This window comes from Bidens hawaiensis, unplaced genomic scaffold (genome assembly GCF_021521415.1).
Source record: "Bidens hawaiensis isolate Kalapana, Puna unplaced genomic scaffold, B.hawaiensis_p1.1 tig00025011_1, whole genome shotgun sequence".
NCBI lineage: Eukaryota > Viridiplantae > Streptophyta > Magnoliopsida > Asterales > Asteraceae > Bidens > Bidens hawaiensis.
This window is the reverse complement of record NW_027493975.1, coordinates 176,775-301,568: the sequence shown is the minus strand read 5'-3', so window position 1 is coordinate 301,568 and position 124,794 is coordinate 176,775. Positions and strand designations below refer to the sequence as shown.

The 124,794-nt window shown below is 36.5% G+C and overlaps 8 protein-coding genes and 5 pseudogenes across 11 annotated transcripts; 4 read left to right on the top strand and 9 right to left on the bottom strand.

The window, feature by feature from the left end:
• Window positions 1-3,333: 3,333 nt before the first annotated feature.
• On the top strand, window positions 3,334-6,090 carry LOC143570604 (RHOMBOID-like protein 1). Its single transcript, XM_077056218.1, has 6 exons — window positions 3,334-3,712; window positions 4,440-4,603; window positions 4,752-4,915; window positions 4,997-5,253; window positions 5,649-5,775; window positions 5,872-6,090. The coding sequence occupies exons 1-6, from the start codon at window positions 3,381-3,383 to the stop codon at window positions 5,992-5,994; spliced, it is 1,167 nt and encodes a 388-aa protein (XP_076912333.1). The 5' UTR covers window positions 3,334-3,380; the 3' UTR covers window positions 5,995-6,090.
• A 547-nt stretch (window positions 6,091-6,637) lies between these two features.
• Window positions 6,638-8,753, bottom strand: LOC143570597 (pentatricopeptide repeat-containing protein At2g01510, mitochondrial-like). Its single transcript, XM_077056212.1, has 2 exons — window positions 8,212-8,753; window positions 6,638-7,498 (listed from the first exon to the last, which is right to left on the bottom strand). Exons 1-2 carry the CDS (start codon window positions 8,751-8,753, stop codon window positions 6,682-6,684), a joined length of 1,359 nt encoding a protein of 452 aa, XP_076912327.1. The 3' UTR covers window positions 6,638-6,681.
• Window positions 8,754-10,091: 1,338 nt separating this feature from the next.
• On the bottom strand, window positions 10,092-11,804 carry LOC143570612 (uncharacterized). Its single transcript, XM_077056222.1, has 3 exons — window positions 11,762-11,804; window positions 10,511-11,425; window positions 10,092-10,426 (listed from the first exon to the last, which is right to left on the bottom strand). Exons 1-3 carry the CDS (start codon window positions 11,802-11,804, stop codon window positions 10,413-10,415), a joined length of 972 nt encoding a protein of 323 aa, XP_076912337.1. The 3' UTR covers window positions 10,092-10,412.
• A 5,135-nt stretch (window positions 11,805-16,939) lies between these two features.
• Window positions 16,940-19,287, top strand: LOC143570603 (surfeit locus protein 1-like). The gene is made up of 6 exons (XM_077056217.1): window positions 16,940-17,208; window positions 17,943-18,037; window positions 18,201-18,439; window positions 18,531-18,711; window positions 18,810-19,093; window positions 19,172-19,287. Exons 1-6 carry the CDS (start codon window positions 17,016-17,018, stop codon window positions 19,239-19,241), a joined length of 1,062 nt encoding a protein of 353 aa, XP_076912332.1. The 5' UTR covers window positions 16,940-17,015; the 3' UTR covers window positions 19,242-19,287.
• A 1,803-nt stretch (window positions 19,288-21,090) lies between these two features.
• Window positions 21,091-22,319, bottom strand: LOC143570611 (presenilin-like protein At1g08700 pseudogene; annotated as a pseudogene).
• Window positions 22,320-24,094: 1,775 nt separating this feature from the next.
• Window positions 24,095-29,074, bottom strand: LOC143570610 (putative ADP-ribosylation factor GTPase-activating protein AGD14; annotated as a pseudogene).
• Window positions 28,902-31,668, bottom strand: LOC143570609 (vacuolar histidine transporter YPQ3-like). Its single transcript, XM_077056220.1, has 12 exons — window positions 31,429-31,668; window positions 31,294-31,336; window positions 31,183-31,209; window positions 30,993-31,082; window positions 30,785-30,915; window positions 30,533-30,698; window positions 30,325-30,450; window positions 30,025-30,144; window positions 29,775-29,795; window positions 29,604-29,662; window positions 29,380-29,470; window positions 28,902-29,285 (listed from the first exon to the last, which is right to left on the bottom strand). Exons 1-12 carry the CDS (start codon window positions 31,662-31,664, stop codon window positions 29,208-29,210), a joined length of 1,188 nt encoding a protein of 395 aa, XP_076912335.1. The 5' UTR covers window positions 31,665-31,668; the 3' UTR covers window positions 28,902-29,207.
• Window positions 31,669-44,857: 13,189 nt separating this feature from the next.
• LOC143570596 (NADH--cytochrome b5 reductase 1-like) lies at window positions 44,858-49,896 on the bottom strand. Its single transcript, XM_077056211.1, has 11 exons — window positions 49,782-49,896; window positions 48,444-48,548; window positions 48,184-48,328; window positions 46,138-46,162; window positions 46,024-46,089; window positions 45,866-45,943; window positions 45,698-45,778; window positions 45,530-45,619; window positions 45,361-45,426; window positions 45,073-45,159; window positions 44,858-44,961 (listed from the first exon to the last, which is right to left on the bottom strand). Exons 2-11 carry the CDS (start codon window positions 48,544-48,546, stop codon window positions 44,869-44,871), a joined length of 834 nt encoding a protein of 277 aa, XP_076912326.1. The 5' UTR covers window positions 48,547-48,548; window positions 49,782-49,896; the 3' UTR covers window positions 44,858-44,868.
• A 1,055-nt stretch (window positions 49,897-50,951) lies between these two features.
• On the top strand, window positions 50,952-53,290 carry LOC143570595 (chaperone protein dnaJ 72-like; annotated as a pseudogene). The gene is made up of 3 exons (XR_013141962.1): window positions 50,952-51,324; window positions 52,570-52,639; window positions 52,760-53,290. The product of XR_013141962.1 is annotated as a chaperone protein dnaJ 72-like (transcript).
• A 203-nt stretch (window positions 53,291-53,493) lies between these two features.
• Window positions 53,494-55,391, bottom strand: LOC143570594 (putative aquaporin SIP2-1; annotated as a pseudogene). Its single transcript, XR_013141961.1, has 3 exons — window positions 55,111-55,391; window positions 53,833-54,096; window positions 53,494-53,749 (listed from the first exon to the last, which is right to left on the bottom strand). The product of XR_013141961.1 is annotated as a putative aquaporin SIP2-1 (transcript).
• A 1,846-nt stretch (window positions 55,392-57,237) lies between these two features.
• LOC143570607 (putative protein S-acyltransferase 1) lies at window positions 57,238-59,771 on the bottom strand (annotated as a pseudogene). The gene is made up of 6 exons (XR_013141966.1): window positions 59,691-59,771; window positions 59,401-59,583; window positions 59,020-59,328; window positions 58,723-58,798; window positions 57,825-57,970; window positions 57,238-57,736 (listed from the first exon to the last, which is right to left on the bottom strand). The product of XR_013141966.1 is annotated as a putative protein S-acyltransferase 1 (transcript).
• Window positions 59,772-71,785: 12,014 nt separating this feature from the next.
• LOC143570593 (nascent polypeptide-associated complex subunit alpha-like protein 1) lies at window positions 71,786-73,381 on the top strand. The gene is made up of 4 exons (XM_077056210.1): window positions 71,786-71,885; window positions 72,317-72,392; window positions 72,728-72,855; window positions 72,939-73,381. The coding sequence occupies exons 1-4, from the start codon at window positions 71,823-71,825 to the stop codon at window positions 73,269-73,271; spliced, it is 600 nt and encodes a 199-aa protein (XP_076912325.1). The 5' UTR covers window positions 71,786-71,822; the 3' UTR covers window positions 73,272-73,381.
• A 4,749-nt stretch (window positions 73,382-78,130) lies between these two features.
• On the bottom strand, window positions 78,131-85,757 carry LOC143570602 (transcription elongation factor SPT6 homolog). Its single transcript, XM_077056216.1, has 17 exons — window positions 85,661-85,757; window positions 85,458-85,550; window positions 83,872-84,004; window positions 83,718-83,799; window positions 83,478-83,625; window positions 83,253-83,385; window positions 82,916-83,174; window positions 82,651-82,836; window positions 82,458-82,565; window positions 81,963-82,370; window positions 81,771-81,881; window positions 80,907-81,692; window positions 80,683-80,824; window positions 79,436-80,604; window positions 79,138-79,347; window positions 78,609-79,053; window positions 78,131-78,523 (listed from the first exon to the last, which is right to left on the bottom strand). The coding sequence occupies exons 1-17, from the start codon at window positions 85,692-85,694 to the stop codon at window positions 78,300-78,302; spliced, it is 4,671 nt and encodes a 1,556-aa protein (XP_076912331.1). The 5' UTR covers window positions 85,695-85,757; the 3' UTR covers window positions 78,131-78,299.
• Between the last annotated feature and the right edge of the window lie 39,037 nt (window positions 85,758-124,794).

Genomic DNA, 124,794 nt, shown 5'->3' with positions numbered 1-124,794 from the left:
TTTTAAGAAAACTTTAGAATATGATTTGTGTTGTGAATGCTCTTATTGTTCCTCAAAACTAAGTTGTATTTTGAGACTTATTTTACTTTGTAGGATATTTATCTTATTGTGGCTTGAGGAATTAGACAACATATCTCACGATACTTCAGATTTTTTCTTCTTTTTTTTTGGCCCGAGACTAGCTATTAAGATTAAAGGAATATTAAATATTATTGAAACATTAAGCAAGCCTTTTATTCGTATTTAATTAATTCAAAATATGTGACACATGTGTTATAATACTTTAATTTCTTAAAGACGCATTCGTTTAGAGAATCATTCATACGGAATACACCTTTTAACAATTGTCATATATACATACACTCTAAAATATTTGAAAAAAAGTATCATTACATAACTGTTATTGACCTGTTAAACACTTTGGCCCGTCATATATCTTACATTATCTAAGTTAAAACATCCAACTAAGAAATAAACTATATTATAAAACTCTTATGTTTGGTCAACATCAATAGAGATGAATATATTGTTAAATTGAACTAAGGCGTGTGAGGTTGAAATATAAAAAAATTGGAGTTCAAGACACATGCCTTCTTTGGTCGATGTTATAATAAGGGGTTCTGATTTAATTACATGTATCTTGAGAAAAAAATGTTACTTAGTAAACCATCATTTCTTTTTATGAAAACTATAAAAGTCAATAAAAAGATGCATGATTAGTAGAAATTATGTGTAACCCCCCCCCCCCCCTACCTATAAAACCAGAGTTGTATTAGAATTAGGGTTGGCATATTGTGTATACCCGTACACGGTAAGACACGAACGCAGTGTATACCTGTACACGACACGAAAACTTATCGTGTACCTGTATCCCAAACACGAACACGAACCTGTTACTACCTGATATACACGATAATACACGATAGGAACTGGTTAGAAACACATATTTGGCAACCTGTTTAGTGAAACAAAAGTCGGAGAGAGAATGTTCGTAAGTGGTGACGGTTGAGAAACAGAGAGTGAGAATGTTTTTAAGAATTTATGGTTTATGATAACTTATAATTATATATATTTTTAATTATAAAAATCTAACCAAGTACTTAACATGTACTTAACAGGTAAACATGCATTTTACCTATTTAGACATGAAAATTAACATGTAAATTCGTGCCTACTTGTTTAGTACAGAAACATGTTAAGGCCTTACCTGTACTCTGTTAAAGTCGTGTAAGTATGTGTCATGTATTCATGTCTCATGTATAAATTGTTAGCCCTAATTAGAATCAGTTGTACCAGGAACGTACCGGTCATCTCATCAATTCATTTTCTAAACGATCGACTGTGTTGATATGATCATTCAGAACCACCTTTCAAAGACCAATTATAGCGGGGCGGTGCCCTGCCACTTCACCCACCATTTCAGAGCCAAGCCATTACAACCCAAATGTGAGGGGGCGTTAAGGGAGCATGAGCTCCTTGGGGTGGTATGTTGTTAACGACGCAAAGTCACAAAGAAAGGGTCACTCACTTTCTAATTAACCAAAAAAATTCACCCTTTCAATGCTTTATATTAAAAAAAATACATAATAATTTTATTCCTTGTTAACTATTACGCGTTTTTGAATGAAAAGTTAGTGAGAGCCATCATGCCTACATGACAGTGACGTGACATGCCGTTTTTCATTTTTATTTAAACCAATAAACATAGTCTAAACTTATTTCATATTAAGATGATTAACTTTTGAAATTATTTTTATTTTTATGGCGCTTAACGTTTGAGTTTAACAGTCATAACTAATAAAACATGATAAATGAATCAATGCCCCCCACCAAGCTTAGGCGAGGAAGCCCAAATGCTTATGATTTTATGAACGTAACATGATTAGAATAATTAAGATCGTGTAAGATATTGTGGATGAATATCTTCTATAATTAATTGCTAATCATATTATTTTATCATGGCATATGTCATATAAAGTGTTGAATGAGAGGTTATTCAGATACCAAAAGTCCAAAACAATAATTTGATTTTATAAAAAAGTAAGGAGTGGTTGGTTGTCGGTATACACCTCCCTCCACCTGCCCCGTGATTGACAAAAAAAAAAAAAAAAAAAAAAAAGGCTATGTGAGTTTGGTGGCCCGGTTTATTTGACTCAACTCTATGTACACGTTTCATTTTCATATATATCCTATCCGTCAATGTTTGTTACTATAGATCAATCTCCTGGCTCCACATGTTAGGACAATTATTGAGACTAATCATTACTTATAACCCGTTAAGTTCGTAGGAATACCTTTAATCATCCTATGTGGTTATAAGTACCTACTTGAATTCTTATTACTCGAAATCTAATCTTAAACTCACATAAAAACCAGATTAAGATATATTAAATACACAACTATAATTACGATAACTCTAAATTTTTAATAAGACACAATTTTCTTTATTAAGATTATATAATATATTCAGTCTCAATGTGAATAAAAACGCATAATGTCATACTCATCCCGAACTCAATAAAAGTATTATAATTGATCTCATATTCAAATAATCGTCCCAAATGTTTATAGTTTTCTAATAAGGTCTAGCTTTATAATTATCCTTTATAAGCATTCAAAAATCTCAACATATCTTAGCAACACTTCTTTATTTAAGTAAACTTGGAAGCCATGTGCACCATCTTACTTGTAATTAACGAAAGAGACTAAATTACAAGTTGTGTCCTCTACATTTTATGAAAATCATAAAACATGTCCTTTGAAAAGTATATTACATTGATTGTCTTTTTTACACTTAGTTTAAAATATTGGGTTTTACGATTCAAAAACGGGTAGTAGCGCAGCTTGTTGCCTGTTTGCTTTTTGTTTCGATTTAATCACTACTTTTCAGTTTTATTAAATTTATAAAAATAAGAAGAACCATTGTCATTAGTTTATAACATTCTTGCCCTTTTATCAAACAGTCATCCAACCCATCCGTCAAGTCATATCACATGCATCTCACATGAGCGTTAAACAGTCATTTTACTACTTATCTACCTCTTTATCTCACAAAAAATAAACAAAGAGTTAGTAAAAAAGGACTGGTGTGCCCTCACGTGACATGCATGTGATCTAACTTAACGGATGGCTTGAACGACCGTGATATTATAATTTATAAAGAAACATAAACGACAAAGCTTGTACTTTATTAAAAGAATAATAAATCATATAGGCTGATAAAGACATAACCCAAACATGAGGGTGTTTAATACAAATTCACCTCTGTTTACACATTTAAAAATAACAGCTCTTTCTTTCTTTGTTTCTTTATATTAAACAAACTTGATCACAATATTCTTCTTCAATTATTATTATTATTATTATTATCTCCGGCAAAAATGGATGATTCCCGGCAGCCGGATTTCCGTATAAAAGTCAACTCTAGACGCGGGTTCGGAGGCGGAAACATCATCCATCCGGTTGAAGTCGAATCATCGCCTGCGGTGAATCAAACTCAAACACCATCTCCTTTGCGAGAGGTTAAGCATTTTAAGAAGTGGTTCCCATGGTTGATCCCAAGTTTTGTGATAGCAGATACTGTGCTGTTTATTATTACTATGTATGTCAATGATTGTCCTAAAAACTCGGTCTCTTGCATCGCTACCTTCTTGAAGAGATTGTCGTTTCAGCCGTTTAAGGAGAATCCGCTTCTGGGACCGACTTCTTTGACGTAAATCTCTTGATCTATGTTTGTAATATCACAATTGGATAATTGGTAGATTGTATAGGCAACAGATTAGGAGTGTAAATGAGCCCGAGTTTGACTAGGCTCCTGTTGACTTGTGGGATCTCGAGCTTGGCTCGTTTCAAGCTCTTTTCCAATAGCTCCGGGCTGGCTCGTTTATTATTTATTTAATTATTTTTATACATTTTGAGAAAAAAACATTAATAAGTTTAGCCTTTAAGCTCGGCTTGAGCTCGTGAAGTTAATACTTGGAAGTGCAAAAGAGTTAAAATCTAATAAATACACAAGCTTCGTTAAGGCTCAATGAGCCTAAATGATCTTCCCATACAAGGTTTGCGTTCGGGCTCAGTAACTAAACGCACTTTATTTGAGGCTAGGGCTCGGCTTGAACTCGACAAGGCTCAGATCATTTTGAGCTTTTTATCGATTCGATCTCGGGTAGCTCGTATTGATATTGATTTGGTGAATCTGTTCATAACTTCATATGGTTCTGTTTTCTTACCATCAATTTGCCGCGAGTTTGTACTTTTATGGCTGCGTTTACTACAGTTGTGTCATGAATTCTTATAGCAATTTTTCATTAACAATCATCAAAACACGGCATTTTGTCTAAATAGGTTTATATGGTATATTTCTTTGTATAGCAGGTGCTTTTAAAAGGTTATTTGTATACTGGTAATCTGAAAATTGATATTTATATCTTTTTTTTTAGGCTAGAAAAAATGGGGGCTTTGGATGTGAGCAAAGTGGTTGATGATCACCAGGTTTGGCGTCTGATTACTTGCATTTGGTTGCACGGTGGACTTTTTCATTTACTGGCAAACATGTTGAGTCTTTTAGTTATTGGCATTCGACTTGAGCAAGAGTTCGGGTTCAGTAAGTGCATTAGCTATGATGTTAAAGTTTATTCATCATCAATATATGTCTCATTACCTAATAATTAATACGGAAATCATTGTTAAAGTAACCTTCTTATTAAAGATAAACGTTAACCGAATTTATTAATTTTCTTGTACATTTGCAGTACGCATTGGGTTGCTTTACGTGATCTCAGGGTTTGGTGGCAGTTTAATGTCTGCACTTTTCCTTCAGTCCAATATATCAGTCGGTGCTTCGGGTGCGGTTTTTGGTTTGTTGGGTGCAATGCTTTCTGAACTTATAACTAATTGGACTATATATGCGAATAAGGTATTTGATCAAATGCTCACATTTCTCATCAACTGCATTTTAAAGATAATTTGTCTAAAAGTTTGTTACTTTTATGTTCAGGTGTCAGCATTATTGACTCTTGTGATCATCATTGCTATTAATCTGGCTGTTGGGATTCTGCCACATGTTGATAATTTTGCTCATCTTGGTGGGTTCGCTTCTGGTTTTCTTCTCGGGTTCGTGTTTTTGATGCGTCCCCAATTCGGATGGGTTAGCCAAAGATACGCGCCTGCTTATGCTACAGTTGGAGCTAAACCTAAATACAAGACGTATCAACGAGTCCTTTGGCTCGTTTCACTTATCCTTTTGGTGGTCGGGTAAGAAAGTGACTAATTTTATTAGGAATTAGTTACACGGATAGTCTCTGTCGTTTGGCCATATTGCAACTTCAATACACAAGCTATTAAAAATTACAACTATAGCCTAACCGTTTGCACGAATGTAACATTGTTTGTCCCTCGAATGGATGGGCGTTAATTTGTTCTGTTCAGTGAGTGTGAAATGACCAACTTATTAAGGGTATTTTGGTCATTGACTCATTTTACACCCATTTAAAGCCCATCCATTCTAGGGACCAACAGTACGTTCGTGCAAACAGTTGGTCTAAAGTCCAAATTTTTAAAAACTTGTGGACTGAAGTAGCAACATGGTCAAACCACACGGATTGTCTGTTATTAATTCTTATTTTGCATATTGGACCCGTTTTATACAGGATGATTGTTGGGCTTGTTTCGCTTCTGCGTGGAGTCAACTTGAATGATCATTGTTCTTGGTGTCATTACATGAGTTGTGTACCTACTTCACGGTGGAGTTGCAACACGGATTCTGTGTCCTGCATGGTGAGTTATTAAAGTTGAAACACATTTGTTTTACATTTAACTTTTATTAAAATTAATTTGGATTTGAAACTGATGGATAATGATGTGACATGACAGTCTGAGCAAACGGGTAATCAGTATACGTTAACTTGCTCCGGTAGTGGTAGAAACGGGACCTATACGCTGGACAACCCAAACCAGTCTAAGATTCGAGGTCTTTGCAGTCAGCTTTGTCGGTGATTGCTAGTGGTGGTACATATGTTTGTTTACAAACACTGTATTTGTATGATATGATTCATTTTATTATTTTGTGTTATAATACTGAACACTTTTTGAGGGATATGGTATACCAACTTAAACTTATCTGTATTTAATGGTTTTGATTCACATTCTACAGTTCACTTCCTATAGTATGTATTTATGTTAGGTCTCAATCCTCGTGTACATGCTACAATTAGAGAAGTGTAACACATTGCATAAAGTTGAAAGATTTTTGTGATCAAACATAGGCATGATAACAAACATGATTCACGAACGCCAATAAAAGTAGACAACAATATTCATAGTATACCATCATGATCACATGATTTAGCGATATCCATCATTTTGAAAGTAAGCAATAACATCCCAGTTATAGTTATATACCATTAAGAGGATTAAAAGGTTAGGTCAAATACAAGCTTCAAAAACGAACGAATATGCAAATGAAGGTCAATTAGTATTACTAGTGACTAAGAAATAAATTCAAGAAATATGTTAGTGAGCAAAAATGAACTATCTGCACCGTGTTCAGGTTTGTTCATTAAGTTAAATAAAAAATGAACTATCTGCACACATGTTCAGGTTTGTTCATTAAGTTAAATAAACGAACTTCCCAAAAGATGGTTCACTAAACATTCGGTTCATTTACATGTCAAAACTACTTCATCAACTACGGTTATCTTGTAGCCAACTGCACCCCGAAACTTTCTTCAATCCTTTACCTTTCATGGCACCTCTTATGTCATCAACCTCACTCCAAAAACCAGAATCAGAAGACACATTAGCAGATATCACATAGTTTGACCCAAGATCCGGCTCAATCTTTAACAAAAGCTTCACCAAACTGTCATCGAAGCTAACCCTACTTCCATGATTCTTATATGCACTAATAAAGCTCCTTAAAATAACAGAATTAGGTTCCATTGGCATGGTTTTTAAAACATGATATGCTTCTTCAATCATCCCAGCTCGCCCAAGCATATCCACCATGCATCCATAATGTTCCATTGTCGGTTGAATGTTGTAAAGATTCACCATTTGGTCAAAATACCTTTGACCCGTTTCAACAAGACCCAAATGACTACAAGCAGAAAGAATCCCAGAAAATGAAATGGTGTCGGGTGTGAATCCAAGATCTTCCATTTGGTTAAACAATGAGATTGCTTCTTCACCGTGCCCGTTTTCTGCAAGCCCAGTAATCATTATAGTCCAAGACTGCAGATTTCTGTCATTCATGGAGTTAAAGATTAATAATGCTTTCTCAATGTAGCCACATGCTGAATACATCTCAATGAGTGCTGTGGCTAGTGACACATCCAAGTCGATATCGTTTGTGACAATGTATGAATGGATTGACTCGCCCATTTTGATGTTAACCAGATGAGAACAAACAGACAGCAGGCTAACCAAAGTTACAGAATTCGGCTTTACATTTGCTAGCTTCATGTCTTGATACACCGATAATGCATCCAATGGATACTTGCTGCATAATTTGGTTTGTTAATAAGTCAAACTGTAAACGAACCAAACGTTCGACGAACTGTTCGGCAGAAATTTCGTTTATGTTCGTTTGTTTAATTAATGAACGAACATGAACAAGGAATTTTGTTCGATTAAGTAAATGAACGAACACGAACAGAGGCCATGTTTGTTCAATTGTGTTCGTGAAAGTTCAATAAAGTGCTCGTTTACGTGCGTTTGTGTTGGTTAATGCTCGTTCATTAAGGTTTTTTAATATTTTTTTATCGACTTTTCTAATCTTATCATATAGATTTAAGCAAATTTATTAATTATAAAACGAAAATATATGAGTATTGTGTGATTAATTTATATGAGTATTGTGTGATTAATTTATATGTGTATTAACATATGAATATTAGTGCTAGAAAAAACACCAATACATACTTGGTAGCCAGACCGAACCGTCGACAAACACTGACCATTCTCGGTCAGCCAAATCAAATAAAACATTGTTTGTGTTCCTTCGTATGTGCTCGTGAACCATTCACGAACAAGTTCATTTCCTTAATGAACATACACTAACAAGATATTCCGTTCGGTTATGTGTTCGATAAAAGCTTAATGGAAATCAGCCCTATAATAATTACTAATTAACGATAGAATGTTGATCATACTAGTGCTACGAATGATAAAAAATACTTAATTTAATCAATGTGGGATCTAGGAACAACATACCAAGTAAGATACGCAGCAATCATACAACTCCAAGAAACCACATCTCTCTCAGTCATTTCATCAAACACCTTGCCTGCACACCCGATATCTCCAAACGCAGCATACATCCTCACAAGGGTATTAGTTATATACCGATCCGAATCAAAACCCGTCTTTAAAACCGCCGAATGCACCGACCCACCAGCGGGAAACAACGAGCAACGTCCACACGACTTGATCACAAACGGGTACGTGTATTTATCAGGTTTAAGATCAGTAGTTCTTTGAAGCTGGGTATGAAGTTTGAGTGACTCAGATGGTGTTGGGCTCTTGGAGTAGTGGTTAATAAGGGTGTTCCAGGCGAATAGAGGTGGGGTTACTGGCAAGTAATCGAAGAACTTTCTGGCTAGCTCGATGGATATTGCAGAGGAGATGAGTATGAAGTTTGATATGATGAATTCGTGGTGATTGAGTGCAGTTTTGAGGATTAAAGAGTGGATTTGGTGGAGATGAGTTGTGGTTTTTGATTGTTGGAAGAGGAGTTGAAGATGGTGGAAACTCATGTCTGTAAAAGTATAAAACAAGCTACTTTTTAAGATTTATATATTTCAAAACACGCGGGTTAACACCAAACCGCAAATGTAACCCGAATAATCTGATCCGAATACTTATTTGGATATTCGGATCATATCGATCCGAATAACTAATTCGGATTCGGATTGTTCGGATATCCGAATAAATAACACGTGTTATAATTATTTGAAGTTTGATTTTATTCGTGTACTGTTTTAATTTTAGAACTACGATTCATCATAGATTTAATTAGTCTTTTGTTTGTGTGCGTACCCGGTTTTGTATTTTTATTTAATTATACGTTTGTGTGAATGTTTGTTATAAGGTTTATTTCGGGTTATTCGGATTATTTCGTATTATCCGAATACATCCGAAATCAATTCGGATCAGGTAGGAACCACCCTAATTCGGATCGGATCGGATTGGATTTCGGATAGAGTCCTAAAAATTTCAAATCCGAACAATCTAAACCGAATAAACCAAATAATGCGTTATTTGATCCCATGAACACCCCAATTTATACTTACACAAGATTACATTAACATTATGTATTTCGTTTTAGTAGTGATCTTATATACAATAATATAGAAAGAAAGAGTATCTAACAAAAAAACATAAAAACATACGATCTTGTTTAACGGAAGGGTTTGACGGAATACATGATATAAGGATTAGTGATATCTTCTCCAATGTGAAAGTTTTTCAAGGCTTCAATTCAAGCAAGCAATGGAAGAAAAGGTACACAATTCAGGTTCTGAGCCCAAATCAGTTCAGTTTGGATCAACAAAAGTCAAAATTAAGTCGGGTTGGAACTGGTTTTTCTTGGAAAGAATTGGGTATGTGTGGCTTGAAACTGAGTTTTAACCGGGTCAGTTCGGGTTTGACTGGTTTCAGTGTATAGTTAAGAAGCTTATTTTTGTATTATTAAAAATGAACCAACGTTTGTCATTATAATTTGAATGGTCAGAAGGGTATAATAAACTAAAAAATCATGCATAGTAGAAGTAGATGTCTTCTTATCATATTAATCCAGTTACATGCGCCTCTGATAAAACACCACAAGTGCTTCACTGCTTCATTGATGATTTCAAAAAACAAGTCAAACATAAACACTTCAACCCAACACTTATGTAACTTAATACTGCAGATCTACAAGTTAGACTAGTAAAACTGAGGTATTTACCTCAGTTCTATTCTCATGAGAAATCTCTTATGGCTTAAATTCTTATAACAAATACAAAAAACAAAATCAAATACTAGTTGCATAAAGATAGAACCGTCAAAATCAAAAGCACAAACAAAAACGAAAGCAAACACACAGTTTGTAAATTAAAAGGCAACACTTTCATGGCATCTCAAAGCTATTCCTCAATAAACAATAATCAAATCATATGAATCTTGAAACAATAATAAAGATTTCACTTTCAAGAATCCATGATACAAATCTAAAACTTGAACAAGAAAATGCAATAGTGAGTGTTGTATTCTACACTTTACATTCTCAGACTCTCAGATCTAGCAAGTATCTCAAAAATTCACTAATACAAACAAAAATCTATAGCGCCAAAAACACCATTTGTTGTCATCTGCAAAACAGCCTCATTAAATGTTTACACCCTCTCATGTATCGCCGCACGCGCATCAGAAACCTAAGGATTTAACCCTGCAACAAATTGTCAACTTAATTAGCATGCCATTCAAAGCAATTAATTTCGAATCACACACTTTTAACTTCACATTTACAAACCTGCACATAAGTTTGCCAAATTGTAACCAAGTCTTGCTTCCGCCACCAACAAATTCACAACCAACTCGATCGATTCCACCTCTTCACGAAACTCAGGATGCATCACCAACGAAGTAAAATGTTCATCAATCACCAACCCAAAACACTTGGTAACATGTTCAAGCGAAGGAACCGATTCCAAAACCTTCAACCCAGGTGCACTAGAACCTTTAGAAACCGAACCAACTTGAGGAAACTTCTGATACTTAACCAACCACTTCTTCAAATACCTCACGAACCGCATAATCTCCACACCGTTTAACTTCCCAACACAAGCCGAAAACATAACATCATCCATATTCGCCGACGCAACCAAATAATGCAAACACAATTCGTTGGTCGTAAACCCATCATGCGCCATCATGAGCAAAACCGCAAGACTTTTATCCGCTGCCGTTTCGATAGCCGAAAGCGTCTGCGTCTCCCACTCTTTCCTTACAACACTCATACCGCTATAAGCATCTTTACTCGGAGAAAGAAAAAACTTCAACACCAAAAGCATATCCGAAGCTTGAAGATTCGAAACATGCTTCACACACAAACACACCAAATCAGCCCTGTTTCTCTCAACCAAATTCCGAACCAAATTAACCGAAACCGAACCCGGCCCGTTAACCAGCCCACAAACAATCAGAGTTTCAATTATCTCCCAAATCTCAAACTTAAAACAAGCTTCTAAAATTAACCCTAAAACATTATCCCCAATTAAAAACCCTAATGTTTCTAACAGTGACTTAGTATAGCCTTCGTGGGTAAATCCAGATACGTCTAAACTACCGAGTATATCGTTGTTCTTCTCGAGATATGAATTCAATAACGTGATGAATTCGGACTTACTGAACGAATTAGGGTTTTTGAGCTTGATTATGAGTTTGGCTTAATTCGATAATATCTGAATCTGTTTGGGATATTTTCCAGCGTTGGACGATTGATGGGTCGGTTGGATGTTGGGTTTGGGGTTTTAAGTTGAGTAGAATTGGGTCTGGGTTGAGGACAATGGGGTATTGTGAATTGGTGGTTGAGTGGTCTGAAGAAGATGAAGCTTTGGTTATTAATTCGAGCATAGACATGGCTGGAAGTGAAATGCAGGTGGATGGAAGAAGAACGTTGAATAGGGTTTATGGAGCGGCAGTGCAGAAGAAATGTAGAGGGTTTTGGATGGGCTTTACTTGGGCCTAATTAAATGTATTCATCACATCTTCCACCACCAACATCCTCGTCGGCTTTCCTCCGTCACCGGAATTATGGTGGTCATACAGAAACCTCCGGCACCGTCACTGCCCAACCGCCACTTCCCCACCACCGATCGCAAACAAAGTTTGTTTTTTATCTGTTCGTGTTTTTAAAAATGCTTTATATTTGGTTCAATTAGGCCAAACAGGTATTTTTGTTCATTAGGCCATTTCTTGGCTTTTATATTTATCCAATGATAAACACAATAATATACGAAATGGGAAAATACAATGAAAAAACAATAAGAAAAAACACATTAATGAAATAACACAATTGCGTTTTTAACCTAAAAACACTATAGTAAAGTACAATTGTGTTTTTCACAGTTTTTGGTAAAACACAACGATCAAAACTATGAAATATGTATAAAAAACCCGTTAATTTTTTTTGTATATAACAATATGGTACTCATATAAAAGATAAAAAAACACTCGTTATTATTGTGAAATTGTTTTTTAAAAAAAAATGTCGTATGAAAAAGTTATAGACGTTTTAAAATGATTGGGGTATTTGACATGTGTCTTGCAAGTGGAGAGAGAAAGTCAACAAATGTGTTATCCCTATTATGCCCTTACCCTTGTGTTTACGCTTGATGATCTTTCTAATCTAATCTCAACCATTCAATTTTAAAATGAATGGACAAGATTATGTCATATCCTTCCTAGGAAAACTAATTTTCTTATTATAACTCAACCCCTCGGTTTAATGCAAACTTGCAAAGTAGTGACGAAAATATGACGGTTTCTAAATTGTCGGTTCAAAACCGGTTTTTTATCAAACAGTTGAAGCTGGTTAGAGCATCTTCATTGGTGGTTTTTGTTTGGTTCAAACCAACCTAAAAACCAAGAAACCATTGGAGAGTTTGGTTTGAACCAAAAACCAATGTTTCAAGTTTGGTTTTTCAAACCACCAAAATCATCAATTGTGAGCCCCCCAACATCACATCTTTCACCACACACACACACACACACATATATATATACATACACACCATATTTATAAAATATATTAAAATATTATACATATATACAAATATGTATTTTTTTTTGTATGTCTATTTTTTACGTAACGACAAGTTTAACGATTAAATATTTTCATGTGAATCGCTAATCTCTTCGGGTTCATATGTGAGCGGTCCGCAAAAAGTATGTTCATATCTTGAATATATATTTTATAGTATTGTGAAATTCTTATTTAAAAATAAATGTAAAAGTAAGTAATGATGTGGAAATGTAAAGATGGTTTGAGAATGTGTATTGTTGGAGTAAAAAAGGTGGTTTTTATGAAAGCTGATGTGGCAGTGATGTGGCTGATTTGAACCAAAAACTGTTGGAGATGGTCTTAGCGTCATTAACTGGTTTTGAAAGAAAAAGTTCTTAACTTATGCAACCGGTTCGGTTCGGTTCGATTATCTATCTATTTTAATAAAAACCTACCATTATTGCCACTTGTCAATACCATATCCCTACTCACCTTTTTTTCAACCAATTTTCATATATAGTTCTTACTTATAAATTATTTCAAATATATGACATTAAAATTATAGGTTTATTCCAACTAAATCCATTACTACATATAATAAGTATTCTCCATATGGATTGACAAGAGACGAATAGTGAATTTTGAAGTGTTGATTAAAGTGTTTATTATGGTTTATATTCAAAATAATAAACAATAAACATTCGATTCATAATATGTGGAATGAGAATAATCGACTTGGACAAAATTCTGATAACGTCAGCGCCTAAGGCTTAGCCTTTAATACATAAAATTACATATGATTTTAAAACTAAAAGTTTTCGGGTTGACCCGAAACCTAGAATTTGGACCCAAGAACCAACCCGAATTACTTCGGTTCAGGTTAGTATTTTCTTGGGTTCGAGTTTCTCGGGTCAGGTTAGTTTGTGTTCAGGTACGAGTTTTCTTGGGTTGGGTTTCATGTTACGGGTAAAACCGACAGCCCTACTTTCAACGATTATAAATAAGAATTACTACATTCATTTTATGCAACTTTAAATCTTCTAATATTTTTTTAACTCAGAATAATCACTATTATTTTAACATGGTTTTAATGGTAGTATGTATTTTTCATTTTCCTGACAATTAAATTCATATGAAATAAACAAATTAAATTCAATTAAATTTAGTTTTTATGTTACTTGATTATACAATTTTTAATTGTAAAATATAAAGTCAATTAAAAATTTGTCATACACATAATATTAATAACAACAAGTTTATCATGATCAATAAATTTCAAATTATAAAGATTCGAAAGATAATTATATCATCAAAGTTTAGGTATATGGTTTTTGGGACAATCATGTTTTTTTTTTTGGATAAACATGAGGAGATGTTCTCAAATGACATCATATTAATTGATTAAAAGCTATGATATTTTATATGTATGAATATTTTTTTATTAGTATCATTGGTATATATTATCATTTATCTAGAGTTGGTATGTACTTGGAGAATCTTTTTTGTCACACGGACAACTATATATAGCTATATCAAGAGTTATAAGCAGACATACATGTTACTTTATTAAGAGTTACAAGCAGGCATGGACTAAAAATTTTGATTTTTGATAAACAATGTATATCTGCTAATTAGAGGTGGCAAATGGGTTGGGTCGGGTCGAACGAGTCATGGGTTGAAATGAGTCATGGGTTGAAATGAGTCATGGGTCAAAACGAGTTTGGGTCAGAATGAGTTTGAGTCAGAACGGGTCAATTAAAAAAAGAGTTGTTTTGGTTTGGGTCAGAATAGGTTAGGGTCGAACCGGGTTTCGAGTTTTTTTTATTTTTTTTATGAACGAGAATAATGGCGGAAACATTTTAGTTTTTTTAAAATTTTTGTTTTTTTATTTATATTTTAAATTATGATTTTTTTTTTTAATTTTTTTTGAGGGGTTTTCTATAAAGATCAAAAACCCTCAAAAAATATTCAAAAATAATAATAAAAAAATTATAACTCAAAATATAAAGCATAAACAAAAAAACACTAAAATGTTTCTTACGTTGACCTCGTTCCATAAAAAAACCCCGAGAATCGAACCGAAACCGAAAAACGAGTTCCGAATCGACCAAAAAGAAACCAAAACTCAACCCGTCACGAGTGAAAACTCGTGTTGGCTTGAAACATGAACCGAACACGTTCCAATCTGAAACCCGTTTCGTGTCGAAACCTGTCTTGTATGAAAACCCGTTCCGATCCGAGACCTGTCACATTTCCTTAGGACGCTAACCCACATCGACCCAATTCTTTGAACTTGTAAACCCTTTTGACCCAAAAATAAAAGGATTGAATTTAAAATGACTCATATTGACCCATTTAGTTAAAACCTTTTACCTAAATCAACTCATTTAATTTTTAAAACAACTCAAATTGACCCATTTGAAAGGGTTTGGGTCAAGATTGCCACTTCTACTACTAATACAATCACAAATGTAGTGTAAAAGTAAGTTTTTACATATTTGTGTAATCTTAGTTATGTAATTTTAATTTAATTGTACTTGTATTAACAATATATGATCAATTTGTTGACTGTATTTCACATAATAGTCAAAGTTTATAATTTTCAACAATTACCCACGTAATACACGGGCCTCAAACTAGTTAACTAATAAATTAACAGTTACCTACTAAAACTTACTATATAAACACTAACCGTATTAGTCCATGTTTGGTTTAACCGGTCCATGGGTGAAAGTATATAACCGGACTCTAACCATCGACTTTATATCATTTTGCAACCGGTTTCTTATATACCGGTTAATTTGGGTCGGTTTCTGTTTTGGTTTTATTGGGTTAAGCAATTAGGATTTGCACATCTAAATGCAAGATCAAAGAATAGGTGAAACTAAAAGTAAAAGGTATAAATGGGGAGTCCACGAGAATAAGGGTAGGATTTCAAAGAAAATCGAGTGTACACAAAATGCATGAGGACTTTAACGTTTTGTACTTGAGTTTTTTAACCAAGGAAAGAAAAGGAAAGAAGAGGGAATGGAAGGAAATGATTTTTTTTTTAATTAGATGTGTTCTTGAGTTGGAAAGAAATTAGAGGAAAAGAAAGGAAAACTATGTTAAAAAATAGTTATCCTTAGTAATCATCCCATTTTAGGGAGTATAACTTATTAGGAAAATACATTAATTTAATCCCTCATAACTCCTCATACTCCTTTCTTTTATATCCTAAAAAAACTAAATAACACCCATTTTTAACTATCCTTAGTTTTATTTTCTTTTCCCTCCTTTAAAAAAACTCAAGAACAGGGCGTAAATAAACACATTAGAACCTCTATAAATTAATAATGTTAGGACTGTGATATTTTATTAATTTAACGAGATATTATTACATCAATTAATTAATGATAATTATTTAAAGAGCATAGATGAATGGGTTGCTTTTCGAAGAATATGTTCGTTGGCTAGATGATCAAATGCACGGTTGAAAAATTCTCTTAGCAGTGGATAATTGTCCAACCCATTCAAATAATATTCAAGGGTTTCAAAACATCAATTTGTTTTTTCTACCGTCAAACATGACTTCAAAAATTCAACAATGTGATGCTGGGATAATTAGACCCTTTAAAATGTACTACCGTAAAAGGCATATAGAAAGATTTTGGAAAGTTATTAGTTGGATATTTCTTCCCCTTAAAAGATTAATGTTTTAGATGCCATCAATTTGGCCTGAGATAACTAAGGAAGTGTGGATTTATATATGTTTACAAGGGATGACAATCGAATTCGAATTCAATGGGCAAATTCAAAACCCAAAACGTATGAGATCGGTAATGAGACATCACTCGGGTATGAGACCGGATATAAGAGCTGGGTTGAGCATTTTCGGTACCTGTACCGAATCGATACCGATACTGGTACCAAATATTTCGAATTTTTGAGATCGATACTGGTACTAAATATTTCGAATTTTCGGGTTCGTTACGGTACCTTCTCGAGCTCATTCTTTAATAAGAGTGCTTTAAAAATATTTACGGTTATTGGCTTCGGCTTCCAGCCGCTCCCGTTGTCGTTAATCTCCTCCGTAGAACAGTGGGCATAAACCCTAGCCTCCGGTGAGTCTTCTTACACAGGTATATTATATCTATCACCAGCTGTTTAATCGCTCTTACGTTTCTCAAATGTTGCCCTAATTCATGTTTCCGATCACAGGTTCGATCGAGCTTCAGTACATGTCAAATTTGTTATTATTAATATTATTCAGATGACTTCTTCCATTTCTAAAAGTTTAATATCAGCAAGAAGAATTGCTAAAGCTTCTTCTTCATTCAAGTGTGTACCAGATCAATCATCCTCTTCATTCTTATACTCAACCGCCGCCGCTGTCCCTGAACTCCAACCTGCAACACCGCCACCGCCTCCCCTGCCAAAGCCAACATCGACTTCTCGACATCAAGGTTCTTGTCTTGTTTGCGTTTTATTATCTTTAGATTATCATCCTGTTTGTGACTATTGCAGTGTTGTTCAACTCGATTAATCAAATTCAAATGTTTATATGTAACCGCTCCTCGACCCATTCAGGACTGAAATCGCCACAATTGGCCGGAATTAGGACCGATTAATGTTGCCTATTACTAAATATTTAATCACGATCGGTTGCCAACTAATTGCTGATTTTGTAAATTCTGGAAAAATGATTAGTTGTCAACTCCTCTCCACTATGTCGATTTAATTTGGTGTACTTAGTACATGGGCTACTGGTTATGATTTCCTGAGATCTAATGATTGTATGTATAAATGCTTGGTGATCCATTGATTTCAGTTCTGGTTATTTTTATCATAGCTCTTGCTTGATTTTGGTAGAGAAAGTGAATTAGTTCTTAGCTGGTGTTATTTTGTGCTTTAGTTGTTTAGGGACACGTTCGACACATAAGCCATGTTAAGTGAAGAATCACGAAAACAACGACAAACACTTGCACTTAGTGTTGATCACATTAGTGTGAGAAAGAGATAGGTGGTTATGAAGCTACGCTTGTAACTGTCTTTTGTATTAAAGCAATTGGTACACATGTTTCTGTTGTAGTTTTTGCAGTTCTTTACTTAAAATCAGTTATGTATTGAATGCCCCTCTAATTGTTTATTAGTTAAAAGCTTTAAAAGCATCTTGATCTAAGCATTCATCATCTTTCAGAGAAGCAAAAAGGATGGACAAGGTTCCTTCTTTTTGTTCCAGGAGCTATAACTTTTGGACTAGGCACTTGGCAGATCTTCAGAAGACAAGATAAGGTATGCCCTGCTAAATCTACTAACTTATTTCTACGCATAAATGTCAAATTGATTGCATTTTATTATCAAAAGCCACAGTTTTTGCATAAAACATCCACAAAATGATGCATAGAATTAAGTTAATATGTACTTTTGTAACATAGTGCATGTGCTGACCATGTAGATTAAAACGCTAGAGTACAGACAGAGTCGATTAGAAATGGAACCAATCAACTGCAGCCGCATCACTCCTTCGAGTGAAAATCTGGACTCACTGGAGTTCAGGAGGGTAGTCTGCAATGGGGTTTTTGACGAGTCAAGATCCATTTATGTGGGCCCACGTTCCAGAAGCATATCAGGAGTGACTGAGAACGGATATTACCTCATTACACCCCTTATGCCACTTCCAAACACTCCTGAAAGGTTAATTCAGTAATATTAGCCGTATTTTCCATCAATTATTCCATGACAATTACATGATGCAAGATGCTGAAAGCTTGAAACTTTTGTGCAGTTTGCAGATGCCAATCTTAGTCAACCGAGGGTGGGTCCCACGGAGTTGGAGAGACAAGTCTCTGAAAGCTCTAGAAGGCGATGGACCTGGTCAAAGCATAGAATCTAGTCGATATACTGGTGTCCAGGAAAGTGGCTCATGGTGGAACTTTTGGTCTAAGAAGTCTAATATTACTGAAAAGGTGTCATTTATATGCTTAAGCGTACTTGATATATAGAATACATAGTTCATGTAGAATACAACAAAAAATTATTTTTAAAAACTATTATTGATCTGCAGAAGGATATTCCACAAGTAATGCTAGATGAAGTTGTTGGAGTTATTCGTGGAAGTGAGAAACCTAGTATTTTTGTACCAGCGAACGACCCAAATTCATGTCAGTGGTTCTATGTTGATGTTGCTGAAATTGCTCACTGTTGTGGGCTTCCTGAGAACACGGTGTACATTGAAGCAGTAAACGAAAACGTCAACCCCAGTAAGCCATACCCGATCCCAAAAGATACTAATGCATTGATTCAAAGTTCAAGAATGCCACAAGATCATCTCAACTATACATTTACTTGGTATGTCATGATATTATTCTTACATTACTGCGAGCATGTATTCAAAGTCATTACTAATTTCAATTTCACTTGATGTAGGTATTCTTTATCAGCAGCAGTTACATTTATGGCTTTCAAGAGATTACAGCCGAAGAAGACAATGAGATGATATGACGGGGGTTAGTGATTTAGGTGCTAATAATAGTTTTGTTGCTGTTTTACTGGAGTTTAGCTGTTTGTTATGTTGATTTATATATCTGGCTCTAAATACCAGAATTAATTTTGGTGTCAGAATTTCTCTCTGACACATTTTTGTACAAACACAGAGATGTGCCTTTTTTCCTCTGTGCTCATTTTGTAATAATGAAGATTTATGGAAAAATAAATTAACATTGAGCAGAGATCAAAGATTGTCAACGTTTACTTGCAAGTACGGTTCATTTATTATTCTAAATGTTTGGTTTCAAACGGTCATCAAATTTACGTTTTAGAAAACGAAGACATAATGGTCCCGGTACTATGTCGACGCACCTACAAGGCATAACATAAACAGGTATCTAAAGATATACCGAACACGTGTATTGTTCTTTAAAATAATATTATATTCATACACATGTTATATGACCATAAATTGTCATTGATGTAATTATAGCCATGTCAGAACAATTTCACACGTATAGTAGAGACTTATGTAACCTTTGGCTTTGGCCTGTCTACCACCTTTCATTCGTGTATCATCAATTTATCATCACAAGTGCATTCATAAATACAGTTCTCAATGGTAGCTGACCGAAAAATATTAATTGTGTACATTATAAAATAGCTATTTCAAGGTTCATGGTTATTTTTTGTTTGTAGACTTCTATATTCTTCTTAAATACATGTCTTTGACCAACTGATTCTGCAATTCACCAACATGGGTATCGAAGCTGGTATTACATGGATGGGCAGCGCTACTTAAAACTAATTAAATATTGTCACGTGCCCCAACATAGGCGGAAAATGTTATTACAAGGTCTGATGACGCTATTACATGGTGGACGAGGACGGCACTATTTCAGTTCCAACAACTACAATATCAAGGGCTTAAATGTGAATCCTTTAATCTTTGAATATATTTTAATTTATTGTAATTGATAGTTCAGATGTTTCACAAACATTTTCTTCTTTTTAGATCCTACAACTACAAGATCAAGGGCTTAAATACGAATACTTAAATTAGTTGTTTGGATTCAAAGTTTCACTTGTATAGATATCTTTTATTGTAATCCACTCAAAAAGAGTTATCAAGGATTATAAACAAACCATTCCTGCAAATACCATTCACATTCCTTTAAAGATTTATTACAAGGACTTTCTCAAGTAGCATTTGTAAGTCTTGAAAAAATAAAAATAAATACCCAAGTCAATGGCAAGTTATCAAAGTTTACAAGCAACAATGAACTGATCCAGATTCTTGTAACTGTATAATTTCTGATTATACCCAAATTTCCGGTACAAAATTGGGTCCATATCAACTGCCCATAACCTCTTTGTATTGGTAGAAGGCTACAAATCTTTCAACTTTGAAATTATACTCAATTAGTCACACACAATCTCGGGTTGTTTAAACTGGCGATTTTCATATCATATCTGTGGAATATAGATATCTCTATGGGGGTCTCATCGGAAGCAGCAGCCTCTCTATCCCTATCGGGTTGTTTAATCTTTCATATCATATCGAGCCGGGGGTCTCATCGGAAGCAGCCTCTCTATCCCTATGGGGTAGGGGTAAGGCTGTCTACATCTTACCCTCCTCAGACCCTACCATAGCTTGGCTATTGGTGAGATATACTGAGTACGATGATGATGATGATGATCTGTGGAATATAGAGCAGATCCGTGTTTTATGGTTATACTTATACCAGTGCACACTCATCAAGCTCACATCAAAGAATGTAATCATACTACCCTTGTGCACACAGAACACTTACTCATAACTGACTAAACGGGCATACAAGAAACCCGATTCCCATGTCTATAGCATATTTATAATCACAAGTGAAATATATGTATAAAAAAAAGTCTCGGATGCCATAAATTTGTGAACTAATCTCATTTACTCTATGAATCTTGACAACCTTAAAAGGCTTACATGAAGACAGTTAGCAAGAACTTAACAACTCAAAGGGTGCAATATCCCCTAACTACAATAATTCAACTATATCATCTAAAAAAACCTCAATGATAATACCTCAATATGGACTTACAGAAACCGAGAACAAGTGTAGTCAAAACATCATTAGATTTGTTGACGTCCCGACCACAAACGGTTCCATCAACACACGCGTCAAGAAGTAGAAAATGATCCCCAAAGCTATAGAAATCGGTAGAGCCGGCAAAGCTTGCCTAAACACCGACAACAGTATCAAAGTGCATCCCAGTCCAGATATAATAGCAAGGTAACAAGCGTAAACCGTCATCAAATCATACATTGCAGCTCTACCCACAAGCACACTATAAAACACAAAGTCACCTAACCCAAGCTTTACCCCTCGAGTCATCTCCTCGCGAACCTCCACGCTCCTTACTTGCGGTCCCACCTCATCCCTCATACCCAACATCGCAGAAAGCGGCGTCCTTTCCCCTTCCCCTTCATCTTCCACGATCTCATTCTCTCGATTACTCAAAGAAACCGAAAACTGACTACTGGTACTCGCCACCAATGGCAAAGTCTCCTCATCCATAATTTCACCCGACTCACCATCTCTCCGCGCCATTTCAAGCTCCACCGCATCCGACGACACTCCCCCAACCAAAAGCCCCAACCCCGAGGGCCGCCTCCTGCAAACCGTCGGTCTCGCCTCGTAAACAAGCACCGGAAGATCATCATCCCTACTCAACGCCAGCTCAACCAGTAACTTAAGCGGTCCACCGGGCGCCAACACCGCAACCAAATCATAAACGGCCAACGCGACAAGCAAGGTCCACGTCGTCCACTCGGGCAAATTCGTGAACCAAGCCGCCACAATAATCCCCAACACCACCATATAAACCTGTCGGACCACAATCGGGATCGGAATCCCGTCGGCGAAAACCGACAACACGCCCACAACCGTAAAATTAAACAAAAGCACGAAACAGGTGATGGCGAAAACTGTCGAATAATCGATAAAAAGATGGAACCGCCCATGACGGCGAGGACGAAGAAGGCGGAGAATCGCATGTAGTTTTTAAGGAAGTTGGTGAAGTTGTAGTAGTAGTAGAAGTATTTACATGTTTACTCCAAGCTAGTCAGACTCGTGCAATTTGTTTTGTGTTTTTCCAACCCAATAAAAGTGTGTCACGTTTAAAAATTTGGTCGAACAAACCAAATTTGAGTGTGATATGGCCAAATGTGACTAAGTTTTTAGTAAGCTACTTGTGAAGACTGATGTAATTTGTGTGAGAACCAACGGGATTTGTGTTTATGTAATAATTATTTTATTAATTTTAAACATGTTAATATAAAAATAACATTAACTTTTATATAATTAATTATAGTGTTATACTAAAATTAATTGGAAAGTAAACGAAAGATTAAAACGTCAAAGGAAATGTTACAAAAATTTATAATACAAAAATCTAAAAATGCTTTTTTAGGTGTCAAACACATGGTAAAGATTGAAGCAAACACATGAACGTGTAAAGAAACCGACAATAACTCATTAACTTGTACATCAAAACTATAAACTTGTACAAGATAGTAACAAAATGTGAGACAAGGTTTTCACAATTATTAGTTTTTAATTGTTCTCATGTATTATTATTATTATTTTTAATTTTATTATTATTATTATTGCTATAACTTCCTTTTTATTAACTTTTGATGAACACTAGACATGACAAGTTGGACGTGTCCAGTTGGGCCCGCTAACAATTCTAAACAAGCTCAAGACAAAACAAAATTTAGGAAAAGAGTACGAGAGCATCTAGAATAGAGAATTCTTAAGATGTTTTTGAGGAAAAAAATGATGATATGGAGGAGAGAGAGTGTTAAAGAGATTTTTTGTAGAATAATGCATGGAGAATGTGTTTGTGAGAGAGAGGGATGAGATATGAGAGAAAAGAGAGGATAAAGATGGTGTTTTTGTGAGACTAAGTACCATGTAAGCACTCAAAAACACCCACAAAAACACCATCTATTGGTGATGGTGTGAGGATGTTTTCACCGATTATATTTGCTTTTATGATGCCTAGCAGTGGCAACTATGGTAGTGGCCTTCTGGCTGCGACAACGTTAATGCCAGTATCAGTGGCATTGGTGCTGTTAATGCTGCGCAGGGCGGCAACAGTAGCTTGGTGGTGCCCGTCAATTTGGCAATTTTAGTTATATTGATTTATTTATAAACCAAAACCGAGTTAATAAGCACTGCACACCTGATAACATCATCATATTTATAAACCAAATACGAGTTAACTCATTCGCGGATTGCAGCTTATCAAAAATGCCATCCTTTTTGCACCAACTAGTATTACATACAGATTAAGCCTAAGGTTTAAACAACCATCAGCATATTTGACCAGTTTCTAAAGCTCCAGAATTGGCACTAAATTACCTAAAAACTACAAACCACGTGACTTTTAAGATACCCGATACAATCAAACAAAAACAGAGCTTATTTTTACAAGGAATACAGAATAGCAAATTAGCATAATCATGTTAGATCGTATCCACAAAAGAATGATCGGTCATACCAAACAGATTGTCAGATTCTCACCAACTGAAGCTACAGGACCCTGTGCTTGAATACTCCTACAGAATGAACCAAAAGATTTTACCAGTGTGATCAACATATTACATAAATAGTGTAAAATAACTGAACATATCAATTGATAGTTTGATTTATAACTGAAATTATACACAAACAACTTACCATATTGCAAGATCAGCATCGCAAATCGAATGGATTGCAAACCTGAATACATAAAAAGAAATTAATAATAACAATGTAACTGTCATTTCGATATAGCTAACCTAATATGTAATACCTCTGATAATTCTCATGCCAAAAATGGATTAGCAACTAAGGGGTCTTGTTGACTCGGTTGTGCTTGCAAAGGCGTGTCAAAGGTCACCCACCGTTCATTTTTCTGAGTCAGTTGACTGCTGATCGGGCATAAAAGTAAATAAATCCGAAGGTTCAAAAGCTTTGAACTCCTGATTCACACTCAAAGTTGGAGCTACAGAAGCTGAAGATGCAGCCAGTATCTCGACTTTCCAGGCTCAGAAATAGTTGCTGATGTGGCAGGTTGAGGTGGATTTGGTGCACTAAACCATCAAACTTTCCAGGTTCATTAAAAGGAGTGGATGTGCCTCTGTCTGATCCTGGTTTTCTAGTAAGTGCAGGAGCTTGTTTTCCATAACGACGTTCTTCGTATTGATAGTGGACTCTGAGAGTATGAATGATATGAGCTGGCTCGTCTAGTTTCATCCTCATGGTTTCTATGATGTGAACTACTCGAGATTGGTTCGCTAAAAGTTCAAATAGAGCTAAGCTTAAACCAGCCGAAGCCTAAAACTAAGCTTCTTTAATAAACCAGCCCGAGCCCGTACTTATGCTGGCTCGCGAGCCTAAACAAGCTACTATTTACATGATTTTTATTTAATAAATTATATATATATATATATATATATATATATATATATATATATATATAAAATAACTGTTATTGGGTGTATAAATTTATGATAAAAATAACTACATAACAATTATACACATATATATTATGTTATACATAAAAGTAAAATTAAAGTATATATAAAATAATAAAAAAGAATAAAAAATGTATATAGCTTAATTAATAAATAATAAACGAGTTGAGCTTTAGAAATAGAGCTCGAAATGAGCTAAGCTCAAGCTCGAGCTCTTGTAAGTTAAACAAGCTGAGTTCATTCCCTAGTCGAGCTCAGACTCAACTCGGCTCGGCTTGTTGACACCCCTACCAACAACCATAAAAATGCCAGAAAGCCCTTTAATTTAAAGCTTATGTTAAATCTAGAGTTGTAGCAATGACAAAAACTGTAAGGCCCCGTACCCGGTAGCCCTACTTTAGCGTCGGATTTACTCATAAACACAGTTCTTACAATCAGAGTTAATTAAAACTTTCGCGGAAACGTCAACTTAAATAATTCATTACAAAACATTAAATCTTTTCTTTGATACCATAACACAAAACATTATATTTAAAACATCTTTTATTCCATCTTCAGATGCCAGCCGTTCAATCCATGTCATGTGCCATCCTCATGCTAGTTCTTTGGTTTGATCACCTGCGTGCATACTAAAAAGTCAGCTACGCTGAGTGAGTTCTAGTTAATCAAGCAACTTATCATACAACCACTACATGCATCATATACGTATCCGAAGACACGTAGTCCACTATCTAACCTGCTCACATTACCACTTAGCCTCTTATTTACACCTACCACTTTGCCACTTTAATAACGTATAACGTTATGCCACTTTGCCACTTTAATAACGTATAACGTTATGCCACTTTAATGACGTAGTCACGTATAGGCTTACCCTACCACGTACTATCGTCATGCCACTAACACTCTTACTAGACTCTTGCCACTTCTAACACACTCTACCTCTACTTGTCTACAACACGCTTCATATCATTTACATAATAAGCAAGTCACATCATAGCATTCATACACATTAATAACCACTTGGCAATCACTATCCTTGGCGATACGTGCAATATCCGAAGATCGTTCATGTACCGACAAGCATTATAAAATAGCTACCTCGTATAACATCTATAGCATACACTTACCACTTAAGGTAAGTGTATTCACACTTCACATCGAGTATGCACACAGCCCCGAAAACATAACAAGGAAATGGGGCTAGAAACTCACCTGAACTTGGTTACTTCTTCTGCTACTGGTTATTCCTTCTCGAGCTGTGCGTGTCTAACTGTTTAATAATTGAATATCAAATACTACTCTACCCATTCTCATTACTACTTAATTAGTCTTACGTGTCTAAGCCGATTTTACTTCATTGAATCATTACCCGGTTAGTTAATCGTTACTCGTTAATCCTTTAAGGGCATCTTTCATAAATTATCAAAGTCCAAGGGCTACTATGTAATTATCTCATTCCTTTCTAAGTACAAGGACCATTCTGTCATTATGCTAAACTTCTAGTTCGTTACTTTGCCCTTAACGAATTGGGTAAAGAATCATCCTCTGATTCGCTAAGCTCCCATAACGAACTAGCTAACGAATCACCCTCTGATTCGCTAAGCTCCCATAACGAACTAGCTAACGAATCACCCTCTAGTTCTCTAAGTTTCCTTAGCGAACTAGCTAAAGAATCACCATCTGATTCTCTAAGTTTCCTTAGCGAACTAGCTAAAGAATCACCCTCTGATTCTCTAAGTTTCCTTAGCGAACTAGCTAAAGAATCACCCTCTAGTTCTCTAAGTTTCCTTAGCGAACTAGCTAACGAATCACCCTCTAGTTCTCTAAGTTTCCTTAGCGAACTAGCTAAAGAATCACCCTCTAGTTCTCTAAGTTTCCTTAGCGAACTAGGGTTAGGTCAGGGAACATTCCCTGACACCTTTATCTTTTCCGGCACCGTCATCGCCGGAAAACCGCGTTTTCGCCGGAAAAACGAGATCTCACTCGTTCTTCCACCGTTTTCATCGTTTTTCGTCCCGTTTGATCCAAATTTGAGCTACGGTGATCCCTAAACTCATCTTAGGTCTGGTTTATACCCGATTCCACCCGAATCTTGTGATTTAAACGGTTTAACGGTGTCGGCTCGTCGTTACGCGACTATAACTAACGTTTTAGGCTCGTACAATATTAAACTATCATTACCTCGGGTCGGTGCTCGGTTTCCTTCTTGATTTAGGCTAGAGATAAGGAAGAACTAGAGAGAAATATTAAGTGTGTGTTTTGGTGGTGTATGGAATATGTGAGAATGAGGATTAAATGGTGATTAATGGTATTTATATTTAGGGATCATGGGCTCAAGCCCATGGACTCTCCTTCCTTCTTTCATAACCCAAGTCCATAACCCATATCCATTACCCAACACTAGCCCGACCCATACCAACTCCTACTCTATTTATTTATTTCCCGATAACCCGAGTAAACTTTCCCTCTATTATTAAGTAATATAATTAATATTATTTTAGAAATTTCGGGATGTTACAAAAACGCCCCTTAAATGGATCATCAAAACAATTTCAAGTAAATTCAATGGCACTTCTGTCATTTTACAGCTCAAGAAGTAGCAAAAGCTTTAAATTAAAGGGCATTTAGCATTCCATAATGTCCAGCAAAAGATTCCACTTAAATGAAACCAAAGTGATACTTAGGTGACCTCTAAAGTTGTTTTAGTATTTGAGTAACCTATGTATACATTTTCTCTTTAAAAAATGTAAAATATTATTAGACATGCATACTATTACTACCAGTGTATCTCTAGGACACGCCTTCGAAGCAAAAAACTTCTTATCCACGTAGACACTCTTTATAAAATCCCGAACTTTGTCCACATTGCTGTAATAAAATAATCATTTTTACATTCTTTCTTCTTAACAATAATAAAAGTGCGTCACCTGTTATCCGGAAGTCTTTGTTCTCGTGGGTCCCAACCATGTTTCCCTTGCACGCTGGAGAAGTTTGTATTTTGTGAGAAAAATAGAAAATAAACTAATTTCCATCTACAGAAATCAAAATCAGGAGATACTTGTACCTGATTACCGCCTTCTTGAAGGGCTTCAACTTCCTGTGAAGTAAACTTAGGCATTGACACGGATTTAACACGGTGAGTAAATTCACGGCTGTGAATCATATTTAGGAAAAGAAAAAACTTAATTGATCAAATGTTAGAATGTAACAACAGGGATGTTGCAAATGTATTTTACATTTACATCCATACGTTTTTTTTCCAGTACAAAATAACATTTAGTAATGCACTTCAATTGAGTAGAAAAACTCAATGTATCCCGCTACATGCCATGCAAACAAACGTCCAAAAATTAGTGCGGTCCCTGGAAATCGATTTGTTTTAAATATAAATATGATCAACGAATATAAAGTTTCATAACCAAAATATTCATTCCACAGATACATGCTTACTAGTCAAACTTAACATGGAAGTCGATTTAATAGATTGACAAATGACACCATGTCTTGTAACTTGGGCGGGGTTGGTTGGTTGGTGCTAGATGACCCCCATCGGGTGAAAATAGTCCGGTTTGTGTTGAGTGTATAGTATTTAAAAAGAATGAAAATTCTAATTTTACTTGGTCGGTGCCTCGACTTAAAGTAGGTTGGTATCCGACATACACAAATCATTTTGCAATATAATTTTAATTGATTTTTGTTATCATATAATTTAAATATCTTTTCTTATTTCATTCAAAATAATATAAAAAAACTACCAAAAATTCATTAAAATTTTTTTCTTTTTTACTTACAACAAAATGTTGAGTCACATTGTTCACATGATTTACGTCTCTAATGCTAGTTGTAAGATTGATAAGTGAGATACCCCAATGTCGGGTTACCCAAAAATGGCATTGAACAAATTAAGGAAGCCAAATATTTCACACTTGGGATTTTTCAATACATGTTTGGATACTTGCCAAAGTGTTGCATATGAAATTTCATGCAGAAACACTGTTATCTTGTTAGCTTGGTCCATACATAACATACATGGCTTGCTATAACCACCAAATTGTTTGGGACATGTGAATAGAATATGATTTTGATTATCAGTTTCCGTTAGTTTGATAAAACTTGATTTTGACTTTTTTATTGACTATCTTAAAGGTCAAAACCATCATATTTCAATAAAAAGAGCTTTGACTAATTGAGTCCATATCCAATTTAGATTCAGGTCATTCTTGTTTAGTAGATCAGGTTCAAAAAATACATGCTCAGATCATAAATGATAAAAGAAAAACATACAAGAAAACAGAAATGTTTGTCAAATCGCAACTAGAAACCATAGTTCGCATTGATCATACTTCATACCAAGAGTGTCTCCACACGATCAAATCCTGCCTTCCCGTGCATATTTCGATACCTAAGAATGGACACAAATGCATTCGGTGCACAAGTTTCTAATTCGTTTACTACCAATCATGGATCCAAGTCTCCTTGTTTGGTTTCGAGATGATTGAATTTTTTACCACGAAAATAGATAAACTGAATTAGAATCTAATATGATGTCAAGGATCAACAAGTTTATGTTATAAAATTTGATCATCACTATTAAAAAACATTGTTATAATTTTATAACTTTCAAGGATACGAAAGTATCAAGCATTACACACCCACTTGATTCCACCACCCATGGAAGATTCGGTTGTATTTTTGACCACTCCATGCTGCTCACAAGTATGCTATAATCATAGAGAGTAATAAGAGAGTTCAGCAGAATGTTATAATTAATAAGCAAACAGTTTTCTTAAACTAGAAGCCGACTACTTATGCAGTTTCAATGTTTCATAAGCAAATGAATGTACGAGCACTTACCTTGCTACATAAGTAGAGTTTCCGATAAGGGCGAAGACGAACATTAGTGGATTTAGACCCTGCATATTGATAACAATATGTGAACTTGCTATATGCATGCTAAAACAATTTTAACCACATGACCCTAAAACCAAATAATAAATAGGAAGAAGATGAAAGATTTATGCTTACCTGGACATTTCCCCTTCTGATCTGCAAATATAGAAATAAACATGTTAATCAAGCTTAAACACACACACATCATTTTAATAACACCGATCCAACTTCTATCAAAAAGACATGAGTTCACATCAGCATTATAAAAGTGATGCATCAGTGACCTTTATAAACGTTTTACAATAAGATCATTTTTCCTAATATTAGTGTGTATAATATATATACATACAAATGTATGTAACAGTCATGACAAGCGGATTCTTACATTTAAGAATATTTGCGGAAGACGCCCACCCATGTAAATAGCTGCCATTCCCCAACCAAGGTAGGTCCCAATCCCAAGACTCTCTGTACCGTTGTTACCTTCCAACAAACTGCCACTTACCTGCAATTGATGCATATAATCAAACATAACAAAATGTTGACGAAACAATTTTAAGATAAATTACATTATAGCAAAAGTTCATATTTATAAACAGAAGTGATAATACATCTTTCGTAAACAATTGCATATGCTAATTTGAAGGACGAAAAAAATGTCTAGGATACAAAATTGATTCCTTACCTGTAAAAGCCTTCTTCCCACTTGCATGACAACACCATTATGTGATTTTACTGAATCTAGATTGAGGTAACTGTTTCTTTCAAGTTTGAGATTGTATGTGCATAGAAACATTGTCACAGTAAAAACCTAATCACGGAAGAACAAAATCATCACTGCTTCAGTAACAGTTAAAGTTTTTAAAGTCAATACATTTTTCCAAATTACTCACCATACATAACATAGTCTTGGTTTCTGAAGCAGGTGGTGACTGTCCCGACACACGCTCACCAAGCAACGATTCTTGAACAGTGTCCTCATCATATTTATTTGCATTTGTTCGTGAGTGAAAGAAGCTCACAGTAGGAGTGTGACTTCTAGATAAAGATCTAGCAGAACTGCACCATAAAAGATAAGTAAAATAAGATGAATGTATGCATTCAACTTAATAGTTAATATCATTCTTGAATAAAAATGTTTATACCTGTAGTATACTTTTTCAGGGGTAGAATTGTTATCAGGAGATGGAATTTGCACACTTGGAGTGAATTTTGATAGCACAGGAACCGTTAATTCTTCTTGGCTGCCTTTTATGGTTTTGTCTACTGGCTCAATCTGGATAAATCATACAACTTATAAATTAAAGTTTAAAAGTCAAAATGCGAAACAACATATAAGAAGCTAAATCTTACTTTATGAAGTTGTCTCTTAGATGTCTTATGAGAAATGTAACCATAGTAAGTTGCTTGAGTGGCAAGAACTAAAGTAGTCGCCAAGTACAGCTACATTACAAAATCCAATAAAATCAAGTGAAACTTTTTGCTCTAATTTACTAAACTTACATAACAAGAATTAAGGATAATAGGTTATAAAAATGCTTACCACTGCTGTATAATACTGTGTTGGAAGCTGCAGAATAAGATAAGATGAATTAAATAATAGCATGACATACATGAAAAATGCATATGTAACAAAAACACAATGTTCACTCACCGTTGCTGGTTCTAGCAAACAACCTAACACATTCAGAAGATCTCTGCCAAATAGAATAAAAAATGTAAGCTTAAGAAAAGCTCATTATGACAGCATAATTTTATAAATCATTAACAGTACATCATATAATATTACCCGAGTATCCATGTGAAAAGGAAGCCTAAAGCAAGACCTTCAGAAGAATTTTCTTTATAATTTGTGATGATTTGAGGTACCTCTGCAACGCCCCAACTGATTACACTAACTATTCCTAGTATTAGTGAAATCCAATCCCTTTTGGTGCAAAGACAATAGTTCATGTAAGTTTTAGCACACTGTGAGCAATGTTGATCCGCAGGGCACATTGGTAGATTACTTGTGAAGAGCCCCATTGCATCCAAGAACTGTACATGTGCAAAATATGCAATTGCATTATGTGATTGTAGATAACATATTGACATGACACCTGTCACAAAATATTCCAGCTGCTTTTTGGAAAGAAATATATTATTGCATTTGGTGACAACGAACTAACTGCTTTACAAATCCAACATGATATTGAACTCTAAATGACTAAACCATAATAATTCATAACCACTTCAAACTTTGCCAGAGAGATAGTATTGCAATTTTGCATGTAAGAGGCTGAGACATCTACTTTAGGGCTTTAAATTTGCCTCAACGTCAATCAAAAGGTTATTTCTTTGATCAAGTAGTAGTATACAAAACTGCAAATATTGTATGTTTTCTTGACTGAATAAAAAAAACCTTTAAACAAAACATTTCTGCAATTAAAAATCCTTTAAGATTGTTATGTCATATCAATATTTATTTAACAATCACCCATTGTTCTTGATCCCATGCTAGCTCGAAAACTCTTCAAAATATCTATTCACCTAAAAATATGGGTGCAAAAGAGCCAAGCTGCTCACGAGCTACTCGAAATCGAATCAATAAAAAAATCGAAACGAGCCAAACCCAAGCCTCAAATAAAGCTCGTTTAGTTATCGAGTCCGAGCTCGAGCCTTGTATGGAAGGTCGTTTAGGCTCGTAAAACCTTAACAAGCCTTGTGTATCTTCAAGTTTTGCATCTTTTGGACTTCTATGTATAAATTTCACACTGTAGAATTGAGCTCGAGTAGCTGAGCTTAGGCTCATTTAAGAGTTTTCTTATAATAACTAAAAACGGATATTTAACAGATAATAAACGAGCCGAACCAAGCCTAAGCTTGAAAAAATGACTTACGAGTTGAGCTCAAGTTTTAGAAAAAAGAGTTTAGCTCAAGCCTAGTCAAGCTAGGGTTTGGCTTGGCACACAAGCATAATCAAACACTTTATTGTTTTTATAACAATACAACCAAAACAGCAAAGCAATACAAAGCCGCAAAACAATCAGTATTTGTATAAAGGTATAACACCTTCAAATGAGTATAGAAACATGATAATAAAATACAACAGTCCATAATAATAAATGTAACCTAAAAGTCCGATATTTTCGCGCTAAAATGAAAAATTCAAACGATAACGATAAAAATCAATCAAACAGCAGCCGCAGCCGCAGTAACAGTAAGACTAATTTATAAAATAAAAAGGATGCTAATAACAACAGAAGAAGAAGTAGAATCCGATTATCGTAAGCTATAAAAAGATTAGACGATTCATATTTATTTTTTTTCAAAATAATGATAACTAATTAAGCATTGCAAATGCACAGACTGTAAAAGCATACACTCGATTGAATTGAATTGAATTGAAGGAGATTAGCGTGCAATGGAAAGCTTATTCACAGAGAATGAATGGCGGCAGTGGGAGGCAGCTTTATATATAGTGTCATCGGCTACATGGTGTGTGTGCCATTAGGGCGACCGTACACCTTGCAAGCATGGGCTCTACCTTCTTAACCCTCACCACAAAAGGAAACTATTTTCATATTATTATTATTATTATTATTAGTTTATTACTACTACTTTTAAATCATGTTATATTTGTTATTTTTATTTCAATCACTGATAAACACGTGTATCTGTTACTTTTTTGATAACTAGCGAAAGTTAGAAACGTAACAAAAAACCGGTTACATGACAAGGGGATATTTTTTAATCACTTAGCAAAACTAACAATCTTTTTCTTTATCAGTCACTAATTCATCAAACAAGTAATTAATAAGAGATTCGAAATTAACGCCTCTTCTCGTTTTCTCATAACAATCTCTCTCTTTCTCGCTATATCTTCTCAGAAGTATGCATGACTACTTTTACGGCGTTTATATTATCTATTTAAGGTTATTCCTAAACATGACATACTCTTGATATGTACATATATGAAACTTGAACTAACAAATTTAATGATACTTTTAGTGTAATATTTTTTCTATAGTATATATATATTTTGAACTTTCATTTCATCCAAGTTGATGTTTTAAGATATATTGTTTTCCGAATAAAGCAGCTAAAATGAGAAATACTATAATTAAATTTATGTGTGGATCCTAAAATAAAATAAATAACTTTATTCTGATACTATGGTAAACACAGATAATATTTTTTTATTAATTGTTGGATTCAATTTGGGTAGCAGTGTTCTTGGTTGGTAATCAATCATTAATTACGTGCCAAAAGGGGATGAGTTACGTGGGATAATGAGACATAATAGTCACAAAACACTTACTAAACAATTCAACTTATATAAATATTAAAAAACAGAAAGAGTGAGTGAATCAATAGATTCCTTCTCGGGAGTAATTTTATATTACAAATATTTAATATAGTTATAGAACAATAACATTAGTATAGTTATATAACTACGAGTAACGATAAACAAAACCTTAATTGAAGAAACACTAAGTGACCCAGGGCAGATTACGGATAATCTGTGGGTTAAGTAACGTTTCTCACGAGGATGAGATCCAGCAGAGAAGGTTGTTCTTCAGGTGACCTGCAAAACAGATACCGTAAGCTCGTCACTGAGAAGGGGGGGGGGGGGTTCCTCCTTGTGACCACCCTCCGGCGTGAGAATCAGACTAGATTGCTCTGAATATAAGTGTATATTAAGAGATTGCTAGATAAGATGAGATATCAGATGATGTCCTTACCATTCCAAGGAGTTGGAGTATTTATAGCCGAATGTAGGTTTCCTAGAAGGTACAGCCGGCTGAATAGTATTCCTGTTCTACCAACAGTGGGCTACGCACAAGCCATGCTGGTTGGTGGATAGGCTGCGGCCGACAGTGACAAGGTCGGCTGTATACTGTTCCTTTACTGCCGGCTATGCACTGTTCCACCAACTGTAGGCTGCGCACGTCCCACAGTAAGGGTTGGTGAGTAGGCAGCGGCTAATAGTGAAACAGTACTAGAGGGTGCACCTCCTCGTACTGTTGTCGGTGAGCTGTCACCCTGTGATTGGTTCATGGGCGTCTGGCCAGATCGTCTGTTTTGCCCATACCTTGGTAGGTATAGTACAAAAGATCTTCCAGAAGCATACGGACTGGCTCATTTGGGCGGGAGTATTCCCGCCTTGCTCATTCCTTCAGGTGACTACTGAAGTAGCAAGAGTTAGTGCCTTGTGCGTGTAGCCTTGCTATCAGTGCGGGTAGCCTTCCCTGATGGCTTGTATCCGCAGCTGCGGGGACAGGCGGAGTACTTCACCATTGGGAGGCTTTTCCTGCGGGAACAGCTTGCGTACTGCGCGTAAGGACGTCACGTCTCTGAGCATGGTGGGTCTTGCGGATCAAGTTGGTTTCTGCGCAGACGTCTCTCTTCAAGGTGAGTCCTGCGGGTCCAACTGGGCTCTGCTGGGACCTACCTCTTCAAGTCCCCCCAGTCCAATGTTCTTCTCATGAATGTTTAATAAAGTGAGGTGAACTTTTGGACTTAAGCAAAGGGTTTTGAAAAGGGTTTAGTTTTAAGGTTTTCCATGGGGATTCTTCCCGCGGAAGTCCTAATGTCACTTGCAGAAATTCCCGACTTTCCTGCTTGATCTTTGGGTATGATGCGGGTAGGTCTGTAACCTCCTCGCAAGTCAGGAGCGTTGAGTCCCACTTGTGTGGATTCTCCATGAGGTTTTGGTAGTTTTGAACATAGTGATCAATTATGTTAAAACCACCAATTCCATCTTGGAGCTTCAAACAATATAGTTCTCGACGTACCCGCTATGCGGGGATGTTATTCCCGTTTCCGCAAGCGTGGCCCAAAAGATCCTTCCTGGTTTGAATTCCCTGCGGAGTGCTAAGTATGTGAAGGGTTTTGCCTTGACACTGTACCCGCACTCGTCTTACGGTTACTTTACTTCCAAGGTATTCCTGGCGTCAATTCCCTGCGGGTGCTAAGTATGTGAAGGGTTTTGCCTTGACACTGTACCCGCACCTGTCTTACAGTTACTTGGTTGCCAAGGTAAGGGGTATTTTCCCGCTTACTTTTGAATCTTTTTGAAATTTTTTGAAATTCGAAGAGTTGGTGAAAGGATAAGAACAGTCCAAACTGCTGAAACGTCGTGCGACAGTTTCTTCTGACTGTGTCAGGACGTGCAGGAAGTTATGGTGACGTGACAGTACCTGGTCATTCCAGACGCTTTTTCAGGCGCGTGGGCGCGATTTTTCGGGCGCGTGGCCGCGAAATTAATGGTACGCGTCCTTTCAACAGCTGTTGCCAGCTTGCTTTTTGCCACGTGTCATAGTTTCATTACACCTGCGATTTCTCTCTCTTCCGCATTAAATTCATCGCATTAATTGCGATTAGTATATAAAGGGGGAGAGGGTTCTTTGTAATCCACACTTTCACTTTTCTCTTCATCTTCAAAACGATTTCCGGCGAATACTCATCTTTTCAGTCGAGCATTTTCTTGAAATCGTTTTCTTCTTTCATATCTGCAAGATGTCGTCTCACGATCTTGAGGCTACAGCCCAGGAGGCTGGGGTGTACGCCGATGACAAGAGTACTGCTGGCGAGTGCCAGTGTGCTCTGCCTGTCGATCTATATCAGTACATCGTCAGGAAGTTCATGCTCGAGTCTCTCGAGCCTGAGTTTCCTGAACCCCATCAGACGGTGTATGATGCCCCCAGAGGCAAGATCGGGGTATATGCTGCATTCTTTGTCTATGGGAATCTTAGGTTCCCATTGACAAAGTTTGTGTACCGTGTCCTAGAGAGGCACGGTGTACACCTGACCGAGGTGCACCCGATGGCGATCGCGAAGATTCGCCACTTCGAGTGGGTGTGCCGGATTCTGGGCATTGAGCCCTTCGTCGACCGCCTGATGACCTTCTACTCTTGGAGGTGCATCCAAGGGTGGTATACTCTGATAACCCGTATAAAGGGTTTGAAGATTTGCCCAACCGAGCGCAGTCTTCGTTCGTGGAAGCGGGAGTTCTTTTTCATCTCCGCTCGCGCCATCCCCCTTGCCATGAAATTTAAGAATGGGCAAGCTCTCCCCAGCCTTCACGCCTCCAACTACCAGGAGGCGGAATGGTTTTCAAAGATTTCCCGAGTCCAATCTCCGGTTTACCGGTTTGCGGAGTCCGGGATGGTGATGCTCGGGATGAGCCGGGTGTGGAAAGATGCGGATGCGCAAAAGATCCCGATCGTCCTCGAATACGGTTTGAATTCTGTTCCTTACGGTATGCTCTGTTTACTTTGTTTATATAGGTTTGTCTTCTAACTGCTTTTCTTTTATTTCAGAGGGGAACGACTTGCAGTCGCTCCTGTATCCGCGGGAGGCTGACAGTCCCGCTCGGATGGGTACTCGTGCTCTAGATGAGAACGAGTTGCCCATCCTAGAACAAACGGCGGATCGGTTCGTGGAGGTCTACCCGCTAGGCCACGAGATCCTAAGTGCCAGGCGGCCAGGTAAGGCGTTATTCAACCCTCGACCCCTCAATGCTGAAACCTCTGCTGGAATTCCTCTAATCTTATGTTCTGATGAGGAATCCGCAGATGGTCCTCCGTTGGTGCGGAAGAAGAAGGCTGCCGGCGGGAAGGGGAAGGAGAAGGTGGCCTCCACTGCCGATCCGGTGCCTCGGTCTGACTCAGAGGCCGAGAGCGAGGAGGTGGCGGGGAACCCCGGTGGTGATAAGACCACCGCTCCGGAGGCTGCGACGACTGTCACCTCCGGAGAGCCCAGGATGACAACGGTGAGCGGCGTGAAGAGGCCGGTTCCATCGGGTTCATCCCCGCCTGTCCGCACTTTTAGGCTCAAGAAAACCCGTAAGTAAAACTTTATTTTTAACTTCATAGCTTTCCATCATTAATACTTATCTTCCTTGTGCAGGCGTGGATGTTGACGCATTCCAGGGTGGAGCGGGGAGGAGTACCTCCCCGCCCATGACGGTAGGCTTGGTCAGCCTACCTGAGGCGACGACCCAGGCGGCTGCGCCTTCGCCTGCTTCCGCTGGTTCAGTTGCTCACTCCGTTGAGCCAACTGTTCCAGCTGTGATGACATCACCGCCGGCTGTCAGTGCCATATTTACCGCATCTTTCACTGAGCCGGCGGTTACTTTTGCTGCGGACTCCGCAGCGGCGACCGCGGCGGCCTCCACCATGCCTCCTCCGTCATCGGCAACGACGGCCGATCCTTCAGGTATGCATGGGGCTTCTCGCCAACCTCTGCCTCCTTCCCATCTACCTGACCTCTTGGACGGATTTCCCTTGGGTTCAGGTGATGGGTTTGGCGGCTATCGGCCTGTTATTGACCCTACAGGTGCGTAGGGTTCTTTTGGCCTATTTTTTTTTTATATCATCTTTTCCTAACTGTTTTTTGTTTTTTGCAGTGTCGGATTCCAATGAAGTGTATGTTCCACGATGGAACATCCGCCGAGGAACAACCCTTCGCACACCTGTGGAGTGCGTGGAGTGGGCTCGTCACGCAGCTCCCAGTGGTGCGTTGGGGGAAGCCATGGCTAGCTACCAGGAGGGTAGGCTAACCAATGAGCTTCGGGATCTCCTGGCCCTGATGCAGCCGCGCGTCGAGCTGCTTTGTCGTGAAAACGACAAGTTAAAAGCAGCTCGCATTCAAGAAGTAGCTCAGGCGCGGGCTGTCCGGGAGGAGAATAGGAGGCTCTCCGCCGCGGCTGCGGAGAAGGAGAAGGCGTTCAAGGCCCTTGAAGTTGAGGTTCAGGCCCGTCTCGAGGCCCGTTCCAAGGCTGCCCAAGCTGTTAACGAACAGCTTCGGCTGGCTAAGGAAACTGCTAGGAACGCAACTGAAAGGGCCACCAAGGCTGAAGCTGTTGTTGAGCCTCTACGCCTCGAGAATGAGGAACTTAAAGCTAAATTAGAGGCGCTCCAACAGGCTCATGATGCCTTGGTGATGGAGGACGCGAAGAAGCTCCAAGAGATCCTGGACCAGAGGGGCGTGCTTGACCACACTGAGCGGAAGCTAAAGGGCGTCGAAGAGGCTGCTGCAAAGGAAGTGTTGCTTGCCAACCTCAATAAAAGTGAAGCCGAACGCGCCTGTAACCAAGCTCAAGCCGCCCTCCAAGAAGCTCTGGTTGCCAAGGAATGGCTTCTTCGAGAAGCGTTGTCTCAGGTAAGCTTTTCATGTCTTTACGCTTTTCTTTGTAAATAGAAAATGTTTTGATACTTGTATTTTTTTTCTTTTTGTAGGTTGTGCATCGGGTATTCACGGAGACGTCTTATGACGATGCTATGAGCACAGCCCTCAACGCTTCTCATGAGGATGGGGAAAAGGCCGGCTTCCTGCTTGGTCTAGGGTTTGTTGAGAAAGGCATCCCGCCTTCCAACTTCCCTTTGTATGATGTGGATACTGAAGCTGTTTATGACCAAGCAGTGAATCAGTATGCCGCCTTCCCGCATCCGGTGGTGGAGAAGGTAAACGAAGTCGCTGCTGCTGATGATGGGCTAGCTATTCTTAAAGCTTTCCTTGAACCGCCACGCTCTACTGATGGTGCGGGTCCAAGTGGAAGTGGTCCTGAAGCATGATCCTGAAGATCCCTTTCCACCATTAGCGTAGATTTTTGTTTTTGTATAGCTTCTTTTGTATGCGGGTATGCACCCAGCAATCTTTGTAATATTTGAATTTGATGGAATAAAGATTGTGTTAATTCCTTGCCTTGTTTATTTTACGCATGTTTTGATCCAACTTAGCAATTTCTTTAGTACTTAGATAAGTTAACTTTTTAACGTGGCAAATTATAAGTTTGTTTCGCTTCCTCTTTCATGATTGTGCGGGTATGACCGTCACTTACACTTAGTAGGATGGCTTAACTTTACTTATATCTGACCTGCGTGGAAGTTTTCCTCATCTTTTCCTTTGAAATTTTCTAAGTGTTCAGAATAAGTTAACCTTTGGACGTGGTAGATAATAGGTTGAAGTTTTGCCTCCTTGTTCGTGATTGTGCGGGTAAGACCGTCACTTGCACTTACAAGGATGGCTAAACTTTACTTACATCTGACCTGCGTGAAGGTTTTCCTTAAAACTTGAAATTTTTACCGTTGTGTTTATGCGGGTTTTGCCGCATTCCACACGTAACGACTTACTTCTTCTCCTATTTATGCGGTGAATACCGGCACATCAGTGTGGGAAGTTCATAAGTATAAAGGTAAGGCTATCAACACATTGTGAAAGGAGAATCATTTCCATTAGAAGTGGCTCTAGGCCTTTTCTTTACAAGTTTGGAATTGATCTACATATAACATTTGCGTAATTGAGCTCCATTCCATGTTCTTGGGATGGGAGTGCCATCGAGCCTTTCGAGCCGGTATGCGCCCTTTCCCAGAACTTCTTTGATAATGTATGGCCCTTCCCAGACCGGGGCCAGCTTTCCTGGGCGTTCTTGGTTCGAAGCCTCGTTGTTACGCAGTATGTAGTCTCCTACATTGAAGTTGCAGAGTTTTACCCGCGTGTTGTAGTACTTTTGCATTTGTCGCTTGTAGTTCTCTTCACGCACTGCGGCTAAGTCTCTGCGTTCCTCGGTTAGCATAAGGTCTAACCGTCTTTCCGCATCATTGTCTTCTGGTTGAATCAAGACCCTTGGTGAGGGTAAACCAATTTCGACCGGGACCATGGCTTCAGTGCCATAAGTGAGACTGAACGGGGTTTCTCCCGTACTGGCCTTCTTCAGCGTTCTGTTTGCCCAAAGGACGTGCGGAAGCTCGTCCACCCAGCCGGATCTGTGTTCCAAGAGTCTTTTCTTTATGCCTTCGACGATGCTCTTATTTGCTCTTTCCACCTCACCATTACCTTGCGGGTGTGCCACTTAGGTAAAGGTGTGGGTGATTTGAAGTTCTTTCAGCCACTGTTGTAGCTTCTTATCAGCAAAGTTGGTGCCGTTATCGCTCACCAAATTCTGTGGAAGTCCAAAACGACAAATAATAAATTCCCAAATAAATTTTTTGATATGTTTCGCGGTTGTTTGGGCTAAGGGTTTTGCTTCTATCCACTTGGTGAAGTAGTCGATGGCTACCACTAGGAACTGAACATTTCCTGCTGCTGTAGGAAATGGGCCTGTCACATCGATGGCCCACTTCTGAAATGGCCATGAAGAGGTGACTGGAACAAGTTCATTCTTCGGGCGGTGCGTGTTGGGTGCGTAGAGCTGACAAGACCTGCATTTTCTAATGTATGCCAACGCATCCGTATGCATCCCCGGCCAAAAGTATCCCGCGTTGTTTAGCTTAGCTACAACAGCGCGTGGACCTGCGTGTACTCCACAGATGCCTTCGTGTACTTCCCTTAGGAGGTAATCAGCATCTTGGTTGTCCACGCATCTTAAGAGTGGGCCAAGAAAGTTACGTCTATAAAGGATGTCATCGATGAGTTGATAATTCAATGCTTTACAGCGTAGTTTTCTTGCCTGCGTTTTTGACTCTGGTAGTGTACCTGCCGCGAGGTATTTTATTATTGGTGTCATCCACGTTACTGTGCCGGTTTGGATGACACAAATTTCCTTGTGCGGGACCGAAGGTGCCTCGAGGAGTTCAATGCGGATGTCCTTTCCCAAGTGGGTGAAGGCTAATGATGCAAGCTTGCTTAACGCATCCGCAGATTTGTTTTCACTACGCTTGACGTGTATGACTTTGCAGTCGTTGAAATCGCGCATAAGGGTTTTTGCTTGTGCGAGGTACAGGGCCATTGTGTCGTTCATGGCCGTGTATGTCCCGTTGATTTGATTGGCTACTAACATGGAATCCACCTGGGCTTCCAAGTGTTTCACTCCCATCTTACGCCCAATTCTCAGCCCAGCCAAGAATGCCTCATACTCGGCTTCGTTATTCGTACTTGGAAAATCCAGTCGAATAGCGTAAGTGTATTCTTGGCCTGCTGGGTTGGTTAGTTTCAGCCCTGCGCCTGAACCCTCGTTACTGGCTGCTCCATCAGTGTAGAGTCGCCAGACATCATTGATGTCTTGTGCTGGAGAGGGTTGAGCCTCTTCCTGGCACTCTTTTTTCCCGCGATGCAGGCACTTCCGCAATAAAGTCGGCCAAAACCTGGCCTTTTATGGCTGGTCTTGGCTTATACTTTATCGCATACTCCCCCAACTCAATTGCCCATTTGGCTAGGCGTCCCGATAACTCGGGTTTGCGTAGAACGTTTGCAAGTTTGAAGTTGGAGAGAATGGTGATTGGGTGACCCTGGAAATATCGTCTTAACCTGCGTGAAGCGTGTATAAGTGCTAAGACTAATTTTTCGAGGGTAGAGTACCGGGTTTCTACGTCTGTTAGGATACGGCTAACATAATAGATTGGCATCTGGATGCCTTTTCGCTCTACTAGCAGGACTGCCCCGGTTGCTCTATCTGTTGCGGAAAGGTATAGGATTAACTCCTCTCCCGCTTTTGGTGCTGTGAGTGTTGGGAGTTCGATCAAGCGTGACCGAATCTCCTGAAAAGCTGCTTCCGCTTCTGTTGTCCAGCGGAAGTGCGTTTTCTTTAAACAGTTTCTCAACGTTGACACGAAAGGAAACGACTTATCCGCGTGGTTTGCCAAAAAGCGATTAAGTGCCACTAGTCGTCCATTCAGTGTCTGAGCCTGTTTGATGGTAGTAGGTGATTCCATTTTGATAATGGCTTCGACCTTTTCAGGGTTCGCTCTGAAGCCATCTTTAGTGACGATGACCCCCAAGAACTTCCCTTCTTCCATTCCAAAGGCACACTTGCCCGGGTTGAGTTTCATGTTTATCTTCCTAAGCGTGTTGAAAGTTTCTTCGATGTCTTTCAACATCGCTTCTGCGTCAGGGCTTTTGATGACCAAGTCATCCATGTAGACTTCCAAGTTCCTCCCAATTTGGGCATGAAACTGGTTGTCCATCAAGCGTTGGTATGTGGACCCGATATTCTTAAGTCCGAATGGCATCATTTGGTAACAAAATGTGCCATCGGGCGTCCGAAAAGCGGTTTTGTCCTGATCATCAACGGCCATGTGGATTTGATGGTACCCCTTATACGCATCCAGGAAGCATTTAAGGCGAAACGGTGCTAACGAATCCACCTTAAGATCAATTTCGGGTAACGGATAACAATCTTTGGGGCATGCTTTGTTTAAGTCCTTGAAATCTATGCACATGCGCCATTGTTTGTTATTCTTCGGTACCATAACGGGATTTGCAACCCATGTTTGATATCTACTAACGCGTACGATGCCTGCGTCAAGGAGTTCCTTGACTTGGGTTCTACACGCGTTAGTTTGTTCTGGCCCCATTACTCTGCGCTTTTGTACGACTGGCGTAACAGCCGGATCGCATTTGAGCTTATGCTCTGCCTTACTTCGGGGTACACCAGTCATGTCAGCTGGTGTCCACGCGAAGATGTCAGCGTTTTTCTGTAATAAGCGCTTGAGTAAGGTGCGTGTGGGATCAACAACTGTTGGGCCAATGGAAACGGCTTGGTCAGGGTATTTGCCGTTGAAGGCCCATCTTTCCGGTTCGGTGATGGTTGGTTTAGCCATCTTTGGTTTGGGTTTAGATGAGACAAATGCGATGCATACCTGGGGAATGCCGGTGATCATCGCTACACCCTCAGCTGTTGGCCATCCCATCATGCCGTGGACTGAAGATACCACGGCGTTGAATCTTGCCATCCCGTCTCTTCCGAAGAGAATGTCGTATGTGTGGTGGGGCTTCCTCATTACGACGAAATCCACGTCTTCTGTGCGTGAGTGATTCCCGTCCGTAAGAGTGACGAGGAAAGATAGGATACCCAGGGGGTGTTTGTGCTGCCGTCGAACCCTTCCATCGAGGCGTAGATCGTTTCCAGGCGTTCCTTGTCTTCGTCATCTAGCTTGTCGAAGAACTGCCTGTACATCACCGTGACGAAGCGCCGTTGTCAGCAAGAGTGCGAGAAGTGATGTAGTGTCCCAGCTGGCTTTTGATGACGATAGGGCCTTCTTTGCTGGGTCCTCCTGGCACTCGCGGGAAGCGCACCTCGGCTTCCTTCCACGCGCATGGTTCTGTCGCTCGCCTTTTTCTTCCTCTCATCTTACCATGAACCATGTTGATGCTGATGTCAACGACCTACCTCTTCATTAATATACTAGAATCGGCCATTTTAGTCAACTAAAGAAGGGTTTAGTCTCCAAAATTAAAAACGATCATATGTGTAACTTAGATTCCCTATTAAAAGGTTTTGAATTAGTGACGACAGAAAATATCAAATAAATTGAGATAACCAAATTAGATAATACCAATTGTTCAGTTAAACAACTTCTGATAACCGATTTTGTAGTCTAGTTTCGGTTATGATTTTATGATTACTAAATAACTATAACATTGATAAGTAAACCGGAAACACAATTTAACCAAACTAAACATATATTAGACCACTAGTTAGTCGTGAGGGCCATAAAGATGGGGACACCGCGTCAGGACTCGGGACATGAAGGCCTGTGCGGTAAAGGGTGGGCCTTTAACGTGTTAACGCGATGGCAAAAAAGAAATGGTGGTCGAAAATTGTTTTAACAAGAAAATAGTGGGACTTTAACGTGTTATCTAGGCTTTAAACAACAACATGGTGTTAAATGGTGTGTTATATAATTCTCTATTGTTTACGTGACAGTGACAGTGACAGTGACAGTGACGTGACGCTTTAACTTGATGTTTAAAGGCCCATCACAACAACGAGCCTTATAAATAACACAAGACAAACCATTCTAACCCTAAGAATTCCATAAAATGCTTTTATTTTTAGATAATATCTAAATTACACTCACTTAAATCAATATTATAAATTAAGAAAATCACATTAAAACACAAATCCATTTCATTTCCCATCTTTATACTCGTCTCCATAATTTAAGTGTTCTTCCCCAAATTTACGTCATCCAATTAAACATTGACACATCTATTATTTAATTATTCAAATTATATCAAAAGAAATAGTTAGAAAAAGAATAAATGGGAAATGGGATGTGACGATACTCCCACTACCATTTCACTTGATTATCATTATCAAATTGTGTCCAATCTGGGATTTCACTTTGGTTAAGCCTAATCCTAAAAAATGTTGGGTACAAAATTCTCCACCTATTTAGTTTTGTTGAGGTCCAATCCAGGGTAAATTATAAAATTCTAAACAAGTGTAAAAAAAAAACAAATTTTATTTAAAATAATAATTTGATTAATCGATTAGCCTAAATTGCCATTAATCGCAGAACATTTAAAATTGAAATTGCATATCCGGTGAATATCCCAGAGCATCTAGATGACCAGCCATGGCCTTGTTCATTGGTGGCGGTCCACATCTTAGCACCTGTATGTTCGAAAATATTATTCATTTTATATTTAGGGAGTGTTTGAGATTGCACCTTTTCAATAAATTTAAAAAACATATGATATGTTAAAAGTGTGTTTGGGACCATACCTTAATATCGGATGCGGGTGCAGGACAATGGGTTTGGATCATTTCTTTTGATACAAAACCGACACCACCTGTCCATTCCTCTGGCGGCTACAAAAGTATAAATAACAAATTGTAACACATATGTTAATGCATATGTAATGTGTATATGTGTACGAGTATGCATATGTGTATCAGTGTATTTATATGTGGATGTGGTGGATGTGAATGTCTATATGTATGTATATAGAGACACCCAATGAACAAAAAGAACATACTAATAGCAAACAATAATCAATTTTATCTGAATACCTGGTTCAATACATAGTACACATGGAACCTATCAGGGTAATCAACTGCAAGTCCATCGATTTCTTCCTGAAAATTATTAAATAAGTCAATTACAAACAAGTACCAACCATAACTGTTCATGCAAACAAATTCTAAAATGTGGGCATATAGAATACATTATAATACTTACCTTAAGAAGGATGTCTTCATATGCAACATTAGCATAGATAAGATGCACCTCGGTCGTGTCTTTTGGGTTTTCTAGTATGGCTCTAGCAACCTAATTAAATATCACAAAATAAACAAATAACTCTAATATATATTAGTTAACACTAAGATTCACAAATAAAATAAATGCCTGAAACACTGGAGTGATTCCCGAACCCCCAGCAATCATTCCAAAAGCTCTAACTTGGCCAGGTTGGTACTTGAAACGCCCCTAGGAAAAAGAACAATGATACAAACCAAGTGTAAATACTCATTATTGCTAACAATCCCAAACGATATACAAACCAAGCGTAAGTACCTTAGGTCCCCTGACAGCCATATAGTCCCCTTCGCGCATTTCTCTGAAATGGTGGGACATTCGACCTTGTGGATACATCTATACATATAGTCATATACAGCATTATAATTAACCATTTATGTTAGAATGTTGAATCAAATTTGAACTTTGATGTGTACCTTAATAACCAACTCAAAATATCCCACATCAGTGTCTAAGGTGGTCGGGGTGTATGGCTTAATAACCTCTTCCACATCAGTGTCTAAGGTGGTCGGGGTGTATGGCTTAATAACCTCTTCCCCTTGGCTGTCTTTACCCCTGAAGTGGAAAGTAAGATTAATGATACGAGGAATAAACACATTAATGTTTTTTTCGGTGAAGTAATTGTAGAAAGTAGATAATAAATAATTAAAACCTGAAATAAAGTTAACTTTTTGACTTTTGAAGTCACATTTTGCATTTCATGAATGAAAATTGATATGGTTTTTTACCAAAGACAACAAAAAAATCCTATTTGAAGTGCTTTTCATGTGGTTTATTATGTTAGGCCTATAAATGAACCGAACGAACGCAAACGAGGCATGCTTGTGTTAGTTAGTTTAACTCTAACTGAACAAATGATCGAATACTAAACAATTAAACAAACAGGGTTTACTTGGTCATGTTCATTCGTGAAGAAAATGAGTGTGTTCGTTTATGTTCGTTCGTTAATTGTATAACCGAACACATGAGAATGTAAATGAATGCAAAAGAGTGAACATAACTGAACATAGATGAAGGAACATACCAGGACATAGGGGTGGCAATCTTGACCCAAACCCTTTCAAATGAGTCAATTTGAGTTGTTTTAAAAGTTAAATGAGTTGGTTTGGGTAAAAGGTTTTAACTAAATGAGTCAAAATGAGTCATTTGAAATTCCATCTTTTTATTTTCGGGTCAAAATGGGTCGACAAGTTCAAAGAAATGGGTCGATGTGGGTTAGTGTCCTAAGGAAATGTGACAGGTTTTGGATTGAAACGGGTTTTCGTACAAGACAGGTTTCGGCACGAAACGGGTTTCAGATTGGAACGGGTTCGGTTCAGGTTTTAAGCCAACACGAGTTTTCACCCGTGACGTGTTGGGTTTGGGTTTCTTTTGTTTCTTTTTGGTTGATTCCGGGCTAGTTTTTGTTCGTTTTTTCAGTTTTGTTTTTGTTCGGTTTGAATTCTTTTAGTTTCGTTTTGATTGATTTTTTCGATTTCGATTGATGTGGTCCGGTTTTGGTTTTTTGTTTCATTTTCGTCGATTCTTTCGGTTTCGGTTCGATTCTAGGTGGGGTTTTTTTTTTTAATGGAACGAGGACAACGTAGGAAACATTTTTGTGTTTTTACTTTTTTTGTTTATGATTTATATTTTGAGTTATAGTTTTTTTATTATTATTTTTGAATATTTTTTAAGGGTTTTTGATCTTAAAAAAAAACCCCTCAAAAAAAATTCAAAAAAATAATAAAAAAAAATCATAACTTAAAATATAAATAAAAAACGAAAAATCTAAAAAAACTAAAATGTTTCCGCTGTTATTCTCGTTCACAAAAAAAAAAAAAAAAAAACTCAAAACCCGGTTCGACCTTAACCTATTTCGACCCAAACCAAAACAACCATTTTTTTAATTGACCCGTTTTGACCCAAATTCATTTTGCTCATACTCGTTTTGACCCATGACTCATTTCAACCCATGACTCGTTCGACCCAACCCAACCCATTTGCCACCTATACCAGGACATAACTGAGCGAACACCGATTAAAAGTGAACTTGAACATCAATTTGTTGGGCTTAAAAATAATAAAACTATACTAAATCATAGTGGTTGATTAAATTCATAAAACTAGACTAAATTAAATATGCATAAAAAATTCGTAAACTAATATATAAACGGAGGCTTCGTTTATATATCAGTTTATATTTTTGTTCAATGAACAAACTTAAACAAACCTAAACTAGCGAACATAAATGAACAAATGAGCATAAACGAATTCAAATGAACGAGCGTTCACGAATGTAAACAAAAGCTCACAAACATAAATGAACGAACAGTGCATGTGTTCACGACTTCATGTTTGTTTATTTAAATGAACAAAATCTTTTGTTCATGTCCGTTCGCTTATTAAATAAATGAACTTCCAGCCGAATCACTGAACATTTGGTTCTTTTGCAAGCCTAGTTATGATAATCTATTTCCCTGAGATCTTAGAATTCGCATCACTATTGAAATCAGAAACCAACATGTCAAACACTAGAGGTGAAAGTGTGTATAAGATTTATATAGATTTATCAATTAAAAAGATGCAATATAAAATACCTGCAACTTATGTGTTGTCCGATAGGAAGGCCCAAAACTGAAGTAGGTGTAGGAAATGCAAATCTAAACTTGGCCACGTTATGGCTAAGTTGTGTGCGCTTCACAAGCTTGAAGTCCTTAAAATTTTCAGGATTGATGCTCCCAACTGACAATATATAAGTACATGATTCAGTTTTATCAAATCTATAAATCAATGGAAACTAAAATTCAGAATATGATAGTTGCATAAAACTTAAAGTTGTGTTATGATAAAAACACACCTTTGGTTTTCTTCAAGGAATAAAAGTAGGCTGCCGTGGCAACCACGGCAAGAATAGCAACAGCAAGGCTGACCTGGATCTCCTTTGACCCCAAAAACTCCATTGCTGTAGTAAAAGTACAGAATTAGATGATCTTCTTAGACCATGTGTATTGGAGGGGCTATATTATTTTATTATATATATATATATATATATATATTTTTTTTTTGGGGGGGGGGCAATATTCTACACGTGGCGCCACGTCAGCAGGGGCAATTTTCATTGTAGGGTGTAGTGATTTGTAGCCCAAAATCGCCCAATAATATAATAATAATAATATTAATATAATATTTTTCCAAGTTTAGGACACGTATCCACCCCCCCCAAAAAAATATTTTTGCCTAGGGGACGGTATGGAGGAAGAATTTCACCCTAAAATCGCCCCACTACACACAGCCTTATATACAGAGATTGATCTTATTATGAAGATAGTTGTCGAATAACAGAAGCTTCATGGTATGATAATAGGCCCATATAAGTTAAGTGACATGACACAAACAAATGAAAATTTAAATAAATAACTGTCATCACATGACAAAAACACATGAAAGAATCTACTGTAGTTATAACTTATGTGATGCAATAATATTAGTTAAGGTGTAGCTATTAAACAAGTTTGTAAAATGTAGGGCTGTAACTGACCCGAGCCGAGCAAGGGCGAGCTCGGCTCGTTAACTTTATCGAGCTAAAAATCAAGCTAGAGCTCGGCTCGTTAACTTTTTTATTATTTTAATTTATTTATTAATTTTTTAATTGAACCGAGCTCGAGCTTGATTTTAAGATGTTATAAACAATATATGTTTTATTTATGTTCTTTTCATGATGTTTTAAAGCTCGAGGGGCATAATATATGCATTTATTGTTCTTATTTTGCTATACTGTTATTATATTTTAAATTTATGGTTTAATAAAAGCGAGCTAAAGAGCTGAATCACAAGCTGAGCCAACCCTGGCTCAAGCTCCGCTCGTTTAGATATAGATTCGAGCTTATTTCAAGCGATAGTAAAATGTAAGAATTAAGCAATTACCGTACTAGGAATTGAAACAAACTATTAAAAAAATAATATGAAGTTGTAAATTTGGGAATTGAAACAAGTGATTTGAAATTTGAATAGTTGTTATTCATTTAGATAAGCAGTAGTTTGATAGTAGTTTCAACGTTAAACATTAGGGATCCGATTGAATTGAATTGAATTGAATTGAAAGAAACGATGATTGCAGATCATAATAATCAGCTAATAAAAGTATAAAACTGATGCAAAATGTAAGTAAATAAGGTAAGGTTTAGGTTTAGTTTACCTTGAAGTTGTTATCGGATGGAAGCTAGGTGAGGTGGTAGGTGATTAGAGCAACAAGTCCGATTTGATGAAATCAATGAATCCCAAATGCAACCATTCACACACTCTCAATCACGGCTGCCTTGGTTTACTTGCACAATCACACTTTTTTTCTTTAATACTTTAATATTTTTTTAAACTTATTTTATATCATTTCATTTCTTATCAAACCATATAATATCGTATCGTAAAATCACCCCTTTTGCGAGTTTGCGGGTTCGAGGGAGAGCCTCAATGAGGCACGGATGGCGATGAAACTCGTACTCGATGTGAAAACCTGAAATTCGACATAATTGGGACCGGTAATACCCGACCCATTAAGGTTTGGGATTAGTTTTGAAATTTTTTGTGTGTTTGGGATTTGTAATATGCCCGAAAACATTGAAGCATTTACCCAAATTAGGCGATTATATACCCGAGGTACCCTACATAGCTTTTTTTACGTAAGAAAATTGGATTCTAATAATCCAAATAATCCAAACTATTAATCACTGATTATTATTAATCCCAACTAACAATATGACTATTAATAATCCCAACCCTTTCAATTTTGTTATCAATAAAAATCCTAGTCTAACAAATCATTAACACCGTTTCAATTTTGTTCAATAAAAATCTCCGTTGGTTACGTTCTTTTAAGTTAATGTCAAATGACTGAAATACCCTTACTATCAATAAAAAATAATAACTTACCTTATAATTTTTCATACCCTTATTCACCATTTAATCAAATTTGTTAATGAACACAAACGAAAAAATGTAAAATATTCAGTAGGTTATGCATCCAAAAGTGCATGATTCATTTAAAAAAACACATCAAATAAGTTGTTTAGGGTGATATAGACAACAACAAATATATCCCGTAAATAATAATAATAATAATGATATTTAATTGTTTTCTATTTATATGTATTCAAACACGAGTAAAGAAACTTAGGGTGTTTTTGAGATTGTTTATTTAAGTGAACGAATGAAACATATGGTCATATTATAAATAGACTTTTCGTCGAACAATTTACTAAACGTTGGGTTTGTCTACGTGGGTGAAGAATTTACTCAAAAGGAGAAGGACCCAAAACACGGCTGTGGCCGAGCCACGATATCCTTTCCCCGACCACCCAACCAACCACCAATGGATTACTACAAAATCCTGGGCCTCACCACCAACGCCACAAAAGACGAGATCAAAGAGGCATTCCGAACCACCCGGACAAGCACTCAGCCTCCCCCAAGTCCGTCAGGGACGGTGCCACCCTCAAATTCAAACAGGCCTCCGAGGTTCTAGTCGACGATCACAAGCGCGCTCATTATAATAATAATAATAATAATATTATTCGATCCAATCAGGGTTACGGGTACGGGAATTATGGATACGGGCACACTTATGATAACAGGACGAAGAGGAATTATGATTATTATAGCAGGAATGGTTCTGTTTCTAGGGCTCAGATAGCTCTTGGGTATATTAACAGCCGCGCGTTTCTTCTACATGTTGCTTTTCCCGGGTATGGCTTCTTCTCTGCAACCATGATTTCATTGTTTTATCGGTTTTTTAAATTAAACTGAGTGGCTTTTTATCAGTGTTGTACATATAGCTAGGTGTAGTGGTGTGCACGGTTTGGTTCGGTTAATGGCAATAACCGAAACCATAACCGAATGATTCGGTTATTAGCAGTTAATTTGGTTCGGTTAATTAACTGCTAAACCCAAACTTTTAACATGAACTAAATTCTTGTTGATCTTTGTTAAGTTAAGAATATTACTAAAATCAAACCATGAACATTATAAACAATTAATTTATAATTAAGTTACACACATTGGTTCCAAAATATATATAAAGGTGAAGCTAACTGTCAAAGCCACTATATAACAGAATAAATGCAATTTAAAGCCTGCGTTGTTCGAAACTAATTAATATATGTTACTAACGGAATGAAATATCCAAGAAAGTATTATTTTCAAGTATTGGAACACAATACATTCAAAAAGATGATTGTTATGGATGAAGAGTTGGTTAATCGGTTCGGTTTAGATATTTTCAGTTATTAAAATATGGTTAACCGAACTGAAAATTCGGTTATTAAAAAAATTAACCGTCGGTAATGCTTTGATTCGGTTTTTCTGGTTAATTCGGTTTTATGCTCACCTTAGTACTTAGGCGCTAGTAGGCTCATCGGTGGTTGGGGTACCAATTAGCTATTAATATGATTAATACGATTGTAATTTTTACATGTAATTTTCAGTTTTATCTATACACATTTTTATATGTAAAAGTTTGAAGTAGGCAGGTTTTAACCCCTCCTTGACCCCTTTAGGACCGAAATCGCCGGAATTTGCTGAGATTAGGGACGTCTTTGACCTAGTTTGACCAATTAGCGATTTTGTCGCTGATTAGCCAAAATCGAATCGCCATGGCTCTGATTAGCGAGTCGTCAATCAATAGCTTTTATTCACAAAGTGAGATCAATTGTGTGCAATATGGCATAAATTACTAAATAATGAGATCTAAGCTTAAAATCAAGTCAAATTTTGGATGTAGGGTTTCAAAGATATTATTGAGCCTTCAAGAATCAAAATGATATTTTGAGTAAAAAATTTGGATTGTTTTATCAGATTTCTTGAGGCAGATCCTTGCTTGATTTAAAAAATGTGATTATTTTGGCGCTAAGAGTTAGTGACTTTGATGATTGTGAAACATGATTTATATTGTGAAACCTGTTCGTTTGATATGATGGATAATGTTTCTGCAGGGCTATATTAAGTGGTCTGGCAGTCATTGAAATAGGTAGAGATAAAATCTGGAAGATGCAGAATTCGGGTGTATGTTTCTTGTCCTTTGTAACCATGTTTCAAGATGCTGAATTTACAGTTACAGCTCATAACCGACAATTTTACTGGTTTAGATTGATATTAACAAATTTATTTTTTTTTCATCTGCAGAAATCGTTTGAAGAAGCAATGGAATCTATACAGAAGACAAAAGCAGTAAACGAAAAGGAATAACAGTTACTTTCTTTTATTATACAAAAACAGGGTTGTGGATGAACACATGATTTCATGGTGTGTTGTAATGTGAGTTCATGTCTTGTATGCGATTTCTTCTTGTTTTTTTTAACTATTTTTCTGATCATGTGAAGCTGCTGCATATTGCAGATTACATAATTCACAAAGATAAAGCTGACGGGGAATTGATGGCCGAAGAAACAAGTGGATGATGTTTTCTGTACAAAATGACCAACAACCGTTATGAAATCCTCTCTGTACATTCATGTTGGCATTGTTTTAGTGAAACTGATATTATAGAGTTTTCTTCAACTTATTTTAGGCTCAAATCCTGTTGTGAATTGGTAAAAGAATAATGTTATTATGGTATTTTGACAAATTTATAGTTACCACTAAAGGTTAAATATCTATTTATCTTATAAAAGCATTTTATACTCGTGCTTCATGTGTTATTTACGTATCTGACCGTTTGATGACACTGATTAACTGAACATTGTCAAAGAGTGATATAAGTGATGAAGTTTGATGATGACAATGGAAAGATCAGTAAATTTTGTTTTGTTTACTTGAACTTTTGTTTGAATACGAAAAGTTGAGTATTTATAATGCTGTGATAAAAGGAATACAAATGACAAGACAAGAAGATCTGAATGTACAATGAATTGCCTAATAAAAATTTGAATACTGAAACATACTTGTTTGACTAGAAAAGGTCAACCATCTCATTTGTACAGTTCTGTAGTAAATTCTTGATTGTATGAAAACATGTCATCTTCAGTTAGTTTTCTGTTTCCCGGGTTTTGAACCGCGTACAAGCAACCTAAATGTCCATACTGCCAATAGACACGCCTCCATCGGGCCAAGCCAATAAACAATTATATGCTCCTTTGTTTTATGAACGCCAAGAGCATACGCCCACCCGACAACCTAATTTTGTACAAATTAGTAACTGTCAATATGCAAATTTCAATAAAAATGCTGCTAATCCAAGTTTCTCTGAAGAAACTTACAGCAGCTGGATTCATGCATCCACCAGTTAAATCTGATCCAAGTGTATGTAGAGCGAGTTTTAAGATGCTACTAATCCATGTTTTCATGAAGAAACTTCCATCATCAATATTTTTATCAAGACCAAGTGTGATCAGCACGTGTACAAATGTTAATAATCCTTCTGTTAGTGCACCTTGATGGAGGTTAATGACCAGCTCTGGCCCGTGCCACAATTCAGGAAATGTCTCAAGGATAAGCCTCACTCCTATGATCGACCCTAACACCTGATAAATCGGACATAAATGAGGGAAAAATGAACAAATTGTAATCCAATTGTTATGATGGTTGATAGGAAGATACGACTAAATGAAGCTTAGTTGATCATGTGTATATATGTTGGCATCTAATTAATTGATATTGCACGCTACAGAAAAGAACCCTTAGTTGATCATGTGTATATATGTTGGCATCTAATTAATTGATATTGCATGCTACAGAAAAGAACCAAAGAAACTGAAGTAATTGAAGGTTTTACTGTATATTGGAAAATAACCAATCTGCATATTGACTGTATTGTTGTTACATATCATTTTACTCTCTCCATACATAATACAACCAGTGCGAATCTCTTACATGGCATGTCTGGGTTTAGTCTAAATGGATTTGGGTCAACTTTGATTCAAATCCGCAAGCACTTTTAGCTAAACGGGTCACGTTCAAGTCTACCTGACAGATTTAGACCTATTTAACCTGCTCATTTTTGTAACTTAAAAAAATGGTGTTTTATGTCATAACTAATCGAAAAGACCTTTCAAGTTGTATGCTGTGTTATAGATTTGCAATTTACAGTTCTAATATGCAAAAAGAGACATTATTACAGGTCAAACAGGTCGTGCTTGTGTAAACATTTCGGGCTTGATCTGTCAACCCGTGAACACGACCTGTTTAGCTCCCCTGAATCATACCCTAAAAAACTAGAAATCTAAAGCCCAAGTGATAAGACACTTATCCCAGTCAAGCTACTTAGTCATTCCGAAAAGCCTAATACTAATGTTTATTTTGTGCCAATAAAACGCATAAAAAATAAAAAAAAACCGGTACACAAGTAATTACCACCTACTCACTTTGGTAACCAGACAGTTGTTGCAACTAGTATTCTGGTATCAAACTAATTCTTCAAAATCGATTATTTGAGCGTACTGTGTCTGCTGATCATCAGCATAAGTAGATCACTCAAGCCCTAGAAACTGGTTGACTTATTATAATAATTTCTAATCTAAATTGAAAATGTAACTAACCTGAAAGGGTATTCTTCCAACATTGGACAGAAACGTGACAAAGTTTCCATTAACGGCGGAGGTGAAAACAACAATCGGATTGTAAGCTCCGCCATTGGTGAGCTTAACCAAGTAAGCAAATAAGAACGTGTTGAGAGTGAACACTTGTACAACTCATAAGCGTTGTTACCATACCTAAACCCTAAAATAATTTGAACGATAATTCTGATAATAACGCTTGCCCAAACCCACGTGAAAGACAAAACCGTATCTGTTACAATCAGTTGCCCAATTCCCGCCATCTTCCAAGGATTATTGTCTCGATTTCTCAACCTTTTTTCCGCAAATTGATTTGACTTTGACAAATCATTTGTGGTTTTAAATTTGGTTTATTGGATTTTAATAGTATTGGCCGATAGTAATCTCTATTCGTTTTATTTTCATTGGCGGTGTTAAATTTAGAAAAGTTGGCCCTCAGTGGTCCATCGTTAAAAAGGACTTAACGACGTTATATTTTTTTTCGAATTTCAAACTAATGTTTTAGGGTTTTTAGTTGGAAGAAGAATACAAATCGATTGATATAAAACTTAGCTCGAAACGGTGATCCAAACGGCTTCGATTGATATAAAGCATTATTTCGTCGTTTTGGAGCATAAGTCTACATCAATCGGCTCATATCTCCCTTCTTATCCAAAGCCCTAAAACATTAGTTTGGAATTCGGAAAAATATATAAAGTCGTTAAGTCTTTTTGAACAGGGGACCATTGGGGGCAACTTTTTAAAATTTCACGCCGCCAGTAAAGATAAAATGAATAGAGAATATATTCGGCAAATATCATTTAATAAGAATTATTAAAATCCAAAAAACCATTAAATTTGAATGAAAGTAGGATATTAAGGTGGTAGTTGATGTGTCAAGGAGGTATTTTGGGAACACAAACCACCTTTATAAAGTTTAAATATACCGTTGAGACGTGCTTATTTTTATCAATGTGTTGACATAAATTTTATTTAAAACCGAGCTTGGTCAATTTTTATTAAACATATATTGAACATTTCGATATAAATTTGACAAGGCTCAGGTTTGAGTAAAATTTATGACAACATGTAGATAAAAATAAACAAGTCTCAACGGCATATCAAAACTATATATAGCTTAATATATTAAAAGTTATAAGAGAAAACCAAATATGAGTAACATTAGTTATAATAATGTAATATTAAAAAAAAAAAAGAGGCCAAACACATCGTGAAAGACGCGTTGGAGGCTAACAAGTCGTAAAGGTTGCCGTGTAGTTTATTGCGTGTTTACTTGTCACTTTATTGTAATCAATTTAATCCTATTAATTATTATATGAACGGATTAATATTAAAAAAATTATGAAAAAAAAAATGTGAAAAACATTTGTTTGTTTATATAAGTTGCATTATCCAATAACAACCATATACCTTATCATTTATTTCTTGAAAGAAATAAAAAAAATGTGGAACCCATAACTCATGTGACACTATTACACACCTTGTTGAGCGTGAAAAGTGAAGTCCTTACTGTCTACATGAGCGTGATGTAACAACACTTTTGCGAAACTATTACACATAGCCTTATCTCATATGACTGTAATTTGTAAACATGTAAATGCCACTTGAGGAATGCGATATACGCAGTCTTAACACAGCATGCATGATTCTATAAAATCAAAACTTGAAAACGAGACCATTTTTTTTAACTTTGCTAACCACTAATCTCTATAAAAGTCTATTGTGTTGTCTTGCCTTTGAATAATCTTTTATTTAGAACATCAACTCAAACACCCTCTAAAATTACTCCTGAATCTACATTAAGATCAACTATTAGACTAGAACTCTCAACCAAAGAGGAACACATTTACTATACATCTTTATACCTGTAGACTGTCTCACCATAATTCTTCAGTTTGCTAAATTATTAAACAATACTAGTAAACAATATCACCTGTGTGGCTGTGTCACTGCCAAGAAATACAAAACATCATAGCAGCATTGTTTGGTCTTGAAATTTATTAAACATCACTTTAAACCCAAACAAATCGGTTGTGTTGTGTCTAATCCGTTTAAAGGAACGTGAGACGTTTTCTCAGCCCAAAAGTATCTCAGACTACCACAATACGATCTTGTGCCAAAACAAAGTTAATTACACCTTATACATGAAAGCGACACCATTTACCTGTCTACTCAAATCTTGTTCATGTACAACTATTTAGTTTGATTCCTACATCGCTATAAAAACCTGAATCTCAACGATTAACTAGAAATCATGGATTTGTTCTTGTGTGTTTTTGGCTTAACTGATACCTTGTTAATCTTTACCGGTAGCAGAATGGTTGGAAGTCTTGTCGTTCGACAACATTTCGTCCTTTTGTTGGAAGATGAAGATGCTCGGTTCCCTATCTAACTTTGCTTTTGAAGCACGCATAGACGCTGCACCAAATCTTTGTGTACACGACCCGACAGCTGAAGCAGTATCATCATTTTCAACTACCACCCACTCTCGAAAGTCGATAGGGGGTGGCAATTTAGAGCATATTACATCCTTAAAGTTCTTAAAAAACCCTTCATTAAATGGATTTTTCTGTTTTTCGTACCGATACCGGAAGTTCTCATACGTTGTCTGCAAGCACAACAAAGAAAAAAGATAGCGCTTTTAGGACAGTTAAGGATTCGCCAATGTGGTTAAACATGTGTGTGAATATTATAACCTGGTTTGTGGAAATGAGATAAAAATGGAAAATGCTAAGCCCGCCAACGAACCACACGCTTATGAAGCAGTATGCCGCAAGCATAACCGAAACCACATCTTTTGATAAACTATCCCAAAAGCTACCGTTTTGACGAATAATATCAATCAATCAATCATGCCCAGTAAAATCCCACCGACAGCAAAGCTATAAGTAGGGTCTGGGGAGGGTGGGATGTAGGCACACCGTACCTCTATCCAAAGGAATAAAGAGGTGGCTTCCAGAGAGACCCTTGGCTCTAAGTACATGTGTATGAAGCAAAATAAAGGAAATCAAAGTTTAACAGTTATATAAAGACTACTACTAATTATAATAATATTAATAATAAGATCACAGTTTAACAGCTATATAAAAGCTAATAATAATTATAATAATAATAATAATCTATGTAAGGGAAATACCATTATGGTATGTGACCTAAATAAGTTAAGTCTAAGCCCTAAGGTATTCAAATCTCTCTAAAAATCCTTAACTTTAATTCTACTTCTCCACGAATTCCTATCCTCAACCATGTCCTCGGAGAGGTTTAGGTCTATCAAATCATGCCTAATCCTCTCATCCCAAGTCAATTTCGGTCGTCCTCTACCCCTCCTCCCCTCTATAGTAATGTTTTCTACGGATCTAACAGGATTCGTCGTCTGTCTTCTCTTTACATGTCCAAACCATCTCAATCTCCACTCTCTTATCTTGTCTGCTATGTTCGCCACCCCTAATCTCTCGCGAAACACAACGTTTCTTATTCGGTCTAGCCTTGTGTGCCCACACATCCAACGTAGCATTCTCATTTCTGCTACCTCCATCTTCCGCACTTGTGCCTTCTTGATGGCCCAACAATCTGGGATGAGAGGAATAATATCAAATAATGAAAACACGAAGACGTATACACACAAGGCAGTCGAAGAAGTCACGAACAGGATAAAAAACCGATAGTTGCGCTGCAAATGCATTAACCATTGTTACAACCAACTACGATAAATTCAAAGGTTTCAATTAAGATTTTAGACTCATTTATACGTTAACGAGTAATTTTTTATAAGCGTGAGACAATGTCACCAAGAAACTTTCAACCCTCACCAATATTCCCGCTAACAAATTTGATATTAAAAACGTTTGCAAACTTGTATGAATGATCGAAAAACAAGGTTGATGGACTTACAACTCCGATACACTGGCCTACCCACGGGCAATGGTGATCAAAGCGTTGCACGCAGTTATTACAAACGGAGCAGTGAGAAGCACGTGGAGGGCGGTAGAGCATGCAGGTGTCACAGTATTTGACTTTGACGGAGTGGCCATTGACGAGCATATCTTTGATTCTTGGTCGCCTCAGGCTCATGGTTGGACCATCTGACCAATCCAACGACTGTGAGCGGAGATTGAAAGACTCTTCAACTTCAGGCGGTCGTTTGTTCCTACGAACTATTCCAGGATTTCTTACGGACGTCATGAAGAGAAAAGTTCGAACCTGCTAATAGAAACCTCGATCAAATTAACCCGTTTGACAGCTCTAGGAGAAATGAAATGGCGGTTAACGTACCAAAAGGGTGAGGGCGATTTCTATAACGAGTTGTGCGTACTCGAAGGCGTTCCTTCCATCTTTTCTCATGTCTAGTAGAGTTTTGATGCAAAAAGTTATCGCGGGGGCTCCGATAAGGAATGTAGAGAGAAGTATTGAGCCCGCGTCAGGACCGAAAATCAATCTACCGCCGCAATAGAATTTCTGTAAACCAAATGAAATGGATGATCATCAAATACATTTATGGTATACGGAACTGCAGAATAATAATAATAATAATGAGGGTGAAAGTGAAAAGAAAAAGGACTCACATTACGACCTTTCCAAACTTGATAAAGTCTTCTGGTGTTGCGAGGAGGAGGCAGGGAGTTGTTATTTTGTAACTCCCTCATCATCATCATCATATATATATATATATATATATATATTAGCTACATTTCAAAACCCATTTTAACTCAATTTTCAATCACAGATATATGTATATATAAAGAAATATAGAAGAAGAAGAAGAAGACGGGGAGATTGGGGGCGTTTGTGGATTAACAAATCAACTCTCCCTCTTCCTTCTATATCTCTGTTTTTTTTTGTGTATCTATCGATCGATCAATCTGTTCGTTTGTCTCTATATCTCCCCGCTTTGTACGATCAACATTCCTCTTTTCGCCCAAACCCCAAAAGCCAAATGCTTTCCGTCTCTACATTTTGTCACCGATGGACTCTCGAATCCCGTTTATTTCGTCCTAATTTTGGTGGCTTCTATCAAATACACATCATATTTATTTACTAGACGGGATAATTATTCTTTTATGTGGTAGTTAAACGCACCGGCGAAGCTTGAGTAATGTCATAAGGGTGATCGAAATCACGGACCCAAAAAGTTTTGGGTTTGTGATTTTGGTTCGGGTCGGGTCGGGTTAAACAATTTAAAATCTAATTATTTAATTTTTTCTTCATTCATTAAAAGGACTGTTCTTACAATTATGGCTGTAAAAAATTTAGGTGCTAGTTGGGGTGGGTACCGACTAGAAGTGCACAAAAAACCCGAACCCGGAACCAGACCCGAAAAAAACCCGGATCCAGTTTTTTTATACTGTGGTTTTTAATACCCGAACCCGTACCCGACCCTACTCGTAGGGTACAGATAGGGGTATGCATTTTAGTACCAAAACCCGTACCCGAACCGGACTCGATTTGTACCCAGTAATACCCGAAAACCCGAACCGGTTTCATACCCAGAACAGGGTTTTTCCAATACCCGAAACCGGGTTTTTTAAATACCCGATCTATACCTGAAATTATTTGAAAAATAACTGGAAAATACCCAAAAAAAATACCCCTAAAAAGTGCAACCTCTAAAAAATTCCATCGAAAAAAACCCGAAAATATAGTTTTTTTTTCAATACACGAAAATAGGGTATTCAAATACCTGGTTTTAGAATACCCGGTTCTATAATCGATCTAAACCTGATACATAGGGTATGGTTTTTAGAGGCAATACCCAGACTCGAACCCGACCCGGGTATTTCTAATACCCGATTTTCTAATACCCGATCATACCCGAACCCGGGTTTTTCTAATACCCGAATTGTGCACCTCTAGTACCAAATATGAATTAATCGAATCAAACTTTTTATGTATGTTTTTACAAATATATATATATAGAAAATGGTTCAAATAAAAAACAATTGTTTTGTGAGAAGTGTGAGAATGCTTTAAAATAAAGCACACCACCTAAATAGGACACTATACCATATAAATAGGAAACTATACAACTTTTAGAAACTACCAATCTCAACCACTAGATCCTAAATCAAATGGTCTACATCTATTCTTATGCTTCTCACAAAACTATTGTTTTTTTACGTTAACCCTATCATATATATATATAAAAGAGTTCAAATAAAAATAAGTAGTTTCCTATAAATGGTAAGAACCATCAAAATTTTGACACTTGGCACTAAAATGATGGTGAAAGAACAATTCTAGGAAACTATGTCGGTTATAATGATTAAAGAGTAATTCTATGAAACTATGTCGGTTATTAGTAATTTTAAATCTCAACCATTGATTAACGTGATCCAATGACTATGATTTATTCCTAGTCTTCCTAGGAAACTATTTATTTTTAGGATAACTCTCCCATATATATATATATAGGGAAAAGATCCAATACAATAATGCCTTAACGTACAATACATACGCGAATCCATTTTTTCACGAATCGAACCATGAAATCACATCCAAATCTCGGAATCGTCAATACATATCCAATAAATCATTGGTTCACTAAAAGAAACAATTTTGGATGGTTAATCGATCAATTTTTCACTTTATTTCACAAAGACCGTTTTTGAGCGTTTAATGAGTGTTTAAGTTTTTGTGAGCGTTTTAGGTTTTTGCCTTTGAGCGTCTCGCGTACCTATCGTACGCTAAGGCATTAGCGTACAGTAACTGCACCATGCATATATATATATATATATATATGTATATGGGTTTAGGTTCTTTTCAGAAGTATTCTTAGTGCGAGAAATGCGAGAAGTAATTACAACCAATCATGTATTTTATATTTATTTTTTCTTTAAATTATATATTGGGTATATTGGTAATCTGTTTTATTCTTATATTTGGTAATAAGTAATTATTAATTGTAGAGGTTTCAAATTTTCTTTATATCTTTGGTAAATATTATCTGTTAATCCCGACATCAATAGTTCAAGAACATAAACATCGACCTTCTTCACAATCCCAGATTTTCATCAACACCATCGATAATTCAAAACCCATTGTAGATTAATATTAAATTGGATATGTCTATTTCGAATCTTATTTATCAATCGATGGTTATGCATAATTTTATTCTGCCCTAAATCGATTTCGATGTTTTTTAATTCAGTATGCAACGCGAATCAGAACAAGATGATACATTTAATCAAACTCAGCAAATTCAGGTTTCAATCAATTCCTTTATATTAATTTAAATTTTATAATCACCTATTTATCTTTTTAATATTTTAGTTTTTAGGTTTAATGTTGAGTATAACAAATTGGATTTTATTGTACTACCTTTAATTTGATTTTATATGGGATTATCGTTACTAGACATTTAATGTGCATTATGTTACATTTCGGTTTAATTTCTATTGAATTCCCAGCGATTTGTTAAGTGTCTGAGTATGTCTCAGTTTTATTATTAATTTTTTTATTAAAATATTCAATTTATTAAGTATTAGATGCTTATTTTAAAATACAATCATAATTACATTAATGTATAGAAGTGTTTGTTGATGTAGATAATCATATTGTTAATTGTTAATGTATGTTGGTAGTTTTATTGTTATTTATAATGTATTTGATTTTAGTTATTTGCTATCTTCAAAATAACATATCAGTTAATCTGGTAACTGTGTATGAGTTTTTAGTTAATCTACGAACATGCTTAAGGATTTAAGGGTACAAACAAAGTAGCTTCTATCCACTAATATAAAAGCCCATATTGTTTCATGATGTTAGATACTATAGGCATCTACTTATTGATTATGTATAACTTTACATGTAAAAACAACCAATAAACTTATGTTAAATTTCCTTGAATCTGTAAAGTTTTGAATGAGATACATAAAATGAGTTAGATTTATCCCTTGAAGCTGCAGGGATATATTGAACAACAAGAGGCAAAATTACCAATCTTTAGATGGACAAGAGTGCAAGTTCTTAAAAGTTCATTGAATCATTAGTAGTTGCTTGAAGAGTAACCTCAAGCTAGGCTTTAGAATTGTGGGCATATTCCTATACATATATACAACACCTACACATATCATGATAATATTCCTACACATATATACAAAGTAGGGGATAGTGCAGGGAATAGTATGCAGTGTAGGAAACATGTCAAACCGCATTAAGTGGGCATCGGATTAGAAAATGTATTAATGGTTTCTAATGTTTGTTTTAAAAAAAATCATAAAATAAATTTCCGTTTTGTTAGAAATACAAAGATGATCATAACCCTGATTTTTTTAATATTTCATGGAATACATTAGATGCACCCAACAACACGTCCAAACGCAAAGAAATCACAAATAAGAGGAATTGATCAAGTATAGGGGACTGAAGGATTTAATCAAGTACAAAGGATTTTAACTTTCTTCTAATCAAGCCTTGTAGGAAATTATGATACCAGTTTCATTGCAACATCTACTTACCTAATTCTACAATAAATTTTTTTTCTTTGTTCATTGTATTCATCGGTAATCAATATGACGAGTCGTCTACTATTCTATGTAGTTTATTTCAACTATTTTGTATTCATTTGTTATAGTTTTAACAATTTTAATCATTTGAATTTTCTATTATAATTTTCTATGCTTGACTATAAATTCAAGTTTTTCGTTGTTTTGTAACAACAGTATAATTAGACGGGTGATTAGCTCTTAAAAATTTTGTTGTGTAGTGTTACCTATATTGGTTTCCTACACAATTTGCAACATCATTAAACAATTATATTAAACCAAAAGTTACATCCATGAGTTTAAATTTTACAAACCCTGTAAAAAAGCCAAAACAAGTTAACAAAACATTAGGTTCCTACAACTTAATTTAAACAAAATATTACATCCAATGAATGAGTTAAAATTAATAAGTAGTAGTCATTCTCTATATAATCCTTCATTAACATAACAGTCAAGCCAACTTAGAACCTTCAAAATATCTAATTTTTTATTGTTTATCTTTGAAATGATAACTCTTCGCTACATATTTAATCCTTAAACGCAACAATCCAACATTATATATTGTAAGAATTCTAGAGTCATCGTGGTTTTCAGGTGTATCCATTGTCTTTAACCAAATTCTGTCAAAGAAAGCATTACGTCTGCCCTCGAATGCCCAACGACCCACAAATAACTTACAAAATATTTCTTCTGCATAAAATAAAATAACATTAAGCGACTAAAATACTAATAAATATAAACATACAAATGAATTATCAATTATACATCTAAAGTGTATAGGTTTAACATTTTTGAAACACTTACACATATCATCATTATAATATTAACAAATCGGACATAATAGATATAACTACACAAATAAGTGTAGTATTCCTACACAAATATACAAAACCTACAAATCTTATATTATAATATGTCTACACAAATCATCATATACCTACACTGTGGGCATATGCCTACACATCTAACATACACCTACACATATCATCTTTACCTAAAAATCTAACATACACCTACACAGATCATCATATACCTACACAGAGCATAAGATTCCTACACAACCAACGACACTATAAAAAAGCATATAAAAATCCTACACATATCACCAATTACCTCACAATCCAATCTCAAATCAATTACCTCAATTAAGTCTCAACTTAGTAACTACCAAAATCATGTCAGCAAGGAAAATATATATTTGAATCATCATTCATTATAATTTCAAATGGCTGAACATTTGATACAAATCATCAAATACCTGCACATCTAAACTAGCAAATCACTATATAATAAACAAATCATTATACTATACCTACACACATACATAACACCTTTACAGACCATGATGCACCAGATTTGAATAGCCATGATATAACAAAAACATATTACATATATAAGTATACATAACATAAGAATTCAATCATACATTTGTTCTTAACAAAATACACTTTGAACATAAAAGCCCTAATTTTAAAACATAATATAATACTGATACTTTAATGTAGGTTTTTTACTTATATTTAATTCATCAACTTTTTATAAAATTTAAATAGTGAAGAAAGAAATTTTGGTGTCAACCCAACACAATTTAACATGTACTTAAATCAATTGTGTCTTATTACCAAATCTGTTCATTTTGCCATCTCTTGGTTGCAACTCATCATTTTAAGAATTATGAATATACATACACATTCTACAATTGTTCATAATACCACTTACACCGATCATCATATTATTCATAACTTACGGTGTAGGAACTAAGAGATTTCTTTAAAGGTAGTGCGGAGATATTACTACATATATCCACATACAAATCGTTGCATTAACTGAACAATTAGTCAAGCTAAAAATACGCTACAAATATACCACTACAAAACCATTAATATCACTACACATATGCAACTTAACTTCTAAACAACTTACACAAAAAATAATTTTGACTCAGATTAATACCTACACAACTTACACAATTTGCAGACACACCGTTCACGAGCTACATAAAACATAATGTATACTCAAATCAACACTTACACAACCTACACAACTTACGGATAAACCATGCACATTATAACTGGTTATGCTACATATGCAGAATTGAAAACCTACACCAAAAAATTAGAGTAATAACCAAACATCCAAATAATAATCCACAATATATAGTATAGTTAGTAGGGGTTTTTTATACCTTTCTTTACCAAAGCAACACGAATGCAAAAAAAATAAAAAATAAAAAAATAATAAAAATAAAAATAAATTACTACTCATAAAACAAGCTAAATAGGCAAAATTAACAATGTACATCATCTAATATCTACAATTATTAACTCCTACACTAGTATTTTATACTTTGATTGAAACAAACAAATGTAATTATCCTACATACCTTGAATCATTGTGTAGGTTAGGTCAATGTAAGAAAAAAAAAACCCAAATTAGGATGCAAACCATCGTGATTAACAACAAAGATGAACAATTGTAGAATCATTCTAGTTAAATTCGTCGATTTTGTTATCAATTTCAGATGAAGGGTCGGATTTTGCACTAGGGTTAATGACAAGCAGCTTGGGTATGAAACAAGGGACTCCATACGTTACTTATTGTTTGCCTACACAACCTAAACATATACACATAAAAAACTTATCAATTTGTGTAAAACATCACAATACCCAGGTTTCATTATTGTTTTCACTATATGTCTTATCAAAACTAACTACCACACCCACTAAACAAAATAATTACAACAAAAATATGTGGTGTATTGAACTATGAATAACTACATCAGAATTCGTTAAACGTGCTTTCATTATTAACTTAATAACCTACATGTACTAAAAAACACAACAAAACCTAAAATCGCCCAACATACCTTCAACACCTTATGTAGGGTTTGATCCCTCTAACATACGATAAAACCCCCAATTCAACTTCAAAACCAATTTCGTTCAATGCACATATGACCGATTGCTTCTTATACTTAAGGAATAGAAATCGATCGACTTTAATTTGGTCGATTGTGTGTATTAGTTGGATATTAGAAGAGGATTTTATGGCTTGAGCTGTGTGGAGGAGTTACTGAGTGAATCCAGGGATACTCCAACCGTTTCTTTTTTATAGCTACACACTAATGACTTTTTAGCCCTTCCAAGAAATAAAAATCTGGTTAAAAGTTATTTATATTTACTAAATTGCCATGTTTTAACATAAACCATTGATCTTTGTAATCAATGGTTGAGATTTACTTCTCGTGCTTCTCGTGATAATATTACTTCTCGCAAGATCTATCCCCTATGTATATGTATATATATATATATATGTATATATATATATATAATGGTTGAAATAAGAATAAGGAGTTTACTAGAATTGTAAGAAACTAAGAATCAACAAATTTTTGACATTTGACACTACAAATGATGGTGAAAGAACAATTATAAGAAACTATGTCGGTTATTGATAATTTTAAGTCTCAACCATTGATTAACATAATCCAATGACTATGATTTATTCCTAGTCTCCTATGAATCTGCTTATTTTTAGGATAACTCTCCAATATATATATATATATATATATATATATATATATATATATATATATATATATATTTATATATATATAGGGTAGGGTTAACGTAAAAACAATAGTTTTGTGAGAAGTATAAAAATAGATGTAAACCTTGGATCTAGGTTCTAGTGGTTGAGATTGGTAGTTTCTAAAAGTTGTATAGTTTTCTATTTACATGCTATAGTGTCCTATTTAGACGGTGTACTTTATTTTAAAGTCTTCTTACACTTCTCACAAAACAATTGTTTTTTATTTGAACTATTATATATATATATGTGTGTGTGTTTGATTTCTTTTGAGAACCACTTTGAGTTTTAAGAATTCGAAAGAACTCAGCGTAACAATTTTTTTTTAATTTGTTTTTACACATATGTAATACGTAAGTGTAAGTAACGTAAAAAAAATTACAGTATTTTTTTACACACCGAAGCGACTTATTATGCATGTGCAACTAACATTTAAACTTGTGTAATCATCACAAATATTTATTGTCTCTCCTAATTAATTTTTTAATCAGATTATTCTCCGCCATATATTTCATACCCATTTAATTAAATGTGTTGTACATATTGAATTCTTAAAGTTCTTACAACTTATCAAAGTTCTCAAAATATTCCTCCCATATATATATATATATATATATATAAGTATCATTACGAAACCCTTAAATTATTTAAGAACTTGAAAGAACCCTTGAAAACTAACGTTTTTTTATAAAAGTTTTTGTATGTTAATGTTAGTTGAGTGTAGCTTTATCATTTTTTATATCTATATATACGATTACAATTTTAAAAAATAGTTTTTATACATATCTATATTTTGTTTTACACCTATGTAAATTTGTTAGATGTTACACATATGTAAACTTGTTATTTATATATGTAATCAAATTTTTTATATAAAATATGATAAAACTACTCTTAAATAATGTTAGTATATAAAAAAATTTTAAAAAATGTTGGGTTGTTTAGAGTTCCTAACAGTTCTTAACTTTTTTGAAGTTCTTAAATGATACCAACCCTATGTATATATATATATATATATATAGAAGTTGAAGGAGTTAAAAGTAAAGTAAAATGCCTAAACTTGGTTTAAATAAACTAACAAAGGTGGAAGGGTTAGCTGTAAATAAACATGTTTTTTACCTACTTTCTTCAACCTTCTTGTTCAATATTCAGTGACACAAACTAGGGGTGTTCTTCGGGTTATTTATTCGGGTTTCGGGTTGTTCGGGTATGAGCTCAAAACAAACTGACCCAAGAACTGACCCAAATAAGTACGGTTTGTTCGGGTTTCGGGTTAAGCGGGTCAGGTTTCGGTTTAACAAATTAAAAAATTTTATCACTTTTAACAGTATCATAAATTAAAAAAAAAAACATATTCCAAACCGTTATAAAACCATAATATACAACTATATTCTACAATAAAATATACAATTTAGCAAAATATGAAATTTATCATACAAGCATGCATTAGACGTGATGGAATGTTGTAACATGTGGATCAATACTTGTGTAAACTGAAGAAACATGCTCCATACATATTGGCTTAAATAATATACTATTTAAGTTTGTGAATTGAAGATACCTTCTCAATATGCTTTACGAAAATTAATACATTGGGATCCAATATAATAGATACAATATTAATTGGAGTATTGAGAACAACCGAACAAAAATAGATAAGGTCATTATGTTACTTCACCACTAAACTACCCTATAAAAATTAGGGATACATGCACCGATGTATTATACTTCGGGTTATTTGGGTCAACACTATTGGTATTTCAACCCAAATACCGACCCAAATATTTTATCTCGGGTTCATGTTAGGAGTTTAATCGGTTCGGGTGAATTCAGGTCGGGTTATTCGGGTCTCAGGTCACTTTGGTTCGGGTTTATTATTCGGATACGGTTAAAAAACACACCCCTAATGCAAACGGCTAACAGTAGAAACTCCGTTAATCACAAAAAGCACTACGACACAAACCCTAGCTCCATATTCAGTTTAATTTTGGTCCGAACTAGGTAAGAACTCATTCCACTTGACTGAATTGGTCTAATTTTGACCAATTGTCATCTAAATCTAGACCTATTTTGACTGATTATTGTCCGATTGTGGAAAAAAAATCAAAATAAAGAGCACTCCAATAGCTTTACACGGAGGTGACCAGACTCAATACCTATAAAATTTTTGGATGAAATCATGAAAATTTGCCTTATTAAGCGAAAAAACGGGGGTGACCGGGGCCACCCCGGGTCCCTCTTGAGTTGCGCCCCTGGTTAAACGATTGAGATGAAACATCCCAACAAGATTCGTGAAAGAATGTATCGGATGGCAGTTATAGTTGTATTTACGGTTATTATTTGGTAGAATTAACTATGTTTCTACCAAAAAGACATTTACCGTTGCATCCTAGTTGCAACTACTAGGCTACGTGGCTACGTATCTTCATTTACTACTCAATAATCTATACCAATTTGATACTACTTTTACTCAACTTTAAAGATCAGCTTTTCATGTAATGTTTCTTCATTAATACAAATCTAATGCGCTTCACAACCAGGTGCGTTGCCACTTGAACACCAATCCATAGACCCAACTAGGACAATGCCCACTTGGACCTCCCATGGTTTATGAGACTTGCCCCTTGCAACCTTAAAGGTTTCTTAATATCGAAGTCATAATAATATATACCAAGTGCTATTGGTTTTAGTCACATTTAAAGATAATTTTTCAAGCAAAGTTTCTTCATTTATACAAATCTAACGTGCTTCTTAGCCATGATGTTGCCATATGAAGGCCACAAAGGGCCAATCCCCATACCCCACTACAACGTGCCAACTTGGAACCCCCATGGTCTAAGAGCCCTGCCCCTTGCAACCTTAAATGTTCCTTACTATCTAAGTCGTAAAAATGTTGAACAAGGATGTACTCCACACGTCTCAAATCGTATCAATACTTATAAAGGTTTCTCATTGGCTCTCTAAGTAAATCTCGATTACCCAAAATAGTTTGCTCTCACTAATATCTCTAGCACATTAATAATAAATGATTTAGACAATTTTATGTATCAAATCATGTCTAAAAGCGTTCAACCTCCAACCATAATTATAATTTGGATGATGCAAAGTGCCTTGTGAACGTCGTACTGGAAAATCTGATATTTTCAATATTCCAAATCTTGATGGTTTTGTGATTTTGTCATATGAAGGAGGCATTGCAATTGCATTTAAGGTTCAAAACAAACATTAGTTATCTCTTATGTATGTTCGCAAACTATAAGTCTTGTTTCGAGTAAATTCGTGTACCACAACTCACCTTTTTGTCATGCCCGCCAACCACAACATGTTTTTAATTGAGTGGGATGTCACGGGTTGCATGAACAATTTCAATGTTTGGAAATGTGAAACCCTTGGAGATGTCTACATAAACCATTCTACCTAACCAGGAAATTATCATCTAAGACTACATAACTCAAGAAATCATAAATATCAATATTTTCATTATGTAGAGAACTAGGTAGCCATGTTTACGATGAGTTAACCCACACAATAACATGTTGTAGTTCCTTACCAACACTTGAAGACATCAAATGGCTTTGCCTCCAGTATTCCATTATAGGGTGATTTGATCCTCAAATGGAACAGATTTAGATGAAAATGTTGGTCTTAGGCCTCCTCGAGAGCTTGAACATTAGTTAACAAGGTATGGAGAAGTGCTTGCCTCTTTTCAAAACAAGATTCCTGCCGAGCCAATGCTTTGTCCACTTTTTGTTAGAATCCTGCCTCGATTATATCACAAGCGTTCATCAGTGATGAACTGCCTAGGATACAATTGATATAAAAGAACAATAGAATATGATTCATATATGAGGTTTGGTTACTTTTGTGATTTTCATATCTTTATTTTGTCTTGACAATGTAAGAGAGGTGACTGCTAGATGATGAAGACTAGGTTGTGTGTTCAATGAAAAGTCTATCAAAAAGTTTTTTTTTCCGTCCTTGAGACTTGATCACAGTTGACATTTTATCAAAATAGGTAAAAAGACAGAAATGACCCTTAACGCAAAAAAATGGACAAGATTATCGATTTTGATGAAAGACAACAACGGTGAAACATGAATGGTCCACTTGCAAAAAAATAGAAAAAAAGTTGGATAAAAATCTCAAAAAAAAAATAAAATAAAATAACAAAACCTCATACACGATTTTGACAGTTTACTCGAAATTTGATAAATATTTTTTTATAGAAAGATGACTTTCTTTTTTGTGTTTAAGCCGCCGCATTCTCTATTTTAGAGAGTCCCGTTACCCAAGCAGCTAGACTATTTTGGTCGAACCTAATGGAAAAACACACTTTATTCAAAAGGGGATAGCGGCGCAGCTTGTTGCTCGCTTACCCATTATCTAGATGTGGCTCGTTTGTGTTATATATGAAGAAATAATTATGTAACTTTTAAAAACATCACTTATTGATCGAGATTAGTTCCAACTATAAAAAATTTTACAATTAATTTATATAATACTTAAATAAAAATGAAAAAAAGGTAATAAAAATTGGGTTTAAAGGGAGGCAGGCGGTGGGTTAGGGTTTTGCTTGCGGTCTATTCATTTCTTTTATTTTCTTTCTTTCATTTGACGATAGATTCCATGGCTGCTGCTCCTACTCAAGAAGAGCTTCTCGCCGCTCAACTCGAACAACAAAAGATCCACGTAAGTAACATAACATAACATAACATAACATAACATCCTTCTATTCGATTCATCATATTATTATTTGTATTCCACCAAACTTATTTTGCTTCTAACTCATGTGCGTATATGCTGTATGTATTCTATTAACCATCGATCTGTGTTAAACACGTGATAACAGTTGTTGATTTCACAGATTTATTAACCCATATTATTATTTCTTCTTACAAATTATCTGATACTAGGGTTTGTTTAATTACTTGTGATTGATCTAGTCTTCTGCTTTAGGTTTTGCTTAATTTTTGCCTATTTAGTTTGTATAAACAAAAGTGATAGTTTCTCACATCAAATTAGGGTTTGAATGTGAGTTGTGTTTATCTCCAACTCTCGATTAGCTTGACATGCACGCAACTTATGGCCATATGTTTAAATTAATTGCTACTTTTATGTAGGATGAGGAGCCTCTGGTTGAAGATGATGATGAGGACGATGACGACGATGATGATGCTGATGAAGACGACGTTGAGGGTAAGAATATGCGCTTGAAAATTACGTATATGTTATTCTTCGGGTTTTATTACCCGAGATTAAGACATTGAAATTAAGATTTCTTTTATATAATAAATAAGTTAGGTTTATTCAATATTCATTAACTGATTTGGATTCTTTTTGGCATTGCCACTGTGTTTTTTTGCTAGTTTTTTTTATATATAATAATTGCTGTCATTTTGAATTATGATCATGTTATTAACTAAGTGTAAAGGTGTAATTCTCTTTTTTATATTGAGTCAACACCTACATATTATTCTTGTGATAAGTTTTTAACTGCATGATATGCATTATGTAATATGTTGTGTAAGCAGGACACGGAGATGCTAGTGGCAGGTCTAAACAAAGCAGAAGCGAGAAGAAAAGCCGGAAGGCTATGTTAAAGCTTGGAATGAAGCCCATTCTTGGAGTCAGTCGTGTTACTGTTAAGAAGAGCAAAAACGTAAGTTTAGTATAATCTCATATTTATTGAACCAAAAAGGTTAATAAATAGCTGTTATTAATACTAATTCATATGTTTTGCAGATGCTGTTTGTGATCTCAAAGCCAGATGTTTTCAAGTCTCCTGCTTCAGACACATATGTGATATTTGGTGAAGCAAAGATAGAAGATTTGAACTCACAGTTGCAGAGTCAGGCTGCAGAGCAGTTCAAGGCACCCAACTTGAGTAATGTGATATCAACGCCTGATCCGACAGCTGTGGCTCAGGACGATGAAGATGTGGATGAGACCGGAGTGGAGCCCAAGGACATTGAGTTGGTCATGACTCAAGCCGGGGTGTCAAGACCGAAGGCGGTCAAGGCTTTGAAAGCTGCAGATGGTGACATCGTTTCTGCAATTATGGAACTCACAAATTAGTAATCGACTCTGTTATTTTCCTTTGATGTTCCTGTAATGTTTGAGATTGTTTGGTCATGTTGTGATCTGTTTTGTTAAAGTTTGAGGATTTGAGGAATGACAAGGAAATGGTTTGCCTTACATGTTGGGTATTTGATATGGGTGTTATATTTTTAATTTTAAATGTGTGTTTTGATTAGGATTGTAAACTAACTGAATGTTCGGCGAACTGTTCAGCAAGAGGTTTGTTTATGTTCGTTCATTTAATAAATGGACAGACATGAGCAAAAGAATTTCGTTTGGTAGCTTAACAGAAAAACACGAACAGAGGTTGTGTTCATGACTTCATTCAATAGTGTTCGTGAATCGTTTGGTAATATGTTCGTTTACGTTCGTCTAGTTAGGTTTATTTCATGTCTATCTGGTTATCTCCATATCTTAATATTTTACTATTAATATTTGTAAATATTTGTTTTTTTTAACCCTTTTAGTAGGATAGTTTTGCTCGTTAGAATCGTTCATGTTCGTTTATCTAGTGGTGTCTGTTAGTGTTCATTTACGCCCGTTTGTGATCGATAGTGTTCACAAGTGTTCGTTTGTGTACATTTACAATATTAATAAAAAAACACGAACGAACATGAACAAACTCAATTTCTTAATGAACTAAAAACTAAAAAGAACACGAGTTTTCATTCGATAGAGTGTTTGTGAACCGTCTGTTTGTCGAATAACGGTTCAATTCGTTTGCAGCCCTGATTTTGATTGTTATATTTTAGGGTCAAATGGTGAAGTGATAGAAATTGGCTAATAATTTGGTGAGTGTTGACTGTTGAGGGTCAGTAAGTCAAAAGGGGGAGACGTGAGTCATGAGACTTGACATGTTAAAATGTGTTTAAAGGTGGTCAATGACTAATATGTAGGTTTGAATTAGAAGTTAACCAACACATGATACAGACTGATTATAGTGGCCAATGACTAAGCCTCCTAACGTTTGCTCCTTGGTAAACACTTTGCCATCACTTTTGTAATGGCAATTGGAATGATATTAACTCCTATTTATTTATTATCTATGTCACGTCAAATGTTCTATGGATACAAGTTATTTACTACTCCAAACTCTTATGTTTTTGATTCTGGACCGCGTGAGTTATTTGTTTCCATCTCCATTTTTCTACTTGTAATAGGGCATTGGTATGTACCTCGATTTTGTTCTTTCACTATCAGTTGACAATGTTGAAGGTATTCTATCTAATTATTAACAGTTTATCTTATTTAGATTTTTCTTACTAAAAAAGGTAGCGATTAACTTTACAATCTCCTCTTTAAGAGGGTCGAGACCACCACAACTTCTTCCTTTAAACTATGTGAAAGGAATCTCCACTATCGTCTCACTAATCAGGTAGCGATCATCCATTCCGTCTTCTCATTAACTGGGTAGTGATCATGTCTTTCTATCTTTATAGGGATACACTCACAGACCTACCTAGATGTTTAGCACGAATCTAGACCGACATTAACAACACCTCTCTCAAACGCATGAGGACCAAAAATATGGCAAATTTATCTCTCGTAGCAATCTTTCTATTGAGGTGAGTTTTTTTCAGCTTAGAATCATTTGGATTAAATGAGCATACTTTGGAGTAAACATTTTGCAAGATGTTGAGAGAAGCAAGGCATATGTCTAGCAATGGTAGATATAGAGGTGGACAACAAAACCGGTTCCTGGAACCGGTTCGACGGAACCGAACCGGAACCGAACCGGTTCCTACCCGTTTTTCGTAGGAACCGGTTCGGTTCCGTTTCAACCCGACGATCCGGAACCGGTTTGACATGTTTGGAGGTGGACCGGGTAGGAACCGGAACCGAACCGGAACCGGTTCTGGAACCGGTTCGACCGGAACCGGTTCGGAACCGGTTATAGCCGTTGGAGTGGTTCTAGCCGTTGGGAAACGGTTTTATGGCCGTTTTTTGACCGTTGGGGTCAAAAATGGCCGTTTTTTTGGCTCCCCAAACACCCCACTACTAGTATAAATAGGTATTTGGTGTAATGGGTTCATCACAACACTCAAAACGCAAACCCGAACGCAAAAAAATACAAAAAAACGCTATTACAACGTTCTGAGTTCTCTAATCTCTTGTTTTCTCTTCTTCTATATTCATATTTGTTGTTATGGCTGCCTCACAATCATCGGTTGGTCAAGGTTCCACCGCCGGACCAAGTTTCGTTCGTATTGTACCTCATAATCGTAATCAAGAGATTTGGTGCAATTGGGATTTGGTTGAATTGAGTGACCATTCATTGAAGGCTCGGTGCAAGTTTTGTGGGATTTATTTAAACCCACTTTCGAATTCAAATTTGAAGAAACACATCGAAAGACCGTATTGCAGGGCGTTGAAACAGAACGTCGAGTCGCAACAAACGCAAATGGATAGTGAAGGCGGAATATTTACATACCAAATTGATCGAGTTCAAGATCGTATGGCGAAGTTTGTGATTCAAGAAGCTTTGCCGTTTAGCCACTTCGACAACCCTCGCTTAACCGCCATGATTCGAGATACGCTTCAACCACAATACACTCACGTAAGTCGTCATACTCTTAAACGTTATTGTTTAAAATTGTGGAAGAAGGCCAAAGAGGTACTAATTGCATATTTTGAAAATATAAATACGGGAATAAACTTAACTACTGATGTTTGGTCGGCTCCACATGGTCTACCCGAATCTTATCTTTGTGTCACCGCTCATTGGGTAGACCCGTCATCGTGGGAAATGATGAAACGCACCATTGCTTTCGAACTCTTTGAGTATCCACATACGGGAGATAATTTGTTTGAAATTTTAGATTATGTTATAAAAACTTATAAACTAGAAAATAAAATATTTTCAATTGCATTTGATAACGCGTCGAATAATACATCGGCGGTTGATAAATTAAAATTAAAATATACGCCGATTTGCAATGGTGTATTTTTTCACTCAAGGTGTGTTGCACATATCATTAATTTAATCGTGCAAGACGGACTTGCTTCGGATGAGGTTACATCGGTTATAAACGATTTTAGAGTAATGCTACATGAAGTTTTTAAGAAAAGTAAAAAAAGACAAATGGATTATAGAAAATTTTGTAAAGATACGGGAAGAAAAGCTTTGGAAGCTAATTGGGATGTACCTCATCGATGGAATTCCACTTGCATAATGTTTCAAAGTGCTTTGAAACAAAGAGACACTTTACAAATGTTTCATTCTAGTCTTGCCGAGAATGATTTGGCAATCCCCTTTTCAAATGAGAAATGGGAAATTATCAATGACTTATCGACTTTTCTTGAAGTTTTTAAAACATCAACTACGAAACTATCGGGAACGTATTATCCGACAAGTCCCTTGGTTCTTTCGGAGTTATTTTTAATCGTTAACAATCTTAAAGAATTTGAAAATAAAAGTCCAATGTTTTCAAACATCATATTACCAATGAAGTTTAAATTAAAAAAATACTTTCTTGAATTGCCACCGATTTTTACTTGCGCCGCCGCTTTAAACCCAATGTTAAATGTTACGGGGGTTGAATGTGTGATAGACGAAATTTTTTCAGCCTTAGATATGCATGAAGTTGACCCAAACTTTCAACAGAGGCACAAAATGATTTTAACTTGAATTTTAAATTTATGTATGACTTTTATATAAATAAATATGGGTCAAACATACACATGCCTACGCCGGGGGGGTCTTCATCAAGTTCAAGTGCTCCTAGAGTACGAGACCCCATGATTAGCCTTATGAACACCGTTCGCAACGTAACGGCTAAAAAACAAAGGGGTAACACCCCTTCAAGCGAACTAGGAAGGTATAGTGCATATGATTTCTCTACCGGTTTATCCGAAGAGGAATATGGCACTTTTGATGTTTTGGCTTGGTGGAAGGTAAAGGAAACCGAGTTTCCGATTCTTGCCACCATGGCCCGTGATTTACTAACCGCCCAAGCTTCTACGGTAGCTTCGGAATCTGCTTTTTCTCTTAGTGGCAGGGTAATATCGGTGAGAAGAACAAGACTGAATTCGGAGTCGGTGGAGATGTGCATTTGCTTGAAGGATCACTTGGACTCAATCGATCGTGTTCAACACGTAACCACTCTGGAAGACGAAACACCACTTGATGTTCGAGTGCACGACGAACAAGAAGGCGTTTCTACAAGTAATTCTGATGAATAAGTCGCCACTCAATAATTACGACGAACAAGAAGGCTTTTATAGAAATAATATGTCACAACTTTATATTTATAAGTTTAATGTTTTGTTAGTTTGTTTTTGAATATTTTAAAACATGTAACCTTTTTTTTTGAACTTCTTAAAGTAAATAAAATGAATTTTATGTTAATTGTTTTTTTTATTTAACATGTTATACAAATACGAGCAGCGGAAACGAAAAACGAAAAAAAAAATTATTTTTTACACTGTAACCGGTTGGAACCGGTTACAGTGTAAGAACCGGTTTAGGAACCGGTCAGAACCGGTTCCACCGGTTCCGGGTCCGAGGGTTGGGGAACCGGTTCGGTTCCCTAACCGGTTCGAACATGGAATCGGTTTAAACAGTGATGTTGACTAATGGAACCGGTTCTGAACCGGTTCCGGTTCCTTTGACCAACCCGATTTGATCACCTCTAGGTAGATACATGATCAGGCTGTGTATCATGACCGACCATATTAGCCGAGTTTAAGCATTAAGAAATCAGCGGGTTTGAGTCGATTACTTCTGACTTAGTATTCAACTTAACTTGCCATGTAACCTATATTTTAACACAATTCAAACATACATTATTTAAATAACTAAAAGGTAAAAATATATAAAACAGAAATAATTAGTAAAGTACACAGTAAAGCCAAGCACATTCACACTTGGCATTTTATACTTCTATCACAATGAGTACCATCCACATAAATACTAATTCAGAACAAAATTTAAAATCTAATAAAACAATACAAAACAACATGAAACAAATCAATAACTGTAGTACAGAGTTTCCAGTTGAAACATATCTCACTATAAAAAAAGCATTACCACCCACTGCCCCATCCAGCACCACTCCCTTCTGTCTGTGATTGCACAGAACTTCTCTTACTGCCCCCACTGTCGCCACCAGAATAACTCACGTCTCGATTGTTATATGACCCTCGTCCTCCTCGCCCCCCTCGCCGCCGCCCACCACCACCGCCATAGGGACGTGGCAAACCACTCGGATGTTCGTCATGACCGCCACCATTCCTATAATCACTCCGACCTGCGATATTAATTCAAACAAAAATATAAAACATTACTATGTTTTTATAAAACTTGAAAAAAAAAAACATTATCCAGATTCTCACCTGTTCTAGATCCCGGAGTAGATGTTCTTTCTCGATCCCCAGACGGGCCCCAGCTACCAGAACCGCCTGTTGCAGGGCTGCGCATCGGCACCATGGCGGCAACCGACCGTATTGACGGGCCCGCGTCTTGTGGGTCGTCAATATGTCTTTGAAAATACGCTACAAGTCTGTCAATTTCCTCGAACATCTTCTTGCGGAATTTAAACCCTTTTGGATACAATCCAACATATTCATGATGCGGATTTGAACTCCTTATATAAGTTAAAATAAACGTGCCCGGATGCTCATACGATATCCCAAACGAGTACACAATCCTTGACGGGTTCTCGTTTTTCTCTTTTCTTAAACTTTCATCCACTTCAGCTTTACCACCGTCTCTAAATTTACGGTACGCCAGCATTGTTTTCAAGTGAGTTACTAACGGGTCAACATAACGGTCAATTACCTGTTAATAAATATAACATTATAACTTGCAGTAAATTAAATAAAAAAAGATAAAAACATATATAGATATACATATAAAACCAACCTCATCAAGATCTTCAAACACGTCATCTCCTATTTTCAAAGTTTTCCCGAGACGCAATATGCTGGTAAAATCCTTATTCTCCTTTCCGCCTTCAATTATATCTTTGTGCGCATAAACACCGTCATAGATTTTAAGTGTTAACGTTAAGTAAGAGTGCCCGCGTGAGCTCGGTCGAATTATACTCTCACCAGGTTCCTTATCAGATAACATCTGTCATATAATTTAAAAAAAAGAACATCAATACAAATATCATTTAACATAGATACATAGATAATGAAAATAAAGTTTGTATACACACCTCCATTGCTTCATCAGCTGTAATATTCTGAAACCGAGGGTGAACGATCATTCTTGGTTTGAAATGTTTCTTTGCTAACTCTTTAGCTTTACGAGCCTTTTCTTTTTCGTTATCAAAATTATCACGGTCTTCGTGATAGTAAGGATCCAAGGCTTTTTTGTATTGGGATCGGTCATCTCTTAAATCACTTTCTTTACAGCTTAAGAACACCTGGTGTCGGGCTTTTTGAATTGATTTTATTTTACACGTTAAAATCTCACCTTCAACCAGCTTCTCGGTCAAATCATTGTCTCTACGGTCTTCACTATAGTCTTCTTTACTGAGCAGACCGGTCAACCCCGAGTCAAGAACACATATTGCCTTTTGAGGTTGAACCCTACGAACAGTCGCTTGGACGATTTTACCCTCAGAAAGTGTCTCCTCCGTCTCCCCGGTTATCATATAAAATTCTTCATCTTGAGTCGGTTCGGTATACGGTTTACGCCAATCTTGAAACCCTTGAATCAACTCTAATTTTGTATGAATTAACGTATCTTTTTTATTCTCGCGCTTTTTAGACTTTGCGTATTCGTCGACTTTAAGACTTTTTAACCTATCAGGGTTTTCTCTCACGTGCTCAATCGCCATTTCAAGCACATCATCATCGTTTACATCATCTTGATCATCATCTGCAGTGTAAATATCTTTAGCTAATTCCTGTGCGAGACTGTACGATTCAGGGTGAATTCGTGTATCGTCTAGTAAGTCAATGAATTGACTACTGCTAGCAGCGTTTCCGCTTCGACGAACTCGTAAGAACCCGACTGCATTTACAAACACTTTTTTACCGAGCCCGTGGTTCAGCAAGTCTTTACGGGTGTATATGGAGCTAGCCCGAACTAAGGACCGTTGTAATGAAGCAGCCTTTCTCGGCCCAAGCCCGGATATGAATTGTAAAGGAGCAAATAACCATTCATGACTTATGGCTAAATTTATATCTAGACCAACTTGGTTAGTTGCATCTACCATGATTTGTTCAACCATGCTGTATTTTTCATCAGGTGTTAGAAAACTTTCTAATGGAGTAAGTTTCCAAGATAATATCTCTTTTGCGGGACCACATAAAGTAGCAGTCATTGCTAATGGATTTTGAAGGTAACGTCCGAGAGCCACAGCTCGCTTAACAATGCCTGAAAAGAACGATACAGATTTGATATTTTGGACATGTTATTTATCAAAAGTGAATAAATAAGTCAGTTATTAATTACCCGTTTGTGGTTGAAGCTGTTCTGATGATATCCGTGAGTTTTCATACAAATGTGGGAGTGTCTCATCACCGTATACAATGTTTATACCATCCATTTCATGCCCAACATCTCTCGGGTTATCTTCTACCATCTTAAAAATGATCTGATGAAAAGATAACACGATTAATAAGATTGTATCCATTTAAATTTAATAATAGATTAGTTAATTTTAATTTTGGTTTTACCTCAAAAATATCCTCCTTGAGCTTTAAACAAGATAAATTAACAGCACCAAGAACAGCAACATGAGGTTGATGATCTGTCATGAACTTAACAACACGTTGTTGGTCATTCTTTTTACGTTGTTGATCATTAGCATTTTGACCACGTAAGCTTAAGGATCCCGCATACAGCACATCAATAACTTCACCATATGAATCCAACATCACAAATGTTGTCGTGGGCTTCCCCGGGCCCCAACAGCACGCCATAACTCTCGGTGCAACATCATAATCATCAGATGAGTTAACATCATGGTCTTTTTTCTGATAAGGTGCCACCGAGACTTTATCCCATAAACGCCCTCCATATCCCATCAATAACCAGTTTTTAGCTCTACTGGTTAACAGAGCTCTTGCCTCTTTTGCCATTGAAGGTAAAAGCAAACCATCAAATGCATCATTTATTATCTGCTTTCTTTGTTCATTCCATAACTGAGCAGATTTACTCACGCCATCACTAAGGTAATAATTATGAGCATCATTAATTAGTTGAACATGGATAGATGATGGAAGCTTTACAGAAACTTGTATAAGTTTTTCTTCTTCAGCCTTTTGAATAAGAAGCCACTGTGCATCATTAAATTTAGTCAAAGGCTTGTTTTTTAACCACTTGATCCCTGCAAACTGATGGCGTGAGTCGATTGACACGTTCCCATCAGCAGTGGGATTGGTTGACACCACAGCATTATCCATGAAGATGCTTCGAACATGCCTCCTGACACATGGTTCGCAACTAATCTCAACTGCCGCCTGTAATAATAAGCAGAGTTAAAATATGTAACAACAATGTAAAATTAATAACCAAAAGGGGACATATTTAGTAAATACCATATGTCTAGCACCCCTGAGAACTGCTTGAGGATCCTCAAACATTGCACATGTGAATCTTGAAGCGACTTCTTCTGGTGTTTCCTTTGCATCTTCTAATTCATCGGTTCTCTGCATAAAGCAACTGTTAGCATAAGTATCCTGTTTCGCCATTCTGTAAAACTGTTAGATTAAAAAGGTAATTTTACTAACCATTTCTTCAAGAGATATCAGCAATCCAAATTCTTCAGAGCTATAGCCAAATTTGGTGGCAACTTCCCATAATCCAGATTTACTACAAATGCTATACTGTGATTTCCTCTTGGGTCTCTTAAACTGTGAGTTCTTATGTCTCTCAAACCGCCCTTCATCCACAGCCACATCAGCAGGGGGGAAGTGGAGGTTAAACTTTGCGTCCACATCATCAATTTCTCGTTCTGACTCAGCGACTTTGAGGGACTTTGTGATTGAATCGAACAGTTTTTGATTCAAGTGAAGACGTGTTTCATCGTATATGCTTCTTTCTTGTTCAAATCGATTGTTGTAGTACGATTGTAACGCACTTTTTCGTTTTTGAAGCAGTAACCACTTTCTATCTAACTCCAAGATAGCCCAAAGTAGCTGTAAAACATATCCATAAGTCATCAACTCAGATAAAGTTAAGCAAAAAATCAATACATATATACTCAAGTTCAAATGTTCAATTACCTTGTGCCACCTCAGCATGGGCTTTTCTTCAGGATTACTATCTCGTGGCTCTTGATCTTCAAAAAGACTACGGCAATCTTCCTTCCTGTACATAGCAATAAATGGTACCTGACAAAAAAGGACATTATAAGTTAAATAAATCCTAACAAAAAAGGATGCCCAAGCCTGTGGTAGATTATAAGATAACACTTACATCCAACTTCTGAACATGCATAAATTCCAGAAATCTAGAAATATCACCCTTGTCTACTGCCAGTTCATGCCCTTCTTTGCGGAAAAAAGGTACCGTACCCGTTCCAAGTTGGTTAAGAATCCAAATACTCTCATCGTCTATACTTAAGGCATCTGTTGGAGGTGGGCCCGTGCTTTCCTCAGAAATCTACAACACAATCATGTAAAACAGTATGCAAAACAGAATATAAAGATAATATAATGAATTCGCAACTTCACATAATCACCTGCATTCTTTCTGGAATATCTATATCTCGTATAATATCATCTTTTTCAGTCATGTATTTTTCAGAAAGAATAATCGGTTCAAACTCGTCTTCTAGCTTTCTTTCTCTCCCTTCACCCCTTTCATCATACCTGCTGATTTCAGATTTTCTTTGCCTCAAAAGCTCATCCACATCACCAAATATGTCATGAGCCTCTTGAATTGCAGTTGATGAGATCCCTGGAGCCTGCCTGGATTTTTTCCTGTTAACCTTTCTTCTCCTGCATTATGTGTCAATTATCAATAACGAGTTTTGTTAAAACAACCGTTAACGTGTGATTAAAAAGATACAAACGCACCTTGTTGGCTCTCCATGTTCATCAACCTCTTCTTCATCGACGATAAAGTCAGCCATTTCGTCCTCATCTTCTCCAATGTCGCCATCTTCTTCTTCAGGTTGATCCTCTTCAGCAATATCCTCTAATGGTGGACCTAAACGTTATGTTCAAATTACAGCTTATCAGAATGAAAGTTTTTACAATAACAGCATATAAAAGAATGGATTTTAAGTTTAAGTCACATACCATCATCGAATAAACTACGCTTAATCTTATCCTCTGCGCTCCACCCTCCTTTTCCAGTCATGTCATATTCCTCCTCATCAGAGAATCCAGATTGCCCGTCATCAGCATCAGCCCTTGCTTTCTTTAACCGCTTAAACTTTTTACTCTCCTGTACAACATTAAACATAGAGAGATTTAACAAGTTGTTCAAACACCATCATAATTGTGATTTTTGAAGTGAAAGAGGAAGTGTAGACTCACAACTTTTGGGCGTCGAAAACCGACGTTATCTTGAAGAAGCTCATAATCATCTTCATCAAGAACATAGTTCTTTTCCGCCTCTCTTAAATATATAGCACAGGTTAGAACAGTTTGAAACAAAAACTAAAACTGAACACGAAATTAGTCATATCACCTCTTCTTTCTTTTCTTCTTCCTTTGTCTCTCCTCATCACTATCCGCCCTATCTTCTTCCTCCCCATCCTGTTCATCTTCATCGATATCATCCACGATAAAACCATCCTTCTCATATTCATCCTGTCCTTCTTCTGATCAAATCCATGACCAAAAGCACATTAGAATCCATGACTCAAAAGAAACAGAAACAATATCAGTAGTTCTTCTAATGTCAAATAAACCTGATGAATCATGACACCATAGCTTAGATATTATCACATTTACAAAGCCAGTATTACAAAACCTAACATTAAAACTTAATCCTATTTAATGATGTTAGAAAGATGAAAACTTTCATTAGCTCTGAAACTAATTATTAATGTCCCAAAGATATATCATAACTTTGGAAATTAAGAGAAAAAACGATAACAACACCCTAACCATCTTTCTACAAACCTTCAATGTCATATATCACATTCGCAAAACCATAATTACATAACCTAAGCCTAAATGACCTTCAAAACTACCAACGGAACAATTAATTAATATAAAGCAGAAAACTTTAATAATAATTTCTCCAAACATATATTATAACTTCTGATATTGAAGGAAAAACATAAAAAGAAACGAGAACGAAACCCTAACCATCTGTGAACAAAACATCAGTGATTCTTTCAATGTCATACATCACATTTACAAAACCATAATTACAAGACCTAAACCTAATTACCTTCAAAACACCCAAAAAAATTAAATCCTAAACCCAAATATAAGATAAACGATTAATATTAAGCTGAAAGCTTTCATTATATATATATATATATATATATATATCATAATTTCTGAAATTGGGGAAAAACATAAAGAACAAAACCTAAAGAACAAAACCTAACGGTAAATGGCCTTCAAAATGCCCAATAAGATAAAATCCTAAACTCAAATATAAGATATAAGAGACTGATTAATATAAAGTTGAAAACTCTCACTATAATTTCTCCAAATATATCATTACTTCTGAAATTGGGGGAAACCATAAGAACAAGACCTCAACCTCTTTCACCGTCTCTTGAAATATATATCATGATTTCTAAATTTGGGGGAAAACATAAGAACAAGACCTAAACCTAAATGCCCTTCAAAACACCCAATAAAATCAAATCCTAAACTCAAATATAAGATAAAAAATTAATTAACATAAAGTTCAAAATTCTCATCATCTCTCCAAACATATATATTACAATAACTTCTAAAACTGGGGTAAAACATAAGAACAAGACCTAAACCACCTTCAAAACATCCTATAAAACTAAACCCTAAACTCAAATACAAGATAAAAAGGATTAATTAATATAAAGTTGAAAACTTTCATTAAAATATCTCCAAATATATACATCATAATTTGTGAAATTGGGGAAAAACATAAGAACAAACTCAAACCCTAAATGGCCTTCAAAACGCCCAATAAACCCAATGAGCTTAAATCCTAAACTCAAATATAAGATATAAAAGATTGATTAATATAAAGTTGAAAATTTCATTATAATATCTGAAATTGGGGGGAAAACATAAGGAAACCCTAATAATCAAATTAAACGAATTTCATACCGTCTTCTTCATCATCCTCATCTTCACGATCTTCAGGCGCAACATCTTCGCCTTCAGGCTCTTCTCTCTCGTCTTCTTCAACTTCAATCTCATCTATAAACAACCACCCAGCAAAAAGAAACAAAAACCCATTAATTAAACAACATACGAATCGTGGGAAATGGTTGCGAATTGAAAGATGACGCTGATAATGATAAGAATACCTTCTTCGTCGGATAATATGGTGTTTCCGGCCATTATTAAGCTGCTGGTGGTGGTGAGGCAAAAACCCTAACCCTAGAGGAAGAAATATTATTATTACTTATTTAGCAGTGAGTTTGAAGGAATTCGGAGTCGCTGCAGCGTCGTTGAGTTGATAGATATATAAATATATATATATATATAAAGAATATATATATCGTCAATTTTTTGATTGATTAGAAGGTGAGAAATGAAATCTTTGTTTGCTTCATTACCATACCACCTGTTCCATTCTCATTGTAGATCTATTTCTCTTCTCTTCTAGGTGGTGTGTTTTTATTTTGTTTTTTTACTTTTTTAATTTTTATATAAATATTAATGGTTTTTTTATGGATGGTAATTTAATTTAACTTTTTCTTTTATTTTTTATTACAACTTGGTTTTTGTTTAATATTGGGTTTGGATTAAATAGATAGAACACCGCGTATAAAAGATCTAACTGATTAAAACTGGATCGAATTACGACTTTGCTTTTCGGTTTTACAAAATCTCAATTTGATCTTAGTGAATAAGATACGATAGTTATTTAATTTTAATTTTGTAAGTTAGATCTATTTAGTTATGATGTTAACTAAATCTTATTTAGCTTAAGGCTACCAAATAACAAATAATGCTAAAAACATATAATAAAGAATCAAAAAAGGTTTCGATCAAATCTGAATTGAATTCAGATTCAGTATTTAGATCGGTTTTGAACTTCTTCAATTGGGCTTTTAGTTATCATGCCACTCATATATTGTTTAATACAATAGTTATTTAATTATTTAATGATAACACTAGCAAAGATTATAGTGATATAATAAAAATAGTCCAGATTATTTAAAACCTCGCATTAAGGTTTTCGATATCATCACGCCATAACCATCAGGCCATAACTCATTTTATAGGGCTAAATAAAAGCTTAACTGATATTATCAAATATCTTAATTTCAAGTTTTTTTTTTATTTTTAAATAAAAATAAATAGTAGACTTAAACTTGTGAGCAAAACAAACAATCATAAACAAGAAGATATTTAATAGATAAAAATAATGATATATCATTAATCTCAAACAAAAGATAAATAACTTTCATCCATCTCAAGTGAGCTCCTTCGAGAAGGCGACACAAACAATTGCCAACAATACAAATGAAACCCTAATACCTTATTTATAGCTCCTCGAGCCGTGTTGTCCAAGCCAAGCCGCCCCTTGCTGAAGAACCATAAAGTGTCGCCAAAAAGTCTCGGTGACCCAAGGAAGTGTTGCCATGTGTCTTCGCGACACCACTAAATGCATCCAAGTATTGGGGCAACACTTTTAGTGTCGCAATGCTCCAGCCACCACACACCACATAATGTCGTCTATAAAGGGTCATCTCGGTAACATGGCATAAGGCAAAAATAATGTGGAAAAATCCTAAGCAATAATAGAAGATAAGTCACTATCAATCCGTTAAAAATGGTCCCCATAAATATATTCATCCATATGTACTAATAAATACCTTGTATATATAAATAATGAGGGTTAAGAAATAGGAGTAAGATTTTTGACGTGTGTGAATATATATATAAAATTTTAAGTAAAAGTTCCACACAAATCGGGTTTTAAAATAGGTTTTCACCTACAACTAAACCACACAAGAAAGACAAATGTACCTATCGTTTGTAATAAAGTGTCGGTAAGAACCGAGTATCAATCCATGGACACGACAAATTTCTAGTACTAAATCTTTGTAAATGACCAACCGAACAAGTAAATCTTAAGTTGAATTTTAATTAACTAAATTTGCATACAATGAAAAATAAGCAAGTAAAAACACAAGAATATAATCAATCCAACAAACTACCTAGACATGAATCCACTCTACTAATATGATAAAATATCAATAATATGGTAAAACATCATGAATCTAAACATACATACTAGATTACAATAAAGCAACCTAATACTAGAAAATAATCATCATGATGGGTTTTCAATCAAGAGATAAACATAGACTAACTTGTTTGTCAAAACAACAAAGTCTCATACTCAAAGGAAAGCTAGCATGAACAACATTCTAACCACCTAAGATTACACTAAAGTAGCCAAATTCAAGAAATTAATATAAACTTATGAAACTTTAACTAGCAAGTCATCACCAAGTCAAGAATCATAACAACACTCATCAATTTTTCAATATTAAGTGTAGGGTTTCATACTTATCAATAATTATATAACCAAGTTAATTTTTACTAGTCATTCCTAACTTAGTAATGTGAACAAAGATTTCATGAACATTCAAAGTTTACAAACAAACATCTAGAACATAGTTTTCCAACATGAATGCCTAAACATTTGCAAAACTAAAAAGGTTATGTAACATAACAAGCATGAACACCATCAATATCAACTTATAAATTCAACCATATTCTTGAAAGAAAACCACTTTACCAAAATCATGCATAGACAATATATCACATTAATAAGAGTTTCAACATTGTCTAGATAGCAAAAGTAATTAGCCCATAAGGCTTAATACAACTACAATCAAACTAGAAATAAGCTTACAAAACATGTTCAAGAACAAAGGAATGAAAACTAAGATCAAGCAATGATTGAAGAATGGAATGATGGATCTTGAGGATGGTGGAAGCCTTCAAACTCTTAAGGAACACAAAACATAATTTTCAAGAGTTGAGAGAGAATCCCCAAGGCTCCACACACTAAAATGAAGTGAAAATAAGTGTTTATAAGCTTCTTGTCAAAGTGCATGGTCATGCACAAAAAGTTCATGATCGTGCACTATTTTGGGTAAGTCAAAGTTTCACTTTCGGCAGCTCAGAGTTGCAGGTTCCAAAAAAAGTGCACGGTCATGCACAAAAAGCGCATGGTCGTGCGTTACCGGCACTAGCTAGTGCACTTTCAAAGTAGATGTGTCTTGTTCTCGGCATCGGATAGTGCAGGGGCTCGTGAGCTCGGAAGTGCATGGTGGTGCACAAAAGTGCATGATGGTGCAGTTTCACTTTTGGCACGATAGTAGATGTGCACAGGTTCCAATAAAGGTGCACCGTCATGCACATATACCGCATGATGGTGCAGTTTCTCAGCATGGTCATGCACTTTCGTAGCATGGTCATGCACTTTGGCACGTTATCAGATGTGCACGGGTTCCGATAAAGGTGCACGGTGGTGCTCCAAAACTGCATGATTGTGCAGTTTGGTCAGCATGGTCATACGCTTCCTTAGCATGGTCATGCACCCGCTCAGCATGGTCATGCACTTTCTTAGCATGGTCATGCACTTTTGGCAGATTCTTGATTTTTGTCCGAAAAACGCCATCTTTTCATCGTTTCTTCGTCGGGTGGGCGCCCGGACCTGCAAATTCATAAATAACTCAAATAAGTACCGAATACAACGAATTTGCATGGAGTTTTACCAAAATAAGAGGATAATTTGATACTAAAAGGTGTACACTTTGTGTTACATCAATTTTTGAACTGGAGATGTGTGATATTATCTTGTATCTATTGTATAGTAAACAATCACATATGTATAACCAATGTAAGGATAAAGGAGTGAAGTGTGTACATTTTTTAAGCATCAAATGAGCATTACACGATATGAGATGTCACACCCCAACCAAAGGCGGCGGAACATGACGGGGTGCAACAGATTGCCCAAAAACACAAGACACTATTAAAGTGACAATATTTAAACAACTCATTAATTTTATTCAATCACCAAAAGTAACACATCTTTTTCATACAAATAACATCAAATATAAGAATTTATTCTAATAACCTAAACGGTCTCAAAATAAGATAGCATCTTCGAACTCTAATCAATCAATAATCAAACATGTAACAATGCTAAAATATATTTGTCAACACGTATGTTGGTGAGCAATTTAATAGTTTTGAGTATATATATATATATATATATATGAGGCAAAATCCACAAATCGTATATGAAACTATAAATAAGAGCAAGTATTGCGGTATATAAATCATAAATAAATGAGGATCATTTCTAATCGGTAACAACCGACATACTCGGATAATGAGGCCCTATTCTACTAGCACAAGGCTAAAGTAGTTAGGGTGCGTAAGATCATACTTATTGAGGCTTAAAAACAACAACATCAAAATAAACACTCGTGCACGTAAAACATATGAAACATATAACACACAATAGAGCAAGTATTCTAATATCATACACCCTAACGTTTGTGGTTTAAGGATCGAGTATTATAAATCATTCTTGTTTTGAATAAGTATGCATGTTACCCCCAAAGTATAAAAATGAAAATGAGGGATAAAATGTACTCACGTGAAATAAGTAACTTGAAGGATTAGTTTGCGATAAAACAGAAAGGTAAGGTCAACGAGCAAGACCTAAATTAAAAAGGGTCTTAAGTTAGTAGATGGTCTTAAAAGCTTTAAAGTAAAATAACATGACAAGTAAGATAAATAATTAAAGTTTGAGAGTTAAAGTGTAAATACATAAGGATTAAAGTAATGGTTTTAGAAAAATAAGTTTACTCGAATCTTGATAATTGGTCAAGCCCGAAGTCGAGATTCCAAAGTGATAAATGTTATGAGATAACTCAATGAAATCAAAAGAAACTTAACCAAATGTATAGTTCTATTATGAAGAACCTTAACGTCCGTTAAGCGAGTATTTGGCTTTGTCAGTCTAAACTTGTTATAAGATCAAGTTGGATCCGACATACCAAATATTTTGAGAAAACAATTTAAAATTAGTTTATAATATAGTTTTAAGTAAAATATGAGATTCGGTTGCCTAAAACACACTAGTGTGTCTTAAGCGAATGAACTCAGTTTAGTTCGGTCTTGGTTTGGTCCTTGACTCGGAATAAGACCGAGGATGGTTACCACATACCCAATACCATAGAACTTTATTAAAATAACTTAGAAATGATAATACTCAAGTCTTACATACAACATGTTAAAAATAAAGTATTTAAACAAGAGTTCGGTTTTGGTTCGGTCCTTGACTCGGAATGAAACCGAGGATGGTTGCGACATACCCAATACCATAGAACTCATTAAAATGAATTGGAAACTAAAGTAATTAGAAACTAAACAACATTAGTAAGCTTGCATAAATTAAAGTGTTTAATCAAGGACTATAATAGTCCTCCATGAAGCCTTGCCTAGCAATACACCTAAACCGACATGGCCGGAGAAGGGAAAGCCAAGGAAACAAGGAAAGTATGTTTTAAACAAGCTATAATAACAAGCTTTAATTCACAAGAATTAGTTACAGACAAATATTAGAAGTAGTTTTGACCTTGAGAAGTAAAACTATCAAGAGTTTGAAGAAAGAATACTTAGATCTAGATTTGGGAGAGTTTGAGGTGAATGAGCAAGCCAAAATGGGATGCATTGGTCTTGTTTATATAGGGAAAGAATGAAGGTTTAGCCATGATGTTGCTTATAAGAAGTTTCATGCATTTGGATTGGTTAAAATGGTCAAACAAGGTGGATGATAGTGGAAAAAGTAAGGGTTATCCATTAGTTTAAAACACCTCTTTAGCTTTGGTTGTTTGGCGATTTGGGTACCTGAAGTTCGTTTTAAGTCATTTTAAAAATAAAAGGGTGTTATAAGGCACCGTAAAAGGGTGTTTTCTTGATCAGACAATTGTAAAACATAAAACCCAATATTTTATTAATAACGAAGGATCCGAAAGACAAAATGGGCTTGGTTTTCGATACAAATACAAATACAAGTTAAACCGAAAATGATGAATGTCACAGTCTTCCCTACTTTATGTAATTTCGTCCCGAAATTAGGAAGAATCCGTAATAAACAAATGCGGGTACTTTTCCTTCATATCGTCTTCTCGTTCCCAAGTAAATTCAGCGCCACACAGTGATTCTCAACGGACTTTAACTAAACGGACGCGACTACGTTTGGATCGTTTGTCATTGCGGTCCATGATTTCAATGCGTTTTTCGATCATTGCAAGGTTTCATCGATACACACTTCTTCGAGAGGTATATGAAGATTACCTTCGGCTAAGCATTTTTTGAGGTTCGAGACATGAAAGGTTGGATGAACACTGGTAAGTTCTTGCGGTAAATCGAGTTTATAAGCCACTTTTCCAATCCTTTCGAGGATTTTGAATGGGCCTACGAAACGGGGTGTTGGTTTTCCTTTCTTTCCAAAACGGACTACCCCCTTCCAAGGGGATACTTTGAGAAGGTGAAGGTCGCCAACATTGAATTCGATCGGCTTTCGCCGTTTGTCGGCGTAACTCTTTTGACGACTTCTAGCAGCGAGAAGATTTTTGCGGATTTGATCGATACGATCGTTAGTGTCTTGGACCATCTCGGGACCGGTGATTTGGGCTTCACCAATCTCGTTCCAACAAATCGGGGAACGACACTTATGACCATAAATAGCTTGAAAAGGAGCCATATCAATGCTAGAATGATACCTATTGTTGTATGAGTATTTGATAAGCGGGAGATGAGAATCCCAATTTCCACCAAAACCAAGTACACAAGATCGAAACATATCTTCAAGGGTTTGGATTGTACGCTCGTATTGACCATCTGTTTGAGGGTGATAAGCGATACTAAGATCAAGGAGAGTGCCCAAAACTTCTTGAAGCGATTTCCAAAAACGTGAGGTGAAGCGAGCATCACGATCGGAAATAATGGTTAACGGAATACCATGGCAGCATACAATTTGACGAACATAGATTTGAGCGAGTTGTTCGAAAAAGTACTTCTCTCGTATCGTGATTTGGTTAATCGATCAATGATTACCCAAATACTATCATTTTGCTTTTGAGTGGGGGGGAGGGGAGGTAATTTGGTGATATAGTCCATTGCAATGTCCTCCCATTTCCAAACGGGAATAAGAGGTTGCTCGAGTAAACCAAAAGGTTTTTGATGTTCGGCTTTAACCTTTGAGCATGTAAGGCATTTTGAGACGTAAAGTGCCACATCATTTTTCATACCCGGCCACCAATAAATAGATTGAAGATTGAAGTACATCTTATCCGCACTGGGATGCACGGAATATCGCGACATATGAGCTTCGTCAAGAATGAAAGTACGAAGTTCATCAAGATCGGGAACCCACAAACGATTGAGAAAATAAAGCAAGCCATCGGGTTTGGTTTCGAGTTAAAGTTCGGCTCCACATGACATTTCGTCGTACATATTGCCTTCATCAATGGAGATGCATTGGGCTCGATAGATGAGGTCTTGTAGATCGGTTTGGATGATGATGCTATGAAGCATAACGGATTTGACATTAACTTTACAACTAGGGCATCGACCACGACATACGCTTTATCGAGATGGTAGCGAATTTCGCAATCGTAATCACTAAGTAATTTGGCCCATCGACGTTGTCTCATGTTGAGATCTTGTTGGATAAAGTTGTGTTGAAGACTTTTATGATCGGTGAATACAACACATTTCGTGCCATAAAGGTAATGTCTCCAGATTTTGAGAGCGAAAACGACGGCACCAAGTTCGAGATCATGAATCGTGTAATTCTTTTGGTAAACCTTAAGTTGCCTTTAGACATATGTGATAACTTGACTTCGTTGCATGAGAACGCAACCGAGACCTCGGTTGGATGCATCGCAAAATACCACAAAGTTGTCGTTTCCATCGGGAAAGGTTAAGACGGGAGCATTGTAAAGCATATGCTTTAGAGTTTGAAAAGCTTCTTCTTGTTTCGGTCCCTATTCATAAGGTTTTCCTTTATGAGTTAGTGCGGTGAGGGGTAACTCGATTTTGGAGAAGTTTAGAATGAATCGCCGATAATACTCGACCAAACCAAGGAAAGATAGGACTTCCATGGGTGTGGATGGTGTTTTCCAATCCTTTACGGCCTCGATTTTGGCGAGATCAACCTGAATACCTTTCTCGTTGACAATGTGTTCCAAAAATTGAACTTACTTTAACCAAAATTCACATTTTGAGAAATTGGCATAAAGTTGTTCTTTTCTTAGGAGATCAAGAGTGGAACGTAAATGATGCTCATGTTCGGCTTTGGTCTTGGAGAATATAATGATGTCATCGAGAAAAACAATTACGAATTTGTCCAAGAATGGTTTGCAAACGCGGTTCATGAGGTCCATGAATACCGCGGGTGCATTGGTTAATCCGAATGGCATAACCATAAATTCGTAATGTCCATACCGAGTACGAAAAGTTTTTTTAAGAATGTCAACTTCATGAACACGTAATTGATGATAACCCGATCGAAGATCATTCTTGAAAAACAAGTTGCGCCTTGGAGTTGATCAAAGAGGTCGTTGATTCGAGGCAAAGGGTAACGATTTTTTATGGTGGGTTTATTGAGTTCACGGTAATCGATACACATGCGAAACGAGCCATATTTCTTTTTCACGAAGAGGACGGGAGCGCCTCAATGGGAAGAGCTTGGACGGATAAATCCCTTGTCGGAGAATTCTTGAAGTTGGTTCGATAACTCTTACAATTCCGAAGGAGATAAACGATAGGGAGCCTTGGCTACGGGAGTTGCGCTGAGCACAAGGTCGATTCGAAATTCAACCCGAAGAATGGGCGGGAGACCAGAGACGTCTTTAAGAAAAACGTCGGGAAATTCACAAACAATGGGAATGTCTTGAATTTTATTTTCTTCGAGGTTTTTACCACCGCTTGGGCTAGGAATGGAACGTACTTTTGGGGTAAGTACTTTAGAGATTGAAAGCATGACAAGAGGTTGAGTTTCTTGGGAATTGTTTTGCCAAAGACTTTGAGGGTTTTGCTATTGACGAGCAGGATTCGAATAAACTTGTCATAACAAACGACTTCGGCACTATGCAAAGCTAACCAATCCATACCTACTATGATGTCGAAGCTTCCCATTTGCATCGGGATGAGGTCGATCGAGAACTCGTGCTTCCCATTTGCCCACGGGAGGTTTCCCGACACACGTTGCTAAGGTGACCATATCAGTTACACTTCGTGCAATAGCGGCAGGCGGAGTAAGAAGGATGATGGCGTTGGCAAGTGTTACACAAGTGATGCGAGCCGGAATATGGTTTTCGGTTTTGGGGTGTTTGGGATTGAGATTGAGGTTGAGATGGGTGAGTAATGGCATGGTTCGGTAGTTGGGTGGTTTGCTTTTCTTCTTGGAGTGGTGGGATGAGTTGGAGTAGTTTATGGATTGGGGTTGAGGGTCAAATTTTTTGAGGGTTGGTGATTCGGGTGTACTCTTTTCATTGGGTTTCTTGGAGCTTTTGATAGTGAGGGTACCGGATTTGACATGGTTTTCGGAAAGAGCACTGGCTAAGGTAATTGCATCATGGAGTGTTTGCGGTTTACTACTCATCACCGAGTCGCGAATTTTCATAGGCAAACCGCCGACATACTTGTGAATTGCCCGCTCGAGGGGAGTGACCAAGTGAGGAACCAAGAGACTAAGCTCATGAAAGCGGTTGGAGTAGGCGGAGTTGTTACCACTCTCTTGCTTAAGTACCCAAAATTCGGAATCGAGTTTTTGAAGTTCATGTTTCGGGTAAAATTTATTCATCATGACTTCCTTGAGCTTGGTCCATGAGTAGGCCAGAGCTACCTCCGTCCCATTGGTGAACATTTCGCCATTCCACCAAGTGCAAGCGGTTTCCTCGAACATGCTTGAGGCGTATGTGGTTTTCTTGGATTTTGGGCATTCACAAAGATAGAAAACACTTTCCATCATTTCGAACCATTGCAACAAGGTAGTGGCACAGTTCTTGCCAAAAAATAGAGACAGGTTGGCACCAGTGAAATTTTTCAAGGCGAAAGGTGCGGGGTTAGGCATGGCTTGGGCAACGATGCGTTGGGTAGCTTGAAATTGAGTTATCAATCCAGGAATCACAACGACGATCTCTCTAGTAACAATAGCAGCCATCCGACGACCGGAGTTAGTCTTGCGAGTGTGGCGACGAAGAGGAGGCATTCTAAAATTATAAAAGAGAAATGACATAAGTTTGGGGTAATTGATATAAGTATGAGGAGGCTGATGCTTGTCGTGCGTGTTGGTAAAAATTTATAACGGATGGGGTTTTAGCTTTTTGCACGAGATTGTGTTTTAAATTTATAAAAGTGATTTCTACTAAGACTAAACACACACAAAATAGGCAAGTGTACCTATCGTATATGTAGAATAGTATTGGTAAGAACCAAGTATCGATCCGTGAGCACAAATGTTTCTGATATTGAATCTTCGTTTTAGTTCAATCGGAGAGTTTTAATCATTTTGGGGTTGATTTTTAAAATTTTTATAAAATAGAAATACTTATATAATATATAGGTGACAAGAAGAGAATTTCCAAATGAGTAGTTCAATTATATGAAGGTTACCATCTAAGATCAAGAATCCACTCCATTCTCCCTTGATGATTATTAAGTAAGCATGTGATAAACTTGTCCTAATAGTATATGATAGAATACTCCTTCATTTCTAAGCGAACATATTCTATGACATACAAGTAAGTAGCATGTGTATATTCAAGTCCATCTATGCTTAATATCATGCTACCACAAGAATGTCAATTTAAGTAGACAAGTAGTTTGGTAAAGTAGAACGATTAGGATTGACTTCAATTTCTCAAACACCAATCCTAACAACTTCGTGTGGTTGTAGTTAACTCACACAACCTCCCCTTGGTTGATTTGATTAGGTTATAGTTACACATTCCATTAACATATGATTTCTTTAACTAGCATGATAACCTAAGCAATCGTGTTAACAATGTTATTTTAGAATTATCAAAACTAAAGAAATAGATCATAACTTATATCTCACCATTTCTAAGTACAACATAAGGATCCATGTCTTATCTTTAATAAGTTATCAAAGTATTCTTTTTACCATTTCTTCTCTCCAAGAACATGAGTGAACATGAATAATTTTTAGTCATCAACCTTGATGTATTGAGTTAAAGTGATAAAACATTTCTTCATCAAAGGATATTTGCAAAATAACCATGTACTTTACCAAACTAAATCACATGTTAAACATAATCATCAAGTAAAACAAAGCTTCTTCATAGATTTTAGATGGTAAATGGAGTTTAGCTCATAATGAGCATGGTTATGAACATTAAAAGAGATGGAGATAACAAACACATGATCAAACTAGAACAATCTAACCAAATATGGATGAATCTTCCATCTTCAATGGTGATGGATGATGATGATGATGATGGATGATGATGATGCTAGCTTCCAAGCCTTTAAAATCTTCACAAGATCTTCAATATGAGTGTAATGTGAGTGTTTTTATAAGAGAAACTTGTATGGAACTTTTCTTCAAGCACAGTTGATTAATGCAACATGTTCCTCTATTTATAGGCAGTCTGGAGAGGTAGGCACGACCCGTGCTTCTTAAGGCATGCCCCCATGTCCAGGTCTCCAGTTGCATTCAATGCTATGTCAGATTGTACATGATGACTCACCACAGGGGCGTGCTCTCTGAGGCACGACCCTGTGCTTTTGGTGATATGTTATATTTATTTTGTCTTTTCTGAAAGGTGACCACGACCCCATGCTTACTGAGGCATGACCCGTGCTTCTGTGTCCAGTGTTTTGTGTTTTCTTGTAGATTTTGTCATTTCTTGCATTTTGAAGCATGGGGGAGTGTTGGGGGGGGGGGGGGGCACATGGGCGAGTTAGGGGTTTTCATGGGTTTTCTTTCGTTTTTCTTCGTCTTCTCGCTTGTTTCTTCGTTTAAGGCTTGGGTTTACCTAAAATTACATTTTGATGTGATAAGTAGCCTTTTGAGCTATATTATTCGATAGAAGTTGCTGTTTTTAGATACTATTTGATACTAAAAAGATGTATAATTTTATGTACATTAAATATCCACACACTTGAACCTTGCTTGTCCTCAAGCAAACTATTTATAAATATTCTTTAAAAATAGAAATTTTAGGACCATAGCTTAACATCCCCAAAAAGAGTTTCAAGAAAATGGGAACAAAATAACCAACCTTAAGTCATAGGATATACGTAGTGAGATATATAGGAAGATGATTTGTTTTTACGAGCTTCCGTTTATGAAAAGTGTCACGTTCTCACAATGTTCACTCACACTTGGTTTTATATCTGATCATATATGTGATGTATGTATGTGAACACTCTTAGCCAAGATGTAACATGTGATAAATAAGCTTGTAACAATTCAAATCTCCACCTTTGTGAAGGGTTGCATAGATTAGAAGGTAATATGGGTTGGTTTTGTCTAAATATGGATTGGTATTTGTTGGTTCAAGGTTTTAGGTAAATGAGGATGAGGAGGGTAAATACAACTTCTGCTGATTGTTGGGAATCTTAATATATCTTTAATGGTTAGCTTCTTTTCTCTCGGTTGCGTGTGTTTTTTTTACAAACCTAGTGACTCTTTTATGGTCAGCTTTGTCGTGGATGTGGATCAGTTCTTCCTCAATCCTGCTCTGAACATAACTCCCAACTCTAATGGATCGTTCGACTTTGAGCCTAATAGCCCCCCACCCTCATTAGTTCGGTATATTCATGTTGAGACTGAGTTTGAATTTTTCTACATATTCTTTCGTGGAACCAGTTTCCGCATCCTAAGCATCGTTCGTATCTTTTTGCTCTTCTTTTCATTGCGCTTTTGGAAACTCCACAAAATGGTGGCCTTTGTTCGTCATGGCGTCACTTTTTCCTCACCTCATTGCTAAAGAGAACGATTCTCTCCCTAAGTTCTGGAGGCAACCTAGGTTTTGCAAAATGTATGCAGGAAAGAAAATTGAAATCGAAAGAATTCATTTCCGGTTCTTTAGAGTCTGCCGATAAAAGGCCATTGTTGTATTTTACCGGTGAGAGGGATAAGGTGGTAAGGTTTTTGGGTTTTGTGCGTTGGAGAATGGTTTTGAGGGAATGGTGTCAATATTACCTTCTTCCTTATACAACGCTTCGTGCGGTCTTGAAATGAATATTTGCGACAAGTTCTAAATCACACGAAACATATGACTCACTCAAAGCTTCCGAAAAAAATATTTATATGGCATGAGGTTTATCTCACAGTAATGGAGGAATTGGGTATAAACGCCATATTTTGCATAAATTTATTCTCAATATTACAAAACTTCTTTTTACTTTTTCACTTTTTGGTTATAATAGATTTTTAGTTGGTTATTTGCAAAAAAATTTCTTAGACATCCTTTTGGTTTTGTAACTGAAATAGTCTTTGTTTGCTATAAATTTTTTTATTTATTTAGAGAATCTTAATAATTAGTTGAGCAAGCAATTGGTCAACTGATTCCCCTCCCCAAACTTGAATCTCACATTATCCTCAATATGAAAAGATTCATAAAAAAGTTCATATGAAGTATGGTGGGTAAAATGGAAAGGAATTTCCCTACTGGTTAACGAAATTTCGACATAGCGTCCCCTATTTTTCGTCTGTTTTCCTATATTGTACCTGAATAATAAAAAACTGCAAACAACCACAAACAACCAAAGCATAATACTACTAAAAATCGGGTATGGAATCATCCACACCCTGCCCACATGGGCTAAATAAGTACCGACTAAAATGTCTTGGAACCCACGACCATAAAAAGTACTAAACAAACCAACAACAAAATGTAAATTGTTTCAAGAAACATAATAATAATGTCATAAAGGTACTACCGCCCAAACCCATGCCATACCAGACCTACCAGTGCCGTTGCTCGTCAGTTACCTGTGTAATCTGGGTCGAAGGGTCCCCACTGCCTGTCCATATGTTTACTCAAACGGTTAATCTCTCGCCTCATATCTGCATAGTCTGCGGCCCTTTGTGCGTTTAAGTCCGCAATCTGTCCTGATAACCTGTCAAATGAGGCGGCAGTGTGAGTCTGGAACTGGTCAATAAGCCCGTATAGGTCCTCAAACGAGTACTGGCTGTGGTACCACGAGCTGGGGCCAGATCCTGATGATGATGGGCCACCCTGCTAAGAGTACGTGCAGTGGCGGGTCTGTCGGGGTGGTGATCCTCCTCTCCCTCGGGTATGTCCTGGATTGTCATATCAGCCAGGTCCTCACGATCCCAAATCTGGTTCAGGGCATCCTGAAACCTCCACATGTCTGGGTTCTTGCCAATTTGTTGGACCATTTGCATGTTAATACAGAAACTGAGGTCAAGTGTGATCGAGTTTGGGCTTCGGGTTCCTTCTGTGTCTGTATGGTAAGCTTTGTAGAGCTTGTAGATCCACGCACCATAAAAGATCGGGGTATTCGGGCTCCTTGCGTTTGCATTGGTTCTGAACAGTTGACAGAATAGATAAGTGATGTTGCAAGGTATGCCATTCTTGATGCAATACAGGGCCCACAAATCCATCAAGTTCACGATCCCCTCACTTTGACCACGTGTAGTGACTGTGTGGCTTAGTAATCAGTGAATATATCTCATCAGTGGGTCGCGTAAGGCAGTGCTTTTGATGCTGCTTTCACAATAGTTTTCATCCCCAAAACTCAATTGTTCCCATGCTTGTAACCTGGTGTCACCTGATTCTGCCGACCCATTAGCATCTTCATCTGCAAATGTAGTCATGGAATCATACTAGATGGCTCTGTCGGTTTTATCACTTGTATAAATACCCTAATCGATCCCGAGCAGGGTGACTGATGTCTTGTACCATTCTCCGCCACACCTAAACTCAACAACATCTTCGTCCCACAAATACAAATTCCTCATCTTGAAAGAGAATGAGGCTAAAAACTCCTTAGTCAATTCAGTTACTTCTTTACCCTTTTGATTCAGAACACGCAACCACGACCCCTTCACAAGCTCCTTGTATCTCCCCCATTGATTCACTTTCCTTAGAGTTTCCTTGCAAGCATAGATATTCGGGTTTGGGAGCCGATTGTTAATGTAGGCCATTCTTTGTTGGGCCCGTGCATCTCTTTCGGTGTTTTCATCGAAGATTAAGAAAGCATGCTCGTCATCCCCGTATTCAGCCATCTGCAAATTTTATAACCAGATCAGTTTAAATCTCTCAAAATTATCTGAAAACGTGGAACAGAAGGAAAAGCACGTCACCGTGCTTCTAGAAGCACGACCCCATGCTGCGGGTGTTTGGCAGTTTTGACCAATTTGTCTGATTTTGACTTATGTTGACATGTGGTTGACCACCACGTTGTGTTTTTCAAAGCACAGCCCGTGTTTTTAATCCTAATTCTTTAATTTTCTAGACTCGAACTTGCGATTCAAACTGGTTTAGAATATCATTCGGGTTTGATTTTGTTATAAGAATCATCAAGATCTGAACCCGAATGGTTTGTCCCAACAAATGTTTCTCAAACTCAAGTACAAATCTATCTATCAAATCAATATCCTAGATCTAAAAAAATGACCATCTATTTTCCGGGTTTAGACCCGTTTTGTTCATCAATTGGTAAAATTTGGGGTTTATTTTATACCTATAATGATGAATTTGAACAATAAATTCATAAATTAACATACCTTTGGTTGGAAATCGAAGATTTGAGGCTAAGAATTGAGTAATAGGCAAAGGGGCGCCGGTTTTCGGTTGTAGACGAAGTTGTTTTAGGATTAAGTTATGTGCAAAATGTTATTTTATTGGAAAAATACGTAACTACACTATTGATTGGGGACGACCCCGTGCTTTTGGAAGCACGGTACCGTGCTGCTTGTAGCAGTCAGGTTTTTCTTTTGTTTGTTGTTTATTGGTCAAGCTGGTTCATTTTTAACTGATTTTCTTTGAGGATTAAGGTTAAAATAGAAATAAAAGTCCTAATAGATTTAATTAACTTTATTAAACACCATAAAGAAAATTAAAACAATAATCCTGAACACTAAAACATGAAACTAGCAAGATTAAATCCTAACAAGACAAAGTCCGAACTACTAACGGCCATCATTCCCGAACAAGTCTTGAATGTGTGGTGGGGCTCTTTTGGCTTCCAAGAGCTCGGAAAGCTTTTTGTCGAGCTTTGAGATTTCTCGTTTAAGATAGTTGAGCTTGAAGTCCATATCTTTGTTGTGACTTTAAACAATGTGGATATTCTCGAACCTAAGCAGTTCGACTTGTTGGTCAGCTCGATTAAGCGAGCTTCGGCTTGGATGTTACTTTCAATTTGGTCTCTTACGATGCTTTGGAGCCTAATGATTTCTTCCTCAAGGTGTGAGGAATAATCACCATTCTTGCCATTTCTCACTGGTCTCCATTCCATTCTTTTGTTTTCCATTTCAATAAATTTTTGTTTGGTATGAATGAAATAGTGAGTTTTTGCATGCATTATACAGAGACTGTAGCATCGAGCACAGCCCCGTGCTTGGCGAAGCACGGCCCCATTCTGCTAGGGGAATAAATGTTTCTAATTCAGAAAATTGTACGGAGTCAGCGCGTATCATACTGAAGATTTTAGGCTCACCACGGCCCCGTGCTTCTAGAAGCACAACCCCATGCTTTTTGTCACTGAAATTTTTCTTTGATTTTTCAGCAAATCACGAGAGCAGGAATTCTTGGAATGATGTTTAAGATGTTAATTGAACAGTTTGATTGTCCTAAAATTACTTTTCATTGATTAGAAGTCCTAGTTACAAATTCGGTATAAGCCCGGTTTTTTGCAACGAAGATTCCGGCCCGCACTTTGTGGCACGGGACCTTGCTTCTAGGAGCACGCCTCCGTGTTTGAGACACTAATATATATATATATATATATATATATATATATATATATTATTTTTTGTAAAAAAAGGAACATATTTACATGGCCTGGTTTAACGAGGGTCTTGGCCAGACCCTACTTCTAGTTGTTCATTGGTTTTAGTGGTGGATTACCACCTCCGAGTCATCTTCGAATGGTCCATCGATGTACGGTTTTATTTGATGTCCATTAACTTTGAACTTGTGGTCGTCAGAATTTGATATCTTGGTTGTCCCATAGTCAAAAACTGATTCGACTCTGTATAGATCTGTCCAACTAGATTTCAGTTTTCCTAAGAAAAGACGTAAACGTGTGTTATATAACAGTACTCGATCGCCAACTTGAAACTTTTTGTTTCCCTTCAAATGGGCGTCGTGTAAACGTTTAGTCTTTTCTTTGTAAGACCAAGAGTTTTCATAGGCCAGTGCTCTTAGTTCTTCTAGCTCGTGAATATGATCTTCCCGGTTTTTGCCGGCGGACGTTAGATCAAACTTTACTGCTCTAAGAGCCCAGTAAGCTTTGTGCTTCAGTTCTACGGGCAGATGACATCCTTTCCCATAAACAAGTTTGAAAGGTGTTGTTCCTATGGGGGTTTTGTAGGCTGTCCTAAGGGCCCACAAAGCGTCATCTAACTTTTCTGCCCAATTTTTGCGATGCATTTCTATAGCTCTTTTGAGGATCCTTTTAATTCCCCGATTCGAGACCTCTACTAGCCCACTAGTCTGAGGGTGATATGGTGTTGCCAATCGGTGGTGAACTAAATTTCGTGCTAAGACTTTGTCCATTAGAGTGTTACAAAAGTGAGTACCTCTGTCGCTAATTAGGGTTTTCGGAGTACCGAAACGTGAAAATAGCTTTTTCAGAAAACGTACAACTACTCGAGCATCATTAGTGGGAAGAGCTTGTGCTTCTACCCATTTGGACACGTAGTCAACTGCTACAAGGATGTACTTATTTCCAAATGAGTTAGGAAATGGGCCCATGAAATCTATTCCCCATACATCAAAGACTTCACATATTTGAATGCCTTTGTGAGCCATCTAATTTTTGGCTGAGATGTTTCCGGCTCTTTGACATGCATCGCATGCTTGGATCAAAGTATGCGTGTCCTTATATATGGTGGACCAAAAAAATCCTACATCAAACACTTTCCTGACCGTGGCGGCGGTACTGTGGTGTCCACCAGTTAGTCCTTCATGGCAGTGTTTGAGAAATATCTAAGGCTGCATTTCCTGATACACACCTACGAACAACCTGATCGGCACCTATCCTAAATAAGTACGGATCTTCCCAAAAGTAGAAGTTAAGATCGGAGTAGAATTTCTTTTGTTATTGATGAGTTAGCCCTTTACTTAGGATTATACATGCTAAATAGTTCACGAAATCGGTAAACCAAGGACTTTCATCCTCCTCCTGCATGACTGCTTGGATATGCATGAGAACTTCATGTGGAAAATTATCATCGATAATTTCCCCGTGATGTTCTTTTACAGTCGGGCATTCTAAGCATGAAAGATGGTATGCGGCTACATTCTCTGCTCATTTCTTGTCCTTGACTTCTATGTCGAATTATTGGAGTAGTAAAATCCATCGGATAAGTCTGCATTTTGCATCTTGCTTGTTGAAGAGGTATCGTATGGCGGCATTGTCGGTGTAAACTATGGTTTTGGAAAGAACTAGGTAGGTTTAATTTTTCGAAGGCAAATACTACTGCTAATAACTCTTTTTCAGTTGTTGTGTAATTTTCTTGTGCGTCATTGAGAGTTTTACAGGCATTGTAGATTGGGAAATGATTTTCTTTGAATTGTCTGAGAACGGCTCCAACTGCAAAATCACTTGCATCGCACATGATCTCGAATGAAAGGGTCCAATCGGGTGTAGTCATGATTGGTGAGTTGACAAGTTTGTCTTTTAATACGTTGAATGATTCAACACATTCTTTAGAGAAGACGAATGGTGTGTCCTTCTCTAGAAGTTTGGTCATAGGTCTAGCAATTTTGGAGAAGTCTTTTATGAAACGACGATAGAATCCTGCATGAGCTAGAAAATTTTTAATGGCTTTGACTGAAGTTGGTGGTGGAAGTTTCGATATTATTTCGATTTTTGCCCTATCAACTTCTAGTCCTGCTTGGGATATCTTGTGACCGAGAACAATGCCCTTTTTGACCATAAAGTGGAATTTTTCCTAGTTGAGTACTAAATTTACTTCTTCATACCTAGCCAACATTTTGTCTAGGTTTTTCAGATAATGATCAAAGGAGTCTCCAAAAACTGAGAAGTCATCCATGAAAACTTCCATAGAGTGTTCGATCATTTTATGAAAGATGGCCACCATGCAACGTTGGAAGGTGATTGGAGTATTACATAGTCCAAACGGCATTCTTCGGTAGGCAAAGGTGCCATACATACATGTAAAGATGGTCTTCTCCTGATCTTCAGAAGCAATGGGAATATGAATGTATCCGGAGAATCCATCAACAAAATAGTAGAACATTTTTCATGATAAACGTTCGAGCATTTGATCGATAAAAGGAAGTGGAAAATGATATGTTCTTGTGGCGTCATTAAGTTTCCGGTAATCAATGCAAACTCACCATCCTGTAATGGTCCTCATTGGTATTAGCTCGTCCTTCTCGTTCATAACAACTGTCATTCCTCTATTCTTGGGTACTACTTGAACGGGACTAACCCAAGGTGAATCCGAGATTGGGTAGATTAATCCGGCGTCAAGATGTTTAATTACTTCCTTCTTCACCACATCTTGCATGTTGGGATTGAGACGTCTTTGATGTTGGACCACAGGTTTGTATTCTTCCTCCATTAGGATTTTGTGAGGACAAAAGGAAGGACTAATGCCCTTGATATCCATGTTCTTCCATGCGATAGCCTTCTTATGGTTTTTGAGAACTTTAAGAAGCTCGTCTTTCTCTTCTTTAGAAAGCTTAGATGAAATAATTACTGGGAGTTGAGAGTCTTTTTCCAGAAAGGCATATTCGAGATGGATTGGGAGTTCTATTAACTCTAAGGTTGGTGGTTCTTCGATTGATGGTTTTGATTTTTCATTACATTCGGTGATCTCAAATACTACTTCTGATGTTTCTTGATTGTTATTGATAGTATAGAGATTATCGTTTTCTAATAGGGGTTTGGTGATAACGTCAGTTAAGATTTGTGTTTGTAGTGGTGTATTAATGGAAGATTTCCACACATAGCAACTCACGATAGAATCGATGATTTCAACACAATATAACGTGTCATCGTGATGTTGCGGATGTTGCATATATTTTCCTATGTCAAAAATGATAGCCTCATCATTAACCCTGAGAGTGAGTTTGCTGGTGCATACATCAATAATAGCCTTTGCAGTGGCTAAGAAGGGTCTTACTAAAATCAGAGGTACACTTTTTTCTTCTTCCATGTCTAGAATTACAAAATCTACTGGGAAAACAAATTTGTTAATTTTTACAAGCATGTTTTCAACAATGCCCCAAAGATATTTAATGGATCGATCAGCTAACTGAATGCTCATGCGGGTGGGTTTTGGTTCTCCTATCCCTAGTTTTGCAAAACCCGCATAAGGCATTAAGTTAATACTAGTTCCTAAGTCGGCCATGGCATTGCTAACAGACAAATTTGCTATGAGACAAGGGATAGTAAAGCTCCCTGGATCAGTCATCTTCGGTGGCAGCTTGTTTTGGAGGGAAACTGAACATTGTTCACTCAGGGTGACATGTGAGAATTCCTCCAGCTTCCTCTTGTTGGTTAGTACTTCTTTAAGAAACTTTACATATTTCGGCATCTGAGCAATGACTTCGACGAAAGGGATGTTGATGTGGAGTTGTATGAAGAGTTCTAAAAACTTCCTGTACTGAGCTTCCAAACTTCATATAAGTGAGTTGTTTGCTGATCACACAAGCAAATATGTTTGGTTCTAATATTAGTTAAGCAAATAATAACTTTCAACAATTAACAAAGACAAACCACACCCGGGTTTCAAGTAAACAATAATCTCATGTTCACTTAACAGATTAATTATCAAAGATCAATTCATATTGACTAACTAGGCAAACCTTAGGCATCAACAATAGCTAACACACGGCATTGGTTATCAAACAGTCTCTGCCAGTGTGACTCAACTAAGGGCAATTGTATGCTTCATCATATTTAAACTAGTCAAAACAACCCTATAAGCAATTATCATAGCAACTAGCAAACTAATCGTTCCGATCGAAATAAACCTAAACCGACTGAGTGCACAACATCAATACTCATAGATTAATCGAAAACAATTACAATTAGTTTGTTCTTTAACACATGAGAAAATACTGAAAAAGTTACAATACTCTACATCCTGGGAATGACTCGAGACGAATCAGCCGCTCATGATCTTCGATTAGTCTTCGGCTATTGATTAAGGATGATGAACTATGAACCCCGAGGTGATAGGAGGTGATCCGGGGCTACTGGAATCGCCCCTTGTCGTTCCCCAGATAGCTGGAAGTCGTGATAACTGATTAGGGTTCGTAAAATAGAAGATATAGGTCAAAACCCAATTTTTCTCGTTTTTTATGTCCATCGCGATACGCGATGGTCATAACCTCATGAATTCGCGTATTTCGACCTAAGAAAACCTCATATTCGGATTCCTCTCGTTGAGAAACCCAAAAATCATATATCATGGGTCCCGTAACACATTTTCTAGCCCAGGATATGCTCGTTTTACTTCATGGTCGCGTTTTTTCAACCCATCTTGTTCAGTTTTAGCATCGGCTTATGATTTCTCATCCATACTCTTCCCGAATCCTTGTAACACTTCCCAAGTCATCAATCCATGCCCCGGTCTTCCCGAGGTATCATTCCATGCTCGTACAAGTCTCAAATTTAGCATCTTTAACGATCAATGACCTTAAATACACAAGCACGTATGAAGTACCAAAGTTCTAACAATTTAATCAACAAAAATACATAATTAATACACTAATATATATAAAAAATACCCGACCATCACATCCCCACACTTATCTTGTGCTTTCCCTCAGGCAAACTCTAAAGTAATCATCCTCCATCACATGTATGCCAGTTACAGTCATTAGTACTAGTAAGGTTTAAGATCATGCCTAGTTTCCCAGGCTGACCCTTTCTAGATTGACAACTCACAAATATAAATATTAATGCTACAAAAACAATAGAGCCACTCATACGAGTGTACTTTTTTTCCCGTTGAGGCATACATGTTCATACCCCTCACACTATCAACACTCCTCTCGGTTTAATATCTGGACTAACAAAAGAAGTGCTAGTATATGTCTCTACCCTCAAATACCAAATATGAGTCACAACTAAATATGCTTGCAGATTAGTCTTATCTCCACCCATTACCCACCGGTTGCATAACGACTCAGACTAAGGCTTTGTTGAGGCTTAGGTTTGGGTGCGAATTAGGCATACATGAAACCCAGTTTTACAAATACACAAAAAACTAATAAAAACAAACAAACTGCTAATTACACAACTAAATATAAACTGAACTTCTTTTTCGCTTTTTCCTGAATTTTCCAATTTTTTTTTGTTTTTTTTTGTTTTGTTTCTTTTTTTGCACAACTGATAAACAATACACTGAAACAAATATATACAACTCTGACATTTATATAATTACAACTCTTTTGACTATATACAACTCGATAATGAACTGGATTTTATCATACAAGGTTAAAATAAAATAAAGGCCAAGGCTTAAATGATGTGTAATGTTCAGTTTAGCAAATGAAAAGTACTGAGGTCCAAATGAGCTCCTAGGGGCATAATGTTGGGCAAGGAATTTTATCTAGGTGGGAAAAATTGTATGTATGGGTTTTCTAAAGTCATAATCTCCTTACATGTGGTGGTATTAAGATCTTGATAAGCATATGACAAGCAAGTTCTATTTATGTAAAACATACCGGTTTCCCTCAACAAATGATAAGACATGTTTTATATTTATTATATAATATGTGTATTAAGTATAGGGGGCATCTCACAATATGTTTGGAATTATGGGCTGCCGATATGAAACATGTATACTCGTCCCCTTGACTCGTTATCCCCACCTAAATGACCCCATTTTCAACTTCTCTTTTTGTAAAAATTTGTGAGTAAAACTATCGAGAAGCTGAAAAACCAACCATGACCAGAAACATATAACTTGGCATTGATGACAATAATTGACATTTAATAACTTTGGTTTTCGAACACTCTTCAAGGTACTATCGAGCTAAAATTTTCAAAGTTCCCCCATCCCCACACTTGAGGTTTTCTTGTCATCAATGTTAAAATATTTAAAAAATTAATGAGCATTTGAGGAGCGGGGTTGAAATTGACATTTTATTAATTGAAAAACTAGGGGCTCTAATGTGATGGTTCTACTAGCAATTATACAATTACACTTCTAACACTTAAAAACAAAAATAACAAAAAAGATTATGAAACTAAATCACTTGATATAAATGACAATGCACTGAAAAATGTGGCTCGTAAGCTCTCGTAAACACTTGTGCACATTCGTCTCATCCAAGTACCAACCGAACAACCAAATCTGCAATATCTCGATACGTGTAGAAGCAAGCTTCTCACAAGTGTAAGACATAGGTCTTTTAAGAGTTATATAAAAAATGATTTTTTTGTTGATTTAATCAAAACAATTACCGAGCCGAATTAATTAATATCATAATAAATTTTGTTAAACTAGTTAAAAATGTTAAAATACCTAACTCACTTTCGTAGGAATCACGATTCCATTTAGCATATGCAACAAACCCTTTAAACTCCCCCGGTAGCTATAACATTCGTCAAATATCAAACCCGAAAACTCGACCCACTTATTATTATTTTTTTATACTATTATTATTACCCGGACTATCGTTATTCATCATTCGTTTATTAATCATTTTGATAATTAATTAATACCCGACACTAGGTTTTGATTTTGTTTATTATTAAATCGTTATAACTGTTTGACTAGTACGAAAACCACCCATAACATTTGTTTTTACCACTTCTGTCTCCACACTCAAACATCAAGGACCATTATGCAAACTATAAATATTATTTATTTATTTTCTTTCCCCTCCTCCTTCCCGTCGGCAGCAGCCCCCACCACCCATTGATTCTTTGACCCGTGATTAGGGCCCATTTTCATACAATTGATATCACATATATGATTACTAATCAATCACGCGTTTAATCGTCGTTTTATCAAGGATTTTGACAGCTAACAAACACTAATCACTTCCTTAACGAATCGCGGATCAAATCGACACAAAAACACTATATATACTCAGCCATAATGCAATTAGATTACTTCACACACTCCTTGTTGCATCACGAATCAAACCACTAAATCAATTCGTACTCAGAGGCAACGCGCGACCCCTTTCTAAATCTTCGTTCAAACCGATAACCCTAGGTGGTCGTTCTCGTTCAGTTCGTTACATCTCTGGTAATTATTTCATCTCTTTATGTCGTTTATAATCAACAAAAAGTAACCCTAAATCAATTGTAAAGGACAATGATCAAATAAACTGATTTCGAAATCTAGGGTTTATTATCAAAATTGGGGAAGAATAAGAAAAACTAGACGTGTTTATTAATTTGCAGGTTCACCATTTAATCAACATCCGTGTTGGCTCAAATGGCCAGCACTGCTTCCGCTAAACATGTGAAATGGCACGAGCACGGGTTCGAGCCCTCCCAGGCCCGGTTTTTGTTATTTTTATTGTGTTTTATTTTATTTCACTTTTTTATTATTTCTTTTAATTATTTTTATTGATAATACAACTCTAAATAAACGCTATCTTGATAAACCAAACCCCTGGCTTCATGTTTTCTTGTCTTTTGAGCTTATGATTCGTAATTAATATATATAAAATCTATTTTATTTGTTTAAAAGTCTAAATAATAATAGTAATAGTAATAATATTACTAATAATAATAATAATAATAGTTTAAACCATAAAATACCCCGAAATTATTTTAAACCGATTTGCAACTGTTAGGTCATGTCGTACTATTTTTATTTGCTTATATCCTCTAGTTCATATTACATACATATTTCAATAATTAATCTTATGATATTTTAAATAACAATTGTAGTAAGACCCAATCAAATCCCAAATTCCTTTTAAGTTTTGTTAGTATTTTTTTATAATAAATTAATATTATCTTTAACAACTAGGAACTCTCGTTGACGTATCCCGAGGAGCTCGACCATTTCTATATTAATTTTTATCGTCATCTCATATTCGTTAATCCACTTGTTAAGGTGAGTTTACATACCTCCTTTTTTATCATTTATATTTTTGGGGTAACATGTATACCTTATCTATATTACTCATGTTTTATTATCACATCTATTCAAAACACAATTCAATATATGTTTATTTATGATGACTGCATGCTCTATGATTATGCTTTATGTGCTTAAATGTTTATTTTATTGTTTGGTGGTTTGGTATCTCATCTAGTATGATCATACATCTACCCAAGTACATTGAATTTGTATAAATAGGAACAAATCCACATCTATTTAGTTGTTTACAATTTCATAAAAATTGTAATGCTCAGCATTAACATATGCATTGTGGTTTTTATCTATATATATCTCAACTAAAACTTATGTATTCTCACCAACATTTGTGTTGACAAATTCTATTTTTATACATGCTACAGGTACAAGTAATTTACGTTGTTCAATATTGAAGAATTTAGTTTTACCTTAGGATATTATTCAACTTACAAAAGCATGATGTAATTGTTTCTGATTATTGAATTTGTGTACTTATTTGATGTTAATGAAATTAAATAATTATTGTCGCTTTAATTAGTGTCTTTAGAGCTATTGTCCAATCAATACGTTACGCCCCGGCATGTTCCGCCTTTGGTCGGGGTGTGACAGTAGTCCGGGTGGACGAGTGAGGTGTCGTGAGGGTTTATAATGAACAACACCCACGAAATTCAGTTACAACATAATATACGCGTACTTGGATTAACCGTAGAAAAGCATGAACGCACCATGGGTAGCTCGAATGGCTAGAACCTCATTTTTTGACATCTTCACCGAACACTTCAAACACTTTTTTTTCGTGTGGCATCCTCACACTTAATTTATGCTATGGTGGCACACTTAAAATAATTGATAAGTAATATACAAAGATAAAAACAAAAGCACATAATAAAAAGAAAGTACAAAATACAAAGTCGGGTTGCCTCCCAGTTAGCGCTGAATTAGATGTCTACAGCTCGACGAAACCTGAATTCCTCATGGCGGTCGAAGTGAACACTTACCCAACGAGTTTCCAGTATACGCTCGATAGCTTACATGCCAAGTCCATAACCGCTTTACAGTGATTGGCATGCTACTTGAATGATTGTCGTGAGGCCGCTTCTTAATTATTTGTCCAATATCATGCAAGCTTACTTTCTTGTTATTCGTTACCAAGCCTTCATCCCCACACTTGTTGTTTGGAATAATAAGTACCGGAGAAGGAATATGATACACATGGGCTACCTTAGGCTCTTCATACTCTGAAGGAGTTGTGTCTTCTACTTGAATCACACTTTCACTGTCTTGCTCTGGAAGATCAACAACCTCATCCTCTTCATCACCATCAGACACAATACCACTAGCCAACTCCTTTTGGTATCATTTGATTTCACTTTTTTCCTCAAAATTCTGCTTGAGCAAGGCCTCAAATCTTGTATGTCTTAGCTCAAATTTCTTTTCTTCTTCCATCATCCATCTCTTATGTTCCACTAACAAGTTCAAGATAGTATCAAGCTTAGAGTTCAGTATATCTTGTTGCTCTTCATCAACCGACTGAGGATATTCATACTCACCTTCATCATGAGAATACTCATAATCATCTTCTTCATAAGGATATTCATAATCATCCTCATCCCAGTCTGGTTTAGTGTGTATACTCTCTTCATTAATTTGATTGGTCCACTTAGCCTCGAGAGATTTCCTTTGTTGCTCTTCTTTCTTGTTATTCTCAACCATAATATTTATCAGTTTGTCAAGTTTGGATTCCACCGTGTCTTGGCAACTTGAGAAACGGGGCATCTCCGGTTCACAGTTGTCATAATACAACTCTTAATCCTATTGGCCATCCATGTTTGATTGATAATCTTCATCTTCAAAGCATGTCGTCATATATCTTTGCCCATGACAACACTCTTGCCAATTTTGTGAAACTATTGGACAATCTCGATAGTGATACGGGCCTTCACAATAACAAAAATCACCATCATTGCTCATGGTGACAATAGTGAGCTCGGAATTCGGGATGTTCTATTAAAAATAACCTACAAAATAGCTAAAATACCCTAGGTAAAATCGAACAGAATTAAACAAAACAAAATAAGAAAAATCTTTTTGTATTTTTGAATTTTTTTTTCAGAAATCTCAAACAAACGATATAACACTAAGCGCACTAGCTCCCCGGCAACAGCGCCATTTTGATGCTAGACTGTCGCTGTCTTGTCAAAAACAATTAAAACAAGTTCCTAATCACCTAAGCAATCTAGGCTAAGTAGGGTGTCAAACCACAAGGTGTATGTGGTCAATGTAAAGTGTAACAGATTTTATACGATTATGAAGTAGCAGATTATAGTGCTGATCACACAAGCAAATAAGTTTGGTTTTAATATTAATTAAGAAAATAATAACTTTCAACAATTAACAAAGACAAACCACACCCGGGTTTCAAGTAAGCAAATATACAGTAATCTCATGTTCACTTAACAGATTAATTGTCAAAGATCAAATCAGATTGACTAACTAGGCAAACCTTAGGCATCAACAATCACTAATACACGGAATTGGTTATTAAACAGTCCCTGTCAGCGTGACTCAACTAAGGGCAATTGTATACTTCATCATACTCAAACTAATTAAAACAACCCTATAAGCAATTATCATAGCAAATGGCAAACTAATCGTTCTGATCGAAATAAACCTAAACCGACTGGGTGCACAGCAATACCAAACATCAATACTCATAGATTAATAGAAAACAATTACAATTAGTTTGTTTTTTAACACATGAGAAAATACTGAAAAAGTTTCAATACTCTACATCCCGGGAATGACTCGAGACGAATCAGCCCCTCATGATCTTCGATTAGTCTTCGCCTATTGATTAAGGATGATGAACTATGAACTCCAAGGTGATTGGAGGTGATATGGGGCTCCTGGAATCGCCCCTTGTCGTCCCCCAGACGACTGGAAGTCGTGATAACTTATTAGGGTTCGTAAAATAGAATATATAGGTCAAACCTCGATTTTTCTCGTTTTTTATGTCCATCGCGATACGCGATGGTCATAACCTCATGAAGTCGCGTATCGCGACATAAGAAAACCTAATATTCAGATTCCTCTCGTCGATAAAATCAAAATCATATATTATGGGTCTCGTAACTCATTTTCTAGCCCAGGATATGCTCGTTTTACTTCATGGTCGCGTTTTTTTCAACCCATCTTGTTCAGTTTTAGCATCGCCTTATGATTTCTCATCCATACTCTTCCCGAATCCTTGTAACACTTCCCAAGGCATCAAATCATGCCCCGGTCTTCCCGAGGTATCATTCCATGCTCGTACAAGTCTCAAATTTAGCATCTTTAACGATTAATGACCTGAAATACACAAGCACGTATGAAGTACCAAAGTTCTAACAATATTCTCAACAAAAATACATAATTAATAAATTAATATATATGTATATAAAATATCCAACCATCAATACTCCGCTGGTATCAACTGCTCTTGAGTCGGCCTTCTTTTCTGCTTCATTTGTCTTGGTTATGATTTGGATCAAGATTTCTTCAATTTTTGAGTAACTCGGATTTTGATGGCTACTGGAACTTTGTTCTTGATATTGAGGTATAGGTTGGAAGGATTGATTCATCGGCCTCTTTTCGAATCTAGGTAGGGTTTGAGTGTTACCTCCGTCCTTCCAACTGAAATTCGGGTGGTTTCTCCAACCTGAATTGTAGTTGTTGCTGAAATTGTTGTTTTGACGGGCGATGAAGTCAACTTCTTCCATGGCCATAACAACTTGTTTGCAGTCATTTGTCTTATGATTTCCTCCATAGGTGTCACATGTGATCTTGGTTTTCGATAGTTCGGCTTAAAGTTGTTCGAATTTTTTAGAAAGGACTTCAAGTTGTGCAGTGACAAGAGTGTTGGAATCGACGTGGTGCATTACTTTATGTGTTGGTGTAGATCTTGGTGGGTGTGATTTGGATCCCTGGTCTCCATCGGCGACTTGGTCGATGGCCTGTTTGTTTTGACTGGATTGTGCGTCAGAGAAAGTTTGTCCTTGTAACCATAAGCTCAATCCATGGTGTGGGAATCTTCTTAGAATACTTTTGTATCTCTCCCATGCTGCGTGTAACGACTCATCATCATCGGTCTGGAATCCGGTAATGCTGGCTCGATATTTGGCAGTTTTATCCGGAGGATAGTATTTGAGGAGAAACTGTTCAACCATCTGGTCCCATTTGGTGATGGAACTAGAATGAAGAGATTCTATCCATTCTCAGACTTGACCCCTTAGAGAAAAAGGAAAGAGTTTGAGTTTGATCTGATCTTCTGAATAGTTTTGAATTTTAAAGGTTCCGCTGATTCGTAGGAATCGAGATATATGAGAAAGAAGGTCTTCGTCGACGGATACCATAAAATTGAACTGAATTTTCCACCATATGAATGGTGCTTGATTTGATTTCGAAATGTCCGGTGATATCGGGTGGAGTCAGTCCATTACCGTGGCCTTCGAGAGTTGGCTTGGCATATTGGCTCATGTTTGGTTCATTGTTTTGTGCTTCTATCATTTCTTCAGTTTGATTTTCTTCTTATGTGGTGGCGTCTACTGACTCGTCTTTGATTGTTTCGGCGGTTTCTGCAGTCCGTTTACGTGCTTGTTGACGAAAGAGTCGTCCCGATTCAGAAATTGGAAAAACAAGCTCAGGTCCGAATGTAGAGAACATACATGGGGTTAAATCAAATTTAAACTATTTAAAACTACGGGTTAGTTTAAGTTATGCTAAAAGTTAGGCTAAGCTATTTAAAATTAAACTAAAGTATAAGTTAATTAAGCTAAAGTAAATGTTAGGCTATCCTAAAAAAATTAATTCTAATATAATAATAAGTAAAAAAGAAAATAAAATAAAACTTAAAAATTTGCACAGTTATAAACAATGATTAAATTAAAACTTAGATCGTTCTTTGAAACGTATCGTGTCCCCGGCAACAGCGCCAAAAACTTGATGCTTGTAGTGCGTGTTGGTAAAATTTTATAATGGATGGGGTTTTAACTTTTTGCACGAGATCGTGTTTTAAATTTATAATAGTGATTTCTACTAAGACTAAACACACACAAAATAGGCAAGTGTACCTATCGTATATGTAGAATAGTATTGATAAGAACCAAGTATCATTCCGTGGACACAAATATTTATAATAGTGAATCTTTGTTTTAGTTCAATCGGAGAATTTTAATCATTTTGGGGTTGATTTTTAAATTTTTAATAAAATAGAAATACTTATATAATATATAGGTGACAATAAGAGAATTTCCAAATGAGTAGTTCAATTATATGAAGGTTATCATCTAAGATCAACAATTCACTCCATTCTTCCTTGATGATTATTAAGTAAGCATGTGATAAACTTGTCCTAATAATATATGATACAATAGCCCCTCATTAATAAGCGAACATATTCTATGACATAAAAGAAAGTAGCATGCGTATTTTCAAGTCTATCCTACGAATTTGTCCAAGATCATTCTCAAAGATCATTTTGGGTGAATAGCCCGATCGAAGATCATTCTTGAAAAACAAGTTGCGCCTTGGAGTTGATCAAAGAGGTCGTTGATTCGAGGCAAAGGGTAACGATCTTTTATGGCGGGTTTATTGAGTTCACGGTAATCGATACACATGCGAAACGAGCCATCTTTCTTTTTCACGAAGAGGACGGGAGCGCCCCAATGGGAAGAGCTTGGACGGATAAATCCCTTGTCGGAGAATTCTTGAAGTTGGTTCGATAACTCTTACTATTCCGAAGGAGCTAAATGATAGGGAGCCTTGGCTACGGGAGTTGCGCCGAGCACAAGGTCGATTCGAAATTCAACCCGACGAATGGGCGGGAGACCAGAGACGTCTTTAGGATAAACGTCGGGAAATTCACAAACAACGGGAATGCCTTGAATTTTATTTTCTTCGAGGTTTTTACCAGCGCTTGGGCTAGGAATGGAACGTACTTTTGGCGTAAGTACTATAGAGATTGAAAGCATGACAAGAGGTTGAGTTTCTTGGGAATTGTTTCGCCAAAGACTTTGAGGGTTTTGCTATTGACGAGCAGGATTCGAATAAACTTGTCATAACAAACGACTTCGGCACGATGCAAAGCTAACCAATCCATACCTACTATGATGTGGAAGCTTCCCATTTGCATCGGGATGAGGTCGATCGAGAACTCGTGCTTGCAAAGATTGAGGATACAATCACGAATAACCAAATCGATGGTTATGGAACTACCATTGGCGACGTCGACGGAAAAATGGCGAGAAAGTTTAGTGCGAGGCACGGCAAGGATATATTCAAATTTAAAAGAAACAAAACTCCTATGAGCTCCGGTATCAAATAAAATTGAAGCTAAATGCTCATTTATTAAAAACGTACCGTTCACCACGTCGTTGGCAACTTGAGCTTGGTTGGAGTTCATCATAAAAACACGCCATTGGTTGCCGTGGTTGACTTGTTGAGCTGGAGGAGGAGGAAGAGCTTGCATAGCTTGCGGAAGAGCTTGCATCGCTTGGAGCGGTTGAGCTGGAGGATCTAAGAGTTGCGGGACTTGAGGTTGATAGGTTTGAACTTGGTAGGCTTGGGTTTGGTAATACAGTGTAGGAATGATTTGAGCTTGGTTAACAAATGCAAGTCGAGGACAAGCATTGCGAAAATGATTTGGATCTCCACAATTGTAACAAGCTCTAGGTTGAGGAGGAGTTTAGGAAAAAGGCACAGGACGGTTTTGGTTGGATGGAGCAAATCTTGGTGGAGCAGGTTTGCCCACGGGAGGTTTACCGACACACGTTTCTAAGGTGACCATATCAGTTACACTTCATGCAATAGCGGCAAGTGGAGTAAGAAGGATGATGGCGTTGGAAAGTGTTACACAAGATATGCGAGCCGGAATATGGTTTATGGTTTTGGGGTGTTTGGGATTGAGATTAAGGTTGATATGGGTGAGTGACGGCATGGTTCGGTAGTTGGGTGGTTTGCTTTTCTTCTTGGAGTGGTGGGATGAGTTGGAGTAGTTTTTTGATTGGGGTTGAGGGTCAACTTTGGTGAGGGTTGATGGTTCGGGTGTACTCTTTTCATTGAGTTTCTTGGAGCTTTTGATAGTGAGGGTACCGGATTTGACATGGTTTTCGGAAATAGCACCGGCTAAGGTAATTGCATCATGGAGTGTTTGCGGTTTACTACTCATCACCGAGTCGCGGATTTGCATAGGCAAACCGCCGACATACTTGTCAATTGCCCGCTCGAGGGGAGTGACCAAGTGAGGAACCAAGAGACTAAGCTCATGAAAATGGTTGGAGTAGGCGGAGTTGTCACCACTCTGTTGCTTAAGTACCCAAAATTCGGATTCGAGTTTTTGAAGTTCATGTTTCGGGAAAAATTTATTCATCATGACTTCCTTGAGCTTGGTCCATGAGAAGGCCAAAGCTACCTCCGTCCCATTGGCGAACATTTTGCCATTCCACCAAATGCGAGCGGTTTCCTCGAACATGCTTGAGGCGTATGTGGTTTTCTTGGATTTGGGGCATTCACAAAGATAGAAAACACTTTCCATCATTTCGAACCATTGCAACAAGGTAGTGGCACAATTCTTGCCAAAAAACTGAGATAGGTTGGTACCGGTGAAATTTTTGCAGGCGAAAGGTGCGGGGTTAGACATGGCTTGGGTAACGATGGGTTGGGTGGCTTGAAATTGAGTTATCAATCCAGGAATCACAGCGACGATCTCTCTAGTAACAATAGCGGCCATCCGACGACCAGAGTTAGTCTTGCGAGTGTGGCGTCGAAGAGGAGGCATTCTAAAATAATAAAAGAGAAATGACAAAAGTTTGGGTTAATTGATATAAGTATGAGGAGGCTGATGCTTGTCGTGCGTGTTGGTAAAAATTTATAATGGATGGGGTTTTTGCTTTTTTGCACGAGATTGTGTTTTAAATTTATAAAAGTGATTTCTACTAAGACTAAACACACACAAAATAGGCAAGTGTACCTATCGTTTATGTAGAATAGTATTGGTAAGAACCAAGTATCGATCCGTGAGCACAAATGTTTCTGATATTGAATCTTCGTTTTAGTTCAATCGGAGAGTTTTAATCATTTTGGGGTTGATTTTTAAAATTTTTATAAAATAGAAATACTTATATAATATATAGGTGACAAGAAGAGAATTTTCAAATGAGTAGTTCAATTATATGAAGGTTACCATCTAAGATCAAGAATCCACTCCATTCTCCCTTGATGATTATTAAGTAAGCATGTGATAAACTTGTCCCAATAGGATATGATAGAATACTCCTTCATTTCTAAGCGAACATATTCTATGACATACAAGTAAGTAGCATGTGTATATTCAAGTCCATCTATGCTTAATATCATGCTACCACAAGAATGTCAATTTAAGTAGACAAGTAGTTTGGTAAAGTAGAACGATTAGGATTGACTTCAATTTCTCAAACACCAATCCTAACAACTTCGTGTGGTTGTAGTTAACTCACGCAACCTCCCCTTGGTTGATTTGATTAGGTTATAGTTACACATTCCATTAATATATGATTTCTTTAACTAGCATGATAATCTAAGCAATCGTGTTAACAATGTTATTTTAGAATTATCAAAACTAGAGAAATAGATCATAACTTATATCTCATCATTTCTAAGTACAACATAAGGATCTATGTCTTATCTTTAATAAGTTATCAAAGTATTCTTTTTACCATTTCTAGTCTCCAAGAACATGAGTGAACATGAATAATTTTTAGTCATCAACCTTGATGTATTGAGTTAAAGTGATAAAACATTTCTTCATCAAAGGATATTTGCAAAATAACCATGTACTTTACCAAACTAAATAACATGTTAAACATAATCATCAAGTAAAACAAAGCTTCTTCATAGATTTTAGATGGTAAATGGAGTTTAGCTCATAATGAGCATGGTTATGAACATTAAAAGAGATGGAGATAACAAACACATGATCAAACTAGAACAATCTAACCAAATATGGATTAATCTTCCTTCTTCAATGGTGATGGATGATGATGATGATGGATGATAATGGTGATAGCTTCCAAGCCTTCAAACTCTCCACAAGATCTTCAATATTAGTGTAATGCGAGTGTTTTTATAAGAGGAACCCGTATGGAACTTTTCTTCAAGCACACTTGATCAATGCAACATGTTCCTCTATTTATAGGCAGTCTGGAGAGGTAGGCACAACCTCGTGCTTCTTGAGGCACACACCCATGTCCAGGTCACCAGTTGCATTAAATGCTATGTCAGATTGTACATGATTACTCACCACGGGGGCGTGCTCTCTGAGGCACGGCCCCGTGCTTTTGGTGATATGTTATATTTCTTTTATCTTTTCTGAAAGGTGTCTACGGCCCCATTGTAAGGCCCCGTTACCGGTAACCCTACTTTCGTGTTGGATTTACTCATAAACACAGTTCTAAATATCAGAGTTAATTAAAAACTTTACGCGGAATATAAAACTTTCATAAAACATTACATATCAATTCATAATCATGTCTTTAAACATTCCTCTTGTCTTTCAAAATCAAAACGTAACTTATAAAACATATCGGATCTTCAGATGCCAGGCTTTAGTCTTCTGCCATGTGTCCTCCACTCAAGCCAGCTGTCTCATCCTACTCACCTGCGTGCATACTAAAAGTCAGCTACGCTGAGTGAGTTCTAGTTAATCATACACTACCATACAATACCTTGTTACATACATACGTACTTAACCTCATAACTTTCTTTCATACACACATAAGTACTCATACCTTCATTCTTACTTACATACTTTCTTTCTTACTTACATACTTTCTTTCTTACTTACATACTTTCTTTACATTCATAATCATACGTTTTAAAGAGCCTTTCGCCCTATAACCTCACAGATATTATAAGGGTCTGGTCCCTAACATCACAGATATTATAAGGGTCTGGTCCCTAACATCACAGATATTATAAGGGTCTGGTCCCTATCATCACAGATATTATGAGGGTCTGGTCCCTAACATCACAGATATTATTAGGGTCTGGTCCCTAACATCACAGATATTATTAGGGTCTGGTCCCATGTTTTCGAATATTAGTAGGGTTCGATTCCCTCTTCGTTACCATACAACCATACATCATACCTCGAGTATTATTAGGGCTCGGTACCCCTTTCGTAACCATACAACCATACAACCGTCATTTCCTTCTTTTATTAACTTTCTTACGTTCATACACATAAACATACATATCATACTTGCCATATTTATAACGTTACAACCTGACAGTACGTGCAATATCCGAAGATCGTTCACGAACCATCAAGCAATCATTCATACATATCACATATATCACCTATGGCATACACTTATCACTTTGGATAAATGTATTAACAACACATCAAGTATGCACACAGCCCCGAAAACATAACAAGGAATGGGGCTAGAAACTCACCTGGATCATGTTACGCTCGCCGTTGATCGTAATTCCTTTCTTTAACTGGGCTCGGCTAACTGTATAATATTTACACATATCAATTAACTACTGCTACTCGTTTGTATTTCTATCTATATATGACCCACAACGAACGGGGGTCCGGGGGCAGCGCCCCTGGCAGCGGGGTTCTAGGGGCGGCAGCCCCTAGCGGGGTCCAAGGGGCAGAGCCCCTGGCTGGGGTTAAGCTGCCAGGTCAGCTTGGAAAAATTTTATTTTCGATAACTGCCTTAACACATTTTCCATTAGGTTTTTAATTTATTTTATAGACGAACTTCGCTTCAGGCGAAGTTAAACCTTAGGCGAACTTGGAAACAGCTTGGTTCTGGCTTGATTCGATCGAATAGGAACACGTTCGATCGAATAGGAACACGTTCGATCGAATACAACACGTTCGATCGAATAGGAACACGTTCGATCAAACAGGAACACGTTCGATCGAATAGGAACACGTTCGATCGAATACAACACTCATTCGATCGAATACAAAACTCATTCGATCGAATGAGTTGGAGACCATTCGGTTGCTTCCCTATTCGGTCGACTGGACTTGTTCGATCTACGCATTCGATCGAATGGACTGATTCGATCGACTGGTTCGATCGAATGAGTCTGATTCGACTCCTTCAAGCTGGGCGACGGAGAAACCCACGGGTTTTCCAGATTTTCCAGATTTTTGACCCAAAATCGAAGTTTTTGACATGGAAATGCTCGGGATTGAAAGGGCTATCGATTCCTAGTACTTTTAAACACAAAAGCTTGCATTTTGACACCAAAACAAGGCGGTTTTTGACCCGAAAACTCAAGTTACGAAAATGGGAGTTTTTGCTCGATTTGAGGTCGAAAATGGTTATGAAAACGGATGATTTTCGAGAGGGACTTACCAAAAACGATTAGGAACAAGATTGTGGACTCGGATTTGTGATTTGAGAACTTTCTCTCTCTAGCTTCTCTCTCTAGAAATGAGAGTGTTTGGGTGGGTGTAAGTGAAGGAAGATGGTGAAAAATGGTGGAAGTGTCAAGAACTTTCGTTTATATACTACGGGTTTGGTTAGGCTCGGGTTGGCTTCCTACGGGTCGAGACAGGCCGAGTTCATAAAATAACTAAGCCCAAGACCCGTTCCTTACTCGACATTAAATAACTAAAACGTGAAATTACTAAACATAACTTTCTTTTATTTATCAATATAAAAATTTTAGGATGTTACACCCATGCTTACTGAGGCACGGTCCCGTGCTTCTGTGTCCAGTGTTTTGTCTTTTCTTACAGATTTTTGTCTTTTCTTGCATTTAGAGGCATGGGGGCGTGTCTAGGGGTTTTCTTGGGTTTTCTGTCGTTTTTCTTCTTATTTTCGCTTGTTTCTTCGTTTAAGGCTTGGGTTTACCTGAAATTACATTTTAATGTGATAAGTAACCTTTTGAGCTATATTATTCGATAGAAGTTGCAGTTTTTAGAGATTATTTGATGCTAAAAAGATGTATAATTTTATGTACATCAGAGGCATTCTAAATTAATAAAACGGAAATGTAAGTTCAACGAGCAAGACCTAAATTAAAAAGGGTCTTGAGTTAGTAGATGGTCTTGAAAGCTTTAAAGTAAAATAACATGACAAGTAAGATAAATAATTAAAGTTTGAGAGTTAAAGTGTAAATACATAAGGATTAAAGTAATGGTTTTAGAAAAATAAGTTTACTCGAAATCAGGTCTCGGTATTCTATTCATTAGTTTTACTCAACCTTTTTTAATTAAATATTTGGGTATAATATATGCTATTGCAAGACGTTTTGTTAAATAGATACTAAGCGAGATTTAACGAGTGTTCGGATTTGTCGGTTCGAGTCTTGATAATTGGTCAAGCCCAAAGTCGAGATTCCAAAGTGATAAATGTTATGAGATAACTCAATGAAATCAAAAGACACTTAACCAAGTGTATAGTTCTATTAGGAAGAACGTTAACGTCCTTTAAGCAAGTATTTGGCTTTGTCGGTCCAAAGTTGTTATAAGATCAAGTTGGATCCGACATATCAAGTATTTTGAGAAAACAATTTAAAAGTAGTTTATAATATAGTTTTAAGTAAAATATGAGATTCGGTGGCCCAAAACACACTAGTGTGTCTTAAGCGAGTGAACTCGGTTTAGTTCGGTCCTTGACTCGGAATAAGACCGAGGATGGTTACCACATACCCAATACCATTAAATAACTTAGAAATGATAATACTCAAGTCTTACATACAACATGTTAAAAATAAAGTATTTAAACAAGAGTTCGGTTTTGGTTCGGTCCTTGACTCGGAATGAAACCGAAGATGGTTGTCACATACCCAATACTATAGAACTCACTAAAATGACTTGAAAACTAAAGTAATTAGAAACTAAACAACATTAGTAAGCTTGAATAAATTAGGGCATAAATTAAAGTGTTTAATCGAGGACTATAATAGTCCTCCATGAAGCCTTGCCTAGCAATACACCTAAACCGACATGGCTAGAGAAGGGAAAGCCAAGGAAACAAGGTGAGTATGTTTTAAACAAGCTATAATAACAACCTTTAATTAACAAGAATTAGTTACAAACAAAGATTATAAGTAGTTTGACCTTGAGAAGTCAAACTATCAAGAGTTTGAAGAAAGAATACTTAGATCTAGATTGGGGAGAGTTTGAGGTGAATGAGCAAACCAAAATAGGATGCATTGGTCTTGTTTATATATGGAAAGAGTGAAGGTTTAGCCATGATGTTGCTTATAAGAAGTTTCATGCATTTGGATTGGTTAAAATGGTCAAACAAGGTGGATGATGGTGGAAAAAGTAAGGGTTATCCATTAGTTTAAAACACCCCTTTAGCTTTGGTTGTTTGGCGATTTGGGTACCTGAAGTTCGTTTTAAGTCATTTTAATAATAAAAGGGTGTTATAAGGCACCGTAAATGGTGTGTTTTTTATCCGACAATTATGAAACATAAAACCCAATATTTTATTATTAACGAAGGATCCGAAATACAAAATAGACCGGGTTTTCGATACAAATACAAGTTAAACCAAAAATGACGAATGTCACATGAGAGGCTTGAGAGCCACCCCAACATTCATAGTAAGCCTAAGTGAAGTATAGTAAGTCTTAAGTTAAAGTTAGTTGAAACTCAAGTTAACCCACTGAAACCCAAAATCTTATCAAGGGTCATCAATTCTCATTTGTTTTTCAATAGCATAAGACTTGATACAACCTACGAACATAGTATAACTTTTTAAATTCAATAGTCTATGTATCAATAAGCCATAAATACTGTAGTTTTTTATCCAATGTAATTTTTTGTGTAATTATTTAATGCCTCGGACTTTATAATTTTTTATTTTAATAAAAATAACTTCTTGTTGTTTATATGTAACTATTCTAGAAAATTTTTGAAAAGATATGATACAGTAGAAACTAAGGGTCAATGGGTTTTCATTAAAACTTTATTTGGGTAAAATGATAAACTTATTGGTAAACTATCTGTAGAACTCAAATGTTAAATATGCAATGTATGTTAACTAACCCACTCTACGTTATCTCTATAGTTCTCCAATCATGAGTTGCTTCACTAAGGTTTATGTTGACATACACCAAGCATTTCACTGATATACATGTAGT

Bases quoted from the DNA above. Each gene is read 5' to 3' on its own strand.
- LOC143570604 (XM_077056218.1), top strand. From the start codon at position 3,381: ATGGATGATTCCCGGCAGCCGGATTTCCGTATAAAAGTCAACTCTAGA. The intron at 4,604-4,751 runs GTAAGTGCATTA...GTACATTTGCAG, and splicing joins TGAGCAAGAGTTCGGGTTCA to TACGCATTGGGTTGCTTTAC. The intron at 4,916-4,996 runs GTATTTGATCAA...TTTTATGTTCAG, and splicing joins GGACTATATATGCGAATAAG to GTGTCAGCATTATTGACTCT.
- LOC143570603 (XM_077056217.1), top strand. From the start codon at position 17,016: ATGACTTCTTCCATTTCTAAAAGTTTAATATCAGCAAGAAGAATTGCT. The intron at 18,038-18,200 runs GTATGCCCTGCT...CTGACCATGTAG, and splicing joins TCTTCAGAAGACAAGATAAG to ATTAAAACGCTAGAGTACAG. The intron at 18,712-18,809 runs GTGTCATTTATA...ATTGATCTGCAG, and splicing joins AGTCTAATATTACTGAAAAG to AAGGATATTCCACAAGTAAT.
- LOC143570612 (XM_077056222.1), bottom strand. From the start codon at position 11,804: ATGACCACCATAATTCCGGTGACGGAGGAAAGCCGACGAGGAT. The intron at 11,426-11,761 runs GTTGGTGGTGGA...TATCGAATTAAG, and splicing joins GGAGGAAAGCCGACGAGGAT to CCAAACTCATAATCAAGCTC.
- LOC143570609 (XM_077056220.1), bottom strand. From the start codon at position 31,664: ATGGGGCTCTTCACAAGTAATCTACCAATGTGCCCTGCGGATCAACAT. The intron at 29,663-29,774 runs GTAAGCATAAAT...ATCAATATGCAG, and splicing joins TCAGAAGGGGAAATGTCCAG to GGTCTAAATCCACTAATGTT. The intron at 29,471-29,603 runs GTAAGTGCTCGT...CTATGATTATAG, and splicing joins AACTCTACTTATGTAGCAAG to CATACTTGTGAGCAGCATGG.
- LOC143570597 (XM_077056212.1), bottom strand. From the start codon at position 8,753: ATGAGTTTCCACCATCTTCAACTCCTCTTCCAACAATCAAAAACCACA. The intron at 7,499-8,211 runs GTATGTTGTTCC...CAAATTATGCAG, and splicing joins ATTGCTGCGTATCTTACTTG to CAAGTATCCATTGGATGCAT.
- LOC143570596 (XM_077056211.1), bottom strand. From the start codon at position 48,546: ATGGAGTTTTTGGGGTCAAAGGAGATCCAGGTCAGCCTTGCTGTTGCT. The intron at 48,329-48,443 runs GTGTGTTTTTAT...ATATATTGTCAG, and splicing joins TTCCTTGAAGAAAACCAAAG to TTGGGAGCATCAATCCTGAA. The intron at 45,427-45,529 runs GTAAGTATTATA...AATAATTTTCAG, and splicing joins ATGAAGACATCCTTCTTAAG to GAAGAAATCGATGGACTTGC.
- LOC143570593 (XM_077056210.1), top strand. From the start codon at position 71,823: ATGGCTGCTGCTCCTACTCAAGAAGAGCTTCTCGCCGCTCAACTCGAA. The intron at 71,886-72,316 runs GTAAGTAACATA...ACTTTTATGTAG, and splicing joins TCGAACAACAAAAGATCCAC to GATGAGGAGCCTCTGGTTGA. The intron at 72,856-72,938 runs GTAAGTTTAGTA...TATGTTTTGCAG, and splicing joins CTGTTAAGAAGAGCAAAAAC to ATGCTGTTTGTGATCTCAAA.
- LOC143570602 (XM_077056216.1), bottom strand. From the start codon at position 85,694: ATGGCCGGAAACACCATATTATCCGACGAAGAAG. The intron at 83,386-83,477 runs GTATGTGACTTA...CATAACGTTTAG, and splicing joins GCGTAGTTTATTCGATGATG to GTCCACCATTAGAGGATATT. The intron at 82,566-82,650 runs GTAAGTGTTATC...CTTTTTTGTCAG, and splicing joins TGCATGTTCAGAAGTTGGAT to GTACCATTTATTGCTATGTA.